We start from the raw sequence: 122065 nt of genomic DNA on the forward strand, positions 1-122065 counted from the left end.
TAAAAGTGATCACTCATGGTCCCCAGGCTACAATTCAGAAATTATTACTCCAATGGGAATCAGCCTGGATTTTTAGACTGAACACTATGTCCCCCCATGGTCTCAATCATGAGTTGGAGCCTTCCTGGTTCATTTGGGATTATTAATCTGGTATGAGGGATTACATGCCTCATCTGAAATTTGATGTATATGGTATGTACTGCTTTAACATGCAGGGGTAGTAGTTTAGTATTTGCATTTGGTGTTTAAACACAATGATTAGAAGCAGATGTATTATAATATGGCCACATAATGGTGTTATGAAGGCTCTTGCCTGTTGCATGTATTGAAAATCCCTCAATGTGATGAGTAACCATATGCTTGGTGGACTCAGGGTTAGACAATAAGGAGACATTGACATGATATTCGGTGACAGAGGTTTTCATTTTTACAGATTTGGGTTTTGGTTTATTATCACAATTCACGTCCTTGATAAAGTTTTATATCACAAAACGAGTTAAATTGCTAGCTTTTCAGCGGGCTGGGAGGGCCCTGTGACCCCTCTTCTTGTGATGGTCCAACCTGGACTAAGAACAAAAAGAACAGAAAGACAATTAGTTTTCACTCTTGGGAATCATTAGACTGGATATCTCTAAAAATAGATTAATTGTATTTGCACTGTGGCTGGAATATGTAATTATTGATTGTGTTTAATGAATGTAAGATTGTACATTTATTGACTTATTTATTACATCTACCATATTTATTGAATATTCTTAGGAGCGTTGTTGGGTCAGTAATTATTGATATGAATTTTGCAGAAAGACTGATAACTGTATGATGATTATGTATGCAATTGACACTTTATAAATTATACATGAGAGCTGCACTTTAGGACACTGTAGGGAATTGATTGTTGTTACTCTGGTTGGTTGGGTAGGCTGACGCCCTGTTCCAATTTACATTCTGTTTTCCTGGAGCTGCCTCTTGTCAGTTTTTTCTTGAGTCTGGCAGGATGCCAGACTGGGAAGTGTTAATTGTTGGCTGTAAGCATTTTCAACAAGTCTATGCATTTGGGCAGTTCTCCTGCCTAAGAGCAAGTTTCACAAACTCTCTGTCCTTCACTTGTTTCAGCAAAAGAAAGGAGGGGAGCCAAGGGTTCATTTTTAAAGATTCCAGCCTTACATCCTAATGTGGATAAGCTTAACCTAGCACAAGTTTGCAAACTTGTTGCTGTATTTTAAAATGCATGACTGAATCATTTCAAAGGAAAAAAAATACTCCAACCATTTCTCATCATGAAGAAGAACCAGTTGGCCGTTATATTCCTTGTGTCTTCTTTGATTGCAAATGCGCTTAGTGTGATGAAAGCCACAGAGCAGGTAAGTAAGATGAGGCATTTTATGCTCGATGTATGATGATAGCAAAGGCTTGCATTAGTATCTAGAAATAGTATTTTTACATATGTGAGTATATGAGAGTGTGCATACAGACTCTACATACCAGCCTGTGAGCAAGTAAAATGTACCTGTAGGTTTGACCTGTATTTCAATGAACTATTTCTTATTTAGTATTGACAAAAATACTTGAGAAACTTAAGACATGCACTGCAGAAAACAACTTTAGTCATTGCAAGGACAGTAAATTCTAATAAAATACTGTTAATATTTACTTCCAGATGAGCACATATAGGATAGCAGCCTAAATGAAGCTGGAGGATATTGACTGGAGATATACATACATACATACATACATACATACATACATACATACATACATACATACATACATACATACATACATACATACCCCACCTTTCTCCCCAATGGAGAATCAGTATTGCTTACATCATTTTCCTTTTCTCTATTTTATCCCCACAATAACCTTGTGGGGTAGGTTAGGCTGAGAATGGGTAAGCGGTCCCAAGTCACCCAGCAATCTTCCAAGGCAGAGTGCAGACTCAAATCTGTTTCTTCCAGATCATAGTCAGTTACTCTAACCACTACACCATAATGGCTCTCCCTGTTCAGCAGTCCAGAGAGACTTCACAATTAGTTTTCTTTGGAGAAGAAAAAGCACTGGATTTCTTGCATTACAAGGGTGCCCAGAGAAACAGTGCTAATTCCAAAAAGCAACAAATTGAACATTTTGATATACCACAAATTGCTTTTTCCTCCTAGGGGAAGAATAAATGTAATAAGAAGACCTTCATTACCACTAAAACCCAATGCCGTCCTTGTTCTCTGAATTTTGAAATTCAGTGTCCTGAAGGTTTTACCAGAATTACCAATGGCTCTGGGACGCAAGACTGCAGGTATTACTATTGTTAATTACTTTGGAGAGTTTCTGCTTTAAAAGAACTGTTCAATAACCGTTAATTTTGAATGCCAGCTGCATCAGAAAACAGCTTCGTTTGTAATTTCCAACTCCAAAGGAAAAAAATTAATTGAGTTTCTTTAAGACCCTGCCTGTTTAATTCAACCGTCTAAATAAAAACAAAATTTATTTTTTGATTTACTTCATTTATACCCCCTTTCTCCTCAATGGGGACCCGAAGCGGCTCACATCATTCTTCTCCATTTTAACCTTACAGCAAGCTTGTGAGGTAGGTTAGACTGAGAGAGTGTGACTGGCCCAAGGCCACCAAGCGAGCTTGCATTGCAGAACGGGGACCTCCCAGATCCTAGCCCAACGCTCTGTGCTAGATGAATTGTCTTGGATCAGAACTGTTCTCCACATATGATTTTTTGGGAAGATAGATGGGATATAAATGAAGTAAATAAATAAGTAGTCACTGCTAGTATATGCAGCCATTACATAGCCGTATAGGACAAACACAGAAAAGAAGATGTGCCCTCATGCCCCCTCTCACATAAAGCTGACAACCTCCTGGTGACCTGGAGTTCTGTCATTAGGACTGATCTCTAGACTTCAGAGACCAGCTCCTTTAGGGGAAATGCCAGCTTTGGAGGATGGGCTCTGCTCTATGGCACCACATCCCTGCCAAGCCACCGCCCCTCCCCAAACTCTGCCATCCCCAGGCACTGCTCCCAAATCTTCAGGAATTCCCCAACCACAAGTTGGCAACTCTACTAGAAACCGAGAATTGGCATCGCCACATCATGTGATATCAGTAGGGTTGCTAGTCCCCCGCTGGTACTTCCCAACCCCACCCTTTCCAAGCCCCACACCCAAAATCTCCAGGAATGTCCAGACTTGGACCTGGCAACCCTAGATATCAGTCCTGGGCCATTTTACCAGTCCCTGCCCCCAAGTGCTCCTGGTGCTGCTTGGGCAGTGGCAACCCTACCTTAAACTGCACTTGTCAGAATTCTGTCAGCAGCTGCTACAGTTTTCCTCAGCCTTTAAGTTACTTCTTCCTGATAAACTCTTCAATGGCACTTAGCACTGTTACTCTGTTCGCAGAGTTCGTTTTCTTGGTTTCAGCGGGATTCTTGGCAAATCACAGGCCAGGCCCTGGCCGTTTGTGCAGGTGCCTTGGCCTTCCTTCTTGAACCCTTCTATCTTGTTCTGTCAATTGTAATAACAGTTGCAGTCAGAATAAGTCTCTGTGTCTACAATTCCCAGGATTCTTGAAGGTTTGTTTCCATTAGTCAGCAGTAAAGTTTTTTCCTTTAGCTGTCTTACACAACCAACCTTTTTGAAAAAGATTCATATCTCTTGACTAGATTTTTAGGTCTCGTTCAACGCAAGCTGTACTGCAGGAGTCAATATTGCATGCTCAGAGATAGAGAGACGAGGCCGCAGCCAAGGCTCAACAGATGCAAAGCTTTACAAGCTGAACTACGGAAGCCAAGGGGTGAAAGTTCTCCAAGCATGCTGAAGTATAGGACACAGGACAGCCATATCTATTGATAGTAATACTAGGGTGCCAACTTGTGGTTTGGGAAATTTCTGAAGATTTGAGGGGGGGCAGGGAGGGACCTCAGAGGGGTATATGCTAATAGAGACCCCCCCCACACACACACACACACACCCCACACCCAAACCTGCCATTTACTCTAGAGAAACTGATCTGGGGATTTATAGCCCAGGCTTCTTGTATACATGATCATTAACGTAAAGTAAGGTTTCCAGCCTCCAGGTAGTGGCTGGAGATCTCCCAGAATTACAACCGCTCTCCAGATCAGAGATCAGTTCCCCTGGAGAAAATGGCTCATTTGCAGGGTGGACCCTGGCATTATACCCTGCTGAGTTCCCTCTCTCCTAAACCACAACCTGCCCAGGCTCTACCCTCAAAATCTCCAGGAGTTTCACAACTCAGATCTGGCAGCCCTAAACATAACAGCTGAAATGAGCTATAAAGAGAATTCGGCATGTTTGCAGCACTGTGCCTTTCTTTTAGAGCAAGATTTGAGTCCAGCCACACAGGGTATAAGCTCTCGAGAGTCAAAGCTCCCTTCCTCAGATATCTGACGATGGGAGCTTTGGCTTCCAAAAGTCTTGTCAGTCTGAAAGTCTCATCTGAAAATCCTGTTTGTACTTATGATGCTACTGGTACTAGACTTGAATCTTGCTGCTCCACCGTAGACAACCAGACCATCACAGGTACCCACCTGAAACAAATGTCTCTTTTATGTGCATCTATACATAGCCTTACAGTTCATCTTGCTTTAAGGATGTTTGAAGGAACAGAATATTTCATATAAAGCTCTTTAGAATTTTAACAGAGGCTAAACATTTTTCTTCCAGGTATAGTGGTCAAATCAGGGGGGTCTCAGTTCTCTCTCTTCTGGGATGTCAGCATACATGTATGAAGGAGTATCAACAGCCTCAATGCTGCCCAGGATATTGGGGGTCTGATTGCCTAGGTAAGAGCGTTTCCTTGTAGCATGCAGGGGTTCTCCCCATGGAAGGAGTTGTGCCCTTTTTATTTTCCAAAGTTTGCACATGTAATCCATACTGTCTTGTTTAGTAATATACATCAGCACTATCAGAAGCACTGGGGAAACAAACTGATTGGAACTGTCTTGCTAATGTCCTATATTTCCAAAGAGAACTTTTTGTAGAGAGCTTCTTGCATGATTACCAGAAATATTCACATCAGCATTATTGTTAATAACATACTTTGTAAACCGTTCTGAGTAGATATTAAGTTGTTCAAAGGGGTGGTATATAAATTGAATGTTAGCAACAACAACAACAACAACAGTGCATATATACTGCTCTTCTAGATAGATTAGTGCCCCACCCAGAGCAGTGAACAAGTTAGTGTTATTATTTTCCCCACAATACATCTGTGGGGATGATTTTTTTTTCCTTTTAACTATGTGCGTTTTAACAGTGGGAAGTGGCAGCAGACAGCTGGCAGGACCGACAGCTATGAGAAGACACAAACAGATCAAGCAGTCCCTATTTTCCTATATGAAATGTCGGAGGATGTGGTTAAGGCCTAATTACATTCACCTTGAGGGCTTATGTTCCATTCAGCCTGGACAACTACATCTGGACTAAATCTGAGCATGCTATAGCAATTATCTGAGTTCTGCTATGCATCTAGAGTAGGGTTGCTAAATTCCCTTACCCTCCCAGTGGGAGGGGGGAAACAGAACTCACCTTTGTTGTTGTCTTCTGGGAGTGATGTCGTCACACCGCCCTGGGAGCACACCCAGAAGGCCTGTTCCCCCATCTTTCCACACACACACACACACACACACTGGCCAGGTGAGGGGTGGCAGGGGGCAAAGGGTGGGAGTGGGAGATCCCGCCCCCCACTGGCAGACCTGGTATCCCTAATCTAGAGACCAATTTAGTATTCCATTGCTAACATTACAAAAGAATGTGGCATGCTAAGTTGGAATCTGGGTGCATGACCACTTCTTCCATATCTAAATTCAATTTAATCTAAAAACAAAAATGTACCACCAGTGGACAATATGCCCTCAAAGCAGTTACATGACTTAGCTTTTGTGCTAGTATACCATTTTTGGTGTCATAGTGAATAATAAACTCCAGAATGTTCTGACATGTGAAGATCAAGAGGAAATGCTTTGCCTGCCAAGATACAATTGTAGAACAATATAATAATGCAAGCCTGAAGGACAGTGAAAACAAGAAACAACCAGGAAATGGAATGAAGTTGTCAGCAGTTTGCAAATGGCTGCTTTCCCCAAAAAAATCACTTATCACACAGCCCCAAAGCACAGTTTTAACTGGAATGGTACCAGGGAGCTTACAGCCCTACCTAAGAATTTGTCAAAAATAGACATAATTTTTGACCTAAAAGCAACTTCTTTGCAAGTTGTTGTTCCAATTTTTTTGTCCTAAAATTAATGGGGTTGTGGGGAAACGGTAGGGCATTCTACTGTTCAAGTATTTGAGCTCAGCCAACAGGGATTTCTTCACCCCAGGCAATAGCAGCAGGGAATACCCATTGGTCCAGCTCAAGTTCTTGTTTGGTAGGGTTGCCAGCTTTTTTGTGGAGACTAAAGAACAGCAGGGATATGAAGTGCAGTCCCTGCTGTTCTTTAGTCTACCTTGGTTAACAGGGATATCCCTTAGTGTTTTTCCTTTGGTACATTATTGGGGAAGTATGTTGCAACTAGCAGAAAGCCTTTTTGTGGAAGCTGTGCTGTTACTGCAAGTGAACATAATAGTATTTTTATAAGCCTTAGTTTCAAAGCTTTTAAAAAAAATAATGGCTTGGGGGAAAGTATGGAAGAATACTGTCTGGCTAAGTAAGAAAAACTGAAAAGCCAACACTATTTCGGTTCGCTGGAAACCTTGGTTTTTATACATATCCACCTTTTAAGGTGCCTGTTGGAGAAGATACTACCATAAAACGTAGCGTTGTTGATTGCTCACTTGTAGAATGTCCGGGTGGTGCAGCATCCCCCTGCAATAACAGAGGCCACTGCTCTCAGGGCATTACTGGGAATGGAATCTGTACCTGCCAGGTATGTGTTTATCTTTCTTCAAAGGAGTATTGCATTTGCACAACTGGAAAGAGCCACAGAAATCAAGCAACACTTAGAATGAGGTTTCATAGGAATCATAGAGCCACACCTTACAATCCAAGCTTTAAAAATCTTAATTTCTTTTTGAACATCTTTTTTTCTGTCTGTGAGAGGTGTTTCCTCTGCTGTCCAGTGCCACATATCATTCACCTTACGTCCTTATTGTAAAAAATGCTGCCCCCCCCCTAGTTTCTTTTATTCTCATCAATGCAATCCGAAAAAGAGTTACTCTAGTCTAAGCTCGTCGATTTCAATGGGCTTAGACTGGAATGACTCTTCTTAGGATTGCACTACTTATGTCTGATGTTATCCAATTCTTTTTTATTCTAAATTTCAGTTTGTGTTCCCATATCAATGTACCTGTGTGCATATTAAACCCCATTTGTCAGAAATGCACCTTTCCGCTTAAGCCATTAAAACAAAATCCAGAATGCATGAAGGTGAGCTAGCATATGTAAGGTGCTTTGTATTGTATTATTTGTTTCATTTTTCACATATAAAATCAATGCTCCATTTAGCTGTTTTTGAAACTGCTAATTGTGTAATTTTTCTAATAGAGAATCAGTATAACACTGGTGAATGGGGAAACAGAACTGTTGCCTAGGTATATTTTGAGGCTAGTCAGTCCTTGGTTTCAACCGTTATCTCTCCATTATTGCCCTTATGTTTAAACAGTGTGGATTTTTTGCAGAATGGATTTGCTGGAGCTGCCTGTGAAAAATGTGATAAAGACAATGTTTTTGGACATTTCTGTAGTTCAGGTATATATATTCTCTTTAAAAATAATGCAATATTCTCTTTAAAAAATATGAATGCAATGATATAATTGAATGATGTAGGAGCACCCAATAGATTGCATAGACAATAATGTGTAACATTGTGTAAAAGTCATTTTACAACCATCCAAAGCATACCTGTTGGTCTTATTCAGACAAAACTGTCACATATTTCTTACAAGGAACAGTTGGATCCAACAGATGATTTCTGAATATGCTACAGCCCTTGAGCAAGCAGAAGCATACTAAAAAGACCATGTTGGCAGCTTGTACTTACTATATCCCAATTTGCATTTCCAGTTGTGCAAGACATTGTACAAGTAATTATTGATGGTTCATATTACAGTACATCTAGTGCTGTTGTTTGTGCTAGTGAATCAGTGCTAATCACTGTTGTGTGCATGAGGTTTCAGCAGTACACACAATACAGTACACATTACATATTGTTGTTGGATTTAGGTGTAGATGTCATCTTGTTTGTACAATGTAATAAAAAGGTTTTTATCTTGACAAGCCACTGTCCATATGCTTAAACAAGGAATACTTGAACTATCGTTTGTTGTCCTATCACTAGGGGTGACTCTGGAAAAATTACTTTGGGAGAGGACTGGAATGGCAAATACAATTATCAGGACAGCAAGGATTTTGCTATACTCATTAAATAATACCCTAAAGAACTGAGGTGAATACAAATTCAACTCATGCTTTAGGACCTTGTGTTGTGTGAAGTGCCATCAACTAACTTATGCTACCCCTGCTGGTATTTTCAAGGCAAGAGATGTTCAGAGGCGGTTTGCTATTACCTGCCTCTGCATAGCAACTCTGGTCTTCTTTGGTGGTCTCCAATTCAAGTACTACCCAGGGCTAACCCTGCTTAGCTTCTGAGATCTGATGAGTTTGGGCTCACCTAAAGCTTACTATGTGTGAAAGTTGGAGCTGCCAGAGAGAATGGAACAAATATGTGTGCAAGTACCTGATACCCTTACTAGTCCTTGGGCCCATCAACTGGTCCATGTGCCTGTGAATGATGGCAATCCCTCTGTTCTTATATGGTCATATGCTAGCATCATAGGCATCAATGACTTTTCAACTAATTCATGCCCAAATCTTGAGTGAAATAAAAGGTTATTATCCCAAATGACCAACCACAGAAACCAATGTTAACCAACTTTTTTGACAAGTCAGGTTCAGATAGTAGTGTTCTACATTGCCTTAAAGCAAATGTATATCCTCCACACCCATGTCTTCTGTGGCCTTACCTCACGTTTACTGACCCAGATATCCAGCCCGCAAGAGGCAGCCAGAAGTAAACGTTGTCTGTTAACAGCCTTAGTCTTCACAAGGCCACTGTGATTGTGTGGTTGAGTATATTTGACATGGGAAGGTTTTCCAGGAATTAAGCCAGTGCAGTCCTATGCAATAACCATTCTCAAATCCCTAGGATATAAGGATGTTTCCTGCAGATATCTTCTGTGCTAAGTATAGAGGGAAACGACAGTAATCAGGATATTGGTTATCAGGTGCTATCTTGCTGAGATTGTATTGAGGACATTTCCTACAGATGTTTCCCATGCAGTATAGCTGAATTATTTAGTGAACGGGCGGGGGGGGGGGGAGAGACATAAACTAGTGTAATCCAAGGTGTAAAGCATTCAGCTTTGGAGACTTAGATAAAGCTCTCACCAGCTGAGTTGTCTTGGACAAGCAGCTATCACTTATATTGATGGTGACCCTTGTTGACACACCTATTTAAAAATATACGATTACTGGTGTATTCACATGACCATCTAGCTGCAAGTCTTGGCGCTTCTTTCTGGTTCCAGCTGCAAGTTCTTCCCATAAGCCTAGCATGTGCTTGCTACAATAACTTTAAGAAATGTTTGAGCAGTGATGTGTTTAGCAGCTGTCTGGGCTTTTACACAACCTACATATCATAAGCAAACTGTAGTCAAGCTGGGGGAGGATTCTGCACTTGGAAATTAACTCAAGAAAAAATACACTCATTTCCCTCTTAATGAAAATATGAGCCAATCCCCTATTTGAAAAGAAATAGTTAATATTTTGCATCCAATTACTAAAATCTTACAACAATTGGTAGTCTCTGAAAATCTTCAGAAATGTTCATTGTATCTATCTGCTTTTGACATTTGTTTGAAGTGACAGGGGGAAATGCAGTGAAGGAGAGAGTGACTCTGCAGACCGACTGAGCGACGGGGTGTTTTCCAATCAAAAGAGGTCGCACGTTACCCCTGTAAATGATGTCAATAGACGTTATCTCAGTGTCTTGCCAACCGTTGTACCTTCTCGGTGGCTTCAGAAGTGCTTTCTGTAGGCTTTTCTGCACACTCATTCCTGATTTTCTTAGCAGTCAATACCCAGGCATTGGAATCCGCGTGGGCATGGTTCTTCTGCACATCTACCCTCCCTTTGAACTTTTACCATTGTGGAGTGGGTTTATTTTGTTCTGCGTGTACATTAAATAATCAGGATTTTCAAGTGAGGATGCTGTAATTGGTGGCATCACCAGTAACATCACAGCACCTCCTTTTCATCTTTTGAGCATGCTTATATTGATAGATCAATTAAAGGGCTACATTTTTTAAAATATTGAAAATTAACACATGGGGAAACCTCCAAGGGGAGCAGCTCCATCACCCATACCTAAGCGCCCCCCCTCCAAACCTGAGAGCCCTGCCTGGGCTGATCCAGAGCCAGGAGGCAAAGGCTGGCACTGGCAGGGCAAACTGATCTCTGTTGGGATGGAGCCAGCAGCACCTACGTTCTTTTCTATTTGTGCTGCTTTTTCTGGTACCACAAGTGGAGACCTCTCCTCCCCTGAGCTTTAACATTTTTTTAAATCATTAATTTCAGATCAATGTATTGACCTACTGTTGTAATAATAGATGCAGCAGATTCTCTGAATTCCCACCTTTCATTCTCTAGCCCCTTCCCTTGCTGAGATAAAAGGAAAAGGACATGTCTTCACAATGGAAGGGGTACAAACTTACTTTTTTTAAAATGAAAGCTGGGAGTTCAGAGAACCAGCTGCATCTATTATTACCGTGGTGGGTTGATATAGTGATATGAAATTGATGACTAAAAAAAAAGATCAAAACAAAACCAGAAAAGGGAGAAAGGAAGGTGGGGGGAGGAGTGTTTGGACGATGATAAAAGTCCAATAATAAAAAATGGGTTGGAGGTGAGTGGGAATATGCAGGACAAATAAAACCAAAAGAAACATTATGCACGAGGAAAAAATAGATTCAAAATTGGCTTCTAAAAAAAAAAAGATTGGGATAAAAGTGTTCCCAAAAGAATCCGGAAAAAAACCAAGAGGAAAACAAAAAAAATCGAAGCAAAGGCTAAAGGCAAAAAACCCGTGTGGAAAAGTGGGTTCTTTGTTTCCTATTCTGTGTTCTGTTAATGTTTCTTCTGGGCTGTTACAGGTAAATATTTTGATTGTATTCTTTGAAGGTGGGTACAGCTGAATGGGGGAGCAAATGGAAGTAGCAGTTCCACCACCCGTCAGGTAGCACAGAAGAGAACAAGAAAGGGGAAGAGAGAGATGAATGTTTTGTTTGTACTCTCTGCAGACAGGCAGGCAGGCATGCTACTGAATAACAGGGGGTAGGGCAAATGTCCCCCCTGTCCCAAAGAAAGGACCAAGGCTGGCAAGATGTGTGAGAAATCTGTACTGAGGAAGGTTCTGAGGAATACCTTCTTGAGAGATCAGTGAGGATCAGATGTATGATTTCTCTTGGTTGTTTTTATTTTCATAAAAAGGCAAATAAGCTATTTCACCAAAATGAATCCAGCTGGAATTTGGCTCAGTAGGGAGAAGCAACCTCTCATAAATGTTAAGGAAAATAGGAAAAGAGATCTGAGTTTTGCTACCAGACAGCATGAGCAAGGAGAGATTAAACCCCTTCCCACACCTTACTCCGTTGATTGGAGCATTTTTTCCCACCCAAGCTCCAACACTGGAAGTTGTTCAAGCAAGGAGAAAAAAGCTAAACTCTGCCACATTCAGTGAGATAAAGAAAATAGAGCAGGATTTATCTCCCTTTGAGTGCACAATCAGGTTCTGTTTAAAAACACACACACACACACACAGGCTTGAATGTCCTGGGGTGAGATAAAAAACTCACATACCAATGTTGTTGCTGCTTCCCATGCATGCTCTACAAGCTAGAATTTAATTGCCTATAAATCATGGACCTCTTTTCCTGCCTGTTAGAAATTTGTCAAGGAAGCTCATTGAATGGGGAAAAAATCCTATCTGAGAATATGTTCTCATTGAAATGAAAACGAAATGTAATAAATGAACTGATATCGTTAATCTTGTTCATTAATGAATCTGACTCAAGTTTATTGAAACTGAAATGCAAAAATGAGATGAAAAGACCCTGCGCACGTCCCTGCCAGCCAGGACTCACATAGATTAAGCCATGGCTTTCTCGCGAAAGTTCAGAGAGTCATACTTGCATTCGGATACCTTCTGTCATGAAATCTTCCATAGGATGTAATGAAGATATCTATAATAGTTTACTTCATTTCTGTTCATAGCATGCCAGTGCATTCATGGAATATGCAACAGTGGAATAAATGGAGATGGAAAATGCACATGTTTATATGGATATAATGGCCCTCGCTGTGACCAACGTAAGTAAAATGTTTTGACTCCTGGGCCTATGTAATACCTTCTTTGTAGCTGCTGGAGCAACTCAAGCTAACAAACTACTAGTGTTATGGTGAGGCAGGCAGGATGAACCCGTCCAGATGACTAGGTTACAGACTGTGGATTTGTCCTGAGCTGTAGAATCAGCTGGGTTAGACTTCTTGCTGTCTTTCCCATTGTGAACCTGTGTGCCACCTTAGACTGTTGCAGAACTTCCTCTTGCAGTAGAATGTACTGTTAAACACACAATTCTTCCAGTCATTGCTGTACATGGAGCTGTTCCTACTTCTTGCCTCCACTGAAGTCTTAGCATTCCTATTTCTGTGGTCCTCTTTCCACTGCTGGTACTTGAGGCCCACTACTTTTACTGTACTCCATATAGGGAGCCTGTGTGGTGCAGTGGTTAGACTAAAATCCAGGAGACCCAGGTTCAAATCTCTACTCTGCCACAATGGATGCTCGGTGGGTGACCTTCGGCCAGTCACACACTCTCAGCCCAGCCTACCTCACAGGGTTGTTGTGAGGATGGAATGGAAGAGAGGAGAATGATTCAAACGGCTTCGAGTGGGATATAAAGGAATTAAATGAAGACTCCCCCAGACTTTTCAAAACTAACGGCCTCTCAAAGGAAGCTAGCACAAAACTGTTTAGACTCCTGAACAGTCTATTGAAGCAATTTATGCCGCTGTGTAACTACTTGGCCTCTTTAATTCCAGCAATACCTGAATGCCAGGCCTTACAGTGCCCAGAAAACTCCAGGTGCACCGTCGCCAGTGCTGATAAAACCCAGCTAAAATGCAAATGCCTTCCTGACTATCAAGAAGATGGCAAATACTGTAAACGTGAGTCATTTTACAAAGGAATCCAGACAAACCATAACATTTACATTTTTAACGTCATTGCATATCAAGCGCTGCTTTTCTGAATGGTATTAAAAGCACTTGTGTTCAGAAGGCTGGTGTATCAGCTGCCTCCTTCATAATGCAATGACCCTGACTGGGCAGAAAGGCAGAATATCAATGCTGTACATAAATAAATAATGTGAGGAAATGACTGGTGAGGGGCCGTGGTGGCATCTCCAGGTTCAGTCCTCAGCATCCCCGATTAAAGGGTCTGGCAGCAGGTGGTGTGAAAGATCTCTGCCTGAGACCCTGGAGTGCTGCTGCCAGTCTGAGTAGACAATACTGACTTTGATGGAGCAAGGATCTGATTCGGTAGAAGGCAGCTTTATGTGTTCATCTGTTCACAACCATTTTGCCAAGTGGTAATTTACTGCGCTGACTTGTCACCGCTTGGTAAGATCGTTGTCAATTTCATCATGGCAAGAAGTGAAAGAACTCTTATTCATTTGCTTCCCTGAATTCATGATCAGGGAGAGAGGATTGTTTTTACCGTTCAATGAAATGATAACAGAAGACATATCTTTAATTAGGGGCTGGGGGGATGGAATGGAATGCAATCTGTACAATTCTTTGTTTTTCCCCTTCTGATGTTTTTTTGTTCCATTTTTTCCCCAAGCTATCAACCCCTGCTTAGAACAGGTCTGTGATCCTCATTCTGATTGCATCTACCTTGGACCCAATCGTCATACATGTACGTGCCAGAAGGGCTACGAAGAAGATGGCCAGATTTGCATTCCCATAGATCCTTGCCAAACAAAATCTGTGTATTGTCCTACAGAATCCACCATCTGTAAATACGATGGCCCTGGAAGGGTAGGTATAAATGCTGCCTTGAGGCCTGGTTAAATGATCAGAGGGGAAAGAGATAAACAGTCCCTTACTCTCTGTTCCACCAGCAGGCAGCCTCTTGTGGCTACCCTCATCCTCAGTCTGATGTCTAGCCCCACCCCAGGTTCTCTTCCTCAGTGTGGAGGGAGGAGGAATACTGAACACAAGATCAGTACTATAAAAGAAACTTTAAAACATGTCTACATGTTAAATTTAAAGCCCTTAGGAATGTTAGAAGAGCCTTGCTGGACTGGACCAAAGGTCCATTCAGCCCAGCATTCTGTTTCCCCCAGCGGCCGACCAGATGCCACGGGAGGCCCCACAAGCAGGGCATGGAGACCAAGGCCTCCGTTCTTGTATCCCAACCACTGGTATTCAAAGGGAAACTCCCTGAGTTTGGAGGTTCCATTTAGCCGCCTTAATACCTATGGATAGACTGATCCACATTAACTTGTTTAAACCCCTTTTAAACCCCTTTTAAACCCCTTTTAAAGCCAACTGAGCAAGGGGCTGTCATCCTGTCTTGTGGCAGAGAAATCCATGCTACGCTCATTGTTTGAATCATTAGTTATGTGAAGCAGTACTTCCTTTTGTCTGTCCTGTGTTTACGGCCACTCAATTGCATTGGACTTAGTCGAAGTCTAATGTTATGGGAGAAGGAAAAAAGGTTTTCTCTATCTACTTTCTTCATGCCGTGCATAAATTTTATCTACTTTCTTCATGCTGTGCATAAATTTAAATTTAGACCTACCCAAGAAGCTTGCGATCTGTATTCTTACTATGGGTGAGACTACCTAGGAGAAGGGAAGGGTAGCAAACAATACAGAGAAAGGAAGAAGTGGAAAAGGCTAATATAACATGAGATGGATATTAGTAAATGCACAGTTTGAAAAAAAAATCATTGCTTTTCCTTCTTCTGATTTAGTCACACTGTGAATGCAAAGAACATTTCAGCAACTTTGTACCTGGAGAAGGATGCAATATGACGGATATCTGTGCATCTAACAACCCATGCCATAAATATGCGATATGCACAATGACTGCACCAGGAAAGACTCGGTATGTTGTGTATCTTTTGGGGGCCTTTTGACAAATTCCAAGTGGAATGGATGGGAAAGGAAATAATTATCAGGACTGCAGAGCAATCCTCTACAGAGTCTCTTCCAGTCTAAGCCCATTAAAATAAATGGATTTAGAGCAGAGTAACTTTGCATAGGATTGCACAGTTAATCATGTCCAGCATATTTTTAAACTCATGGAGGGGCTAAAGCACTTTGTGATATGTCATGTGTGTCATTCACAAAAAGAAAATAAAGCATCTCACCATGTGCTTGCTGGATGCACTGAAAGCAGCAAATAGGATATAATGGGACCCAATTTCAGTCTTTCCCAGATAATGAGATCTTGCTGGGGTATAACTGAAATTTGGCCATGTGGGAAAGGCCCTTTCAAACTAAAGTGGATCTCCTGGTCACTTTAGATCACAGATGGCTCATCTAGTTGCACCCCATGACTATTCGGTATGACATTGTTAGTTAAAATATCTGCTCATCATTTCTTCCTAATAGCGCTCCCCTTGCAGAGTAGATGAACTCTTCGGTATATGGCCATTATAAATAATTCACATTCAGACAGAGGGCACAACTTGATAGAACATGGAAAATCCATGATTATTTAAAAGCATCCACCAAAAGTGGGAGAGATTGGATTAAGACCCTGGCACCAAAGGAGAAGAGGCACTTCCCCCTTGTGCTGGTTTCATCTAAGCCCACTACCACCATCCAAGCTGCCTGGGAAAAATAGCAGCTTCACAGCAAGATTTAGGTTAGAAAAACATCACAGAGGAAGAGGGCTTAACCTCGCTGCTGTGGCTCACGGCTTTGGGTTTATCAGTTGCCTCCCCTCTCCCAGATATGATTGCCAGTCTCCAGGTGGTGGCTGGAGATCTCCCAGAATTACAAACTGATCTCTAGACTGCAGAGATCAGTTCCCCTAGAGAAGGCAATTATCAAGGCAATACTTTCTTTGGATGGTAGACTCTATGGCATGGTGCCACACTGAGGTCCTTTCCCCCTCCAAACCCCACCCTCTCCAGGATTCATCCTCAGAATCTCCAGTCTGGAACGGGCAACCGTACTCCCAGCTGAAGTGGATCTCCTGATAACTTCAGATCACAGATGTCTAATCTAGTTGCACCTCATGATTATTCAGTATGACATCATTTACTTAAAATATTTGGTCCATCTTTGGTCCATTCAGCTAAACTGCAATGTGTTACTTTTTTGTATAGGTGCACTTGCCAAAAGGGCTATGAAGGCAGCGGGTTTGTATGTTACAGAAATATCATGGACCTAATCAGAGACATGAACTCTAAGCCTGGAGGACAGTGGCAAGGAAAACTAACATCCGCTATACAGCTTTTTGGTAGGTTCAGCCAAGATCAGCCAGTTTATGAATTATACTGCAAGAATCCCAAACATAGCAAATTTTTTTCCGCTCAACAAAAATATTTGGATCCCAAATCTCATTGTAGATGAACAGAGGACCACAATTTTCAGTAGCTTTTAATATAGGACTTGTTCTGTTTTGAAGAGTTCGGTCATTGTAGAGGAGCACCCAAACTCGGTCATCATAAGTAATTAGGCCATAATAGTGCTTTTTCTTAATAGTTTCTGGAATGGCCATCAAGTTGTTTGCCAGAGGTAGGTCTATCCATCCACTAGTCCCTCTACAAAAAAAAACCCCTTGGGCAGTCTTGACTTGAGTACTGTGTGTCTATGGTACTACAGAAAAGGCTGGAGGTGAGAAAGAGCAAATAGATGGGGGGGGGGGGGTAAATTCAGGATTTGTATCCCCTTCATTGCTGTAGAAGATTTTAAGGTAGAGGCATAATCTCATGGGGAGTGTTGGCAATTCTCATCAAGGCATATTTCAATTGGATTTTTTTACCTCAGTCTTCTCTGATACAGCAAAAAAAATGTTGCCCTTTTTGTTTCTTTGTAAATGCCAGACTCAGCAAGAATTTTTGGTCCAACCCAATTAGTAATGTCTAGGGCTTTTTTCTGGGAAAAGAGGTGGTGGAACTCAGTGGGTTGCCCTCGGAGAAAATGGTCACATGGCTGGCGGCCCCGCCCCCTGATCTCCAGACAGAGGGGAGATTAGATTGCCCAAGGGCAATCTAAACTCCCCTCTGTCTGGAGATCAGGGGGCGGGGCCGCCAGCCATGTGACCATTTTCAAGAGGTTCCGGAACTCCGTTCCCCCACGTTCCTGCTGAAAAAAAGCCCTGGTAATGTCTAAATATATGAAAATTTATGCAAACAATCATTTTTTGGTTCTGATATTTTGAAGGCAACTGCTAGATAAGGAAGGGGAGAAAGAAGTTTGTTAGCTTCTGGAGGAAGCAGGATGGAGGAAACTGCTGATGGAAGATAGCAAGGAATCTTTCTCCTATAATTAGGTTTCATATGTATACGCTTTTCAAAGTGCAAAGGTCACCCAGCCCTCCCGGCCCTCCTTCCCAGTACAGGTGACAAAAGCAAATGCCTTAACTGTTTCAGAGTTTTGTTTTGGTTTAAAAAAAAATCTTATCTGACTCATAAAACAATTGCATGTGCAGCTGATTGGGGAACAGCTCTTTGATAGAGCTGGATGTAGACCCGGAACCATGCAAATCCAACCCCCCCCCCCCCCCAATATTCTGTTTTGGAATGCTGGTATCTGTTTTGAGGTAAACGTAATGTTCTGTGTTTTGTCATTTTTACAGTACCTTTCAGATTTTTTTAATGAATTCTATCAGTGTATCATTAAACCCCTGATTGCTATTTTGAGGCAAAGCAATGCAGTGTGGGACAGTAATGTTATCCCAGCTCCAAGTATGCTTGCCAACTTCCAGGTAGGGACTGGAGACCTCTAACGACTATGCATCCCACAGAGTTCAGTTCCCCTGGAGAAAATGGCTGCTTTGAAGGGTGGTGGACCCGGTGGCTTTATACCCCACGGGGGTTCCTTCCCTCTCCCAACCCTTCCCAGGCTTCACCCCCAAATATTCAAGAATTTCCCAACCTAGAGTTTGCCACCTCAGCTCCAAGGCACTCTGGAATGAGTACTGTAATTTCTGTAGAGGGTTTTAAGAGGTTTATATAATGCAGGTTTCATTACCCTGGAGGCTATGAAGGTTTCTGAAGATGGAAGTGGTAAGCTACTCTGCCATGTGCTTCTTAATTACAGGGAAGTGGTGGTGGTGGAGAGAGCCCTCAAGTCACAGCTGCCTTATGGTGACCCCTGGCGGGCTTTTTATGGCAAGAGACTAACAGAAGTGGTTTGCCATTGCCTGCCTCTGCAACCCAGGTCTTTGTTGGAGGTCTCCCATCCAATTACCAATCAAGGTTGATCCTGCTTAGCTTCTGAGACCTGATGAGATCAGGCTCACCTGGTCTCCCCAGGTCAGGGCACAGGGAAGTTATCTGATAGGTAAAAAGTAAATACAGTCACATTAGATTGTTGTGATGATGGCTGTGAAGCAATTTTCACAGAGAAAATGCTATACAAATCATAGTCTTCTCAGTATATTACAATGCCATGTCTTTGTCTAATCAAAACATATCCATTATTAATTAAAACACATATATATTAATTATTTATCTAATTAAAACATACACAAGGAGGCTGACAATGCAACACCAGATTGCAAGGACTCAAAATACAACAATCCAATTAAGAAAAAAGAAAAAAGAACACACACATTCCTGATTCAGAATTTACAAAATTTAATTACAAAATTAAAAACACCCAGAACTAAAAAGAACATAGCCAATGCTGCTCAAACAGCTGATCCTCCACAAGGTGCTCACTGGAATAAAATTCTTTAACATCATTCATGGTGCACCTTTAAGAGGAAATAAATTGTTCTGAACAACTTGATCCGGTAAGGGAGATTCTAATGTCATCTGATGTGAATGTGTATCCACACTGCAATGCCAGTGTAGGCTCCATTGAACTTAATGGAGATGGAGAAGGATGCTGTCACATCCTTATGTGGGTCCACTGGTTATGCACAAGCACAACAGGTATGACTAAAGCTGAATCAAGGCCAAAGTTTTCCATTGAAAATCTGCTGTGAATGCACTGAATGTTTCTTGCCTTGAAAACCCAAAGAGTTCACCATAGATGGGCTGCAACTTAACAGCATTTTTTACCACCATGCTTAGTTAGATGGGAAGTTATTTCTACCCTCCAATTCAAAAGGGGGTTATTTCCAAATAAAGAGCATACTATTGCAATCCTAGATCCGCTCATAATTTACAGATATGCTAGTGAGGATGGATCATGTAACATATTTTTAGGTGCGCACCTAAAAATAAAATGGGTAAAAGATGCAAACACAGTTTTGGAAACTTGTATCTGTCTTGTGGTTCTTGTCAAATATACACACATTGGCAAATATGTAACACACAGAGTTTCTGTTTCCTAACTCATGTGTTTGCCAAATCTTCCGATAGTACTTTTGCAACTGAAATAGTCCCACATTCATTCATAACAATAGTCCTAGTTTCCTGTACAGACCTCGAAATGTAAGGTCAGGGATATTTGTTATCACAGCTTGTGCTGGATATTGCATTAAAATGGAAGTTCCGAAAGCCATTCGCAAATATTTGTCTCAGTATATGCTGAGATGGTTAAATCATAAGTCTACCAAACTATTCCTATTTGAAAACATTTTTCTGGCTGAAACCATTGGCTCTCAAGGCAGCTTTCTCCAGAAGCCTTAAGATTCTATCATCTACTATTAACAACTGGTTTTGTACAAGCACCCCCTGCTCCAATGACTACACAAGACAGCCATTCATGCGGGTTAAATGAAGGCTTTATTAATTAAATGGCTGACCTGCATCACAAATGATATGTTTCATTGATTAAGTCAGCCGCAACTTCATAGCTAGCCAACAGGCTACCCTAATTTTGGGTAACTCCTCCCGGGCTCCAAACCTGATCAGTGTTACCACCAGCTTTGTTTATTATCACCTGCACATTAACTGAGCAGCGAAGTGCCAGGCCTTCTTGCCCCAACATGCTGCTTGAGCAACTAAGGGTTTGGTTGATGCTGTACAGCACCAAGGGCTTCCCCTCCACAACCTATCCCATCACTCCAGCAAATGACAGGCTGTTTGAAGAGCAGCTCTTCATCCATTCATGCCTCAGGATGCTTGCCACTTATCCTACCTGTGTTGTAGCAACCTGCTCTATTCCCATGAGTCCTAGTTATAGCCTAACCAACCAAATAACCAACTGGCATAAGCATAGATTAGGTGAAAAAGGAACCCAATCCACATGTTAGTTTAAGAAGACCCAAAATATTCCTACTCAGACATTAAAGCTCACCCTCACACAACATTTTCCTGCACGGGAGAAGTGTAGCCTACTTTTAAGCGTCTTGGTCCAGCAATACCATTGGTTGGGCACAAGTCTAGCCAGCCAATTACATCTTGTTCCTCATTTGAAACTCTAGAGACTGGCACAACAGCATATCCATCTCAGTTTAAGACCTTAATTATATTTATTCCTGCAGAGTTAAAACTGTCTCAATTTACCTTGTACTTTTTACAAATCAAAACCTTTCCCACAGTATTCATGTGTTGTTTTGTTCCCTTTTCCTATTTTTCATCTGAAGGATATGCCTATGAACGACAGCTGAGTACCCTGGGACCATTTACCATACTTATTCCAACAGATAAGGGATTCAAAGGAAACTGGGTATGTCCATGTTCAGAAGAGAGTACAGTTTTTAAAAGAATAATAAAGCAGATATTTATTGGTTGCTTGGTGTTGCAAGATGCATAGAATCTGAAGTTTTCTGTATATCCTAAAGAGAAAGGCAATATTTTTTGGCACTATAAGAAGTTTCCAAGAGCCTTAAGTTGAAGCAAAGTGGCCCTCATTCACTTGCTATAGGCCGACAAGAGTCTTTTGCTAAACTAGTATACACAGTGTGGGGAAGTCACATCTTCCCAGCAAGAAGCAACAATATTCTGTAGTGGTTAAGGAAGAAATGCTAGCTCAAGTTTCCATAGCTCTTACAACTGTGGTATGTCTCTGGGTTGCCAACCTCCAGGTGGTTAAATAGCTGAACAAAAGGGGTCCTGTGAATATAGAACACTCTCAAACAACATCCAAACCTCGAAGGTTTACACTTATATAAGTTTTTATATTTAATACATTTTGTAAATTTTTATATTTTTAATTCATACAAAAGTGCTATGTGCTCAAATGCGATAAAGAATTCTATAATAAATATCTAAAATCCGTCCTTGAACTATGACGTCCAACAAAGCTTATTGCAAAGGGAATAGCAAGATAACTCCATTTCATTATTTAAACCACGTGGAAACAATGTATTTAGTTTAAATATCCACTCTGATCCCCTTTGCAGTCATCTTTGTTGTACATCATAGTTCAAACCTTCCTTGAACTATGAGGTCGAACAATTATTGTAAAGTTAATCAGAGTGGATGGTTGTTGTGGGTTTTCCGGGCTGTATTGCCGTGGTCTTGGCATTGTAGTTCCTGACGTTTCGCCAGCAGCTGTGGCTGGCATCTTCAGAGGTGTAGCACCAAAAGACAGAGATCTCTCAGTGTCACAGTGTGGAAAAGATGTTGGCAGGTCATTTATATCTACTCAGGAGGGGTAGGGTTGAGCTGAGTCATCCTGTAAGAGTTTCCCAGGGTGTGGAATGCTAATGGCGGGAGGCTTCACTGTATCCTGAGGAGGTTCTTTTGCATATGGATTGGTGCTTGATGTGCTAATCTTCTCTGCAGGGCTATTGATGGGTATAGAGTGTTTTGTTAGCCTGGTGTTTTTCAGAACTGGAAACCATGCTCTGTTCATTCTTAAGGTTTCTTCTTTCCTGTTGAAGTTTTGCTTATGCTTGTGAATTTCAATGGCTTCCCTGTGCAGTCTGACAAAGTAGTTGGAAGTGTTGTCCAGTATTTTGGTGTCCTGGAATAAGATACTGTGCCCTGTTTGAGTTAGGCTATGTTCAGCCACTGCTGATTTTTCAGGTTGTCCAAGTCTGCAGTGTCTTTCATGTTCTTTTATTCTTGTCTGGATGCTACGCTTTGTGGTCCCACTGGAAACTTGTCCACAGCTGCAGGGTATACGGTATACTCCTGCAGAGGTGAGGGGGTCTACTGTCTTTTGCTGATCGTAGCATCTGTTGTATTTTTCGGGTGGGTCTGAATACTGCTTGAAGGTTATGCTTTTTCATAAGCTTTCCCATCTGATCAGTAATTCCTTTGATATATGGCAAAAACACTTTTCCTGTAGGAGACTGTTTTTCCTTGGTTGTTTGATTCATCCTGGGTTTGATTGCTCTTCGGATTTCATTTCTGGATTAGCCATTTGCCTGAAGTGCGTGGTTGAGATGATTAATTTCCTCATTGAGAAAGTGCGGCTCACATATCCGTCTTGCACGATCCACTAATGTTTTCATTATGCCTCTTTTCTGTCAGGGGTGGTGATTGGAGTTTTTGTGTAAGTACCGATCAGTGTGAGTTGGTTTCCTGTAGACCTTGTGACCTAACTGAAAGTTTGCTTTGCGGATGACCAAGGTATCCAGAAATGGGAGTTTTCCCTCGATTTCTTTCTCCATTGTGAATTGTATGTTCAGGTGGATGTTGTTGGGATGATTCAAAAACCCCATCAATTCTTCCTCCCCAAGGCTCCAAATGATAAATGTATCATCCACAAACTGGAACCATGCACTAGGTTTGTGGGATGCTGATTCTAGAGCTGTTTTTTCAAAATGTTCCATGTAGAAGTTTGCTATAACTGGGCTGAGAGGGCTCCCCATGGCCATCCCATCCATCTGTTCATAGAATTCGTTATCCCATTGGAAGTAACTGGTTGTCAGACAATGATGGAATAAGGCTGTTACATCCATTGAGAAAATCTGATTAATAAGTGCAATAGTGTCTTTTACTGGAACCTTGGTAAACAGGGATACAACATCAAAACTGACAAGTATGTCTTGTGGATTGAGTTTCAGAGAACTGATTTTGTTGATGAAATCTGCTGAATCTTTGATGTACAACGAGGTTTTCCCGATGTGGTCCTGCAGGAGATCGGCCAGATGTCTAGCTAATTCATATGTCGGTGAACCAATGGAACTCACAATGGGTCGGAGTGGGACTGAATCCTTATGTATTTTTGGGAGTCCATATAGTCTAGGTGGCTGTGCTTCTGTCTTGCATAGTTTTCTGTGCGTGTCAGGATGTAGTGAGGAATTCTTGATCAGCACATTTGTTAGCCTGGTGATTTTGCAGGTGGGATCTCGTTTTAGTTTTTTGTAGGTGGAGGGGTCCAGGAGTTCCTTAATCTTAATCTTAAAGACGGATATGTGAGCCGCACTTTCTCAATGAGGAAATTAATCATCTCAACCACACACTTCAGGCAAATGGCTACTCCAGAAATGAAATCCGAAGAGCAATCAAACCCAGGATGAATCAAACAACCAAGGAAAAACAGTCTCCTACAGGAAAAGTGTTTTTGCCATATATCAAAGGAATTACTGATCAGATGGGAAAGCTTATGAAAAAGCATAACCTTCAAGCAGTATTCAGACCCACCCGAAAAATACAACAGATGCTACGATCAGCAAAAGACAGTAGAGACCCCCTCACCTCTGCAGGAGTATACCGTATACCCTGCAGCTGTGGACAAGTTTCCAGTGGGACCACAAAGCGTAGCATCCAGACAAGAATAAAAGAACATGAAAGACACTGCAGACTTGGACAACCTGAAAAATCAGCAGTGGCTGAACATAGCCTAACTCAAACAGGGCACAGTATCTTATTCCAGGACACCAAAATACTGGACAACACTTCCAACTACTTTGTCAGACTGCACAGGGAAGCCATTGAAATTCACAAGCATAAGCAAAACTTCAACAGGAAAGAAGAAACCTTAAGAATGAACAGAGCATGGTTTCCAGTTCTGAAAAACACCAGGCTAACAAAACACTCTATACCCATCAATAGCCCTGCAGAGAAGATTAGCACATCAAGCACCAATCCATATGCAAAAGAACCTCCTCAGGATACAGTGAAGCCTCCCGCCATTAGCATTCCACACCCTGGGAAACTCTTACAGGATGACTCAGCTCAACCCTACCCCTCCTGAGTAGATATAAATGACCTGCCAACATCTTTTCCACACTGTGACACTGAGAGATCTCTGTCTTTTGGTGCTACACCTCTGAAGATGCCAGCCACAGCTGCTGGCGAAACGTCAGGAACTACAATGCCAAGACCACGGCAATACAGCCCAGAAAACCCACAACAACCATCGTTCTCTGGCCGTGAAAGCCTTCGACAATAAATCAGAGTGGATATTTAAACTAAATACATTGTTTCCACATGGTTTAAATAATGAGATGGAGCTCTCTTGCTATTTGTAATGTAATCATGTATCTTTACAATGTAATGTAACACTGTACCTTTAAATTTGTATTTTTTGGCTGCTCGAAATGAATATATATAGCATGATGGAAATTAGGCACGCACGGCAATGGCCCATCAATTCCTTCATTTTCCTAGATATGAGTGTGGTGGTGTTGGAGGGATTGTAAGTAACTAGAACGGTGATATATGAAGTAATAATATGGTTTTAATAGTGAAATATTTATTGTAATATCTTATAATTTAATTACAGCATATATTGAGCTTTTGATAAAGACATTGTCGAAATGGGAAAGTAAGCTGGCGGAAGTTGTCAGGCTCTCTTAGCCCTACTTGAGGGTTTTCAGCTATAACCACTAGGCAATGTTGTCATCTGAAGAAACTCCACATGGATATTAACAGCTCTGAAATAGAACAAGAACAAAATTAATACAGGTCACATCTCTGGAAATTGATATTCATCACCCAAAGTGGATTTGATTCATTGGATGCTTGATGAATATTTATGAATATTTATGATTATTTATATATTTGTGACTATTTATTGGATATAGATTGGATGGATTTTAGATATTTATTGTAGAATTATTTATCACATTTGAGCACATAGCACTTTTGTATGAATTAAAAATATAAAAATTTACAAAATGTATTAAATATAAAAATTTATATAAGTGTAAACCTTCAAGGTTTGGATATGGGTTGAGAATCTCCAGGTGGTGGCTGGAAACCTCCTGGAATTACAACTGATTTCCAGGCCATAGAGATTAGTTCCCCTGGAGAAAATTGCTGGTTTTGGAAAGGGGAATTCTGTGGAATTATGCACCACCGAAGCCCCTCTCCAGGCTCTATACCTCAAGTCTCCAGGAATTTCCCTACTCAGAGCTGGCAACTCTAGCATAGACTCACCTGACCTGGATAGCCCAGGCTTAGAGCTGACAATCTCAAGTCCAGGCTGCAGATCTCCAGCCCACAGAGATCAGATCCGCAGGAGAAAATGGCATCTTTGGAGGGTGAACTCTATGGCATTAAATACCCTGCTGAGGTTTCTCCCCTCCCCAGACCCTGCCCTCTCCAAGCTCAAGCCCCAAACTCTGCAGGAATTTTCCAACCTGGAGTTGGCAACCCTACCAGGCTAGCATTTCATCAGATTTTGGAAGCTAAGCAGAGTCATCCCATTTAGATAGGAGACCATCAAAGAAGTCCAAGGTTGCTAGAAGTTTTAAAAACTTAACATATTTTACTCATTTAGAACTGAGCGTTTCTTAGTCTACTACTCAAGGAGGAACACTCGTGTAACCTAGACCCTCCACCTCTTGGGCTTCTTCCCATGTCAGCAGTCCCCTTCCATTTGTTAATGGTCCATGCCTCTTCTCTTCTTGCTCATTCTCCCTCTATGTACTTCTGCACCATGATTTTTAGTTTTTAGATGTGTAGGTTTTTTTCCCCTCTGCCCCTTGAAAAATGAAGGGTTCTGAAACACAATCTCTTTTTTTCCCATTCTCACATTATTTAGATAACTGTGTTAAAATTTTTCTGTGACACAATATCCTATTTGCTTTTTTTTTTAACCTTCCAGGTGGCAGACATTCATTCTAGTAAACAGAATATCCAATATTTAGTTAAACTCCATGTAATTCCTGGTCAACTGGATCTGAGTGAGTTGAATAATTCAAAGACAGTTTACAGTCTATCTGGCAAACGTGGAGACATATTAAATGACAAGGTAAGGCATACTTTTAACTACTTTTGCAGCATTGACAGCAAAGGCAAATTTGAAAATACTTAGGTTGTTTGACAGAGTTGTACATTTTAAACTTGTTTTACTGGCTGATTTCTGCTGCTATACTTTGTATAATATTGTTAGCTGCTTTGAAGATAAGATGTTAGAAAAGTAGGGGGGTGGTAACATTGTGTAGTGGTTAGAGTGTCAGACTAGGTTTAAAAACCCATACTCTACTGTACCATGGAAGTTCACGGGGTTCCTTGGGCCTGCCACAATTTCTAATCCTAAACTACTTCCCAGAACCACTGTTTTGAGAATAAGGTGGAAGAAAGAATAATGTGATACATTGCTATGGGTCACTATTAGGTAGAAAAATGGAACATACATTTTAAGAAGACAAAATGATTATATTTTAAATCCTGGATTTTGCCATTAAAGCTTAAATTTTATCTTAGCAGTAAGATCCAAGATAAAATGTATCAGTAAATATGAACAGGATCAGGATGCATGTCCCTTAAAGCAGTTCACAGAAAATATTAATACAGAAGCAATAAATCTCTGATAAAATACAAAACAACATAAAACAGAAGGTGGCACCGTTTTATAAGCTAGCTAAAACAAATTCCCAGTTCTCAGGGTGCCTAGTTCCTCTGCATCTATGCTCATTCTATGCATAAGATTTTCCTTCTGCTTATTAGTATAAACAGGTTTAAATTATTCAAGATTTTATACCACCATTTGCTGTGCAAAACCACAGGTGGGTAAGATCAGCTGTAGAACCATTGCACTGGCAATAATTGTGACATTGCATTGTGCATTGTACAGCAAGGCATCCCGGATAATGGGCTGGCGCTATTACACTACATGGTACAGATTCACTAGTCAGATGTAGACAGAGAGAGAAGGAGCCACAAACAAGGAGGGCATGCCATGAAGCATAAGACTACCTAATCAACAGGATGTGCTTGGCTGGTGTGACCATAAAATATGGGTGTTAGCTCAAAGCATGAATGCCAAGAGTTTAAAAGATGAAAGCTATGTACTAGTGCTGATGCAGTAGCCACCCTTTGGCACTCTTTAGTGGGCTGCCAGATTCCAATGCCAATGCATGGTATCTACTGCTGTTTTGTGCCCAATGTCATTTGCAGTCCAGTCTATGCAGCTGTCAGTGTGGATACTTACAAAGCTCCCCTAGTGGCTTGTGTGGGAATTGCAAACATTTTAATGACCCTGGATTGTAGAACTGATTGCTGTCCATTCCTACATTTTTCCCCTAGTAGCTTTTAGCTTTCTTAAAACGTGCTGTTAAATGAGATTAAGTACCCCACATACATATTTACATGGCATTTCTTGTTGTTGTTGTTTTAAATAATATGCACTGTTCGTTTTCTGTACCCTTTTAGGATAACCTGTTAAGAATTAGAATGCAGGGAGGAAAGAAGAAAGGAAAAATCTTACAAGGAGATATTATTGCCTCCAATGGAATTGTGCACATTATTGATACAGCCCTGGACAACATGGAACCCACCTTTGAAGGCAATGAAGAGGTGAGGTTGACAAAGAGGTGTTTTGTTTAAAGCAACAGATTTGAAACATTATTTTTTATGGAAGATGTCTACTTTGCAAGAAAGTATGATGATGCTATTACCTATATAATCCTTAGCACTCTGGTAGCTTTGCATACATTTTCTCAATAATTTTTAAAAGGATGAGAAATCTGACATCCTCTCTAGATTTGAATTAGGGAGTTCTAATTTCTTCTTTTAACTGCTACCCTATGATGGGCATAGAAAGCTAGGCTGAAAGAACTAGGGGTGGCAAATATACTTTCATATTCAGTTTGGTTTCCATTCATTTAAAAGCCATTCTTTTTGTTATTCTTTCTTTCTTTAGTTTGCCACAAAGGAAATAGTGTGTTTTGAATATCTTTTTCTGCCAGCAGGAGGCAGTGACGCTGCTATTACAGCAGGCGCTCAGCAGTTATCCTTCAACAGCCAAGCGCCTGTTGCTAAGGCAGCCCAAGCACTGCTGCCCCCTGCAGGATCTGGCAGCAGAGGTGACTCAGCAATATCAACAGAACCAAAAAGGAAATCCATTCATTGGTTGTCCATTAGAAAATTATCATAATGAATGGGGAACTCTTGTTTCAGGTTTTGAGCTATTTGTATATCCCTATGAACTTAAACCTGCGCAAGAGAATGACAATAACTAGGATTTATACAATGTGTTTCAAAGGTCCCATTATCTCAGGAATATGTAGCCCAGGAAGATCGATCAGAATTGATAGCCCCATGTCAATAGAGGGTTGATCTTCCAGGCAGTGGCATTCCCAAGGCCACTGAGTGAACTTGCCTGACATGAGAAATGAACAGGAAGCTTCTCAGGTCACACACACAGTCACTGCACTATACTCTGCTGCAGAGAAGTAGGTGTTGGTTCAAAGGAACACGGAGGTCTGATGTGAGTTAACAACAATAATCAAGCAACTGCACTTCACCAGGGCAGCACCCAGGTAAAGTGCATTTCATGATAAGCCATGTCATGGTTTTTGCATGCATAACACCAATATACCCAATTAATCGTTGATTTTAATATGCAAAATAGTGTGAATCTATTTTTGTTTTCTTAGAAATCTATAATAGCACTGCTTCAAAACAACGCAAGATATAGCAGATTCCTATCCTTAATAGAGGTAAGGCTTTAAGAAACCCCACACATTTATAGTGCATTTTCTAAAAATATATACACTGGATGACTCTGTTTCTTCCCTCTCCCTCTCTCATTCTCTTCAAAATAGAAGACAGGCATGGGACCATGTTTAGATAAACATCATGGACCTAATACCGTTTTCATTCCAACCAATAGTGCTTTGGAGAACTTGAAAGATGGAGTTCTGGACTACCTTTTGTCAAGTAAGGTATACGTCTTTAAATAATGCACATCCATAGGCCGTAATCATATTCACTGGGACATAACCAAAGGCCAGTTTGGATCTGGGATATGTACGAGTCACCATCCAAACCGATACATAGAAACTAACCTTTTGCGTACCACCATTCAATCTTCTTCTGGAACTTCCCTCTCTATTGATATAATCCATTGGGCTGCTGCAAGCAGACATGCATCATGGCCAAGTGATTTTATAAGTGTGCCCAAATGTACATACATATACTGTATGGATAATGTCCATTAGCTGAAGACAGCTCAGGCGTACGAGGATCATTTAAACCATCTATCTAATGGCGGCAAGAGTGGTCACAAAGGTGAGAATCAAGACGATAAGAAAAATGAGCAAAGCCTCAGAAAGACAAATAAGGCTCCAGGTAACAAGCTGAATATATAAAAAGCAATCATGCCCAGTTTTGCCTTTGTTTCTTTGTTTAAAAAGTTTATTTTGTTTTACAGCAGTTTGCAGAAAAATTTTGTGCTACAGAATTGGGGCGGGAGATTATAAAAGAAATAAATTTTCTATTGTTATAAAAGCCTCTGTTTCTTTGTAATAGGGTTCACAAAAGCTACAGGAGCTAGTTCAACATCACATCATTCCTCAAACCCAGGTCAGTATAACTGATTTTCTCTTCTGCATATTCAATATATTTCAAAGAGCAGAGAACTCATTGACATGCTTTCCCCAATGAATTAGAGACAAAGAACAAGCTCCAAAGGACCATGTGATTCGTTCCAAAAACATAATTCTCTCTTAGAGATCATTTATTTATTTAAATCATTAGACTCCATTTTTGTCCTAGGGTTGCCAACCTCCATGTGACAGCTGGAGGTCTCCCAGAATTATAACTGATCTCAAGACTATAAAGATCAATTCTCCTGGAGAAAATGGCTGCTTTGGAGGGGGGACTGGACTCTTATCACATTATACCCCACTTATGTTCCTTCTGTCCCCAAACTCCACGCTCACCAGGCTTCACCCCCAAATCCCCAGGAATTTCCCAACTCAGAGTTGGCAACCCTATTTTCTCTCCAGTGGGGACCTATTGAAGAACATTGTTCTTCCCTCCTGCATTTGATCCTCATGACAACCACGTTGTGAGGTAAGTTAGGCTGAGAGAGGGTGACTGGCAGACTGGATTTGAACCTGGGTCTTATACAATAATCACTACACCATACTAGAGATAGGCACAAACCAAAATATGAACAAAAATTCATGACGAACCAGGCGGGTTTGTGATTCGTGAACCAGTGGTTCGTCAGATCCCATTTCTGACGAACCACCATGAACTTTAGGCTGGTTCATTTGGTTCGTTTTTTGGTTTGTCACTGCAGACAGGCTGGTGCCGATCAATCAGTTTCCTAGGTGACAGGGGATGGACTTCCTGCAGACCTTCTGCTGACTCAGAAGTGACCTTCTGCTGGCCCGGAAATGACCTTCTGCTGGCTCGGAAGTGATGATTTTCTGACCTGGATGTGACGTTTTCACGAACCAAATGAACCGGTTCGTGAACCGGGGGCAGGTTCGTGAAAGTTCATGGTTCGTGGTTCACGAAATTTGATAAACCACAAACCACATAGTTTGGTTTTTTTCTGGTTTGTGCCCATCTCTACACCACACTGGCTTTCAGAAGTACAGTTCCCAAAAGATAGGGTTAAAATCAACTTAATTTTCTGTCTATTCCAATTTTGGTACTGTCCCTTCCTCCAAGGAGCTCAAAGCAGCCTATCTGGCTCTCTCCCATTTTATCCTCACAACAACCCTATGCAAGCAAGAATCAGCCCAAAATAAAATACAGTAAGTTTCACGGCTGAGTGGGGAATTCAACCTGTGGGTTGGATCCTGCAATACATCAGCAGAAAGGGGTGATGAATGTAGATTCTTGCCACATTTCCCTCTCCGTAACAATCCCTTCTGACCCTGAGAAAGTTGATTCCTGAGGTCACAAGACTCAGGGTTGATTCCCAGGGTTGATTCCCAGGGTTGCAAGACCATATGGACAGGTTTGGGGCCTGCAGTGAAGAGGGGGAAAGGAGAAAAATTACCCCTTCTTGCTTTTCCATCAGCAAATCTGCAACTATTGGTCCATATGGGTCTTGCGACCCTGGGAATCAACTTTCTCAGGGTTGGAATGAGCTGGTAGAGGGAGAAGAACCCAGCAAACATCCAGGCTTCTTACACTGATGGATCGCTCAACAGTCCTCATCCAACACTCTAGGCATGAACTCACACTAGTGGTATGCCCAGAGCCAGCGCATCCATTGAGGCAGGTCCGCCCCCCCCCCTCGAGCGCTGAGTCTCCCTTGGCAGCTTTCTTTCTTAGCAGTCTGTCCTCCCTCTCTTTCAGCTGGGACTACCTTTTTATCAGATTCCAACCTGAGGAAAGAGAAGCTGCTCTGCCCACTACAGCCCTGCCCCAGCTGCTTATAAACTCACATTCACTGTACATCTTTTACAAGTTCTGCACGGAGCCAACTCATGCTCTGCACAGACACACATAACCTTGGGGATTGGCTCCTATTTTAAAAAAACCAGCATGCAAATGGGCTCAGAAAGCTGCCTCCAGGGGAGGGAAAGCTTCTGCCTTTCTCCCAAGCTGTTTTCCCCCATGCAAAAAAAAAATGGAGGGGAGGCATTTCCCCATTTTCTCCTGCTCTACATGCAGGTATTATGAGCACGTGCGGCAGCAGAAAGGGGAAAACTTATATATATAAGCCAGTCTCTGAGGTGATCTGTTTCTGTACAGAACGGGGGTTGGCTCCATGGGGAACTCGTAAAGGAAGTAACATATAGAGTAACTGTCAGCTGTACTAGTGGCAGTGTGGTGGTTATGTGTTTTGTTGCTGTCCTTTTCTCTTACAGAAAACCTCATGGTAGTTATTATGAAGAATAAATTAGGCCACAAATCATAAGAGAACTTTGAAGAGCATATGTTTGTGTTTTTCTGCAAGTCTTGCCCTTTCTCTACTAAAACAGGAAATATTTCTTCTGCCACTGTTGCTAGAATTGCCAAATTCCTTTATGGTGTTTGTACACCCAGAGGATATGCTGTGCTGAGCAGGAGCAGCTCGAGCACAGCTTTAGCTGCTGATACGTTTTCATAGGTTACTTTTTTAAAAAACAATGTTATTCAGTAATGATCTCCTATGGAAAAAAATTTAGTATTTAGCAATGCACAGAACATGATCACATTGTACAAATGCTCACTTCTTCCAGCTGGAAGTTGCCAGCCTTATCTCAATAGGGCTCATCAAGACTATGGCTCAACAGTCCATCTACTTTAACATCACTAAAAGGGTAAGTCCAAGAGAAGCTGGTTCTTATTATTTGTTTCACTTTCTCATTTTATCCACTTAAATTACTTCAGGTAGCAAATGTCACCGGCCTCTGACTTCTGAAAGGCCTAGTCTTTATTTAAGCACATATTTAATGAAAGGTATACAGTAACAAAGATTAGGGCAGTTTCCACACGTCTTACCTTCTGTTGGAACATCGTGGAAGACAGTGTCTTTGCATGCAAAATCGCACCAGGAAGATGCTGTCATCTGGGATTTTTGCACAAAATCGTGTCTTCCTAGCATGATTTCACGCGAGAAGATGCTGTCTTCCGCGATGTTCCGGCAGAAGGTAAGACATGTGGAAACGGCCTAGGTTTGGTGAGAGCCAGTTTGGTGTAGAGGTTAAGAGTGGCAGGACACTCATCTGGAGAACTGGGTTTGATTTTTCACTCCGCCACTTGAAGCCAGCTGGGTGACCTTGGATCAGTCACAGCTTTCAGAGCTCTCTCAGCCCCACCAACCTCACAGGTTGAGTGTTGTGAGAATAATAATATCACACTTTGTAAACCATTCTTAGTGGGCATTAAGTTGTCCTGAAGGGTGGTGTATAAATCTAATGTTGTTGTTATTATTCGGTGGCCTTTCATTGAGTTGTAATAGCTTTACATAACATCTAATGTGGAAAGCTGGATCACATATACACATCTTGACTTGGCAAATCACAGCGGACTCCACTTGACTGGAGTGTGTTTGACCAGATGATCCAACGTGATATCTGACTGTTGACTTTTGATAGGGGACAGTTGATTCATGCTACAGTCATCATGATGAGTAAAAAGTCATTAGTCATAACAAAAATGATATAATCACTACAGTAGTGAATGTCCCCCTCTGCCCTTTTTATTAGGGTTGCCTAGCAACTGGCAGGTGGGTTGGGGACAATGACTTTGTGGTGGCTCACTGTCACAAATATGATGTCACTTCCAGAGAAAACCCAGAAGTGATGGTGGTAGCTCAAGAGGTCAGCTGAAAACTCTATGGTTTTACCAAAGTTTCTGGTGATTTGTAGAGCTACTTCCATCACTTCAGGATTTTCCCTAGAAGTGAGATCATCATGCTCATGACACTTCTAATTTTTTTTAATCCCCCCCCCCACATCCATTCAACAGGAGTTTGGGGCCAGGGATACACTGCCCTGATGGAGGGGCTGACAGCCCTCCTTTTTATCTGCCCTTCCTCCAAGAAGCTCAGAGCAGCATACATGGTTCTCCCTTTCCCATTTTATCCTAATCACCCTGTAAACTAGATTAGGCTGAGAGAGAAATTGGCTTTTGAATTTTGACAGAATGGGATTTGAACCTCGCTTTGTTATTTGAAACCCTATACCACACTGGTTCTCAAGCCGAGTTCATAAAACTACTTCTGACAAAGAGAAAAACAATTTGTGGCAACTTCTTAGCATCAAAACTTCTTTTACAAATCAGGCCTTGGGAAGAGTTACCCAAACCCACCATGGTTTGTGAAATGCAAGTCATGCAAATGTGTATGGAGCAGTGTCTGAAGCTATAGCAGTTCTTACTCTTGAAGAGTTAACTGAAGAGAATAGTAACAATGAAGATAGAAACAGCAACAAGGACACAGGATGGCCTAAAAAGATGTAAAATAAAAGCATTGGGAGGTATTGTTTTGAAATTTCAAAATATTCAGTTTATTGCTGTAATTTCTGTAGGGGCAAATCCTGGTCAGTGGTCAGCCAATAGAAGAAACAGATATCATTGCAGAAAATGGTCGGATTTACACACTGTCCGGTGTTCTTATGCCTCCCTCCATAACTCCAGTTCTGCCACAAAGATGTGATGAAGAGAGAACTGAAATTAAACAGGTAGGACCATTCAGAGCAATAAAGCAAAAGGCAGTAGCCAGTAAATACTCTAGCACATGTATAGAGTTCTCCTATGTACAAGGATTTTTCAGTCCATATTAGCGATGAGCACGAACCGCAAGACCAACTAAAGTTCGTCATGAGCTGTGCAGGTTCGTGCTTCGCAAACCAGCAGTTCGTGGAAGCCCATTTTCCCCGAACTTCCACAAAATGGTCTGCCAGTTCGTTTGGTTCATGTTAAACCCCAATACGCCTTTCACTACTAAGTGGCAGGGAAAGGGTCATTTCAATCCCTGGATCAGCTGCTTGTCAGGGGATCTCCCCAACAAGCAGCTGATCCAAGCCTGTGGGGGTGAAGTGCCCCTTTCTGTGTCGCTTCCCACCAGCAGGGAAAGGAGCATTTCAACCCCTGGATTAACTGCTTGTCGGAGATCTCCCTGACAAGCAGCTGATCCAAGCCGGCGGGGGTGAAACGCTCCTTTCCATGCCACTTCACAGCAGCATGGAAAAGGACATTTAAACCCCATGAACCACTGGGGCAAATTTGTGAAAGTTCGTGGTTCGTGAAACGGGAAGCACCATGAACTGCACAGTTCGTTTTTTTCCCGGTTTGTGCCCACCTCTAGTCCATATAATGGAAGGAGCTAATACTCCTGCACATTTATTTATGCATGTGGTTCAGTTCTCTGCATAAGTGGGAACCCTGAGCCCTGGAAAATGTATGAAATAAAACTGTCAAATCATACAGCCATGACATTCACAAGGTAAAGTTACACCTTCCTAGACCATAAATGTACTGCTTGTTTTAGGGTACATGTGGAAAATGCCCGATATTCCACTGGAACAGTTGCCCAGAAGACTCAAAGCCTGTTGTAAGTAAATTTATTCGTTTTATAGTTACCAAAAACATAGACATCCTTACGTCTACTTGTATTACAGTTAAATTTATAACAGTGTTTAAATTATAATGGAATAAATACCAAAAGCACATTATTAATGGTGACCTGTTCTCCAGCTATGTTCTAAATTAGTATCATTCTTGCATTTGTTTTTAATATAGCACCACATGTCTCTGTTGCTTGTAGATGCTCATTTGGATGGCTTTCCTTTTTTAATACTCTAGGATATTGCCAGCAGTAAATGCATTTACTATGACAAGAGCTTCGTAAGACATGGATGTGCTAAATACTGCAATGTAACGGTCAAGGTAAGGAGATGCACAGGATCATTCCACCTGCTGTCTTCTGTGGAGCTAATCCCCTCTTTCTCCCCATGGCTTCTGCTAATGACTATTTGCCACAAACATGTTATTGACCTTTTTGGGCAGTTGCCACAGCTAAAGCAACTCATCATCTCTGGTATTGGCATCTTACGTACAAAGCACATAAAAGAAAAATAACCATCATGCACATTCAAAATCTTTAGGTATATATGATGACCGTCCTTCGAGTGTAGCAGCTGCAATTCATCAAAATAGTAATAAGGGTAAGCCAAGTGGCCTGGGAAGAGTGGCAAAGAGAAGCAGGCAGCTCTAAGAGGCATCAGAGATGGAAAGGGACACGGGCGGTAGATATTCCAAGCATCCACCTTAAATTTCCAAATCCAGATATCTGCCCCTAATTGCAACTTTCTCATCAGAGATGGCTTTTCTAAATGCTCATGAGCTGGTGCATGCATGCACATGCACACACAACTAACAAGCTTGATTGTTGCTCATTTTGCATGGCCATGAAGAAGTGTTTGCTTTATTTCACAGGAGTCTAAGTGTTGTAAAGGATTCTTTGGCCCAGACTGCAATAAATGCCCAGGTGGTTTTTCCAGTCCCTGCTCGGGCAATGGACAGGTAAATGAAGCAAATATATTCAGTATAAGCTGGAGAACATTTGCTTGGCTGAACTTTAAAAGATAGGCCTGATATCCATGAATGGGCTCTGCTTTTGTTGAAATGTGGGTTGACTTTGGCAGGTGCAGGTGTTTTAATGCTATCTCAGTTCCCCTTTGGTGCATAATGAGTTGAGTGAAAAATGTTTATAATTCCCAGAATGAAATGCTGAGTGTGTAGTCAAGATGACTTCACCAGTCATATACATCAAAATGATTCAACCACTTTTCACAAGCCAAGAGTTGCATGAATCAGCTTTGTTAGAGCATTGGGGAACTGCAACTATGATAAGTCTGTCTGTCTGGTTGTGAAATCAGGGGAAAAAATCTATGGCAGAAAGTGGAAATAGTAATATATTTAATTACTGAGTGACAGACATCAAATTAAAGTTTATAGAAGAGTCCAAGAGCATAGACAAAGTACTTGTTAGAAATTTTTTTACCTGTGTTGAGTTTCTTAAGTTCAGAATGGGAACTGCCATCTTGCAGAAAGACTTCTGTCCTTTATCCCCCAAAGAGAAATTTCATACTGGTATGTTTTGCTTGTGAATCTTGATGCACATATTTCAGATATGTTGGTTTCACTTTGTAGTGTATGGATGGAATGAATGGAAATGGAACTTGTATTTGCGATAGTGGATTTGAAGGCTCACTTTGCCAGTTCTGTTCAGACCCCACTAAATATGGACCTCGGTGCAACACAAGTAAGTGCTGACATTTCCTCCTTCGTTGACCTTTTTACAACCTTACAATGTTGCAGAGGAAAGACTTACGCAGTTACACATCACTTGTGGTCAGTTCTCAAGCAGGGTCCTTTTTGCTAGCTACAGCTGCAGCTTTTCCTCAGTGATTATGTTTAGAGATAGGCACGGACAGCAATACAAAGTAAAAAAACCATGAACAGCTCAATCTGTTGTTCACGAACAAGCTGTTCATGAGACCCCATTCTAAACGAACAGGTGATCATTACAAGCCTCGTTCGTTGCTGTTCGTCAAGCCAGACAGTCTGGCACCTGCAATCAATTCCCATGGCAACTCAGGCAGGGATTGTCTGAACTCTGTCTGAACTCCTACTGTTGCCCTGGAGACCCCAATCTAAGCCCAATTTAGCTTGATAGGCAAGTCTTCCTTCCAAGTGTGGACTGGAGCTCCAAATTTGTTACAAGAGGAAAAGACCGGGGGGAGAGGGACTTCCAGCGCTGGCTTTCAGGGAGAGACAGCTGCTGTTAGAGAGACAGGGTGAGTGCATTGGAGCTTGAATTTTCTTTGTGAGTGGTGGGATAGGGATCTACCCCTTCAGGTTCCAGGGCTGCTGCCAGGCTCTGGAGCCAAGCTATTATTTATTATTAGTACCTTTCCTGCTGCCTGCTCAGGTGGGGTTTCTGGGAGTGGTGCAGTAGGGATCTTGATGGCTGGAGAACAGCCTGCTGGCCCCCATGAACAACGAACAATGAACATGTTCATGATAGGATCATGTTCATCAGTGTTCATTGTTCATTGTTCGTGGATGGCAATGAACAACGAACACCATGTTTGGGGTTTTTTTCTGTTCGTGCCCATGTCTAATTATGATAAACTGTGAAGTTAAGTGTGAAATCCATACATTTATCCCGTTTTATTACAGCATATTTTGTCAGCCATTTTATAAAGCTGTCTCATGTCTATTGTCCAACAGCTTGCTCCTCATAAGCAAGATAGCATTCAAATTCAGGAAGGGCCTGCTTCTGGAACTGGGTAGGCAGCACTAATTAACATTTTCCAAGGAGAATCCCATTCAGATTCCTGCCTCAGATAAGGAAGGCAGGATTTTTATCCGAAGAGGAGGTATGACATGTATGCAAAACCTAGAGAAAGAGCAAAATAAAAGTAGAACAACAGGATTTGAGTCCAGTGGCACCTTAGAGACCAACAAGATTTTCAGGGTATAAGTATTCAAGAGTCAAAGCTCCCTTCTTCAGATGCCAAAACAAAAGTAGAAGATTGTGAGAGATCAAAATGGCTTTATACCTTGCCTCAGCCAGAAGTTGAAGGCCTTTTCCCTCTCTCTGCATCATTCTCTAGAGACTAGTCCCACAGGCATGAGGTGTAGAAACCACAACCAGGCACAGAAGGGGGCAAGACTAGGTACTGTGAAGCCCAACAATCTGTCCCTGGGGATAATCACAGAATAGCTATTCTAGTCAAGAATTTTATATGTGTTCTTTATGAATATGAAGGCCTGTATGTTCTGGATGATGGGGGGGGGCAGAGGAATTCTTTGTCTAAGGGCATGTGTCGGCCCTTGATGTCTTTAACCACAACTGAGGCAACCACCTCTTGCATGTTCCCAGACGTTGTGCTGCACAATGGGCCTGAATCACCAGCCACCCCTTGCTGCTGCCTATGGCAGCCACATTCAGTCCTTCAGGAGTCAACAGGTCTATTCCAGATGGTGATTCACGCCCACAGTTGAAGGAGCTTTTGATGCTGTTCCTTGCTTCGGGCCACTAAGAAGATCTCTTGGGCCTGCAGATCTCTCCACCAAATGTAAATGTGAATCACTACCTTGCCCGAAAATTCCATTTCAAAAACTGAAACCTTGTTCATTTGAGCATCTCATCCCAATGCCACCTGAGGTAATGAGTGTGCTTCCAGTAATACCTAGACAGCTCAAGACAATTTCAAGATCTATCTTGCATCCACTTTTCTGGTACTAAGACCCAGGCTAACTTGGCCATCATCCTGGTTTATCTCCAAGCAGTGGCTGTTTGGCCACACCTTTCATCTTTACTGTATTGTTGCTATTTGTCTAAAAAATAATTATGGTTTCAGCATAGACTAAAATGGTCACGCTTTTGGCACTCCAAGCCCTTTATAAGACCATAGTGTCAAAATATATTTTAAAGGGGAGCTTTATGTCAAACTAAATTATTATAGAAAAATAATCCCATCATGAATTATCCTTCAAAAAATGAAACAGCTGAGAATATTTATTCTGCCAATGTATGCTGTTTTAGAGTTCTCCAAGAATCTAGCAAAGAGAGCTGCTATAGCATAGAGGTTAAGTGATTGGGCTGCAAATCAGCATTCTGCTAGTTCAAATCCCACTACTGCCATGAGCTCAGCAGGTGACCTTGGGTAAGCCACTCCTCTCAGCCCCAGCTCCCCAGCTGAATTGTGGGGATAATAATAATACTGACTTTGTTCACTGCTCTGATTGGGGCACTGATCTTTTTAGAAGAGCAATATATGAGTGCAGTTCATCTTTAACTTTAACAGTTTAACTTTAACTTTTTAAAGGCAATCTGATCTCAAGATATAAGTCACTTTGAGTTACTTTATTGACATTTATTTTCCTCATCCTTCCACAGCATGTATGTGTGTTTATGGAATATGTGATAATCGAATAGATAGTGATGGAGCCTGTCTTCCTGGTTCATGCAAAAGTGGATATGCTGGGAAATTATGTGACATGCAGGAGTTTCCATGCATGGAGACTTTTCAGCTCTGTAATGGGCATTGCCTGTTCAGCAATGGTTCCATGAGGTAGGTTCATTATGATCATCTGATAATTATGTGAGCTTACTTAGATGATTCATATGGGATTTATAAGGAGTTTATGGTCATGCGCTCAGTTCTCATTCTTTGTGAGGTGTCCTGTGATACTGTTATGTAGGGTAGAGGGATATACCACACATGGAAAGATACTTAAAATACTCCTTCTTGACTACCCAACTGTTTGTCCAACATCTCAAGAAGTTACCTGTCACTCTTAGTTGTTGTTACTGTCCTCCTTGGATCATTCTTTATAACTCCAAGCCACACTCACTTCTTGTTTCATATACACACACTTCATATTCTCAAGTATTTTTTTTACTCCTCGCCAAGCAAACAATTGCCTTTCTTCTGGCTAGGGAGAGTATTCCAAGTTAAGCCCGCAACAGTGTTATGAAGCTGCTTCTTCTGTAATTTGCTCCTTCACTCTCTTCACCTGGCACAGAGGCCATCTCTGCATCATGAATCTCAGGGTAATGAAGATACTACTTGGTTCCTCCATGGCTAATAAGGTGTCAGTGGTAAATTATCACAGTTGCCTACTACTTTCCCTGTTTAGAATACCAGGATGAAATTGCATATATGCAACGTATCCAATGAAAGGGGTAGTCTAAGGAGCTAACTTACACTGTTGGTTTGTCTAACCCAGGTTGGCAACAGGTCTTCAAGGGTCCACACAGAGGTTTCTCCCATTCCTGCTATTCAAGGCTCCATCTACACATTACAGAGTCCTCAGGGAAAGACACAAGGACTTTGTAACACACATGCACTGAGACTTTAATACCACCCAAATACACATTGGCTTTTTTCTGTTTGTAGCCGCAGCACATAGGGAGAAACAGTTGTAGCTGCCGCCCACACCTCAGGTTTTTTTCATCTGCAAATCATCCCATGGGACCACTACTGACTCCATCATAAAAATCGCATTACTTGAGTTGCTACATGTAAGTTTCACAACAAATCCAATAATGGCTTCATGGGGCAGTTTACGGATGTGGAAAGAACAGGGGGAAAGCTATAGGCAGTTCTCACTGCATTCTGTGGTTGCAAACAGGAAAGATCCAGTTTGTGTCTGGGAGGCACAAAACTCCCATTGCACGTGTGATACAAAGTCCTCATGCTGGTGCACCAGTGGCAGCTGACACCGGGTAGATTGTCTAAAATTTATCTCTCAGTTAGAAGTAAGTGCAGGTTAATACATTACATTCATATGTGGTGGTTATGTCCCAGGGCTCAAGTTTATTGGAAAACAGGAAAAAAGACAATTTTTGAGATATGGGAGTTGGTCCTCCTTAATCTGAAGCCTGAAATGTATCTTTTAAATTGTGTTGATATCATAACTACTTATTCCAGAAAGGTACTGCGATATGCTCTGATCTCTGCCAGAATGGTATTTGCATGTTATTGGAAACAACTGAAATTACCTGACAAATTAGAATGGCTCTTAAAGATTTGGGAATTGTTGTCAATGGTCAAACTAACAGCAATTCAAAATTTTAAAAATATTTTAGATGGTAAAAATTGGCAACAGTTGGCTGACTTTAAAAAAATCTTACACTGTTAGAATGAATGGATAAGAAAGGAATAACTATAACTGTGTACATTCTCTACACTTTTTTAAAATTGTAAACTTGATGTTTTGTTTGCTCTGAATACTGGTTCTGGTTCTGCATCGATCATTTAACTAGAGGCACTAGGGAAGGCGACGGGATTCAGCTCTGGGAAGCTGAAGTTAAATGAACTTGGAGGTTAAATTGATCAAGAAATCTCTCTACCAAAAACCTAGGAGAACTTCTGCCAGTAACAGTAGAGATATTATTATTTTATACCACTGTTTTAAAGATAAAGTAATATGGCTAGCTCCATTTTATATTTTATGCCTACTAATTTTACAAAACCTGGTATATTTTTAGCTGTGCTTGTAAACCAGGATATGAAGGAGATGGAATAATATGCAATGAAATAGATCCTTGTGCTAATTCAGCCTTCCATTGTTGCGGTACTCATGTAAGTATACAGTTCTTTAACATATTGCTTTGCTATAAAAAAACCTATAGAGAATAATCACAGGCATATTTTAAACTCTGCATGTAATCATCCAAATTAATATTTTCATAAACATCTTTTATTGAATGCTTCAAGTTAAAATGGTCGTTACAGAAACTAGAAACAAATTGGTTCAATGGGGTTGTTTTTCTGTAAAAGAACTATGTATGGTGATGCTTTCCAACAGCTGTGTCCTCTTGATATTTTTTAAAATACATATTGCAGATTCACGTGAAAGCCTAACTTGAATAAGAAGGTAAATGCTCCCACCTCAATTTTCTCCTCACTATATAATATGTAGCAAAACTCTTATTCCTTCACTATCCCTAGTCTAATCACTTAAGTGTCTCTCTATCACTTTTTTCATCAAAGAGTAATTTTGTTTGAAAGTATTTTATGTATGTATGTATGTATGTATGTATGTATGTATGTATGTATGTATGTATGTATGTATGTATGTATGTTATTTATAGTTCACCTTACTTAAAGAAACTCAAGGCAGATTACACAGTGCAAGTCGATACAATGAATGTCAACCAAATAAACAATGCAATGGCAGAAATCCAAAAACATGCAGAAATCTGATAGAGAGCTGCAACAATGCTGAAACAAAGCACAAACAATTACACATGGCATGTTAAGCACTGCAGAAGTTACTTAGGTTGAGCATGCTTACAGTGACAAATAATGTACAGTAGTATCAGCTGCAGTTCCTCTCCTTTACCAAAGCACCATTCTGGGCCATTTCCTTACAATATGGCCCTCCTACCTACATAGAAAAGCTCTCCAGAATAATTCAGTAGATTGGTAGCCTGGAGACATTTTATAGCTTTTGGCATAACCCACCAGGATATTCTCCTACACAATCACTTTTAAATTCATGGGAGCTATGGAAGCGTACATCAATGGAATATTAGAAGTACTCTTGATCAGTTCATACTCATTTTGAGAATGGCTTGTAGTGTGACACTTCTCAGTTGATTGTGCTTTCTGCTCTTTCTATCTATAACTCCTTTTGGAAACATGCATGTGTATGAAATTCACTGAAGAATATGAACATAGAAAAAGTGCTTATGGATTAAGAGAGAGGATTTATTCCCTCTTGAAGACAAAAGTTCAGGAACCAAACAAAGAAGAAATTAATGCAGAAAATTTATTTGGGAGGCCGTGCTTCTCAAAGAATAAGAAATTTTTAAAACTCCTTTGGGGTGATTTAAATTCAATATGATCCATGCACAACATAATGTTATATACTTCCAAGTTTTTCAGTATTTTTACATATCATGAGAAAAGGACCCACAATAAGCATGAGCATCCTGGGTCTAAAGCCATTTCTTCACCTCCTTAAATAGCAGCAAGCTCCTGGAATGCTGGCAGCTTCTTCATGCAATGTTGTTTTTTTTAAACGGCTGCAGGGCGTTTTTTCAGGGCAAAGAAGCCACCAGTGTTCCAGGAGCGTGCCGCTATTTTAAGGAAGTGAGGAAACTGCCTAATTCTATGTTGTGTAAAATCACTAAACATGAGATGGGAGAATGATAGTAGTTATGTTTACTCAGGGCTTTTTTTCTGGGAAAAGAGGTGGTGGAACTCAGAGAAAATGGTCGGCGGCGCAAAGGGCGATCTAAACGCCCCTCTGTCTGGAGATCAGGGGGCGGGGCCACCAGCCATGTGACCATTTTCAAAAGGTTCCAGAACTCCGTTCCACCGCATTCCTGCTGAAAAAAGCCCTGTGTTTACTCCAGAGAACTCCATGAATGAAATCTAGTCAACTGTCCAACATTTAATTACTACATTGTACTGTATTACTGAAATGGCCCAAGGGCCTACTAAATTTCAGTCTTGTCCCCTGTAGATGATTGGCTATGTCATCTCTTATGTTCTCATTATATCTGCAGGCAGACTGCATTGTTACTAGTCCCGGAAGCTATGAGTGTTTGTGCCAGCCAGGATGGACGGGGAATGGAAGAGATTGCTCAGAAATTAATAACTGCTTGCTGCCCAATTCTGGAGGGTGTCATAGTAATGCTACCTGTCTACACATAGGTCCCGGTCAAGTAAGCTAAATCTGCTTCCTTTACTTGTGTGCCACAAAAATCTCCTGTAGTCTTTCTCCATGTATTTAATACCAGCTGACAAATTAAACAAGATAAGTTTTTTTAAGGAATGAAGACAGTAAAGGGGGACAATGCTCTACCTTATTTATTTCTGAATTTCAGGCTGCCATTTTAGCAGGCTCAACTCCTAAACAAAATTAACATCCTGTTTGTGGCCTGTACCACACCTGCTTTCCCTCCAGCGCGTGCATCTTCTTCCTCTCTACATATAAAATGTCTCTGTTTTCGTGGACTTTTATGCTAGTTGCTTCCCAATTGGCTCTATACTGTTTCAGATGATTTTTTCTGATCTACATAGGGTTTGCCCCAATTAAATGGATGCTGGTTTATCTTGACTTTTTCTAAAAAGCGAGAACATGCCAGATCTGATTCCTATGCAGATGTAAACATTTGTCTTTCATCCTAGACCCATCCCCCTGTGAGATGATTGGACCATTTGGCTCCTCTCCTCCTCCCCCCACCCTCAGGAACCAGGCGTGTGTGTGTGTGTGCAGCTTCCCTGTGAGGCAGCCTCCCTGGGATCTTTGGCCTGCCACAGCTTCTGCTGCTCTGGGGTGGAAGTGCACCTCATGGTGCCTCACCACATTCTCCCCTCTTAGCCAGAATGTTGAGGATTGGCTACTTTGTCAGTTTGTGTACAATGAGGCCAGCATTTTCACAGGATCTTTATTTCAATCAGAACTCCTTTTCCAGTAAGATGGGGCAGGGGGAGTTGTGTGAACAATTAATGCTGGAGAGAAATCCAAACCCAATGCAGACATGTGTAATGACGAGACAAGCAAGGATGGGCCAGATAAATGAGTTTTCACTTCTGAAAAGATCAGGAGCAAAGCAAAAGTGCAAAAAGGGTCCTAGATAGGTTAAGCTTATCTAGTTTTAATAGTAACTGTAAAGTTTGTCCTCTAGTTTTGAGGGTAATATCTGTGACATCTTCTCAGCAGGATGTTCAGAAAGCAGATACTGGCAGGATCATGAGTAAAGCATGTTCTGTTGAACCTAGAATATGAATAAAACATGTTCTAGAATTGTATCTTTTGTCATTTTTCAACCACTGAGCTTCAGTCCTTGCATCTCCATGTGCAACCTCTGAAGAAGACACAATACAAGGCTGCCACCTGTTTCTTTCTGATCCAGGACATTGTAGATATAGCTTGAGGGGGATTTGGGTCCACTAGCACCTTAGAGGCCACCAAGATTTTCAAGGTGTAAGCTTTCAAGAGTCAGAGCTTCCTTCTTCAGACCAACACAACTACCTACCTAAAACTAGGTACAGCAGTGATGCTTGCATTGCCAACCATTTCAGTCATTAGAACAGCACTGCCCCATGTCTACAAGCATGCTTTTCACTAAATACACAATAAAAGCCCAGATGACAAGGCACATACAATAAAGATGTGGAAGGCTATTAGGATCATTCCCACTGACTCTGTACATTCATCAGAACTTCTGAATACTGCCTATACAAGAACAAACTTTCCATGCTTAGGGGCTGTTCTGGATGAATATGTGGTATGGAGGCTAAGACCAGAGAGAATGATCCCAGCTCCCTTCTACAAATTAACTGTACACAGCACCATTCAGAGGGGAGAAGGCTGTTTGGCCTGAACCGCAATCTCAAAAGGGGCCTCAAAACAGGCTTTAAAATCTTCATTAAATTGTTTAAAATTCAGATTATGTCTCACTCCAATATTGGTGCCTTATTTTGTTCTCATGTGTTATCATTTTTTCATTTTTATTACACCAAGGATCCTCAAAAGCTGGCAGAGGCCTGGGGTCTCCGGACCTCAGAGAAGATCTCATAACATTTGAGACTCAGGGAAAGAGAATAATAGGGTTTTCAGCCAGTGGCTGGCACCCAGTGGAAGACTGGGGGAACAATTACATAGGGTGGTGATGATCAGCAGTGCCATGGCTTCACTTCCAGGGAAAACCCAGAAATGACATCATCACAATGCTCTAGGATTCATTGGAAACTCTATGGTTTTAAGATGACGTTACTTCTGGGTTTACCTGGAAGTGACACAATGGCATTGCCAAAAACCAATTTTTTTCACACCACCCTACTGAGATCATCGAGGACTATAGCAGGAGACCTGGCAGCTCTAGAAAATAATCCGCTTGCAAAGTTAGGACATGGTGAAATGGCTTGTGGAATAGAATGTTGAGCTCTTAGTGTATTTATATACATGACACAGTCTTCAGCTGTAGCATGACATCATGAACTGCTCAAGCACAAGCCAATGAGCTGACACCAAAGTCCTTGAACTTTATCATGAATTCTTATAGAAAAATCAGCAACTCTTGGGGATTGATGGGTTATTTTAATGTTCATAACTTTATATTGTGTTTTCCATGTATTGTAGAACAAATGTGAATGTAAAGAAAGGTTTCAGGGCAATGGATATGAATGTGAACCCATAAACCCTTGTCTGGAAAAAAATGGAACATGCCACCCTCTGGTAAGTTGTTCAGTAAGTTTACAAAGTATCCCAAATGCTTTGTGCAATGTTTATTGTTATTAATATATACCAAAATAAGACATGACTATCAGAAAGAATTGCATTTTCCTATGAATGTATTGAATGTTTGGGTTCTCCAATACCGAACTGTTTATTTTTGTATTAATATGGCTGCAATTTTTATTATTTTTCATGATACTGATTGCCTAGAAGCAATCGATCCATCTCTTAGCAGAGTCTGCTAATAAGTACCTGACATGGCCTGTTTGGACTATTTGAGAAACCAATATGTGTATAGTGACATAGATTGCTGGACTTTGGCTGGGGAGACCTGCGTTGCAATTCTAGCTCTTCCATGGAGCACAGAGTCATTTGAACTAGTCACTGTCTCTCAGTCTAATATACAGTATTTACTGATAAGCAAGATTAACAATGCAATCCTAAACAGAGTTACTCCAATCTAAACCCACTGAAAGCCAGTTTGGTGTAGTGGTTAAGAGCGCGGGACTCTAAACTGGAGAACTGGGTTTGATTCTTCTCTCCTCAAAGCCAGCTAGGTGACCTTGAGTCAGTCACAGCTTCTAGTTCTCTCAGCCCCACCCACCTCACAGGGTGATTATTGTTGTGGGGATAATAATGGCATAGTTTGTAAACCACTCTGAGTGGGTGTTAAGTCATCCTGAAGGGTGGTATATAAATCGAATGTTGTTGTTGTTGTTGTTGTTGTTATAAATCATTGCACTGTAAGTTTTCTTTCCATGTATGCCATCAAAAAAGGGGGGAGTCATGTTATATTCACATACAAGTTGCAATTATGTCCAATAATAAAAATAATTTTGCACATAACATGAGGGGCATTGTCTTGCATTCAGGGCTTTCTTTCTTTTGAGGGAATATGGTACCTCACAAGGCAATTGTGAGGGGAAAATGCAATAGCCCTATATGTGCCATCCTGAAGATAGGTAGAATATAATGAGTATATACTTTCTCTACCTCTCTGTTTGCATGTTTGCACTCAGGAGATGTTTACAAGAAACAGAATCACTAGAGATGGTTAAAACCTACCTACCATGATTTGGAAGGGGCTGGAGTTTTCCAAGCTTCTGTGAAAATTTCTAGAGAAAGCTTGAGATCTTCCCAATATTTCTCCAAAGATCAAAAGGCCCAGCCTAAGGAAGCTCCTCCACCACTGCTGGACCTCTCCCTCTCCCACACATACTTTGTTAAACAAACTGAAGAGAAAAAGGAAGCCAACTCTCCTTCTTTGATTGGTTTTGCACAATGTGAGCATGTAGCACACTGCTTAGATTTTGTTTCTCTTCTCAGGCAATTTGCCAGTTATCAACTTCTAAGGTCTGGGAATGTGTGTGTCCAAAGGGCTATGAAGGAGATGGCAGCATATGCTATGGAAATGCCGTGGATGTGAGTAGAAAACTATCGTTTGCAAAAAAGATCTTGCCCAGTTCACTTTTCTCAGCATTAGACAACATCTGATATATTTAACAAACCAAATATCTACAAGATCTACATGACACACTGCTTATCACTGCAGCTCTGCCATCAGTGATCAGCAGTATCTGCCACAAATATACGTCTCTTACAGTAGTTTAGAACTAGAGGTTATAAAACATAAATAATAAGTCCTGTGGATGGAGTATTTGTTAGAGATGCCTCTGAATTCTGCTGCCCCAGGAATCCAGGCTACATTTTGAAGTTTTACATTATTTTCTGAGCATGGAGCTTACTGGATTCTGTTGGCCAAACTTGTACAAGAAGGAATCTTGCAAGAGTTGGGAACTGGTACACATGGTTTGTCAATTGTTTTCAGAGGCCCAGGGAAGCATGGAAGATTATCTGTTGGCAGAGTGATTGCTCAGAGTAACAGGAAAAGAGACAGAGATAGGGTCCTAGCCACCTTGCCCTGAAATAGCCTCACAGAGAAACGGCCCAGAGAGTAGCAATCTGGAGATAGACAAGAAATGATGCTCCTGAAAGGGATAACAATTGTAAGACATAAAAGGCAAACTGTGTTGCCGACAACTCACTTCTTATCCCTGCGTAGGTGCAGTACACAGGGATAAGAAGCAAGTTGGGGGGTAAAACAGTTTGCCTCCTTGCTGCCTCCTCAGGACATCCAGAGGCCCAGAAAGACCCGGCACAGCTGTGGGAAGGTTCAGTGCAGCAGCAAGGCCTGCCCAAGTTCCTACAGCAGCCAGGGGCGGGGCTCCCTGCCACCTTTGTGGGGTCTTGTGCCATTTGCACTTGTGCTGCTTGCACACATCAAGCAGCAGCTGAGGGATCGGAGGAGGGAGCCCCCATATTTCCCCTGATCCCCGCCTCGACTGATGCCATGGGGGGAGATGTGGGGGGAGTTCTGCTAGGGCCCGTTGTATTTTCCCAAGCAACAAGCCTTATTGCTAGTCCCAGTAATAAACTAACAGGATACTGATTGTCCAAAGATGGCAGGAGTTGAAAATGGGGACATTGTACATTGAACTCTCCCCAATTGTCATTTTCCCTTTCTCTGTATTCTCAGGCATTGTCTTCTCTTCCAGAAGCAGCCAGATTTAATGAGTGGGTTAATGTGAGTATAATTTAAAAGGGTGTTTGTTTGTTTGTTTGTTTGTTTGTTTGTTTGTTTGTTTGTTTGTTTGTTTGTTTGTTTGTTTGTTCGTTCGTTCGTTCGTTCGTTCGTTCGTTCGTTCGTTCGTTCGTTCGTTCGTTCGTTCGTTCGTTCGTTCGTCCGTTCGTTCGTTCGTTCGTTCGTTCTTAAGTTGGTTCTCTGCCCAAAAGCACCAAGGCAATGTACAACTTTAAAATGTAGTTTAACACACTACATCCCATATACAAAACCAAACATAATTAACAAGAGCACCAATAAACCACTAAAATAATATCAGCTCCCCCCCCCCAAATACTTTGATTACAGTCTGTTAAGAATGTGCAAGCATATGAATAAAGTTAGCAGTAATATCATGAGCAGCCACAGTAAAAACCTAACAATTGATAAGCAGCTGAGCAAAGCATCTCAGTGTGGACTGGCCTTTTAACTTAACCAGGAAAATTCTCTGGAGGTCCTCTCAGCTCCACCTTGGCAAGCAACAGTGACAGGTGTAGGCTTGCTGATTACTTTCCTTTCCACAGCCACCGCCAAGGTCTGAGCCAATGGGCACCTGCAGCACTGCCCCATAGGGCCACTTTTCCCAGACCAGATGGTGGCAATGATGACAAGAGAAGGTTCAACCACTGTGCCACCTCTATTACCCTCCATGCAAGGGTTTGGACCCCACTAGCAGTGGGAAAGAGGAAGTAACAGGCAAGTCTATTCTTATCAACGCTGGCTTAATTTGCTCCTCGGCCGTTTTAACATCTCAGTTCACCCTTGAAAGCTGTTGTGTCTGGCAACATGCCATTAAGGAGTTTGTTAAGATACACGTTCCCTTGGCAGAGAGTTTCCTTATATGGGTGCCATAACAGAAAAGGCTCTGTAACATCACTTATCAGACCTTATTCAGCAAAGGATGGAATATGGAGCAGGGCGTCTCCTCTAATATGTTCAAAATGGTTCCAGCAGTACATAAATTTTTCTGTTCTGGCATTTCAAGCATATCCCTTCCATATCTAGCATATGGATGACCTTGGGGCAGTCAGTCACATACTGTCAACCTAACCTACCTCAAAGGATTGTTGTGAGGAAAACATGGAGGCGAGAACAATGTAAGCCGCTTTAGATCACCACTGGGAAGAAAGGTGGTGTATGAAGTAAGTAAATAAATGAATAAATAAACCTTTTGACCAGTATGTTTCTCATTTTCTAAGTGAAGAATACTTCTATTAAAAATAGTCATGATGAAATCAGGTGTCTGACGAGTACACAAATCAGGTTCTTCATCCCTTGGTAACTTGTTGCAAACTCCCATATATAAATGCCTTATTCAAACCAGACCAGGCCAGTATTGTCTCCATCACCAGCTCTCCAGAGTTTCAACCAAACTCATCTTTCTCATCTGAGATCCCTCACTTGGAGATGCTGGATACAGAACCTGAGACCTTCTATATGTGAATCACATTCTTTACCTCTGAGGGCTTAATTATATGCTATATTCTGTTTTTCTGTCCCCATGTCTGCCCTAGTAACATGTTCCTCAGATTTCACATTTAATCAGGACAGAGGGGAAGAGCCACATGAAGACACGTACGGATATTCAAATGGACACCATTAGGGGTAGTTGTAACTGTACACGAGAGAAGTATAATGCCTGGTTAGGCCCTGATCAATGACCCTCTAAGAATAAGATGACTTAAAGACTAAACCTCTGGATGGCAGGGTTGGGTATGTTCCTGGCAAGCAGGAGCACCGGGACCCTTAGTAGGATAGACAAAGGTATAGGTTTCATATGTCCTGTTCCCCCAAGAACATGCCGGACTCATGAATCAGTTCTATGGCAGTTGTTTAGTCAAGGCTTCATACAGTCATGGCAAGGAAGTGTTAACACACCTTTCCTGCCACATGACCCACACATCCCTCTCACTATTCCGTCATACACCACAATAAGCACCTTGCTGCTGCTTTAGAAGCGTGCCTTAACAGGCTGCCTGGCCAAGCTGCCCCACGACCCCACCCTCTCCCAGATGTTGCTGCTGCTGCTGATCTTGGTTGCCCTGCTGAGGCCTAGCATTGTCAGCCAAAGGCTGCTCCACCTGAGACATGCCCGGCCCTCCTATTAGCCAGCTGCTCAGTGTTGCATGGACACCCTTTGCTTTCCACCAGCATCTCTCAGCTCTCTGTGGGCTGCCATGCTGCTGGCCCCTGGTGGATATGGTCCCCCGGTGGCCTGACCCTGTCACATCCTGTCAGTCAGCAGTATTTCCTGCTCTTTGGGGTTTTTTTAGGAGATGGGGAAAAATTCTTCTCTTTCCACAAAACTCTGACAATAAAGTAACTCATGGAATTCTGAGGTCAGAATAAATTATTATATAATTGCTAGTTTCCTTTTTTTTAAATCTCATTTTTTGCTAACTACCTGGACTTCCTTTCAGCCGCAGAAGCCTTTTCATGTGTTGATACATTATCTCCTTTGATTTAGACAGGTACAATTACAGCACTACTGACAGAAATGTCAAATCTAACCATCTTTGTGCCTTCTCAACAAGCAATCGAAAACATGGACCGAGATGAGAGAGCTATTTGGATGTCAAAAAGCAATATTCCAGCCATAATAAAGTGCGTTGGGTACTTCTGTCATAATCTTTGTTTGTTTATAATTTACAGAAGATATGAAAGACTTTACAAGAATTGCCTCCTTAATTCTTATAACAACCTTGTCAATCAGACACAAATGCAAGTGGAGAGTTAAATAGAAGTTATACATGAGGGGCTATGGATAGAAAGTACTAATTTACCTAAGAAGGCTACCAAGAATGTACCAGTCTTCCAGTGTTTCATTCATGCTGCGCCTTGTGTGCTAGGTCAACAATTTTCTATCTTTTTCAAAAAACTGACTTCTTCAGTTTTCATGGAAAAGTTTTGATTGACCTGGAATACAACTTTTTTGCCCTTAAAGACATGTCTGCCATGTACATGATGACCCTTCTCTATTCATGGGGTGATTTCTCTATTTTTTGCGGAATAAGAGAAATAGACTCTAGTCTTGCGAGTACCTATCAACCCTTAATCTACTTTCAAATTCCTCTGGGGAAGTATAATTAAATAAGTAATGAAGAGCAGTGTGAGGACATTCTTGTAATAGTCTACATTTCCTGTTGCCAGAAGTCCACAAATACCCTGCTATCACAAGAAAAGGGTGTTGGGTAAATCTTTCCTCTGTTTTCTTGCTACCAAATTCATTCTTTTCCTCCATATTTGTGGACTTTCACCAACAGGATATGTAAACTGGCTAAAATGCAGGTATCCATCCATATCTCAAGCACTGCAAAACAAAACAAAGATTTACATCTTCGTAACAAAGCAGAATCCGGGACACATTTCATACATTGTCATTAGTAATGTGGAAACCACTTACTTCTGGCTTCTTGCACGCCAGACCTGATGCAGTTTATATCCAAGGATCATATGTAGAGTATCAGTCCTTAGGTTCCTTTCCACCTAATCATTGCCCCATCAGAATAGAACGTGGTCTTTAAGTGGTGAGGGTGTTCAGGTGACCATCATTTTCCCCAGCCAAGTGAATCCTGGATACAAACTGGCCAGCAACATTGGAGAACAAACTACAGAGGAGCAGTTCCTATACCGCAAACAGTAACATAGGAAATCTCTCCTGATCAAAGCAGTAATGAGCTTCCATCCACTGTGTAGGAAAATAATCACGACTTCTGACATCATTGAAACTTAATTGCGTTTCCATTAGGTATCACATATTAGATGGAGCCTACACAGTTGCTGACCTCCAGAACATGTCTTTGTCTAATGATCTGCATGAAGACTTTCTACCAGCATCCAGAGGAAATGGAGTAAGTATACCAGTATTCTGATCAAATTTGTTAAAATATCTTCCTGGGGTAGTCTCATATTTCTGTAGAGTTCTTTTGCAGGCCTGGAGTCTCTCTTAGTTCCTTAGTAGCATATGAAATATGGTTTCTTTGCTTAATTGGACAATCTTTTACATTTTTAAAAGCAAGCAAAATTTTAGACTTGTTTCTCCCTTCTGCACCTCTTCTTAGATACATTTAAAATACTATACAGATCTCAAGCGAGTGGTGACTAAATGTTTGGGAAAGTTATCATACCTTTTTCCTTCTCCTCCTTTGCAGAACCATGTTGCTGGAACCAACATTGTGGCTGGCGACATTGTAGCTACAAATGGGATCATACACATTATTGATAAGGTATTTGCATGCATTTTACAAAAGGCAGAAGAAATAATCTAATTATTTTTTTTAAAAAATGTGTGTTAGAATAGAGATTCAAGTAAGGAAAAGGCCTTTTTGGAGCCATATGAAATTCTTTCAGTGAAAGCAACTTCCATTTTACCATGGCTGTTTCCATACAACTTACCAGCTGACGAAACATTCTGCAAAACACCCGGAAGATAGCGTCTTCTCGCACGAAATCATGCCAGGAAGATGCTTTCATCTGGGAGTTTTGTGTGAAGTACCGTCTTCCTGGCATGATTTTGCGCGAGAAGACACTATCTTCCGGGTGTTTTGCAGAATGTTTCGTCAGCCGGTAAGTTGTGGGGAAATGGCCTATGTTATCTCAGATTTATAAGCAGGGCCAGTTCCAGGCATTTTGCTGCCTCGGTCTCATTGTTTTCTCCAGTGCCACAAGCAGTCAGGTTGAGAAGGCAATATCCATTTCCTCCCAAATTGCTAATGGCTGGGAGCAAATCAAGCCCTCCAATGTGTTGCTGCCTCCCTCGCTGAACAACTCCCAACCAAACATTTGGTGGTTTGGTTGGAGAACTAGTCCTATTTATAAGAACAAGCGCCCAATAAAGGTCTGCAGAACTTTTTAACCTTCTGGTTATACTTTTTTTTTAAGAGGGAGGTGTCATATAAATCTTTACAATTCTGTATTTCTTATGAAAACCTTAATGGCTTATGTCTGTAGCAGTTATACTGTTATGGACTGATGCAGACATTCTTACTTTCTTCTTAAGTGGCTGTTTGGGAGGATTGTCACCATCTTCCAGATTATGTTATATTTAATTCTAAATGCTGAGCCTTCCTTCTGCATTTGCCCACTGATTTAAACTGTGCTTTTTTTACTCAGGTTCTTACACCCCGCAGAGGAGTGAGGTCCACACCACCAAAACTTCTTGTCCGTTTAGAACAGATGCCGGACTACACCATTTTCAGGGGTTATATTATTGCAAGTATTAATGGTTTTTTTCTTAGAACTGGCATGTCATGTTAGATCTGTAATAGCACATTATTAAATTTTCTCACTTCCTTCAAATTCCCCCTCGGAACTCATCACCCAAAAGTGAATTTGGGCAGAACCTAACCCCCCCTCCCAACTATAACTAAATCTAAGCCACATATAATTGCAATACATGCAGATTATTCCTGTTTATCCACACCTCCACTTCCCTCCTGTTGTGTCTCATATGTAAAATTTTAGATTGTAAATTCCTCGGGGCAGAGATGCATCATCTTGTCCTTTGCAAAGAGCCCATCCATGTACATTGATAAATACTTTTTAAAACAAGATAAAGTAAAAATATATTTGTCTTTTTTTTTTTACATAACAGCAATATAACCTGGCAAGTGAAATAGAAGCAGCTGGCACTTACACCATTTTTGCCCCAGATGACTATGCCATTAAAAGTTATCTCAAGAGTAAACAGTTGTCCTCTCTGGTAGGTATTGGTTTAGAAGTTCTCAAGTAAACATCGGTGTAGTAATTCTAAAAATTTTATTCAGGCATAACTGCTCGAGAGCAATTTTACCAGAGAGTTTTAGTGGAGTCTAAGAGTGTCGCAGCAACATGATGGCATCACTTCCAGGGTCACCCTCAAAGTGACATCTCATCATCAGAAATGCTATGTAATCCCCTCCTCCATTCTTCCCACTGCTTCATCAATTGATGATGGATAACTAGCCTGTCAATAACCTAGGCTATCATGGGGAGTTCTCCCATCATAACAGGATACCTAGCAGTCCTTCTGCAGGGGCAGACTTAAGACTTCCCTTCTGGTGCACCACAGTCCCAATTCAAATCAGATTCTTTAATGCCTGGGAATTCTCAGTAGGAATCTCCCTGACTACATCTGTTATCAGTCCTTGTAGACTTTGTAATGTGTAAGTACAGGGTGCCTGGCCATAGGCCACCCAGTGGTCCTCAACTTAGAAGATGTATTTGAAGCTGTTTTCCCCGTCTTTATGCCTTTCCACACACTCAATTTATGCCTGATTTTCTTAGCAGTTGATTCCCAAGCATTGGAATTGATTTTGGTTGGGGTTACCAGGTCCCCTTACCCTCTCGGCTGAGGAGGGGGGGCACCTGGCACTCACTGCGGAGGTCTTCTTATGCGCACGCACTCCCAGAGGGTGTGATGACCTCTTCCAGAATCAAGATTTTCAAATGAGAGTGCTGTCATCATTAGTCACAGAAGCCCTCTTTTTATTTTTTGTACATGCTTATAAGCAAGCTCAGGTGCGGTTACCCAGGACAGCCAGCAGAGCAATCCCAGGTGTGGCTGCCTAGGACAGCCAGGACCAGAGCTAGGGTGTTGGGGCATGGCCAGCAGGTGGGGTTATGAAGTGGTGAAAGGATATAAGGGGAGTCCACACACAAGCAAGGGGTGGGGAGTTAGGCATAAGAGACGGAGAAGGAGTTGGTGCAAGCATGTGAAGGAGAGGAAGGGTGAAGGATGCTGGGCAGGGAGTTGGAGGGCCAGCCAGAGGCAGGCAGGGCGGAGGGATGGATGAGAGGGTGCGAGGGTGATGTATACCCCCCCTCCAGCCATAAACCCAACACCAGACTGGGGCCTGCAGGCTGATGCCCATAAGCCTTTGACAGGTGGTGATACATCAGGAGCTGAGATGCCTCAGCCCAAAGGGGGCAACGGCGCCACCCAAAGACCCATGACAAGTGCTAGTATGGTGGGTGCAGCCACATCTGGGCACGGGCCTGACAAAAAGATTGAAAATGGATGCACAGGGAAGTCATTGCATGGGGAAGCCTCAAAAGGGAGCAGTTCTACCACTCATACCTAAGTTCCTCACTACACTCCAGATTGGAGAACTCTGCCTGGGTTGACCAAGAGCCAGAAGGCAGAGGCTGGTGCCAGTGGGGTAAACTGACCTCCGTTGGGACGGAGCCCAGAGCAGCAACAGTTATGTGTTTTTCAAACTGCTGCTTTTTCTGGCAGTTTTTCTGGCATGTCTTTTTCCCCCTGATTTTAAAAATAATATTTCTGTAGCCAGCAGCACTGTTTTCTTTTTTTCCTCCTATTTCCTTTTTTTCTATTTTGCACTAATAAAAAATAACCCCCCCTTTTTGTTACCTTTATAGTAAACAATGCAGCAACCAAGTTGTGAGGACACAAATTATAATAGTCCTCTAACAATGATATTTTTCAAATCACCCACAGCTCTCTCCAAAAAAAAAAATGTCTGTTTCCAGACTACAAATGATTGAGAATAGAGCTTTTTAAATATTGATTGCTGCTGGCTGTTTTTTGTCAATAAAAGTTTGCCATCTACATGTACTGGATAATGTTTATATTGATTAATATAATTCTCAGGATGAAGACCAAATCCGATTCCATATTATCCTAGAGGAGAAGCTCTTCAAGAATGACTTGCATAACGGAATGTTCAGGGACACCATGCTTGGATTTTCATTTCGAGTAGGATTCTTCATCCACAATGCTCAGGTGCGGTTTATAACATCAGATGATTAGCTTTGCTCATTTATCTTAATACCTGGTGCAGAAAACAACTTAATATTTGCTTCACTGATTGTCATGTAAGAGGCTCTGTTGGCTTCACTGAGCAGCATATTAATGTCTGACATTACTTCAGCTCACCTAGGGGTTTCATTAGTGTAAGTGTATTTACATTCCCAGTTAATGAGGCTTCTTGTATGTAAAAATTAGACATCTTTATTAAGTACTGAACTAAGAACTCGAGTTAGAATTTAGAGAGTGGGATTGAGAGCTAATTGAGAGCCTCTTCTTAGTATTACAAGAGGACTGAACTACATGTACTTCTGGGAATCTCCAAACTGAGCAGCAAAGTACAGCCACTGGGGGGGGGGCTGGTGTAGATCAATGCCATGGCACTGGAGAAGGGGTGGTTTAGCTCCTGCCCCCAAATGGAAAATGATGGTTGCATGTGAACACAAACACATGTCAGGCTGCTTTAAGGAGGAAAAAAAGAGAGGTGCCATGTCGGCCTCCCACCTTTGGGGTGGGGGAGGGTTCTCCCCACCATTGCACTTGGTTAATTTATTTCATTATTGTTTTGTATATTGATTTTAGTATTGTTGTTTTTTGTTTTTATCGATTTTAAACTGTTCACCACCCAGAGCCCCTGGGATGGGCGGTATATAAATTGAAATATAAATAAATAAAATAAATTGTAGATAGATTGTTTACAGGCCCGTTGGTCCAAGGGATAGATCCAAAACTCCAAGAACACAATCCATGTAATACCTTTTGTATTACATGTATTAACAGTGTGCAAACTTTTGAGTTCTCTTGAACTCTTCATCGGGCTAGGTGTTAAAAAATATTATAGTTGTCTTCTTTTCCCTTCTGAAGTTTAATGTAGCTGGAAGGGTCAGTAAATGTCAGAGAATGATGCACAGGCACAGAGTTGTATCCCCCCCCCCATCTCCAGTGCCACACATCCATATTTAAAGTTTGCATCTGTATACTTATAAAGTAGGGAGGAGCCTAATTTTTATCTGACAAGGGGTGCATGAGTGAATGTAAGAAAGGGGACAGTTTAAGCACTTGCTCCCATGCCTGAGAGATTTTGACCTCACACACACAATATGAGAAGAGGGGAGACATGGAAATAAAAATATGTGGCTAACCCCATCAAGTTCAGTGGCACCTCTTGCAACAGCAAGTTCAGTGACACCTCTTGCAACGGCAATTCCAGGAAATGAATCAACAATGAAAAACATGATACTAATGTTCTGTTATTGCCCCATTCTGCATTCTCATCAATAGAATTGATTAGATATATGAAGATAAACAGAGGGTAAAGTTATTTGGAACATACAATTTGAGTACTTCTACAAATAGAGACTTGTAATCTAAAAGATATTGCTGTCTTACTAACAAAAAAGAATATATTTGCACTAGAAAGTTCCCACAATCAATACTTGTTTTAGCATGTCCCCCTAATGATGACATTTTTATGCAGCTCTACATAAATGAAGCACCTATACATTATCCAAATGTTGCAACTGAAAAAGGAATAATCCATGGACTGGGGAAAGTAATGGAAATCAAGAAGAACCGATGTGATACCAATGATACTGTGCTAAAAACTGTAAGTTGCATAATTCACTATATACCTTAAGTGTGTTTTAAATATTTTTTTAAAATACATGCACACAAACATATATATTTATATATATGGTTTCATTCTATGTGTGTGTGTTATCAACATGTAGAGTTTGAAAATGTTTCTGTCTTTGCGATTTGTAGATAACTTTGGTAAAATAGCAACATTTTGGCATTAAGACAGCATTCTTGAACATGTCAGTTAATTTCAGGGCTTTTTTCCAAGGGGAACGCGGGGGAATGGAGTTCCGGAACCTCTTGAAAATGGTCACATGGCTGGTGGCCCCTCCCCCTGATCTCCAGACAGAGGGGAGTTGAGATTGCCCTCTGCGCCACTGAGCGGCGCGGAGGGCCATCTCAACTCCCCTCTGTCTGGAGATCAGGGGGAGGGGCCACCAGCCATGTTACATTTTCTCCAAGGGCAACCCACTGAGTTCTACCACCTCTTTTCCCAGAAAAAAGGCCCTGGTTAATTTAACCCATTACTGACAAATACTCATTCATTAGATTTGTCCAGTTTTAGTGAATGAGAAGTACGTATCTAGAGAACTTATAAAGCTGTGTTATACTGTCAGATCATTGCTCCAAGCTTCCTCCTACGGTTAACGGCTCTCAAGGGACTTGGTAGAACTGTGGCTTATTCCCTTCATCTTTCTAACTTGTTGAGGATGGGAGAAGGAGATGGAGCCCATCCAAACATAATTAACTGCATTAGTTCTTAATGCTGCAACTGGTGTGTGTGTGTGTCAATATGGTCCCCTCCAAATGTGTTTCATTAATGATATGAAGTTTGACAGCACTCTGCATTTTTAATATGTTTATTTTAAACAACCTTTTTTGCAAATTCAGCTGCCAAGATTGCTTTAACTAGGAGGAGAACTGGAGGGGTTAGGAGAGAGAAAAAGAGAGAAATCTTTTCCTCTCCTGTCACTTTCTTTCTGGAAAAAAGGCACCTTGGAACTGCTTTTGTTCCTGAAGGAGAAAACTTCCAATTACAACTGCCTCCTCCTTGCCTCACTAATGAAGATAAAAGCAGCTCCGGATTAGCTTTTTCAAGTGAGAAAAGGGGGTTAAAATCTCCATCACTTCTTCCCACCCACCCCACATTCTCCTCAACAAAGCAATCGAGGAAACTGCATTTGGAGTAGAAAAAAATCGTTTAAAAGAAACTCGTATTTTAAATAGTTTCAGATGGATAGCTATGTTGGTCTGTAGTAGAAGAGTAAGATTTGGATCCAGTAGCACCTTTTAAGATCAACTAGATTTTCAGGGTATGCACTTTCAAGAACTGAAGGGATCTTTTTAACAAGGAGTCCAGTAGCACCTTTAAGACTAACCAACTTTATTGTAGCATAAGCTTTCGAGAGCCACAGCTCTCTTCGTCTAGGGTTGCCAGGCCCCCTCAACTTCCGGGCAGGGGATAGGGGCCTGGCACTTACCTTGGGGGAGAGGGGGTGCACATGCGCAAAGCGCGTGCATGTGCCCCCACACGCACAATGATGTCACTTCAGAAGTGACGTCATTGCGCAGCCCCTGGGAGCATGTACAGGCTCCACAGGAGCTCAAAACAGGCCTGATCTGCCCTGAAATGGACCCGTTTTTGAGGCGCTGTGGAGCGCAGGAGTGTGCTCCGCAGCGCCTGAAAACGGACCCATTCTGCTGCGGATCGGGCCCATTTTCAGGCACAGCGGATCGCGGGAGCGCTCCCATGCTCTGCAGTGGCCCCGATCCGGGCCGAAACGGGCCCGATCCCAGTGGTTGCTGTGCACGGGAGCGCGCAGTGCCGTGAGGGAGCCAGCAGGGAAGGTGTGTGCCCCCCCGCCAGTTAGGTGAGTGGGGCAAGGTGGGAGGAGTGGGGGCAGGAGATCCCCCACCTCCACCGGGGGCCTGGGATCCCTATCTTCAGCAGATGTAACAAGGGAGCTTTGACTCTCAAAATCTCATACCCTTGAAATCTAGTTGGTCTGGTGCTACTGGACCCAAATCATGCTCTCACATATTTAAAATAAACAATAAAGTGTAACACAGCATAAGAGAACAAGCAGGGTCACTACCATTGCAAGCAGCAGCTGCCTGGCATATCTTGAGCAAATTGACTTGCAAGTAGGCACTCAGGCTTGCCTTTATTGTTGTATTTCTCTGTTGTTACATTTTTATTCCAGCCTGCCTCCCAAGAGGTCAAGATGGAATACATACTTCTTCTCCACCCACTCACCCACCCCCAGAAGGGAGCTCTGACCCTCAAAGGCTCATACCCTGGAAATCTAGTTGGTCTTTAAGGTGCAACTGGACCCAAATCTCACTATAACTCTGTGAGGCTGAGAAAAGATGATAGGTTGCTGGATCAAGCTCATTGGGTGAGCTTGATGGCTAAGTAGAGGCTGAACTGTTTCCTTGTGTCCTGAAATGTGACTCTGGGCAAATCCACATGTCCTTGGCGCGTCCCGGCATTGCACTAAATGTTTGCTAAACACCCAGAAGTATAGCGTCTTTCTAGCGCGATTCAGAAATCGTGCTAGAAAGACGCTATACTTCCGGGTGTTTAGTGAACATTTAGCGCAACGCTGGGACGCTCCAAGGGCATGGAGATTCAGCCTCTTATCTCTTGCCTATCCTTTGCTGATTCCTTGCACATCAGGACAACAGACATGCACAGAGACATGTGCATGGGGGGGGCAAGAAAACAAAAAGAAATAAAATTGTGCTGATCGGCTCCTCTAAAAACAGCACTATCTCTAGGGCTTAACTGTGGTATGGACCAATGTTACCATTTGTCCAAGAGTATTGCCAGCATACATCTATGTATTTATTCAGACGGAAAGTGATCATGCCACCAGTTGAGTGAACAATGAGTATTTGATGTTTGTGCAGAAATGCATGTTCTGCAAATGTGCATTGTACATGTGTGTACTGTGTTCTGCAAATGTGCATTGTGTTTGTTTTTAAGAGAAACTGTTTGCCCTGTGTAATCACCCGTGGCTGTCCTCCTGGAACTACAGTGGTGGTAGGTATTTTGCAACTGGACTTCTGTAAACAAACAGAACTTTCTGAGTTAGTCATAAGGTTCATGTGAACCCAGTTGGGTTTCATTAGAATCCTATGGCTGTTTTATTTACTTATTTATTTAAAATATTATTTATTTAAAATATTTACACATTGCCTTATCTTCTCAGATTCAAGGCAGCTATTTTTATTTTTTAATTCATATTATTTGTAGTCCACCTTCCTCACCGAGACTCAAGGCAGATTACACAATGTAAATCAATATAATCAGCAAGAGCAACATTCAATAAACCAGGGGTCCCCAAGCTTTTTGAGCCTGCGGGCACATTTGGAATTATGCAGCACATTTGGTGGGCATAGCAACAAAATGGCTGCCACAAAATGGCTGCTGCAGCTTTCCTTCAGTCACACAGTAAAGATTTTTGTGCTGTAGAAGCGGCTTCTGACAAAGTGATGTTTTAAAAAATCTGTACAGCAAATCAAATCTCCAATGTCCAATCAGAAGCTCTGCTGGGTAAAAACCCCACTTTGCCCCACCCACTTTCTAAAAGCATTTGGTGTACAGAAGGAAAGGTAGTGGCAGGCACAGTTGTGCTCAAGGGCACTAGGTTGAGGACTCCTGCAATAAACAATGCAATAGGGTATACAAATGCAAATTTGCAGAGATTAGAAAACAAGCAGAGTTCCAATACAGAGCTGAGACAATGCTGAAACTGAGCAGAAGCAATTCTAAACCTGACATATTAAACAATGCAGAAACTACTCAGTAGGCTCATACTTACAGCAACATTAGTATAGTCTATAGTTCATGTCACTTTATCAATGCATCTCTTCGAAACCACTTCCTTTCAGTATAGCCCTCCTGTGTATATTTTATGAATTTCTGCTTGGGAGCCAGGTTTAGGGTAGAATCCATTCATCCTTCTCCCTCCCCTCCATGTGCATTCCATAATTACATCTGTGGCTGTACAAATGACCAGGACCCTGGAGGCTGGTGGCTATTTTACATTATTGGGATGCCCAAGGAGCAGTTGGAGGAGCAGGACTATTGGAGCCACTGATGGGCTTGGTAGGCAGATAATGGCCAGTTGCTCCTACTACAGGGCAGGGAAGGAAAGGGGAAAGGCCGTATTATCTGCTGGAGAGTCTGGGGAGTTGTCACATGGTATATACACAAGAGGGTCTGGATCTCAATTAATTATGCTATTAATTCTGCAGGAGATTTCAAAGCTCTGATGGAATCTCAAGATTTTCTGTATTCCAAGGACTGCTACCATGCATGTGTACTGTTGTCCCTCTTCACATGTTCAGTGAATGCATGAGGAGGAAGCAGGATCACATACATTTTAGGGTTGCCAATTGCCTGGGGAAATAAATGACCTACTCTCTCTAAAGAGGGTTAATGGGATACTATTTACCTCCATGCCATGAAAAGCTTCAACTGCCCATTTCCACACATGAAGCCTTTATTAAAGGGACAGGCCATTTTTTTTATCTCCAGATTGTTGGCAACCCTGCATTCAGTGTCTACAATTCCACACTCCACATACCCAGTTGAATATGTGCAGAGACCAGTATGTGGTATACAGGGCTTTTTTTCTGGGAAAAGAGGTGGTGGAACTCAGTGGGTTTCCCTCGGAGAAAATGGTCACATGGCTGGTGGCCCCGCCCCCTGATCTCCAGACAGAGGGGAGCTTAGATTGCCCTCTGCACCGCTCGGCGGCGAGGAGGGCAATCTCAACTCCCCTCTGTCTGGAGATCAGGGGGAGGGGCCACCAGCCACGTGACCATTTCCAAGAGGTTCCGGAACTCCATTCCCCCTTGTTCCCCCTGAAAAAAAGCCCTGGTGGTATAGCTGTCCACAGGATCCTGTAGATCCACCACCACATGGGGCCTATAAACAGGCAGCTGAGTACATGGAGGGCTCTTTGCACACATTTGTTGGAAGGAGCAGAGACTGCGAGCAAAGTTCGCTGATTCAACCCAGCTCCCCCCACCCAATCCATTTACTATATATATGATTTGCTTGTGGACAATGTTAACTCTAGAGAATCCCCTTAATAGCAGGTGACCTGATGGTCTCTAACAGATAATTGTGAAAATATCTATAACCAGGCTGTGTCTTTATCTTTAAGCTTGCTGCAACTTTGGCCATGTTAATAAATTCCATTAATAACTGAATATAACAGGAGGGAGTTAGTGTTTTCCATTGCTAATACAATTAACGATGCAAATAAGGAAACATAATTGCTTTTTTTAAAAAAATGGAGAATTTTTCATTTATTGCTTTGGACTTTTTATTTCAAGCACTTGTTGGAAATGCTACAGTGTATACATGCTGAAAAATGAAAAAAATATACATTAGAAAACATTTTTCAGTTCAGTGGAAATTACTGACAAAAGTAGCCTTTTGATTGCTGAGATATTTTATTCAGATTAGTAATATGCTAATTAATCATTCAGTTTTTCTTACCTGAGTATGTTCAGTTTGTGATTTCAGTAAAAAATGTTTCATAGAAAACAGCTGCAGGGCTCATTTCAAGGGGGAACGTGCCGGAATGCAGTTCGGGCAGTTCCTCAAAGAGGTCATAGTAATTTTATTTATAAATATGCAACTATATCTGTATTCTTGTATTTTTTGTTCTGTTTTTAATGAATGATTTTAGATTGTGAAGGCCTATGGCCACATACAATAAAATTCACATATTCGCATTAATGTCACTGAAGACTGTGCTGGATTTGATACACTCATTTGATGTATAAAAGCCGCCAATCTGAGGCTCATAAAAACTTGACCTTTTGTACAGGAAGGGAGCAGGCAAATCTGCTTGTACTACAAACCTCGGGAACGCATCATAGAAAAAGGATGCCGGGTCCAATGTGCTAAAACTGTCATTGTGAGTATTTTGGTTGAATTTCAGCTCATTAATACACAAGCAAGGGAGGCCATTTCCATATATAAATACAAACATTAAAACCAGAAATACAATATTAAAACAGAAATACAAACATTCAAAACCAATAACACAATAGAATACGAAGATTAAAACCCATACATCTCAAAGACCAGCACCATCACTTAATCCTACTTAGGCTCAGTATCTATAATAAATCAGTCATATGGAGTCAAGCCAAGAAAATATCAGAATCAGCCTCCCAATGCCAAACAACACATCTCTGCTTTGCAGGCCTCCAGAAGGAAGCGAGTCTGCTCTGTTAATGCATCCCAGAGGGAGGGAGCCACAACCATAAAAACCCTCCCTTTAGCTAAACCGCCCTAGGACCAGGAACCCCACCAGCCTGCCCTGAGTGGCAGACCATAGTGCATGTAGGTGGATATACTGGGAGAGGCAGTCCGGTAGGTATGAGGGTCCCAGACCGTTAAGGGCTGTAAAGGTAAAGACCAACACCTTGAATTTGATTCAGAAGCTAACTGGAAGCCAGTGCAGCAGCTTCAAAGTCAAAGCGGTATGAGGTAACCCCAGTGTGTTGGTCAGCAGTCTGGCAGCTGCATTCTGTAGCAATTGATGTCTCTGAAGCACTTTCAAGAGTAGCTTTCCAGTAAGCAGGAAGTACGATGCATCATCCACAGGTTTTTCTCAAATGCCCTCTCTCTGGTTGTTTTGTCTTACATGTGGTTCTCATTTGCCTTATGTAGTTTTTCTTTCCAGACCAGAGAATGTTGTGCAGGATTTTACGGCACACAGTGTGAGCCTTGCCCACAAGCTGCTGGAAACATTTGCTTTGGGAATGGAATTTGCTTGGATGGCTTCAATGGCACTGGTTTTTGCGAGTGCGAAGCAGGCTTCAAAGGACTGGCCTGTGATAGCTGCACTGAAGGCAAATATGGCATCAACTGTGACCAAGGTATAAGACTCCAAATGATTCCGATAACTAGTTAACACTGTGAGGTTCTGAAAGAATCAGGCATCTATCACAGTCAGATACTACAAGAATGATACTGTTGGGTGGGTGGTAGGGAAACCTACCATGCTTCCTCAAGTTTCTCTTTATGATCACAGTGAAAAATTGAGGCTTAAGAAGCACCCTAGAAAGACATATCCATACAAAAATCTTAAAAGGTTTAGAAGTTCATTTGATGCATTTAATATCATTTCTTTCAAAAATGTAATAGATATACTCATGTGTAACAAGTGCCTGACAAGTCAAAAAGCATAAGAAAAATATATGTAGTGACACTGCTTTCAGGCATAGATATGACCGTGAATCAAGAGACAGGTAGGACATTACTATTGACAGTGGACTTCCCCAGAGATTTGGGGAGGAATCCCATCTTTTCTTCTCCTTTTTCCACCACAGCCACTGTCATTTCCCTTAGGGATGCAGCTTGGGAGGGCAGAATCATGAGGCATAGTAGTGGCAGAGAGGGGCTACCATTCGTGGTGGGTATCCAGGTGGTTCCACTGGGTGGCTCATCCTTCCCCGTCCTCTCATGGTGAGCATATATTGCCTGTGTATGCGCAGGCAGCATTCCTGTTTGTGGGAGGAATTTAAACCCCCTCCATCCATTGTTTGTAACTATTAAGATTTTTCTTGCAAGCCTAGAGGGTCCTCTGAGTTTGAAGAAATATCTATTTTCTGTCAACTTGGCCCTGATCTGCAAATTAAAGCCACGGGGAGTTGTATCTGCTGCCTGATCCATTTATGTTGATTATTTTGTCTGCATCCAAAAACAACCTATGCATAGGGAATTAGATCACTGAATCTGTCCTCTTGTGCCTAGGCAGCCCCACCTGGTCTCCAGTACACTTCTGCATACATGGAAGAACTGTTCCATGTGCATCCATAGAAACAGATCTGCAAGTCCACCATGCTATTCATATGGAATCCTGTGTTAACTATACACAGAAAGATTCTGCACAAGTTATTCTGCACAGAAGGCAGAGCAGATCTTGTTGCTTGTGCACTATGGGGTTTTTTTAGGCATTCAGAAAATCTATCTACAGCTACTGTGGCCCTATTGCATGCTTTAAATTGGTTCAGGGTGATTGGCCACAGTGCAAAACTTCACAAGTCCCCAGAGGTTATTCTGATTTTGAAGAAAACGGGACAGTCTTTGCTCGTAGAGAACTCCATGTAGTATGCTGGTGATGGCAATCTCTGCTTGTATTATGGGAATTCTGGAGAAAATCCAGAGGGACTGTGTCCTTGCTCCTGGCTTCCATGCACTGATTGGGTCTTCTGTACACCCTTGATCAGGAGTTGAGACAACAGGCATGTTCCTGTTCTTCTTTGCTGGTTATCTCTGGAACTCAAGTAATCTGAACAGAGCAAATGTGATCCAATTAATATGACCATGTATATCGAGTGAGATTTATTATCACATGAGAGTTTGAAGCCTGTCTCCTTTTTGCATTTAGAGTGCACCTGTGTCCGTGGGAAGTGCAACAGTGGCATAAAAGGGGATGGCTCTTGTGAATGTGATGTTGGCTGGAGAGGTGTGAAATGTGATAGTGGTAAGTGTGGCCACCCCAAATGCAGAGCTTAATTCACTATGGCACCATCACCAAAGATTTACTTATTTATATCATTTATTTATTTGGTTCGACTTTTAGCCCACCCTTCCTACAAGCGGGCTCAGAGCCGGTCACAACAAGCATAAGACAATAAATATAAATACATTTACAACAATCAAACCAAGAAAAACCACATCATCATACAGCACAGACTACAGTTTCCCCCAAATTGCAGCTCATTCTGTTCATCCCTGCCAGAACTGTGCAGAGGAGGGGGTTTCAACTGTTCCGGTCAGATTCGTGACTTCTCATGAATGGGGGAATAAGATAGCTATACATTCCTTCTCTGAATGGCACGGCCCAATGTTAGTCTGTCCAGCAGAAAGTATAAAAGAGAACAGACTGACTGCAGCTTCTCAGTGTTCCATTGAGCCTTCACACAACCCAAACGGAAATATATTTTTAACGGCTACTGCTTTTTTTCAGTGTTTCTTAAGTACTAGCAGAGTAGCAAGCACAAAATGCAAAACAAGTGGCAGACTTCTACAGTCTGAATGATGTCGACTCATGCAGCAAAATTGCTTGGCATAGTTTTCCTTTGGCTATACAATTTAGACTGCAGGTGAATAACATGATTGAAATTTTCCATTTAAAAAAAAAACTTGTCTAGGAAAGAGGTTGTCGTCTAGATATTTGCATAATGTGCAGGAATGTATTCCAGGGAGCATTCAAGTGTACTAATACAGTTTGAAGTTAAAACTCTGGATCACGTGATTCTACAGTATCCATATATCGGTTCTTACGGCATTCAGAATAGAAAGGGAGGGGAAGGGATATCACTCTTTGACAGCAGGCTAACAAAGGCTCTTTCGATCTCTTTTTGCTTCCCCAGAAATCAAGGATGATAACTGCAACAATACTTGCCACACTAGTGCTAAGTATGTATGACATCAGAACTGTTAATAGAAGTTAACATTGACCACAGACTGATTTTGAAGTGTGTGGGTGAAGGGGGAGTGGTGGTCTGAAAAAAGGAGTACCTGGTAGCATTACTTACTGACCACCCTTGTAGTCCTTATGGATTAATAACAGTGGGCATGGATCTACATTGTTTCAGCATACCTAACCATTTTTTTCTTTTTAAAACTCCTCCGAAGGTTGCTATCCTAGCTTAAAGATAAAGCTTATTTATTTATTTATTTATTTATTTATTTATTTATTTATTTATTTATTTATTTATTTATTTATTTATTTGTCTGTCTATTTATTTATTTATTCTATTTCTAGCCCTCTCTCTCCACAAGCAGGCTCAGGGCAGGTTACAACAAGATATAAATTACATGTAAAACCAGAATAAAACCACATCAGCAACACAATCATATATTACAATAAAATGCAGTTCTTGAGATAGCGGCCCATACTATCCTTCAGTGATGCACAGGGGGAAGGGAAGAGGGAAGAACAGTCGTCTTGATCAGACTATAATTCATGTCGGGTGGGGGCTGAGATGACTATACAGCCCCCTCACTGACAGGAGACCTTTATTTATTTATTTATTTATTTTATTTTCTTAAATTTATAGTCCGCCCTCCCCAAACAGGTGGGCTCAGGGCGGATCACAACAACTTAAAACACACTACACAATTTATCAGCAGTGACTATTAAAAATATAAATAATGCATATCATTCATTTAAAATGTATATAGATACAACTATAACAATAAAGAGCACAGCAGCACATTAAACATTCACCTATCACCGTCCATAGAGCAGTTTACAGCAACCATATAAAAGATGGGAGGTGACATTGGGCGGGAGGGCATGGAATTTCACCCCCCACACACACACACTAGGGGTGAATTAGAGAATTATCTTTTGGTATGTGCATATCTAATAGTCATGCATGGTCTGCATCTTGTAGATTAAAAAATCCACAAAGTTGGACCATGCAAGGCTACAAGGGAACCTCAGGTTTGCAGAAAAATACCAGTTTTTTAAACTAAACAGTTGGAGGTTGACTCCCCCCTCCCAAAAGGTAGCAGCCATGACTGCACGTGTGCAGACACTGCCCCCCCCCCAATCAGTAACCAACTATGATGGCTACCATATTAAGAAGATAAAGCTACACCCATTGGCAGCTAGCCTCTAGTTCCCATGTACTACTTCCAAAATACAGAATGGACTTTAGTAATAAAGGCCAGGTGAGGGGAAGGGCTGAGAAGGATATGGCTGTAAGTGAGGAGAGGATGGACAAACCAGGAACTACCGAAAGAGAATAGGAACAGGGTGGGGGGAGAATAGCCAGTGGAGGAAAGCAGCAGATGGGGAAGCACACCTTGACCGGACCACTCCTCCCTCGGTGACACCCATGGACTGCTTGTTTGCAGACTATTATTGGACTTCTGTGGTTCTTGGGAGGCACATTGTGCTTGAATGAACATTTCTCATACCTCAGCATTTGCACTTTAATTATATAATTGTTATTGTATGAATATAGGTATTTGTACGTAGCACTTTATGTGACCTCCCTCTACTAAATTATTGCATTGTACTGCTAATTGAAGCTGCCGGGGTGCGGTTTGTTGTGTGCGCGTTGAATTGGTTCTATTGAGTATTATTGATGAATTACACATTGAGACTTTGCAGCAAATGAATTGTATAAGTATTCTTTATTGGTATTATTAGTTAGTTTTTCACGAAATTCCTTTGGTTATGGGGAAGCACACCCAGCAGGGGGCTGAAGAACAAAAAATGAACAGGAAAAAAACAGGATTCCCCTCCCCTGTGAGTCCTTGCAGAGTCCTTTCGTGCAACATCAACTTTCATTCATAACAGCTTCTGTCAGGCATCAGGAGACCATATAGTCCGTGTGCACACCCTTAGCAGTCTTCCATTTAATATTTATTGTTCTGATGCTTAATAAGACTTAAATCTCACAAATCTCTGAGGGGGGGATCTCATTTTCTCCTGTACCCCCCTCATTTCCTCTTTAACCTGGCAGCACCTCATAGCCTCTCCCATTTTCCTGATTCCCTTTTTTCTACCCACCCACCAGCCAACCTACCTTTATCTCCACCTCCAGCACCCCGCCCCATGTTCAGTTTTCCCTCCTTCCCTCCCTGCCCCTTGCAGCCTCTCCCCAGGAGAAGTCTGGATGATTTGCAAGGTGGCTGCCAGTGCAGGGCTGAGCCCAGTTGCTTGGTAGTCTCCAGTGCTGGGCCAATACCAGTGACACAGTAGCTGCCGATAGCATTGGGCCAAGCCCAGTGGTACAGTGGAAGAATATATTCCCATTTTTTTCATATAGAAAAATAAAATGTTTAATAATTCAAGACAATGTTTGATCATATGTTCTGAACCTTTAAAATTACCATATTGTAAAACTGGCATTTTAAAAATTATTATAATCAATTTTATACCTGCTTCACATGTCCATTAACTCTTCAGAAGGATAGGGCATGAAAAAGCACTGGTAATGCTGCAGAACAAACGTGGCTTTATAAGTATCAATTACCCTTTTTTTCCATTTTAGCTGCCTTCTCAATTCCAAAGGCACATCATATTGCAAGTGTGCGGCTGGGTTTAAAGGAAACGGGACATATTGTACAGGCAAGTGGACGTCCTTCTGCTTGAAAGACTGTTTGCTGTCTCCAATGTTTGCCAGCTGGGGGTGAGGTGGGGGGGGACACCACATATGTGTTAATTTGAGAAAGGGAATAATTCCAATGTATTTAAAATGGACAATCTGGGATTTTTAAAAAATACAAATGTACAGGAAAAGAAATTGGAGTCCTCTTTGAGACCAGTTGGGTCAGTGCATGGGCCAAATTTGGATTCTGCCTGTCCTCTATTTTTCAGAAAGCCTAAATGGCATTGTCTGCACTTAGATGTTTGCAAATGCATTTACACAACTATATATTTGCACGTGTATTTACCAGGGTGCTTGGGTTGCATTTTTTTCCATCAGGCGTATTTGCTAAAACCAGGTGTGCTTCTGCAAGCAATGTGAAGTGGTCCTATGAACATTGTAACTATCACTATAACTTGCAGTAAACTAAGCCACTCTCTGGGTAGCTAAGGAAAGCTGCACAGTGGGGCAACCCACAGACAACAAGGGGATTCCGCCTACTTGAGAAGTTCCTGGGTATGCAGAAAATTCTGCCTATGTAAATTAGGAAAGGGTGGGGAGGATCTAAAAATCCTGATAAGGAATTAAACTGCTGCAGAAGGGACCAAAATATTGATGGCAGCTGAGCATCAGTTAAAGGGGAAAAGTGAGAGTAGGAGAAATCATCCTGCTAAAGCTGCTGGAAGACTAGAAGCCCTATAAGGGAAGATTTGGGGAGGTGAGATTAGCTGTTTCCCCTTCCCTCATAATTCCTGAAAGAACACCAGTTTGTGCATTTATATTGTGTGCTCTTTTACAGTTATTAATGCATGTGAAATCAGCAATGGAGGTTGTTCCACTGACGCAGAATGTAGACGTACGACCCCAGGAAATCGAGTGTGTGTTTGCAAAACAGGTTACACTGGAGATGGAATAGTCTGCCTTGGTAAGCATTCACTATATATGTGCAAACATTTGACTGGTTAAATAGTGCTTATTGTTAACTTTCAATCTGTGCCATGGATGTATTATGCTCATTAACACAATGTGGGGTAAACTCAGTGAGAATTTCTCACTGAATTTCTCACTCAGTGAGAGCCAGTTTGGTGTAGTGGTTAAGAGCAACAGGACTCTAATCTGGAGAGCCGGGTTTGATTCCCCACTCCTCCACGAAGCCAGCTGGGTGACCTTGGGTGAGTCACAGTTCTCTGGAGCTCTCTCAGCCCCACCCACCTCACAGAGTGATTGTTGTGGGGTAATAATAACACTTTGTAAACCGCTCTGAGTGGGCATTAAGTTGTCCTGAAGGGCGGTATATAAATCGAATGTTATTATTATTATTAATGTTATTAATTGCCTAGAGATGCCAAATTTCTGTACCAGGCCTAGGAAGTTATCCATTGAGAAAATTGGTGCATGTTGATGATCTGGTCTTAAGGTGTTTCAAGTATTCATAAAGTGAAAGTGACACAGCCTGGTACCATCTCATAAATAATCAAAAGTGTAATTTGTTTCAAACTTCCCTCTTCCTGTGTTAAAAAGTCTGTACATCAGGGGAAAGATCTATAAAGGTCTTTGTAGTTAATTCCTTAACATCATTAAAGTACTTCCAGCACTGGATATAGGTACAGGTACAGGTACAGGTACAGGTACAGATGGGAGGGAAAGCAGCATGGTATAGCCCAATCTCATCAGATCTTGGAAGATAAGCCAGGTTGGTACTTGGATGGGAGACTACCAAGGAAGACTCTGCAGAGGAAGGGACTGGCAAGCCACTTATGCTTCTCATTTGGCTTGAAAGCCCCAGCAGGCGTTGCCATAAGTCAGTTATTCTGACTTGATGGCACTTTACACACACACACACACGGGGATAGGGATATAGATATAGATATAGAGAGATCTGTCTTGGTGAAATTAAGGAAATTTTCTTATGAAACAGGGAGGGTAATTACAAGAATGACTGGAAAATAGTAGCTTCCATTTCTAGTATCCCTTAAAGTGAATGAGAAACAAAAGAATACTCATCTTTTTCTGCTTTTCTCATTTGATCTCATAAAGAAATTAACCCCTGCATAACAAATAATGGTGGATGTGACAAAAATGCTGAATGCACTCATATCGGACCCAATCAGGTAAGCAATTTCAACAGCACATCTTGTATGGAAGGCAGTCATTGGTCCCAGGGCAATGTATTGTTTGTATACATTAACACATTGTGGCATAAACTATGAATAATTTGTTTTGTTAACCAGAGGGTTGTCCACACAGTGAGTGGCTCATAGTGGATCCCTAGTGGCTGCCTGTGGAACAGTATGGGCTGCATATGTTGCAAGCAACCTCTTTGCTAAAGCTGGGTTGGCTCAGTGCCTGGGCAAGACACCTCACGGAACCCATCTATGTTTCCTTGAATTGCATGGTGGAAGAAAAGCCAGATATGAACATAATAAATAATCAGTGATGAATAATGGGCTAAAAATAGCAAACAATCCTATGAAAGCTTCTTTATACCAAATCAGAACATTGATCTAGCTCAGAAATGTCAATTTGGAGAAGCATTTCAAGGCTTTTCAAAGCTGATGTCTTGTCCAGCTTCATTGAAATTCCTTGAAATGGAGATGCCAGGGACTGAGCTTTATGAATTTAAAGTGATGCACTCTTCTACTGAGCTATGGATCCTGATTATTCTGTTTTAACGGCAAGATTTTGGAGCTGTCTGGTATAGTGTAGCATGACTACTAGTTGGTAGTAATCAGGGCTTTTTTCTGGGAAAAGAGGTGGTGGGACTCAGTGGGTTGCCCTCGGAGAAAATGGTCACATGGCTGGTGCCCCCGCCCCCTGATCTCCAGACAAAGGGGAGTTTAGATTGCCCTCCATGCCACTGAGTGGCGCAGAGGGCAATCTAAACTCCCCTCTGTCTGGAGATCATGGGGCGGGGCCACCAGCCATGTGACCATTTTCAAGAGGTTCCAGAACTCCGTTCCACCGTTTTTCAGCTGAAAAAAAGCCGTGGTAGTAATAATATACCACCGGTTCAAATCTTAGGTCTGCCATAATCTCACTGTGTAGCCTGCCTCAGGTGCTCATGTGTAATATGGAGATAGAACAACAGCATCATCTTGCGCTGAAAGTATGACTAAAATAAGTGAAATGCTTTGAACACTTATAAATTATATAGTACTTCTGTGTTAGTTGTTTAAATATTGTGAAGAATACTATGACATATTGTGTTCTCTGAACACAGGACAGAAAAGAAATATTGTATTAAGGCTAAAATCTTTCTTGAAACAAAACTGTCATGTTTAAATATTCTAATACATTTTGGTGGGCCACCTAAAAGTTGCATAAGTAACCAGATATTTGCATCCTGTCTAGTATAAACTGGAATAACGAATAAATGTCTGTCTCAAAAGGTTATTATATTTTCATTACAATAATTTTCCTTAAGAAAAAATCTGAAAGCTGCAACATGCATTAGCATCTAAAAGATATAGCAGATTATATGCTTTGCATATGAGAGAAGGAAAGATACAAAGGAGATGTGAGCTTAGAATGGACTGAATTATTCTTTGTGATGGTTTTCCATTTGTATAAGCGTTGCCAGTGATATTAATGTTTTTCTATCTTCTGACATACCTTCATCTATTTTTGTCTATGGCAGGCAGTATGCAACTGTTTAAAAGGATATTCTGGAAATGGCAATTCATGCACCTACATCAGTTTATGTTCAATTGTGAGTACTTTAAAATTAGTCAAGCTTTTGGTTTATGGAACAGTTTGCTTTGCATCTGTTACTTCTGAAGCAAAGATCCACAGTTTGTTCAGGGCACATCCAAACAGGCACACATAAATATTTACATACTGACCTGTAAGGGAACCAGCTGTTGAACCCTACATCTGGTCACTATTCAGACGTATACCTGTAAGGAGATGTGCCTGCTGGATCTACCAAAGGCTTAAAATGAGACTTGGTTCCAAAGCCTTATAAAGATGGAGTGCCTTGTGAATTTGCTCCGGGGTCTTGCTAATCTTCTCTGTATTGTTCTAATTTTAGTACAGTATTTTTGCTGCCAAAGATGACAATGTTTGTTAGGGCAGACTGCATTTCTTCCACTGCTGAGTAAACTGCAGCCCAAAAAGGAGAAAGCCTTACAGGTTTGGAGCGTTAAGCCCCCAAGTTACTTTTTAAAAAAATTATCTCACAGCGCCAACTGGCGCCATGTTCCTAAATGTGTTTATTCAAGTTAATCCTGCTGAGTTCATTGAGAGTCAATGGCCGTTTTCATACTACTAACCTGCTTCCGTAACGTTGCGAAAAATCGTGCAAAAAACGCAGAAGATAGCGTCTTCTCGCAAGAGTTTTGCGTGATGTAGAGCAAAACTCTCACGAGAAGACGCTATCTTCCACATTTTTTGCACGATGTTTCGCAACGTTATGGAAGCAGGTTAGTAGTGTGAAAACGGCCATTGTCTTTGTAGTGGTTACTAGGGGTGTGCAAGCCAAAAAATTTCGGCTAAAGCCGAAAGCTGAAAGAAGAATCTCTTTCGAATAAGCCGAAAGCCGAAACGGCCAGCCGTTTCGGCTTTCGGCTTTCGGCTTTGTTTCAGCTTTCTTTCGGCTTTCGGCTTTCGGCTTTTTCAATGGGAAAATGCCTCCGTCTTCCCGGACATCTGGGGGAGGCATTTTCCTACCGAATCAGCCCAAAATTGGTGGGGACCTTCCTCTAACCCCTCTCTAAAAAAAACCCCAAGTTTCAGACAGATTGGACTTTGGGGGGGCCATGTTATGGCCCCCCAAACCAGGTCCCCCTATCCCCCCATACGAAAGCGAAGGAGCAGCATATTGTTAGCATGCTGCTGCTCATCTTCTTCATTATTTCCTATGGGTAAAAATGAAGAGGCAGGCTTCCTTTGCCAGGGGTGGCATTTTGCATGCAAAATGCCCCCTTACCCTCAGGGGCCCTTCTCCCACCCTTCCTCCAACCCCCCACCAAGGCTCAGACTGCTCCCACTTGGGGGGGGCATTTCATGGCCTCCCCAAGTAGGTGCTCTTTTCTCCACCACTGACAGCTGGGGGAGGCTTGTCTTGCCAGGGGTGGCATTTTGCATGCAAAATGCCCCCCAACCCTCTGGGGCCCTTCTCCCACCCTTCCTCCCACCCCCCACCAAGGCTCAGACTGCTCCCACTTGGGGGGGCCATTTCATGGCCTCCCCAAGTAGGTGCTCTTTTCTCTACCACTGACAGCTGGGGGAGGCTTGTCTTGCCAGGGGTGGCATTTTGCATGCAAAATGGCCCCCAACCCTCTGGGGCCCTTCTCCCACCCTTCCTCCCACCCCCCACCAAGGCTCAGACTGCTCCCACTTGGGGGGGCATTTCATGGCCTCCCCAAGTAGGTGCTCTCATCTCTACCACTGACAGCTGGGGGAGGCTTGTCTTGCCAGGGGTGGCATTTTGCATGCAAAATGCCCCCCAGCCCTCAGGGGCCCTTCTCCCACCCCTCCTCCCACCCCCCACCAAGGCTCAGACTGCTCCCACTTGGGGGGGCCATTTCATGGCCTCCCCAAGTAGGTCCTCTCAGCCCCTAAGGTCCACCCCTTACAGCCCCACACAAACCCAATTCCCCCCCAGCTGCCACACACAGACCCAAATCCCCACATTAGCCCCTCACAGACCCAAATCCACCCCCACCTGTCCCACACCCATAACCCCAGGAACAGGCTGGCAAAGGCCAGCCCTCTCCCTTTGTTCCCTATGCTGGGAACTTCTAAACTCTCTTTCCCTGGGCAATTCTGCACAGCCCAGGGGTGCCACAATGGTGGGCACACTTCTGAGTGCCAGCTGGTCGCTGTGAAAGAGCACCTGAACCACAGACACCCTCCCTCAAATTCCCCCACCACCTACAGAGATGGCTGGCCAGCCAGCCCCATTGTTCCCTATGATGGGAACCAACTGCACAACAAAGAATAAAACACGAACAACACAAAATAAAGTTTTTTAAAAATTATTTTCTCCCTTTCAAAGTACAAGTAGGCAAAGCATTATGACACATTACACCAGCAGTCCCCCAAACAGAAAAATTAACACAACTCACTTAACATCATAGAATCACAAAACACGATTCCTGTCAAAAACACTTTATTTCTTGAACAGCTTTAGGTTACACAGGAGGGGGGCACACCAAAGGGCATGGCAGCAGTATCTTACAAAAAAATAACACAACTCACTTAACATCAGAGAATCACAAAAGCACAATTCCTGTCAAAAACACTTTATTTCTTGAACAGCTTTAGGATACACAGCAGGGGGGCGCACCAAAGGGCATGGCAACAGTATCTTACACAAAAATAACACAACTCACTTAACATCAGAGAATCACCCCAAAATATTGCTGTCAAAAGCACTTTATTTCCTTAACTGCTTTAGGTTACACAGTAGGAAGGCACAACAGGGCATGAAAGCAGTGTACTACATAAAAATAACACAACTCACTTCACATCAGAGAATCACCCCAAAATATTGCTGTCAAAAGCACTTTATTTCCTTAACTGCTTTAGGTTACACAGTAGGAAGGCACAACAGGGCATGAAAGCAGTGTACTACATAAAAATAACACAACTCACTTCACATCAGAGAATCACACAAACACAACTGCTGTCAAAAACGGTGAAGTGGGTTGTATTATTTTGTGTAGTACACTTCTATCATGCCCTTTGGTGCGCCCCCCTGCTGTGTATCCTAAAGCTGTTCAAGAAATAAAGTGTTTTTGACAGGAATCGTGTTTTGTGATTCTATGATGATGCCCCCCCCAAGTGGGAGCAGGCTGAGCCTTGGTGGGGGGTGGGAGGAGGGGTGGGAGAAGGGCCCCTGAGGGCTGGGGGGCATTTTGCATGCAAAATGCCACCCCTGGCAAGACAAGCCTCCCCCAGCTGTCAGTGGTAGAGATGAGAGCAAAGCACCTACTTGGGGAGGCCATGAAATGCCCCCCCCAAGTGGGAGCAGGCTGAGCCTTGGTGGGGGGTGGGAGGAAGGGTGGGAGAAGGGCCCCTGAGGGTAAGGGGGCATTTTGCATGCAAAATGCCACCCCTGGCAAAGGAAGCCTGCTTCTTCATTTTTTCCCCATAGGAAATAATGAAGAAGATGAGCAGCAGCATGCTAACAATATGCTGCTCCTTCGCTTTCTTATGGGAGGATAGGGGGACCTGCTTTGGGGGGCCATAACTTGGCCCCCCAAAGTCCAATCGGTCTGAAACCTGGAAGGTTTTTAGAGAGGGGTTAGAGGAAGGTTCCCACCACTTTTGGGCTGATTCGGTGGGAAAATGCCTCCCCCAGACGTCCGGGAAGACGGAGGCATTTTCCCATTGAAAAGCCGAAAGAAGCCGAAACGTTTTGGCTTTTTTTCTTTCGGCTAGCCGAAACATTTCGGCTTTCTCTGAAACGTTTCAGCTAACCCGAAAGAAGCCGAAACACGTTTGTTTCGGCTTTCTTTCGGCATTCAGAAAGCCGAAACGCACATCCCTAGTGGATGTGTTGGACCAGGGAGACATGGGTTCAAATCACCACTTGGCATGAAGTTTATAAGCTGAATTTGAACCAGGTATTGCCTCTCACCCTATCTTACCTCACAGGGTTATTGTGAGGATAAAATGAAGGAGGGGAGAATTATATATGCCGCTGTGAATACCTGGTTGGAAAGACAAGATAAAGACGGACTAAATAAATAGATAAATGATGGGGCTTACCCCCACATAAGGGTGGAAGTATTTTGTGTCTTTTTAAGTCCAGCTCCTCCTCTTCCTGTGCAAATCAGCACTGGAATGGGTAGGACGCACTTTTCCCTATCCTCACTCACTGCAGCTTCCTCTCCCCAATCACCACAGCAGGCCTGTATTTTTATCACAAACATAAGCCTGAGTTCTATAGAGCTGCCAGCCATAGTTGGCACTCTGGTTAGGAAAATTTGGAGGGTTTCCAACTCCATGTTGAGAAATTCCTGGAGGTTTGGGGGTGGTACCTGGGGAGGGCAGGGTTTGGGGAGAGAAGGAACCTGCCCCAGTGAGGTATAGGGCTGCCAGCCTCCAGGTAGTGGCTGGAGATCTCCTGGAATTACAACTGGTCTCCAGGCCACAGAGATCAGTTCACCTGGAGAAAATGTCTGCTTCGGGGGGTGGACTCTATGGAATTATGCCATGCCAAGGTCCTTTCCCTCCCCAAACCCCACTTTCTCCAGGTTTCACTGCCCAGATCTCCAGGAATTGCCCAACTTGGAGCTGGCAACCCTAGTGAGGTATAATGCCATAGTGTCCATCCTCCAAAGTAGCCATTTTGTCCAAGGAACTGATCTTTGTAGTCTGGAAATCAGTTGTAATTCTGGGAGATCTCCAAACCCTGCCTGGATGATGGCAACCCAAGTAGTGCCCTTAAGGCAGCATAGGCCTAATACACCCAGGAGACTCCCTCAAAGAGCCTCAGAAACTTCCAGCTGGTTATAGCAGCTAATGACTATCTGACCCTAAAGTGGAAGGCACAGTTCCAGTGCTTTCTTTGAAATGCTGCTGACCTACTTTGTTTGGGACCAAGCTAGACCCAAAATCAGGGCTCATTTTAAGGGGGAACGCGCAGGAACGCAGTCCCGGTAGTTCCCCAAAGAGGTCACATGTCAGGTGGCCCCGCCCACCTGACTCTCGGCCATTTTGGGCCCATTTCAGCCTGGATTGGGGCCGAAACGGCCCAGATCGGGCCTCTGACGGGTGGTGGATCACGCTCTCACTCAGCAGTGACCCGATCCTGACTATTTTGGGGCCCTTTTCCACCATTTTCAGCCCCTTTTTGCCATTTTTGGTCCAATTTCGTCCCTGAATGGCCAGGATTGGTTCCAAAACAGCCAGGATAGGTGGTGTCAGGGGTGTGGCATATACTAATCTGTTATGCTGATGACACACTTCTGGTGATGTCAAGGGGTGTGGTATATGCTAATGAGTTATGCTAATGAGTTCCTCCAGCTCTTTTTCTACGAAATGACCCCTACCCAAAATGATTGGGAGATCTGAGGATAGAGTTCTAATTTGGATTAGACTCCCAGTGTGGGGGCTGAAGGCCTTATTCATTCCCCTCATAAACCTTTTACACTTTAACACACACATCCTTCCTGCTTTTTGCCCCATAGAGCAGTTGCGGGGGTAGGTCACGTCATGAAAATGTCATAAAGAAAAAGTTAAATTCCCCTTTCCCCTGTCCAATGGCTCCAATTGAAATCAGGCCCTCACAGGGCTACAACTGAAAGTTTACACAACAGGTGATCTATTCACAGCTCCCAGTCATAGCTTGGGCCTCTAGCACTATGAGGTTTCTCCTTGCAGTGCCAAAGAGGATGCAAGACATGGCAGTTCTGCAATGACTCTGTTGTTCCTTTGTGGTACTGAGGGATTAATCTCCACGCTGATGAAGGATGAGTGAACAAGCAGGCAATATGTGCTTTAAGGGAAACCTAAAAGCCCTTGTGTTTGTGTTCGCATTCATTTATAGTTTTTAACTTGACACAGAAAAACAAGTGAAATTTTATTTCATGTTATTGCCTTCCTGTCAGAATAATGGTGGCTGTGGGGAAAATGCAATCTGCAATGATACTGAAGCAACAGGAAGGACCTGTACCTGCAGATCTGGTTACATTGGTGATGGATTTACTTGCAGAGGAAGTATATTCCAGGTAGTATATTGTTTTACTAAAGAATTACCAGCCAAGCTGTATTCAGATCCAGAGGAGTTAGCCGTGTTAGTCTGTAGTACCAAAATAGAAAAGAGTCCAGTAGCACCTGCATCTAACCAAGAGAACTGTGGTTCTTGAAAGCTTCTGCTACAGTAAAGCTGTATTCAGGAGCTGAACTAAACCAAGATAGGATTCGCAGTTTATTGGATATGGCGATGTCCTAGTCATTCTCCTCCGGGATTTTCCAAAATCCAGGAGGTCGGTGACATCACAGTATCCAATGATGCGTGGATCTGGTGATGGAATTTGCAGCAGAGAAGCAGCAGGAAGGAGGATACTTAATCCACCTCCCCAACCCACTTTTCCTATTCATCTGGGGACTCAGCTAATATGCCTCCTGTCCATGGAGGATACAACAGATTTTCACAACAACAATATATAGGGATCCCATTTGGAGATCATTTGGAACTGAATTTTTCAAGTGTGTGGAAGAAGGAGAAGGAAGAGTTGCTGCTGCTTCCCCTGCTTGCGCCACTGTGGGGTGGCTAAGTACATGGGGCAACAGCAGGATGCCAAGAATCTCTTCCTATTAGTTTCTTGTGGGTCCACACTTGTGTCCCCCATTTTCCTTCCGCATTAAGCATCTTCACATTGTTGTGAGCTTTTTGGTTTTGAGAAAGTAGAAATATTTTAAAGTATTTTTCCTGTTGAGTGCTTTTTGGTGTGTCACTTCATTCGATGGGCCTTATGCTCAGGTAATTTGTGTGTCATCTGTATTTCATTTATAACAAACTTCAAAATTCTGGCTAGATTCCTTGGCTGGGGAGTCTTTCTGATTCTGCTTGCTCTCCCCCCCCCACAATATTCTATTGCAATCTGTATAGTGTAAATCAGAAATTAATTAAAATGTATTCTTTAATAATCCTGTACTTTTCCTTTACAGTTTTTTACCTAATGAACAATTATTATTCTCTTCATGCTTTCAGGAAGCCAAGTGATTTGTTCTGCTATGATTTTGGCTTGAATCAGGGTCATATGGGAGCCTATGGTGACTCTCAGCAGCAATGCCCCCTCCCCACAAATAACTGCAGCCCCCTGATTTACAACAACCTGGTTCTACCACCTGATTTACAACAACCTGGTTCTACCACCAAACATGCATTTCAGCCCAAAATGGCCATCTTTATGATGTTGACTGTACTGCATAGACAGACAATTTTTTAAAAAAATTATATGACAGCTTGCCCTATTACAAGGGGAAAACCACTCCTCGTCCAGACAGAACTCCCAGGGCACTTCCAGTGGGAGAGCCACATTACCATCTTCTTCCCATGCTTTCCTCCTTGTCCTTTTGCCTTTGCCATCTGCTCGTAGCCATGGCACTGAACTTCTTAAACAGGTGTGTCTTCAGGGAGGAGGGGATAGAGGCCTGAATAAAGCAGTAAAATGAATCCCCAAAGAGAAGGAAAGCACAGTAGCTCTGCCTAGACGTTTTTCCTCCCTTACCCCCATGTGTAAATACATCATACTTCAAAGCTGTTTCGGCAACCTTTGGAAGGTTCGGCACACTTAGCCCCATGTATATTCTAGTCCTCGGTGTTCATGTCAGCCTGCGTACAGCTGTTTCTGCAAGAGCTATATATATTTACATTTTGATGTTGCTGATTCTCATAATTTTTTTCCTTGTTGTTGAAGGAACTTTCAAGGAATGTAAACACTAGTCGATTTACAATGTATCTTCAGGTAAGAAAGTAACTGTGATTAACAAACCAGCTTCAGACCATAGACTCTGTTTTGTGTACCTGGTTTGATGTGCCCTACCTAACCATAGTTAGTAGAGTTGATAATTTGGATGATCACCCTCATCATAATTAATCTATGTGTGATTGGGAGGGTCTTTATTTCCTACTACATTCTTGATTTGACAGAGAAATGGATAGAATATATTTATTGTTCTTTCACTTTTTCCATATATGTGAGGAAATTGAGTATGCAAATAACGTCAAAAATCGCACTCTACTTCCATATATACATTTTGAGCTTCCTGTTTTAGATTGAAATTTAAAGACTTAAATCTCAGATTTTTATGACAATCCAGATGTCGTGGGTCACACATGTACATTATATCAGGATTGAAGTTCACTGGGAAATACCCCAACTATTTCAGTATCCCTGTGGGTGAGTCAGTCAAGCCCAACTATCATATATATAACATACACAAACACAACAAAATGTACTTGATAATATGTTTCAGGCAGATAGTCGTGTTGGTCTGTAGTAGACGAGCAAACTTTGGATCCAGTAGCACCTTAAAGATCAACTAGACTTCCACAGTATGACCTTTTAAGAGTCAAAGCTCCCTGCTTTAAAAGAATGCAGTGAGATTTCTGCTTCTTCAGTAAAAAGGACTTTGATCAATAGTCAATACTGATAATCAGTGTTTTCAAACTGCCAAACTACACCTTCCACTTCTCTCTGACAAAAAAAAAGTCCTGCATACTCCAAATTGCAAGTTCAAATGCAGTTTTAATGAGGGTTACCAAAAAACTTGAAAAAGTGGTTTCAGGGAACAGCCTTTCAGACCCAGTAGCAGCAGGCTTCCTAATCTCCAGCTGGGGCCTGGCTATCTTGCTGAATTACATCTGATCACCAGACTACAGAGATGAGTTTTCCTGGAGAAAAGGGCTGCTTTGGAGGTTGGACTCTATAGCTTTATACCTCATTGAGGCCCCTCCTCTCCCCAAACCCTGTCCTCCCCAGGCTCCACCCCCAAATCTCCAGGAATTTTCCAGCCCAGAGTTGGCAACCCTAAGTAACAGGGTGGTGATCTGTCAGGTACCACTACACTGTTTGGAACTGAAATTTGGCGCTGATTTATTGCAGGCTGCTGGTGTCCAAGATTTGGATGGGAATGGCCCTTTCACTGTTTTTGTACCAAACAGAAGAGCAATTCAATTAAAAGTGAGTAAGCAAAGAGCAAAATCATGCAGAATTATTTGGGTTACATTCTGTGGAGTTTTTTTCACCCTTGTATTTGTCATTAACTTTTCTCTTCCAAGACTTATGACTGGGACAAAAATGGTGCGATGCCCCAGATCCTTCGCTACCATATAGTAGCTTGTAGCTCACTATTCTACTCCGATCTGACAACAAACAGAAACGTGACGACTCTTCAGGGAGAACAAATCAAGATCACATTCTCACAGGTAGCTAAACGTATGGATTCATGTTCACTTCTCGTTTTGGAAAAGAGAGAACCACACACAGCACTATGAATGGTTTGGGGAAAGTAAACAGGGAACATCACACTCCTAAGGATGGAATGCATGTACATTTAGTGTTCAGTTCACCTCTGCCTGTTTTACCGGAAGAAGGGAGTTTGCACCTCTGCCTGTTTTACCGGAAGAAGGGAGTTTGCTCCCTTCTTCTGTTTTACCAGAAGAAGGAAGCAAACTCCTTAGCAGCCAGTATGGATGAAGAGATTGTCAGGGACTAACACCTCTGTGCATACACTCCAAAGTTGAGGAAGAATCACCACAACTTTTTAAAGAACAGCAGTACTTACTCTGACAGCAGGGTTGCCAGCCTCCAAGTAGTGGCTGGAGATCTCCAGGAATTACAACTGGTCTCCAGACCACAGAGATCAGTTCACTTGGAGAAAATGGCTACTTTGGGGGGTGGACTCTATGGCATTATGCCATGCTGAGGTCCTTTCCCCACTTTCCCTTCCCCACTTTCCCTTCCCCACTTTCTCCAGGTTTCACTTCCCAAACCCCACTTTCTCCAGGAATTTCCCAACTTGGAGCTGGCAACCCTACAGCAGCTGCCTTTCCCTAATAACAAGGCTAGACTAGCTGCTGCCGGAGATCATGAGATGTCACTACTTTAAAACTCAAGTACTGTTGCCAAGGATGGGGGAGGGGTGGACAGCAAAGGCATTTCTTGCTTTCCACCTATCTCCAGAGATACAGTCAAGGCAAAAGAGTGGGCCAGTCCCTGAAAGTCTCTTCACGTTTCCAGAACAGAGGCTGAAATCCTGCCCAGGGCTGCTGTGTGAGGGGAAGAAAGATTCCAGCCTCCCATCATGCCATTTTTTTCACCCAAAATGGTCCTGGGACTGTTATTTTCCCCATTGGGCAAACTCAAGATTATAGACACTTAGTTTTTCTTTAAAAGCCTATTGTTGTTAATAGTAGTAACAGCAGCAGCACCACCAATAGCAGCAGAGGCAAGAAGACTATTGGGGCACCTTATTTATTTCCTGCCTGGAATTGTGCCTAGAGGTGCTGCTGAGCCCCACCAACATCCCTCCCCACCATTCCATACAGCAGACTGGGTTCAGTTAAGTGCTGCCCAGCACAAAGGGAGTACTCTCCCCATGCCGCCCAGGCCAAACAGCCGATAAATAGCTGGTTTAAATAGGCAAACTCTGTTCATCAACAGCTGCCTCATGGTGCTTGCCAGATTTTCCTCCTCGTTTATAAAAATCTATGTATTTGCCAGATTTTCCTCCTCGTTCATAAAAATCTATGTATTTGTTTATTTAAAAATTAAAAAATAATCACAAAGACAAAATTTTATTTGTTTATTTTTAAATAAACAACCCTCATTCTGGAGCGAGTGGCCGCCAGCAAATGGCCCGCAAAAACTTGGGATGAGAATCCACCCTCTCTCCGAACTTGGCCAGCGCAACTGCTGGCTTCGTACTTTTATTGCAAGGTGCGGCAGATCAGTCTATCATGTTTTATATCTTCACATGAAGCACCTTGAGTCCATGAAAACCTTTGTTGCCTCTGTTTGCCTTTTTAGAGTTCAATGTTTTTAAATGACAAAGCTAAGATATTAACCAGTGATATAATCAGCACAAACGGAGTCATACACATCATAGACAGTTGGCTAATTCCACAGAGGATTCAAGACTTCCCAGCTACTAATCCGACACCTGAGATGGTGCGTAAAAGTTATTTTTGGATTGTCAATTCATTAAAAAAAATGTTCAAGAAAATAAACTTAACAAATATTTTATCTTCCTAGGAAAGCCTCAAAATGGTTGCAGCAAAAAATGGCTACATCATGTTTGCCAACTTGCTAGAGGTAAGGGACATGATTTTGTAACCTGGATGAATTTTCCTGCCCATAATACAGTTTAAATTATTTAAGCCTCTGGTGTGGCAGTGCCTGTGTTCAACAGATTCATTTGTAGCTAGCTATTAATTTCACTTCCATTTTATTTCAGAGTGCTGGATTGTTTAGCTTCCTGAATGACCCTGCTCATCAGCCAGTCACTTTGTTCTGGCCCACTGACAAAGTGATAAGAGCTCTGCCTTCAGAACAGCAAGATTTTCTATTTAAAATGTCGGACAAGGCAAAATTGCAGCAGTATCTGAAAATCTACATTATCAGAGATGCCAAGGTAGCATTTTTCTGTATAAACATTTACTGGTTATGTATAGCATGTTTCTGTTTGCCAATCTCTCCAAATCACAATCTCCCTCTTGCCTATCTTTTGTGCATCTCTTCCATAGATTTTAGCCTCTGACCTCCCTACCTCCAATTCACTGAAGACAGTCCAAGGTTTTGAACTCAGACTGACATGCGGTAATTATGACAATGAAGTTGTAAGTATTTCACATCAGTAAATTAGCTAATCCGTGGATTTTTGACTCTGTTAAACAGATGACAAGGTTTTAAATGAAAGGAGGAAGAGATTTCATTGCAACATAATAACATAGTCTACAATTTCTCCAGTGAGTGTGCAACCTGTCGCTCTAGAGCCAATGTGGCTCAATACAGAACCAAACAAAGAGCCCCATGGCACTGAGTGGTAAGATGCAGTACTGCAATCCAAGCTCTGCTCATGACCTGAGTTCGATCCTGGCGGAAGCCAGGTTCAGATAGCCAGCTCAAGGTTGACTCAGCCTTCCATCTTTCCGAGATTGGTAAAATGAGTACCCAGTTTCCTGGGGGTAAAATGTAGGTAAACTGGGGAAGGCAATGGGAAGCCACCCAGTAAAAAGTCTGCCAAGAAAACGTCTGGATGCAACGTCCCTCCATGGGTCAGTAATGACTCGGTGCTTACCTTTACCTTTACAGAACCAAATATGGCTTCTTAAAAAAGAATGAGCAGTACGTGAAGGGAATTGCAGGAAAATATTTTTTAATGGGATTAAAGGGCTTCTTAGAAATACTTTGCAGAAAGAGAATATGATAGAGATGAACAAATTACCAGTAAACCAAGTGTGAACCATGTGCAGATTTATGTCATAATGAAACAATGGCCTTGACCTGGATAGCCCAGGCAAGCCTGATCTTGTCAGATCCTGGAAGCTAAGAAAGGTCAGCAGAGTCAGCCTTGGTTAGTAATTGGATGGGAGACCTCCAACAAAGACCAGAGTTGCAGAGGCAGGCAATGGAAAACCACCGCTGTTAGTCTCTTTCCATGAAAACCCCTCTAGGGGTCGCCATAAGTCAGCTGTGACGTGGGCGCTCTCTCTACTGCCACCACTGAAACAATCACGCAGGGTGCTCTGGCACATATTAGGTCTTATTGTAAGACCTTGTTTGTGGTACCTCCTAATAAATGGCAAACAACAACCTGTGTCTGAGCTGCAGAAATGTATATAGCATGGAATAATAGCTGCCTTGAGGATTTATTTTAAATAGAAAGCAGGTTATACATATTCAAGTGAATAAATATACATTTTGTATACTTGTTAAAAACTACTGGATGAGGAGTGTAAATAAATGTTTCTGGCTGATTCTGCACACGTTGGATAATGCACTTTCAATGCACATTATCAATTGTTTGAGGTGGATTTTTTATTCCGCACAAAAAAAATCCATTCCAAATGATCTATAAAGAGGATTGGAAGTGCATTATCCAACATGTGCAGAATTACTCTCGACTTGTCACTCAAACCATTAATGTATGACAAAAATTCTAATTTGATAAGGGAGGTCTATACAGGCTTCCCACATATGAATCTCACGGCTCCGTTAGGATCTGCACATGTGGTCTGTGTACATGGAAACTACTTCCTCCAATTGGGCTGCATGTGTAGTTCCCTTCTTTGGATCAAGACCGGCATGTGAGGATTGAAGTGGCTCTAGATGCAGTCTGGCAGATTGTGCATGCCTTCCCCTCTATCCAGCACCAGGGATGGGTCTGCACATTTTTGCTTGCAACCAGAAGAAGAGCCACTTAAGCCGAGGAAGATTTCATAGACTACAGGAGCAGAGTGGTAGGATTATGTTTGTGCTTCCTATTTTCTCTTACTCAGCAGCCTGAAAGAAATGCTAAGAGATGTAAACTTTATGTCACTTTCTCCTTCAGGGTGAATTGTTCCTCAATGATAGGAGTTGCAAGATAGTGCAAAGGTATCTAGAGTTTGACGGCGGTGTTGCTTATGGGATTGACTGCATGTTAACAGATCCTAACCTTGGAGGTCGCTGTGATACTTTCATCAGTTACGATGTTTTGGTCAGTCTTTCTATATACTTTTGTTACTCTTCTGAACCTCCAATTGATCTAGGTCATTTCACACGTGTGGGTGGTCCAATATGTATTTGGCTTAGACTATGAGGATTGGTGTTTTAGCCATCTGTAGGCAAAACAAGTCAGAAGGTTTGTAGATTACTGTTGTGCGATACTGTTGCACCATTGCTACAATATGCACAACTGTGTCAATTTTTTAAAGTATATTGTCAACATTTTATAAAATAATAAATATAATAACCGCACTTACATAGTACTCTTCTAGATGGATCAGTGCACCACTCAGAGTGGTGAACAAAGCCATTATTGTTATTATCTCCACAATACAGCTTGGAAGCTGGGGCTGAGAGGAGCTCTGCTGAGCTCACAGCAGTAATGGGATTCAAACCATCAGAGTGCTGATTCACAGTCCAACCACTCAACCACTTAGAAGAACTGTAAGAGGACATGGCTGTGCATTAGAACTGCAACAAAATCTGAAGTCTTCTTTCTCTGAGGACAAGTGGATTTAAATATGTGTTCATGGACCTGGATATTTCTGTTAGTCCATAGAGAAACAAACACCCTCATACAATATAGATACACATGCAATATGTACCTGGAGCTGATTCCACACATGTTGGATAATGCACTTCCAATCCTCTTTGGAGATCATTTGGAACTGAATTTTTCAAGTGTGAAACAAAAAATCCACTTCCAAACGATAGCTAAAGTGCATTGAAAGTGTATTATCCAACGTGTGTGGAATCAGCCTGTGTGTAGAATGTTGGTGTAGCAGACACCAACCTGTTATATGCTGGCTGTGAAACTGATCTTGGACGATAGTATTTGCTCAAAATGGCTAGCTGACTCAATCCTTTCCAATTTTCATAACCATCAACCACAATTTAAAAATTTTAAAATAAATAACATGAACCACCATACAATTAGATCCTTAGCATATAAATTGTTTAGCACAATAGTTCAAAATGCCAAGAAACAAAAAAAAAGTAAGGTGAGGAATTTGCCAAAGGCATGAAAAGAAAGGAAAGAAAAAGAAAGCCCACCCCAACTTTGCCTGGCGCTTAAATCGGGGGATGGAGTCCCAGGAACGCAGTGCCACAGCAGAGAAGATATTTCTGTAAATGGGCAGAGTCCTATACAAGAAAGTGGTTCTGTTCCCAGACCAGGCCTTGCAAATTTTTTTAATCTATACATTTTAGCATTATAAATTAAAGAAACCACGCCTTATTTAAGAGATTGTTTTGAAAAAGTCTGATTTAAAACACATTTTTCTCTCTCCCCAGGGAGATTGCATCAGTTGTTACAGAACTGCAAAATGTCCTACTGGGGCAAAATCAAAGGTAAATAATATTTGTATGCTAATGTCTATAGTTCAAGCAGCAAACTGTGTTAATATACTTCAGAGGGACAACCAAAAGTATACAAATTGACCTACATAGATAAGTGAGTTTCAAAGTGAGATTCCTATCCATGCAGTGAGTTTCTTTAAAGGTCCTTGATTGGAAAGCTCAGTAAGACACATCTGTGAGCTTGAATCACCTTTGGATTCATCCATATTAGGACAGTTGCTTCATCCCAAGTACTTCACTATGCTTATGCTCACAACAGTCCTCTATATGCATTTGTTCATTTTATATCCTGTCTCTTTGCCAGTATCAAGATGGCTTGACTCAATAAAAGAAGCCACGTCTCCAGTTTGTGAGATCTGAGCAAGTCTGATAATGATACTACATTTTGGAGGTCTTTCATTCATTGGGTCGCCATAGGTCGGAGACAACTTAACAACACATAACACACACACTTCTTTAGTATCTTCAAGGTGGCTAAGAAATCAAAATTGTATGAATAAATTACTTTGAATATTGAATCAATACAACAGAAAATCAGGAACAGGTTCCTCCTTATACTTGATTACATATGAGCTAAATGCAAGTTTGATAGAGGGAAACCCCAAATCAACTGTGCAACCTGAAGCTTGCCTTTAAAATGTGGGGGGGGGGAGGAATCAGCTCCCATGCATGTGATGAGGCAGTTCAAGCATCTTCATTTTCTCCTTTCCACCCTGTGCACTTCAACTTGCAAAGGAGGGCCAGGGGGAAGTTATTTCTCTCACTACCTGTTCTGAGCTATTTGTCGTACTACCTGTTCTTACTACTTGAACAGACACATGGAAGAGCTGCCTCACAGCTCTTCTCTTCTAGTTAAAGTGCACAGGGTGGAAAGGAGGAAATAGAGACACTCCTCTTGTCTCCTCTTGTCTGCACATGTGCACGGGAGCCTCCCTCACACAGTGTTTTCAAAGTAAGCTTCGGGTCACACATTAAACATGATTTGAGTAGGGGTTCCCCCTCCCATCAAATTCACATTTAGTGCAAATGGAGGAAGGCTGTGGGCCCCCTGCTCTGCTCCTGGCAGATGTGGCAGGGGAGTTGTGTTCCTCCTCTCCACAGTAACATCATCTGTCCCAGCTTGCCTGCGTGAATCCAGTTTGCTGTGTGTGATGTTACGGAAGTGGCACCACAGCAATATGGTCTCACTCCTCTCTTTTATGACATATCCAGCCACTTGTATATATCACCTAGGACATATTTGTATTACAAAACTTCTTTAGGCCTTAACTTGAATTGCTGGATCTCTCAAAGAATTCTGGAAGTTGTAGTTTGGTAAGGGTGCTGAAAATTAGACAAACACATATACAGCCTGTGAAAATTTCAACGAATAACACTATCATTCCCTTTGGGAAGATCAATGACTTCTAATGACAGTTTGTCTGTAGTGTAGATAATATATCTAGAGTAAATTTCACCTGCTTCCTAGAAGATGTGTCAATCACAAGGGAGCTGGGCAGGTTTTTACACCTCTATCTTGTGCACCCAATTATCTACAAAATTTCGATTTTCCCTTTGCATGTGCAGGTGCATGCACACACACACCACAAAGCCATTGTTTAGATTCAACTAATCTCCTTTTGGTGTTTCCTTCCCCCCCTTTCTTTCTGTGTTCAAATTTAAACTCACAAGGGACATCAGACATATCCCTGTACTTACACTAGCTATGGAAGAAAACATGAAGGCTGCCAGAAGAACTGTTCTATGTCTCTTAGGGTACCACAATGCTGTAAGGGATACTTCGGGAATGACTGTCAAGGTGAGGTTTTCCAAAATTTTTGTTTCTTAGATGGCTTATATCTCATTGCATGAAATGCTCCCTCCAAATAAAGAAGAAGAGCTATGGTATTTCCAAAGATAAAAATTGTTGGAGTGAAAAAACCAGGGCTTTTTTTCAGCTGGAACGCAGTGGAACAGAGTTCTAGAACCGCTTGAAAATGGTCACATGGCTGGTGGCCCTGCCCCCTGATCTGCAGACAGAGGGGAGTTTAGAGTGCCCTCCGTGCTGCTGGCGTGGAGGACAATCTAAACTCGCCTCTGTCTGGAGATCAGGGGGCGGGGCCACCAGCCATGTGACCATTTTCTCGAAGGGCAACCCACTGAGTTCCACCACCTCTTTTCCCAGAAAAAAAGCCCTGGAAAGAGCCTGCTTGCGGGGAGGGCGGAATATAAATACGTTAAAATAAATAAATAAATAAATAAATAATTGTTAAACAGAGCCTCAAGTCAGAGGCAGAAGGATATCAGGCTACGGAGCCATGACTTTCTTGCCTTCCCCCTCTCATTACAGCCAGAAATGCCACCCAACGTACTGCTCTTTTAGGGGCAAGAAAGCTGCATTCCACGGATGGAAAATCCTCCCATCCACGGAAATGCTTCAGTGAATCCAAATCATTGAGTGCTCAGCACCACTTTTCACATTCATTTTTTAAATGCATGGGTACATTCTTATTGTCCTGACCAGGATAGCCCAGGCAAGCCTGATCTTATCAGATCTCGGAAGCTAAGGAAGGTTGGCCTTTGTATTGTCGAAGGCTTTCACGGCCGGAGAACGATGGTTGTTGTGGGTTTTCCGGGCTGTATTGCCATGGTCTTGGCATTGTAGTTCCTGACGTTTCGCCAGCAGCTGTGGCTGGCATCTTCAGAGGCGTAGCACCAAAAGACAGAGATCTCTCAGTGTCACAGTGTGGAAAAGATGTAGGTCATTGTATCTACTCAGGAGGGGTGGGGTTGAGCTGAGTCATCCTGTAAGAGTTTCCCAGGGTGTGGAATGCTAATGGCGGAAGGCTTCACTGTATCCTGAGGAGGTTCTTTTGCATATGGATTGGTACTTGATGTGCTAATCTTCTCTGCAGGGCTATTGTCGGGGATAGAATGTTTTGTTAGCCTGGTGTTTTTCAGAACTGGAAACCATGCTCTGTTCATTCTTAAGGTTTCTTCTTTCCTGTTGAAGTTTTGCTTATGCTTGTGAATTTCAATGGCTTCCCTGTGCAGTCTGACAAAGTAGTTGGAAGTGTTGTCCAGTATTTTGGTGTCCTGGAATAAGATACTGTGCCCTGTTTGAGTTAGGCTATGTTCAGCCACTGCTGATTTTTCAGGTTGTCCAAGTCTGCAGTGTCTTTCATGTTCTTTTATTCTTGTCTGGATGCTACGCTTTGTGGTCCCGATGTAAACTTGTCCACAGCTGCAGGGTATACGGTATACGCCTGCAGAGGTGAGGGGGTCTCTACTGTCTTTTGCTGATCGTAGCATCTGTTGTATTTTTCGGGTGGGTCTGAATACTGCTTGAAGGTTATGCTTTTTCATAAGCTTTCCCATCTGATCAGTAATTCCTTTGATATATGGCAAAAACACTTTTCCTGTAGGAGACTGTTTTTCCTTGGTTGTTTGGTTCATCCTGGGTTTGATTGCTCTTCGGATTTCATTTCTGGAGTAGCCATTTGCCTGAAGTGAGTGGTTTAGATGATTAATTTCCTCATTGAGAAACTGCGGCTCACATATCCGTCTTGCACGATCCACTAATGTTTTAACTAATGTTCCTGGCGAAACGTCAGGAACTACAATGCCAAGACCACGGCAATACAGCCCGGAAAACCCACAACAACCAAGGTTGGCCTTTGTTAGTAATTGGATAGGAGACTTCCAACAAAGACCAGGGTTGCAGAGGCAGGCAATGGCAATGACCCCTGTTAATCTCTTGCCTTGAAAACTGCAGCAGGGGGTCACCATAAATCAGCTATGACTTGACGCACTCTTCACCACCACCGCATGCTTATTAATCACATTCACCTGGTAGATACATTATTTGTTTACAATATTTATATCCCACTTAACTCAAGAAGACTCTCTTTCTCCTCTCTGAACAGATTCCTGTGTTTTCTGCAGAGAACTCAGGAATTCTGAAACCGCGTCAGTTGTGAGTGTCTCAGAAGTACATGTGGTTTTATAAGAAATCTCTGTCTTATATACAAGGCAGAGTCAGAGCACATAATAATGGATCTGGCATTGGGAAGAAACTTCTGCCTGATCAAACTGGCTATTAATCAGCTTCCATGATAACAAATTCCAGAGGTTTAATCATGATAGTCTGTTGCACCAAAAAGAGTCCAGTAGCAATACTTAACAGTTTATCATGGGTAAGTTGTCATGGATTAAAGCCCACCATCAAATACATCTCACAAAGTCTCTCTCTCTCTCCTCTCTCTCTCTCTCTCTCTCTCTCTCTCTCATTTGTTTAGTTAGGTAGATTAGAGTTGGGGAGAAACAGTCAATAATCGTTTTTCCCCAGTGCTGAAAACAATATAGAGGTATAATTGTTCATACTATCCTAATTAGCACCCTATTACCTCTGGTAATAAGCTTTGTTTGTCTGTGATTCTCTAATTTTGAAATATGAAAAGACCTTAGGAAAGGGGAAGCACCAAGAATTTGGTCTTAAAATTCCAAGTCTGCTCATGAAAGATGATACTCGCAGGAACCTTGAACATCATGGCCTGAGTGCATAAGTTTATCATCTCTTCTCTATGGGTCTTAGGTTTGCTGAACTATTTATTACATTAAATAAAATCTCCATCTTGGAGACCATGCTTGAAAATCTTTGACTTTCTGCTGCTCCCTGTTTTCCAGCCTGCCCAGGAGGGCCAGAAGCTCCGTGTAACAACCGTGGGTCATGTGATGAAGGGTATTCTGGCACAGGACAATGCACGTGTTATGGTGGTTTCAATGGGACTTCATGTGAGCTCTGTCTGCCTGGACGATACGGCTCAGATTGCAGATGTAGGTTTCCTGCGGTTGTCCTATTGTTAAGTTATGGTGCTATGACTCTTCTTTAACCTAAGTGATTTGCCTGTACACTGAACAATGTATGGCCCATCAAGGCCAACACAGCCCACTACAAATGTATACTAACCCACAAGGAGTTCAGTTTAACTTCTCAGTTTTGCTACCAGTTTTATGCCACCAAACCCAGGAGATTATTGGAAAGCGGCTTGCCTTTAGGGAAACATCATAGCTCAGTTGTAAAGTACGCATTTTGTATCCCTGGCATCTACAATTCAAGAAGAATCTGTCATAGCAGTATTGAGAAAGACCTTGAAGAGCCTCTTCTCATTAAAGGTGGATCATATGCAGTCAAGTGAACTGATAGTGTAACTCACTATAAGGTGGTTTCATGTCACTGGAGTAAGAACCGTAAAAATTCTCTGAGATGTTTAAAGTTTTAAGGACTGAAACTGTTTTATAGAAGAACAGCACATTCAAGATACATAAAATGGTTTGGTATCATTTTACAATAAAATTGGGGGTGGGAGTGGAGTTTCACTTCTGGATTTTCCCGTTTCATTGTATTAGTGGTATATGTCACCTTTTGTATTTACCTGTTTCATATGTGTAGTACCATCTTTATGGGTTATATCTATGGGTCACAACAAGTTGCATAGGCCTGTGTATAAATATGTATTACTAAGGCTTCTATTAACTTTCTTAAAGAGGCCACAAGTCTCAGTCAGTCTCAGTTTGTGAAAATGATGGAGTTAGCGGAGATGGCAAAACTTACAATCCTGATCAGAGATAAATACCTTTATGGCTAATTGGAAACCCCTTATTTACTTTGTACATGAGATGAGAAAAAACGAATTGATGATTTGTGGATTTGATTTCTAAGAAGATAAATTTGTGAAAAATAAATAGAAGGGGGGCAGTATTGAAAGGATAAATTCTGGAGGTATCAGAACTACAATGTTTGTAAAGGTATGATAGGTGTTTGTAGAGATAAATGGAAAATGAAATACGTATTATTGTTCTATGTTTTTTTCTTTAATTTTTGTTCTCTTTTTCTCCTTTTCTCTCTCTTTTTTATTCCTTCTTTTCTTTCTCTTTTCTCTGTTCTTTTTTGGGGGGCTTTTAATTTTATCAATAAAATAAAAAGTATTTTTTTAAAAAAAAAATTCCTAAAGTTAGGGACAGTGAAGTAATGTCTTCATTGGAATTAACTGTTCATACAGCAATTTCTTTTCTTTATTTAAACTATAAACTATACACCATAACATAATAAACATAGAGAATAAGAAAAAAACACAGTTCTAAACATGACACACTAACAATACATATATCTATAAAATTAAGAAGAAAAGAGTACTTTATGCACAAAAGTGGAAAACTACAACATTGCCTACAGTGGAGGAAAGGTTGACAAAAGTTTTGGAGTTTGCGTTAATGGCAAATCTTACTGCATTAATTGGAGAAAGGACATTAGTTAACTTCTTGACTGAATGGAAACCTTTAATAGACTTTTTGCATGAAATGGATAACAAGGATTTGTTGACATCTGGATGTATGGATTAAGAAACATGAACAATAGAAAAAAGAGGGGTTTGTGACTAACTTAGAATAAGTGGGACTCTAGAAATGATATATACTTGTGGAGAAAATCGGAACTCAACTTGTAGTGTAATTTAGGGTTTTTTCTTTTTTTCTTTTCTTCTTAATTTCATACAGCAATTTCTAAATTTCGGAGTTTTTCTTAATGAAAGAGGTGTTATCACTATGCAGTTAGCTCTTTTTCCCCTTTTCATTTGGTAGGTCAGTGAATATTCTGAATGAATATTCTGAATGAAGTTGGCAATGGGCTGGATATGGGTCAATAAACTGAAGCTCATTCAGATAAGTCTTACGGCACTACTGGTCAGTAAAAGAACCCAGAAGGAGTCAGGTTTCAGGAATCAGCCTGTTCTAGATAAAGCTGCACTTCCCCTTCAGGAGAAAATTCCTAATATGGCAGCAGTGCTGTATTTATGGTTGCCAACTCTGGGTTAGGAAATTCCTGGTGACTTGGAGGTAGAGCCTGGGGAAGGAGCAGTTACAAGAGGAAGGAACCTCACTGGGATATAATGACATAGAGCCCACCCTCCTGGGAACTCCCAGCCAGCCAGCCAAGCCCCACCTGCAGTTTAAATGGGCATTTCCCCACCACTCAGAGCAGCGGAGAAATGGCCATTTAAACTGCAGGTGGGGCTTGGCTGGCCAGCCGGGAACTCCTGGCTGAGCAGCCAAGCCCTGCTGTTTAAATGATCAGCTGCTTGTCGGGGATCTCCCCAACAAGCAGCTGATTGGCAGGTTTAAATGCCCCTTTCCATGCCGCTTTGCAGTGGCACAGAAAGGGGCATTAACGAACCAAACAAACCAGCAAATCAGTTCAGAAGTTCGTGGAAACGCGCTTCAATGAACCGCTGGTTCACGAACCACGAACCAGGCCGGTTCGTAGTTATTTTTGGTTCGTGTTCCGTTTTGTGCCCATCTCTACTGGCCATAATATATGTGTGTTCTGATTGCACCCCCTATGTCATATTACTGTAATGTGCTCTATGGGTCAGCCTTTAACAACAGCTTGGAAGCTTCTGTTAGTGAAAAATGTTGCACCGTAGTTACTTGCTGGTGTGATTTAAAGGCAGTATATTTCAGTAAGTTCAGGAAAGGGTTTTTTAAGGTGCTTTTAATAACTTCTGTGGGCTGGTTCTGATTTTCAGTAGGTCTGTTTTTTCATATTTATAATGCTGTTTATCATTTCGGTTCTTCTGCAGAAGCTGCTTCAAGAGCATTGCTGTGAAGCAGGATATAAATGTTTTAAGTGAATAAGTAATGATTATTCTCCTAACAATCAAACAACATTCTGTTTGCAGTCTGTCAGTGCACAGTGCATGGCGAGTGCGATGAAGGAATTTCGGGATCAGGACTGTGTGTCTGTGAAACTGGATGGACAGGAAAGCTGTGCGAGACCAAATTAGGTCAGTCGATATCGCTGTAGCAATGACTTGAAACCTAGAGAGCAGTTTTCATCTTTGCCATATACAGGTTATTATGACTAATTGCCTTAGTAAAATAAATTGAAGATTCTCTTTACTATTCAGAAAAGACCAAGAGTCCAGCAGCACCTATAAGACTAACAAAATTTGTGGTAGGGTTTGAGCTTTTGAGGAGTCAGCTCATGAGCGAACCATTTACTGTTGCAATCTCAGATCCTCCCAGTGCTGCTGCCTGCTTGAGCTCTGCCTCCAAGTTGTATGTTCAGCTACCACTTGGACCCACTCATTGTGGTGCCCCCAGCTTTAGAAATTGCCCTCCTTGAGGATGTGGGGCGGGGGGCTCCTATGTTAATTTCTTTCCCCAAAAAAGTGCAAATCTGTCCTTTTTAGGCAGGCAGTTGGCAGATAACTATTCTGGATTATATCAAGGTGAGGGTAAATGGAGTGCTAGCTGTCACACACACCCTTGCTGCCATGTGATTGTTTGCTGGGTGTTAATTATCTGTCACCTGCTGCTCAAGCCTTGGTCAGCCACCTTGACCCCTTGCCCAACGATCAGTGGAAAGCTTTTGTTGCATAGTGGTTAAGTGGTTTGGTTGCAAATCAGCATTCTGCTAGTTGGAATTTAATCATGAGCTTAGCAGATGGTCTAGGGTAAGCCACTTCTCTCAGTACCCTTCCCACCAAGGCAGGACCCTTCCCACTAAGCCATTGAGCCATCCTATACAGCAGGCAAACAAGCTGAGCTCCTGGAGAGGTGGGAGTGGGGCATGAGTATGACCACAGTGGTATGGTGGCAGCGAGGGAAGCTTGCCCTCTAGATAATGCTGGTTAACTGACCACTGTGCATAATCAAATGCTGAATGACAAAGTTTTTATTGTACTCTGTAAATGATAAACAGCAGTAACATCATAAGAGCTTGATTCTAGAATATAAAGCCTTTAAGTGATCTATTATAACTTTGAGCAAAAGTGGATCAGACGGTTTTTGTTAATGAAATCTTTAATTAACAGATTGATTTCTGTTTGTACTTTGCTTATATATAGGATTTCCTCCCACCATTACATGCATACCCTTTTGGAATAGTTTTCTGTGTTAAAGTGACATCAAAGCTATGAAATTGCACCCGTGCCCTTCGCTGCCTATGCAGCAAATAGGGTCAAATAAAATGAGTACACCAATTACTCATAATAAAGACAAAAGTAATATCTATATTGTGCATATGAGAAGCACTGAATCTGATTGAATGTACAGGGATGTAATCTTGGGCAATGCAGGTTATGCCTTAGATTTTTTTTGTATAGAACTGTCTCTCCATCTTGAGATGTTGCCAAATGGACAAATGATTGTGTTGATTTTTTTCTCAGATGTGATGCCGGTGTGTTCCCCTAGCTGTTCCGTTAATGCTGCGTGCAAGCCTCAAAACATCTGCCAGTGTAAACTATATTATGTTGGAGATGGAATCACTTGTACAGGTAAATCCTGTACAGACAATTGGGGGTGGGGGGAGGAATCTCTGGGAATGAAATGTGGAACATAAGGTTCTTTTTATGGACCTCCTTTTCTAGGAATACAAAAGGGGTTGAGGATGGACCCACACCTTTTTATCCGCATGAGGCACACTAACAGTCAGATCTGGAATTCTGGACATTTTTCAAGACAGTGTTTAGTCCAAGGCAGCCTCTTACCCACCTGTCAGATTTGACAGCCATGATCATTTGTCTTGTAGTGGGGGAGAGAGAGGATCTTCAAGGCAAAAGACAGGGACAGGCAAAGACTCAGGCTGACACTTGAATGTAACTGCCTTCCCCAAGGACAAAGGATCTTGCTGTATCTTGTTCAAGTGTGCCAGTTAAAACAACAACAGAGGTCCCTTTACCCCAAAGGAACATGATTTTTAAAAAAACCAAGAAATGTTCAAATCATACCAAACTATGGTTTCCAAGCATCAGCCTAAGGTTTTTTGCTTCTCATTTTTGTTTGTTTAGGAAATCATCAAACAGCCCTCTGTTACTCTCACACATCTCTGCTTTGGGGCGACAGTCATGGGTTCTTTCTTTGCAAACACTTCTGGCAGTTATGTGATAATTCACCTAGCATATCCAGCTGACTCCAGATGTCTACTTTAGCTCTGACCTTTCCAATCTAGCCTTGTGTTTAAGTTTGTGATCCTCAAAGCTCTTCTACGTTGTCCCTGTTTTTTTAAAAAAGATGATGCAATAGAATAGGCCATCACAAATGCATAGCACAGAGAAAGCACAATTTTCCGTTAGATGCCTATAAGGTCTGTGCTAAGGTGCAGTATTCATATCTCACTAGGTGACTATGGAAAATCTGGGCAGTGGCAGCCTTTAGGGTTGCAGTGTAAATTATGCCTGGCAGTAACATCCCAAACTGCTAAAGAAGATATTTGCACTGTTGTCTGTTTTTGTAGTCAAAAAAACCTTTAAGACAAAGCGAAAAGACCAAATCTAGGGGATGTACAGTCAGCTAAGGAAAATAGAGTCCCCTCTACAAAATTAACCAATCAACCAAAATTATTCAATTTCAAAGTGCATGCAATGCATAAATCACAGCTGGTTTATATAAATTCATAAATATCTGATTCATAAATAAGTATGCAATATTCATACAGCCTCTGACAGATACAGTAACCAACCACTTTTATCTGCAAGTGTATACAGTCAATGAACAGTCAATTAAATGCAGAAAGTGCAAAATAGACGGCAGGTGGTGTTGTGTCCTTCAGCTGGTGTCTGCTTCCAGATGTCTTTGCCCTACGGTCAATCGGCCGTTTCCATTTCACATGTGCTGACTTCACACTGTGCTTCCTCAGGGGAACACAATTTATCTGCCAGTTACCACCATTTTCTCATGCATTACAATTTCACAGGTGCTTCATCAATGTCAGCACTTTGAAATTGAATAATTATTGGTTGATTGGTTAATTTTGTAGAGGGGACTCTATTTTCCTTAGTCAAAAAAACCTTTGCCAAGCAGAATAGTTTGTAGTGTGACTATTGCAAATGCTGATCAAGTCACAGGTTCTCTTAGATGATGGTCTTGATGTCTCATTTTGTAGTACCTTTATATATAAAGAATTGTTAGGCTTTCATATGAAGAGCATGCCAAGGTGACATCATTTATTTATGGTTTTGCTTTATTTTTCCTTCATAGCTATGAATCTTTGTATGATATTCAATGGTGGCTGCCATAAGAATGCAAGATGTACACAATCTGGCGTGAAAGTCAATTGCACGTGTCAGAGAGGATACAAAGGAGATGGCCACATCTGCACAGCTATCAACCCTTGTACAGATGGGCTCAATGGTGGTTGTCATGAACATGCGATATGTACAACGACAGGCCCTGTAAGTGTTCCTGGCTGTAGCCCCTTCAGTGCAGGAACCTCTTCCAGATGATGCCTGTCTGCATTTGAGAATTCTTGTATCAAAGGGGGAGTCTAGGAAGTGTTCTAGGAAAGGAGAAGAGTATCCCCTCTACCACTACCTATATTGATCAGCACAGATAGCCTTTTTGTTCTATGAACAGGAAATCACTGTCTCTGTGCTTGCACTTGTGCATACTGATGCCAGGCCCAGTAATAGCGATGCAGATGTAAGCAAATCAGTTTTATTGATTTTATTGAGCTTAGACTGGAGCAACTTACGCTGTAAGCCTGTTTGGGTTGAAGGAGAATTGTGTGGTAGACTGGTTTGAACATGTAGGTTCGGTTCCATTTGCTGAAGAAACAATATAATCTATACAACTTTCTTCCCTGCCCTCCGAAGCTGGTTCCATTCTGTTTGCTATGCAAATTTTTCACTCATTTTTACAGACAATCTAGATAATACCATGGTAATCCTGATGCATTCTAGATTCCACCCCCCCCCCCAAATATGATCAGTGACAATTTTTTAATAAAATGCAATTATAGTGCCGGTAAGTCCCATCTGGACTGTCAAAGTGCTATTGAAACTACCTTTAAAATTCATCCTTCTCCTTCCAGCATTGGTTATTTGCTATTCTCTCACTGGTGATAGTTTCTCCCATAACATTCATGCTTTTTTATTACATCTTGTTGAGAGAAGGAAAGGGCTGAGTAGTTTTTGTTTTCACATTTTAGAAAGCTAAGTTACTCATCTTGTTTAATGAAACAACAGCAATTATTTTTAATCACATAAACAATAGAATTAAAAATATGAGCAGTAATATGGCTCACTACGATGTGAAAAGAAGCACTTAAGCGTTCCCCCCCCCATTTATTCATGAATGCTGATGAAAGACAGCTCACTAGCCAAAAGAAAAGAGGAATTAATTAATTAGGCCAAAAACAAAGGAAGAGGGAAAGGCACCTTTTGCTGAAAGAGATTTACATCTGAGGAGACAAATAGATGGCTCTTCCCCTTTGAGACAGGCTTTGTTAGAATTTTAAGAGGAATATTATGCTATGTTAACCCTTGCTTCAATTGCGCATGCACTTTGTTATGGAAGAAAAATCCGTCAGCAACGCAAAAACGCCATCAGGTGGAACCACCACTAAAAGTTCCTTACACTGTTGTTTAGAAAGAACTCTAAGGATACAAGCTGAGGTATAAGTATTTTAGATGAATAAACAATATTTTGAAAAATTGGATAATGTGAAGAAACTAGGGGTTGTGCACCAGCGAAAGATTTGGTTTTCCAGCTTCAGGTGTAGCTGAAGCAGGACAACGATTCAGAATAACCCAACACCCGAAGTGGCAAGCCGCTTTGGATTCAGGTTATTGGAATCGCTTCAGTATGCTTCGTAATTACTCGGAGCGTACCAAAGTGAGGGGGGAAACTTTCACCAAGCCCCCCACCCCCCATTAAGCCCCCCTTCCCCCAACTCCACTTACCTATCCTGAAGGCAGGAGTTGGCTCTCCCACTGCCCGTGCCACTTCCTCCGCCTTCGCAGAGACCAGCAGGGTGGCAGGGAAGGCCACAGCAGGCACCTCCATTGTGGTTGTGGCCAGCAGGGAGGCAAGGAAGGCCTGAACTGGCACCTCCACCACCCACGCTGCCACTTCCACCTGCACAGCGGCCAGCTGGGTGGCAGGGAAGGTCACAGCCGGTGCCTCCACCACACGCACCACTGCAGCGGCCAGCAGGGCAGCAGGGAAGGCCGCAGCTGGTGTGTCCGCCACCCACGCCACCACTTCTGCCTCCGCAGTGGCCAGCTAGGCGGTGGGGAAGGCTGCAGCTGTCACCTCCACTATGGGGAAGGCTGCAGCCACAGCCTCTGCTGCCTGCACCACCACCGCCAGGATGTCCCAGGTAAGTGGTGTGATGTGGGAGGGAGCACTTTAAATAGGCCCTGAAGCAACCTGAAGCGACCCATATTGCTTCGGGAAGCTTTGATTCAGTATTTCCGAATCAGGGCCATCATACTGGCCCTGATTCGGAAATACCAAATCGTTATGAATCGAGCCCGATTCAGGGTTTTTTCCTGAATCAGGAACCCAAAGTGCACACCCTACCCTACCCACAAACATTTCCATTTCCTCCTTGAATTGATAATAACAGTGCTAAGGCATTTACATAGCCCATGCGTTATCTCTTCAGCCTCATAACTGTTGGTCCACACATACCCTCCATACCCCTTCCTATACTTTCTGTACCACCACCACTGTTCCCTACTTTGATATGAGAAGTCCATTCCTGTTGATTTAGTTTTTTCAGCAGTCCCAAGCAGACATTTCCTCCTAGCAGCTTGAACAATATAGAGTTCCATCTTTCCAAAATTTCAGTGCACACCCTTACCCTCTCAGGCTAGACTCATGGCAACATATGGCAGGATATGCTTGCTAATAGAGAGAATGCAATGGATGCACCCGCTGTAATTGTATTTTAAGGGCTTCCCAGTTTGCTCTGGGGTTAGAAGTGAAAAGGAATATTTCAAATGGCAGCTGGAGATTTGTATGCTTGTTAATATGGGATATTGAGTTGGAATGAAAATCTTCCTCCAAGGATAAGCGCAAATGTGAATGCAAGGATAACTACATTGGTGATGGAATCGACTGTGAAGTGAAACAACTCCGAGTGAACCGATGTTTGCAAGATAATGGACAATGCCATGCTGATGCTGACTGTGTAGATCTCCATTATGAGGGTGAGTACTCCAAAAGGGTGAATATAGATTCAGTGGGTTGGAAGGAACAGCTAAAACTAATCACTTTCTATGTTTTAGAACGTCTCAGAACTACAATCTTAGTGTGTGGGGGCTGTGTGTGTACATTTCTTCTTCCTTCTTGGTATGTAGGATGCTTTACAGCATCAAAAGAAAACGAGTAAGCACACAGTGATGGACACTCAGATAGACCTGAGATGGCAAAAATAAATCTGAAAAACAGGGCTTGTAATCTGTTATCAAATATGTTTGGCCAGTAAATTGATGCCTTGTGTGCAAGACTTTGAGTGTTTTAATATTTTAAAAGACAGGCAATGATTTCTGCAGCAAAAGCATGTGAATGACAGACACACATCCTGAAACACCCATGTAGACGTTGCTGGGAACATAGATTCCCTGATGCATGTTTGCATATGAGTTAAAGAAAATAAAAAAATAATGGACTAGGATCTGACAGATCCGGGTTTGATTCCCTGCTCTGCCATGGAAGCTTGCTTGGTGACCTTGTGCCAGTCACTCCTCTCAGCCTAACCTACCTCACAGGGCTGTTTGTGAGGATAAAATGGAGGAGAGGAGAGTTGGGTCCCCATTGGGGAAGAAAGGCAGTATAAATGAAGTAAAAATTAAGTAAGTTTTGAATGGATATATGTGGGCTTCATAGAGTATGCACTGCCTTTACTTAGCTTTTTACAGAATTCTTTAATAGCCAGCATGGTGTTGGACTGGGATTTGAGAGATGCCACTAGGCAACCTTGGGCCAGTCATTCTGTCTTATCCTAACATACCTTACAGGGTGGTTGTGAGGATAAATGGAAGGGGGAGAGAACAATGGATGCCCTCTTCAACTCCTTGGAGAAAGGGCATGATAAAAGTACTCAAATGAAATGGAAACTTGACTGCACCGGAAACAGCCAGCTTCTGCTATTTCAAGGCCACTCTGTTAAGTGTAAAATCTTCTGTTTCTTAAAGCTCAAAAATATAATTTGGTAAAGCTATCAGGAGCCAGCTAAGATTGTTTCAGCAGTCACTTCCAGCCTGTTGGCCATTGCTAAATTAGATGGTCCAAAGAATCGTTTGTTTGTTTGTTTGTTTGTTTGTTTGTTTGTTTGTTTAATTCCATTTATATTCCACCCTCCCTGCAAGCAGGCTCAGGGCAGGTCACAACAGTAATAATAATACACAATTAAATATACTTTAAAACAGGAATAAATCACATAAAAACCAGTAATTAAAAGGCATCTACTGTAGGAGCCAAAAAGGCTGTAATAAAACCATACAATGCATGCTGTAATAAAATCATACAGTATGATGAATCTGCCAATCACATCTGGGTGGCATGATATAGTGGGCATGGAAAGGGCATGGGCAGTCAGGAGGGACAGATTGCCAACACTTCAGCCATAGGCCTGGTGGAACATCTCCATCTTACAGACACTGCAGAATTGCTACAAATCCTGCAGGGTCCAGAGTTCCATTGGGAACACATCCCACATGGCCAGTGTCAGAGCTGAAAAAGTTCTGGCCCTGATCGAGACAAGGCAAATGTCCCTCAGACCAGGGACCACCAGTAGCTGCTTATCTACAGAATACAAGGCCCTCCGAGGGATACAGAGGGAGAGGCGGTCCCACAAAGATGGGCAGAATTTTTAATGCCAAAAACAGATATATTTTTGTTTGGATAATATTGGATAATATTTCCAGGGTGTCCTGCAAAATGAGTGTTGAAAAGAAACTAATAGAATGGAATTTGGTTTCCTTATCTGGCCACTGCGTCATTTCTTAAAACTGATCAGTTTTTGCTAGCTGCAAATACCCTAACCCTTTTGCCTCATTCTTTCTGGCAGATGCAACAGTTGGAGTTTTTCACATTCGTTCTCCACGAGGACAATATAAACTGACTTTCGATGAGGCAAATAAAACCTGTGCAGATGCAGGAGCAACACTAGCTACATACAATCAGCTCTTGTATGCCCAGAAGGTAACATAACATATTTTCCCTTGTGCACAAGGCATTGCAGTTAATATAGCAAGAGAGCCAGTGTGGTGTAGCAGTTAAGAGTGTCCTGTTTTAACTAGAGAGCTCTGGGTCCACATTCCCCACTCAGCTCACACTGGGAACAGGAGACAATTGCCAGATGAGCAACGCCTGCTGTATTGGATCTGAGTCCCAGTGCTAGCTGAAGGCACCAATTGTGGATTCTCCCCCACCCCCAACATCAGTGTTTGATGCCACTCAGACCTAGCTTCCTTGGCAGGGGGTTGCCAGCTCATCTGATCAGGCCATCTCTTCAAGCCATCAGAGCAAGACTTCAGTAGGCATTGCACAAGGAATGATTTCCCCCTTCCCTCTTTATACATTGTATAACGTCTCTCTCTCTCTCTCATATCGTTGGGCCAACATCACTCCCTGTTTCCCTTTATTTTATGATTGTTTTATTTCCATGACAGGCCAAGTACCACTTATGTGCAGCTGGCTGGCTGCAGAATGGGAGAGTAAGCTATCCAACGGCCTTCTCGGCCCCTACCTGTGGGGGAGGATTGGTTGGGATTGTCGACTATGGAATCAAACTCAACCGAAGTGAAACCTGGGATGCCTTCTGCTACAGAGTCAAAGGTAAAGGTGCTTTTGAGCAAAGCAGGGCCAGTTCATTTCCTGCCAACTTCCAGTAGTATTCCTGGAAACGGACTTTATTCCAGTTTTGCATTTTGTGTTAAAGTGTTAAAACTGTCAAAAAATGGAGGCAGTATCAGGGGAAGGTCTTGGCCTCTAGGACCAGCTTGTTAGCCCTTTATGGCAAGAAGTTGGCTGCCGTGTGGAAACAAACGCCGGGCTAAATGGACCGCTGATCTGACCCAGCAGGCCACCTCTTATGTTATGAACAGAGCAAGTATCATTGCTTTCTACACGTTGCCACATTCACATGGTCTCATTCTGCATTCAAGAGTGTGCCTGGCTGTGGCCATACAGGAAAGGGTGATGGCTACGAATGAGGTGTACCTGAAGTGTCTGTTAGGATTCACTTATCCAAGTCACTCCATAGGATAAACTGCACTGGGCTTCATATCATTTGGGAGTTGCCTCTTCATTTCTCCAGTGTTGCTGGGACAGCACATTCCTGACTAATCTGAGCACAGGCATCCAAATGTAATTCCTCATGGTCCTCACTTCCCAGCTTAGTTAGCAGATGACCAAGGACATCCAAACTCAAACTCAAAAATTTTAATTACTTTCTGCCTCCTTTCATCTCCTTCCACATTTTCTTCCAATTGTAAATCCACAATTCGAAAGTCAAAATTCATTCCCGACTAATAGGAAATGTCTTTTCTGGGTAACAGGCTGGGTCATCTGTTTGAATCACTGGGGATGGGCAGGGGAGGGGTCTTCCCGTGGTCCTCCAGACTAAACCTTGGCCCTGACTGTTCCCAAGAAGAGATCTGACTCGCCCTGACAACACTAATAATAAAGATGCACATTGTGATAAAACCTTCTTTCCAATATGCTTGGATCTCTCTTGCATTCCTGCTTCCACGATTGCATCAGACTATGGAATCAATTTTTATCTTTGCCAAGTATGCCTAAGAATATATAAAGCCATTCTGATGCTGAACTGATCATGTACAGAATCCATGAGAGAGAGAAACACCATGCAGACACACATCTCTGCATTAATCAGAAGGTATATCAGATTGTAAAACTAAAAACATCACATGTTAATATAAAGCTGCCCTTATACTGACCCAGAGCATTGGTTCATCCAGCCCAATTTAACATAATCTTCCTCAGGTAGCAGCTCTTTGGGGCTTATAGGCAAATTTCTTTCCCAGCCTGTCTAACGGAGTTTCTTTTAAAACAGAGATGCCACGCATGAACTTCTGTCTGCTAAGCATATCCTATATAATTGAGCTAGGACCCTTTCCCAATAAGCCCTTGTTTATAGAGAAAAGTCCATTGCTGCCTCCACACTAGGGCATTTTTGTGTTACATCATTAGTTGCAAAAAAATAGCATTATAGTCCTCATAAAAATTGGCACTATCTATTCAACATTCCATTATTTAAATTTGCTCTGTTTTACAAATGTTTCTTTTACATGTCTAATTAACTACTTTCTGTTCATTCACAATTACTCTAGCATTCCTAAATCAATCTTTAATTATAACGATCTTTGCAGCCGAAAATATTGCCCATTAATTCCTCCCTGGAGCCACCAAGAGTGAACAGAAAGTAATTAACTTGTCTAGAAAAGAGATATATAATTGCAGTTATTATCATTGTCATTATTGTTATTAAATTAGTGAAGCACATAAATAAACCTCAGCAGTGCATTGCCCTTTCAGACTGAATGGTCTGGTGCAGCAGTTGCATTTTAATCTGTGAAAAAAACCTCCCTGAATCAGTTTGGGGAAAAGATGGGAGGACAACAAGGGAAAACATTGGAATGCAACACTTTGGCAAAGTCATCTGAAGTCCCCATAAAAACTAATGAACAATTGCTGTCTCTTCCAGAGTAAACACTAGTATTAAAAAGTTTTTATTCTTTTTTAACATAATAACAACATTCAATTTATATACCACCCTTCAGGATGACTTAACACCCACTCAGAGCGGTTTACAAATTACATTTTTTGCAAAACAGTATTCCACGAAGCTGTCATAGATTGCACTCTAGATACTAATGTCCCAGCTCAACTTGCTATTTATATTCCTTATGCTTGGATTTTGTAGACGTTAATTGCACTTGCAAAATTGGCTATGTGGGTGATGGATTTACATGTACTGGGAACCTACTTCAAGTCCTCGTGTCTATCTCAACTTTTACAAACTTTGTCTCGGTAAGTAATAGAAACAGACACTTTGATTGGAAATAGCTGTCCTATACAGATATATACAAATGTAATGGGACTGACAGTACTGGCCCAGCTAGAGCGATGCCGGGGAAGAAGAGTTAAACTTCCTGTTTTCCTCCCTGTGTGGCTGCCAGCTGAATCTTAGCCCCATTTTTGCTGTATCCCATTGCTGATGGTTCATAAGAAAGGCCCAGTCTTGCCCTTGTGACTGAGAGCTAAACTACAAGAAATGAATTACATGAGGATGCTCACGTGAAGGGAGTCACAGTGTAAGCTGGGAAGCTGAGTTTTAAAAGAGATCGGAAAGGTCTGTCAATTTCCCCTCTCTACAGAGACCTCAAAGATGGCTTCTTTGTTTATTTTGTTTATTTCCTCTTTGCATCCTAGAAGAGGAGGTGAAACTGACAGAGCCTTCTGGAGGCAAAGAGGAAACTAGCAAACCCTCTAAGGAGTATGGTTGTTGTGGGTTTTCCGGGCTGTATAGCCGTGGTCTTGGCATTGTAGTTCTTGACGTTTCGCCAGCAGCTGTGACTGGCATCTTCAGAGGTATAGCACCAAAAGACAGAGATCTCTCAGTGTGACAGTTCTCCGGCCATGAAAGCCTTCGACAATACCTCTGAGGAGTGATCTTTGCTGGCTCTGTAGAGAGGGGAAACTGACAAAGCCTTCCGATCTCTTTTAAAATCCAGCTTCCCGGCTAACATTGCAGCTCCCTTCGCATGCACATCCTTGTGTAATTTGTCTCTTGTAGCTTAGCTCTGCAATAAGCAAAGCAAACTACCTAGTGTTCTGCAATTTAGTTGCCCAAAGATTCCTTTTAAAATAATCTCATCTCTTGGGAGAAAATCATGGATTTGTCTGTTGTTTTCTGTTCCTTCAAGGCACACTGCAGATACATTTTCCACATTTGCCTCCATGTGTATTAGAATTGTTGTATAGGGGTGTGTGCCATCCTGCCTCCCCACCAGCCTCCAGCGGCAGGAAAGGCTCTCTCTGCCGGCCAGCTGGCCATGCTGACCGCAGCTGCGCGGCAGTGGCAGGGAAGGCCCTCTCTGCCAGCCAGATGGCCGCGTTGGCCACAGCTGCATGGTGGCGGGGAAGGCCTTCTGTTTACGTGGCCATGCCAGCAGGCGGCGGCAACAGAGAAGGCCTTCTCCGCCTCCAGCCCTCCGCCTGGCCAGGTAAGAGGGGGGGATGGGGTTTAAGGGTGGGGTGGGAGTTTAAGGGTGGGGTGGGCCTCCCCCTCCCCCCTCCCCCATCACTTCAGTATGCTCTGAATCTTTACGGAGCATATCGAAGCAACTTCGAAACCCGGATCTGAAGCGGCATGCCACTTCAGATTTTTTTTCCGAAGCTTTTTCCGGTGCACACTCCTAATGAGAGGTACTTTGGTGTAGTGGTTAAGAGCACAGGACTCTAATCTGGAGAGCCGGGTTTGACTCCTCACTCCTCCACTTGAAGCCAGCTGGGTGACGTTGGACTAGTCACAGTTCTCTGGAGCTCTCTCAGCCCTACCCACCTCACAGGGTGTTTTGTTGTGGGGATAATAATGACATACTTTGTAAACCACTCTGAGTGGGCATTAAGTTGTCCTGAAGGGCAGTATATAAATCGAATGTTGTTGTTGTTGTTGTTGTTATGCTTAGGAATTTCAACAAGTAGTATACAGATTGCTCAAAAGCCATCTTGTGCCCCAGCAACTCCCGTCATAGAAACCAAATTTGAAATTTAGGACACAAGTCCAAATAAAAAAATGGTGAGGAGCATTGTCCTTGGTATTAAAATCAACTTTTGAATATAAATCATCCTCATTTCTAGCACCTTTTGACTTTTTTGAACTGACTGCATCTTCTGTCAGATAATTGTGAATATAAAGGAAGATTAAATTCACATGTTCTCTTGTATATGCTTGCAAAACTTTTGTCACAGCAAAAGTATTTCATTTCAGCATTCTTTTTCTTCACAGGAGGTCTTTACTTACTCAAATACCTCAAAAAAAGGTCAAGAATTCCTGAAATACCTCACAAGTTTATCAACTAAGGCTACGTTGTTTGTCCCAGACAATGATGGACTGAAGGAAAATGAGGTAAAGTACCATGGGAGCTTAAACCACACCATAAACTTGGCCTGAAACAGCTTCATATACTGCCTCCAAGAGGTGACATAAACTTAATAGGTTAGTCAGTGGAAGGTGTGGTGGGACTTTGTGGGACTTTGTGAAAATGGTAAGCTTTTACTTACTCTCTCTTACTTCCTAACTTACTCTCTAACTCTTACTTCCTAACTCTTTTGCCGTCAGTTCAGTTTGGATCCAAGTGAGATCAACCTATTTTGGGGGCACATAGCAGGCCCGTAGCTCAGAGTTATACTTATGTGCTTGGGGAAGAACATAAGAACACTGCTGAATGAAACCAGTGGTCCATCTGGTCAGCATCCTGTATTGCATAGGGGTTAATCAGTTGCCTTGGAGGGGCAACGAATAGGGGATAGGCACCAATGTATTCCCCTTGTGTTGCATTCTATCCAGAGGATCACTCCCTCTGCTTGTGGACATACCCTGTAGTCAACGTGGCTAGTAGCCATTCATAGACCTCTCCTCTTGAAACTGTCTAATCCCATTTTAAAGCTACCTTTTGCTAGTGGCCATTATATCCCTTGACAATGGGAGAGGACTGATACCAGAATACAAACAGTATATATATCATATTCAAAAGATCCTGTCTCTTGCCCTGAATTTCTGAGATGGCACTACTGTTTTAAATCCATAGTTCTCAAAATTCCAACTCACCCAAGTACGATCATCTTCAAACTTTTCAGATCCAAGCCCCACTTTGTTTCAACTTACTTCAGACGCAGATTCCGTTTTTGATGTCCTTTGTTCAGCTTTTTAAAAATTATATGTCCATTTTTTCTCTCTCCTTTTCCTTATTTTCCTTACCATATGTCTCCTCCTGCTTTACCCTTTCTCTTTAAAAATAAAGCTAAGTATGCAAGAACTAAAAACTCCTTTTGGTAGTGAAATGTGGTAATTTACTTAAATAATATTGTTTTATATTGCTTGCTGTGTTCAGACACTTTCGGGAAGAGACATTGAGTACCATTTGTCCAATGTGAGCATATTGTTCTATGAAGACTTAGCCAATGGAACTACCCTTCAAACCAGAATAGGGACAAAGTTATTAATTACGCATGGTGAAAACCAAGAATATCAGGCTTCGGTTGCTAAAAAGGTGATTTTTTACTTGTTTGCATGTTCACAGATAAATCCCTTATTTGTATATTTCCCAAGATAAACACTCATTGCAAAGAGTAAAGGAATGCCATGCCTCCCCTCTTACACTATGCCAATTACAACTTAGTTTTGGTTGGTGTTCCACATGCATGTGTAATGCCCGTCAACAAAAGGGGAGTGGAGATTGTGTGCACCAATCCTTTGTGTAACTGGGAGGAGCCATTTTGTTCTAGTTGTTATCTGCATGAGTCAGAGAGAAGGGGTTCCCACAGAACTTATACCGTGAAAACTGGACACTGGCCCCAGGAATTGCATGAATCAAGATGGGTCTAGGTACATTTCCTAGAGATTTAGGAGTACCTGTGCCAAACTACAATTTTCAATATTTTGGTGAGGGAAAACCCAAGACAGTTATTTGGTCTGAAGAGACAGTAGCGCACAACCTGTGGAAGGAAGAAATTTTAATGAGTGAAAACAGCTGCGAAATATTAAGAAGGGGCAAAGGCAGGGAAAAATGATGTCAAAGGTACTACTGGAACACTGGGTGTCTAATTCAAGTTCTCCCCTTGTAGATAGGAGGTAACACTGAACTTGATGGGTTCCTGCCACCTAGGTCTAGAACGTAGTGCGAAATCCAGTTATCTGGGAGATAGCACCTCGCTTCAAATTCCAGTTTTGAGCCAAAAAGGTAGCACTTCTTCCTTAAAAACCATGCCCAAACATCTAAACAAATTTAGTTTAACTTAAATTTGTAAAATGGTTTAGAAACTTCACCTCATCCAAAATGCAGCAGCTAAGCTATTGCTAGGGCAGAATACAGGGATTCTATTATCCCAGTGCTGAAAAATCTGCACTGGCTGCCCATTTGTTTCCCGTTCAAAGTGCTGGTTATTTCATTTAAAGCCCTAAATGGCTTGGGGCCAGAGTTCTTGAAGGCTGCCTCTTCCCATATTGTCCAGCCTACCAGTTAAGCTCTTCCTCCCAAGCCCTGCTCTCTGCACCCCTGCCTTCAGAAGTAAAGCAAGTAGGAACCAGAGACAGGGCTTTTCCAGTAGTGGCACCTCACTTATGGAACGCCCTTCCCCTTGAAACTCACCTGGCACCTACGTTTCCATTCACCCAGGCTTTTAATTCATGGGTTGATCTTTTAATACTCTTTAAGTCTGGAAACTGTTATTTTAAGCTGTCAGTAGTCTGTTTGTATTGCCAGTGTTTGTATGCTGGGCTAGGTTTTTAATGCTGGATTTCAATTTATATATTTAATGTTTTGTTTTTATTATTTTTATTTTGTAAGTCACCTCAGGCAGGTCCCTTGAGAGGTGTCATAAACATTTTCTAAATAAATAAACGTTACATACTGCAACTTTAGTATTTGCAAGAACAGCAATAGCAAACTGTTTTAGGAAAGAGCAAGCCAAATTACTTATTGAGATAGGAAAAAATAATAATCACTCAACAGGCAATTAAATGTATATAAAACTAAATCATGGCATAAGAGACTAGATTCCTTCTCCAGCTAGTTACTTCTGGCATAAACTGAAGAACTGAAACCTTCATGGGCTGATATCAACCAAAACAGAAGAATGAGTTCTATAGCCAAGAATGTACAGGTGTTAGCAGCACTGAGAAATCAGCTAGAAGGCTGAGGTCTTCAGCTATAGAGAGAGATTGCTTAGCCTAGGCACTCCATTCCACACAGCTGCTGGACAGGCTAGCAGGGGAAATGCAGGGTGTGTGTGTGTCTCTTCAGCACACTGCTGAGCCTAACGTGCAACATCACTGCTAGCATGAAACCAGAGTTTGGTATGATTCCTACAGCATCATCCCAATGTGATGACCTCACTTCTAGTTTCACTCCAGAAGTGACTTGTGCATTGGTGTGATACTGAAGAGCTTTTCTCCACCCCCCAGATTCTCCTACCAGGGTGCCAGCTATGGCTGGCAATAATTCCACTTTGTTCTAGGGAGAGCCATATGGGCATGCACCTCTATATTTTCCCTTGTGCCAAATAACAGCTGGGGATGGAATTTCAGATTGCAAAACCATTTCCAGGGAAAGGGCTGTATCTCACCTGCTTTTTACGCTGCCATGCCCCCAGTCCAAACAAGAAGGGACCCCCATCCCCACCCCCACCACTGCTCTTTACAGTTCAAAAGACAGTAGGATATCTTGTGTCATCAGGTCTCAGAAAAGGTCAGTTAAGTGCTCATTGGGTATTCATTGTTATGGCTGTCTTTTCTTCCTTTTTAGAAGGCAACAAGGTACGTGGATGGAAAAGCTATCCTTGGGTGGGACATTGTTGCTTCCAATGGGGTCATCCATGTCATTGCTGCCCCCCTGAAGGCTCCTCCTCTACCCCCCGTAAGTCTTTCTTTTCTTTGTTGAGAAATTCCTGTTTATTTTTGAGTCAGGTGCTGATCCACTGAAAAACTACAGATAAATAATTCTGCTTCCTCCCGATTTGGAAGCAGATACTATGATTCCACATCTGGAGCTGATTGTAATGTTTATTGCAGGGATGCCATTTCAGTTTTTGGTGCAAGAGGACTATGCACAACCACATTAAGGCCTGTTTCATAGTGACATTAAGCTTCCCGCTGTCAAATGTAATCCTGCCCTTCTTGGCCGGGCCTCTTGCATGCAAAGCAAGACGTTATGGCCTCTCATCAGATGCACCCTTCCCTCCTCTTGAATAAGAAGTAACAAGAGCACTATGCTGTGCCATTTACTTGAGGCTTATTGGAAGATTGCTTGCTAGTGATTAATTATATTAACCATGTAGTTTTTATGATTATTGCGATGGTTGTTCTGTTGCATCTTTGGTTGCTTCCATGGTTACCTTGAGCCACTTAAGAAGTATTTCTGTGTCAAAAAAAAAGTAGTATATAGATGTGTCGGTGGTAATACTAAATGCCATAGAACCAATGCATGGGAGATTATCAGCTTCTGATCAAACAGAAGTGCAGAAGTCACTGGTCAATTGTAAGGGTTATACATAACACCAGTGTTATGTGTTAACATATCTAAGGGCCAAACCACACTTGACTCTGGAGCTCCATGACTAGAACAGCAGATGTGTAATTTTCAGGGCCATGGAGAGCTAGGGTTAACATCATCCAGTAAATAATATCCCATTAAGACCTTTTCCTTCAAGTCTGTTGGCAACTCTGGAGCCCTGAGATGGATCAAGGCTACAGTCCTAAGGAAGTGGAGTTTAACTTGTCCTTAGACGATTCCCCCAAATTGAAAGTGCTCCCCTTCCCATTATTCATATTGGGTTTCTCTTCTCTAGTGGGTCTTAAAGCAGCCAGGGGAGCATTTTTAATTGGAAAAACGAAACTGGAGTGAGAGTGTTGCTTATCCAGTACTGTGATGCAAGTGCATATCCTCCTTTCCACCAGCTGCTTTTTAGCAGGCTAACTTACACATCTGGAGTTCCAGTCAAGGAACGTGATCAGCAGTAGTTTGTTGCTAAAGACAGGACAAGTGAGGTAGTTCAGGCTGAAACACTAGTGTGCTATGGCTTCCATTTGCTCTCTAATTGCCCCATTCAATCATCCTAGCCCTCAGGGCCACAGTTCCAACTCAGGTGGTTAATTTATTACACTAATTGTCCGCTTATTGAAAGAAGGTTATTCCCTCTCAGGCTAGATCTCTGCTTATTTTGTGTCAAGCAAAACAATTCATTGGACACATCCACTGATGGCTGGTGTATTTTCTGAGCCTTATGGCCCCACTATATCCTAATTTTTTCTCTCTGTACACACCCCACCAATTTAGAAGATGGTTTTACATATCACACATTAAATAGGCCTAGGAAAATTTGTATCATGATGGTTAACATATCCTATGACACTCTCTTGGGCCATTTCCGCATGTCCTTATTTTAGTGGCACAGTATCACTATTATGCCGCTTTACTCAGATTAGTACACGTCCTCATAATCCAGCTGTGCAAATCCCAACACCCTCTGTGATGTCTCTGGTGGGGTGAGCCACGTTATGCTGCCACCGCTCTGGGATTTAGGGTTCCTTGGGAAGGCCCAGAGTACCCTCCCAACCCTTCTGACCTCCATAGCTTGGCCAATAAACAGGCATGAGGACCCAGCAGAGTAACAACAAACAAAATAGTTTATTTACAAGGAGGTCTGTTAATATCAAGCAAACAAGAAGCAAGGTGCATTAGCAACAATAGATGGGTGAAAGCAAAATAAACAAAAGGCCCTAGCACGACTGAACTCCCTGTCCCTCTGTCTGCCAGGCCTGTCTTCTCACCCTACCTGGATGAGGGCCTCTCTCCCTAGCAGAAACCTCCTCTGGCCTGCTCCCTTGGAGGAAGAACACAGGCTTTTTTCCTCCCAGACTTATAGTGCACCAGCCCCCTGTGTTCTGATTGGCCAAAAAGGGCGCCAAAATGGCCCTGGGGTTCATGGGAATTGTAGGCAGACCTACTCCCACTGCTAACAGGCTTCTGAGGCCTTGCTAGGTCTTCCTGGCACAGCCAGATCATGATACCCTCCCTATTGTTGCACTTTCTCTGAGAACGTAGATTTCGCACTTTTTCTGCTTCGAAACACTTTTTTAACGCTATTTTTGGCATGAATGAAAATGCTTAGAAACACTTCTCCAGAGGATGCCCAGTTGGGTTGCCAGCCTCCAGGTAGTGGCTGGAGATCTCCCAGAATTACAACTGGTCTCCAGGCCACAGAGATCAGTTCACCTGGAGAAAATGGCCACTTTGGGGGGTGGACGCTATGGAATTATGCCATGCCAAGGTCTTTTCCCTCCCCAAACCCCACTTTCTCCAGGTTTCTCCTGGTTTCACTCCCCAAATCTCCAGGAATTTTCCAACTTGGAGCTGGCAACCCTAATTCCCAGTCAGCCACTCCTCCATTCTCCGTTGGTGCTTCCTCAGAACAGTTGCTCCCACCCACAAACTGGAATCCTGCAAGCCTCTGCGAACTGTCAAAAGTTTCCCTCCTTTTTTAAAAAAAAATGTTAATTGCGTTATTGCAATCTCTCCCTTAAAAGGAACTGAGTGCATTTCCCGTTAAAAGCAATTTAGGTCCAGAATAGAGGCAATGAAACAGAGAGAGCGGCAGCTAGAGACAAAACACACACACCCTCCCTCCTTTTAACAATGTCTCTGGTGTTTTTTAATGGAGACCAAGGGAGGGACAAGTGTAGAGCTTGCAATTTGTAGTACAAAAAAATGGATGCTTAATTCATGACTTGATTTTAATTAGTCTGAGCCATCAGATTTCTCCTGAACAAAGGGGAGAGCTACTCACTTAAGATTTTTCCCCCTCCAGTCTGCCACTGTTTCAAAATAGTGTTTACTACGAAGAAAAGTGGGCAAACCCTTCCTCCTACTTGTTCTGTCGAATTGCAAGCAAACGGTACAGCGGGGAGGGAAGCAGCTTGGGCCAGGCAGCCTTTGTACAGCTCCACTGCTGCAGACAGCCCACCACCACTCAGCAACAGGGTGTTGTGGGGCAAGCCTGGCTTGCCCAGACGCCGAGGGTAGAGGGAGCGAGACAAGAAACAGAGCTGCCAAGCTAACCAGCAGCAGGAGAGCAGAGGGAAAGGGAGCCTGCAACGAGCAATTTAAATGAAATTGGTGGCCAAATAACAACCTATCACAGGATTCCTTTGGGCAGAGCTAATTCCAAGCTAACATATTGAAACAGTGATACAGTGCAAATCTGAATATGGGTTTTTAAAAACTCAAGAAATTGGTGTGACTGTACTTTCCTCAGCTGTGATGTGAGCTCATCCACTGCCCACAATAGCACTTTTTCAGAGGCATATGAACTTCTGAAAGAGTGATGCAGACGCAGACGCAAAAGTCAAGACCTTTGACCTGGCATGTGAACACTGCGTCATGAAAGCAAGAAAGCAATGGCGCAATACAAGCACAAAAATAAGGCAGTAAGGAAACGGCCTTGCTTTTGCTGCAATAGACTAGATATATTCAAAGAATTTATCACCTAAAGTTTAATTGCTTCCTATCATACTCATTTGCCTTCACTGCCTCCGCTCAGGCATTCTTACATCTTGGAGTTGGAACAGGAATATTCTTTGCGGTCCTCTTACTCATCGGAATCATTGCTCTTGTTGGGTACGCATACCTCAGATTCAAGCAAGGAGATATTCGCTTTCAGCGTTTCAAGGTATGAAACAGATGCAAATTTGGAACTGAGTGTCAAAGAGGAAACTGCAATGAAGTGACTACTTTGCATGGACTTCTATATAGATTTTTAAGTAACTGCTCAGAAGTGTGTGTGTCTGTCTGTGGGGGTGTTATTACTATAGATGTTCAATTTTTGCTCATACAAGAGGCTGTGATCCTAGGCATCTCTCTCTTTAGATCACAAAGAGCAAAACCATGGCTTCACACCATGGTAAACTGGGCCAAAAACACCTAATGGACACAACTGGCTAGCTGAGTAGCTATGCATATTTCAGGGATTTCCCAGAATGCCATGGCTCCTTTAGCATTAGGCCCCTGGTTTTTTGGCACCTCTCCTTGGTGGTTCACTCTCTGTATTGTGAAGAGATGCCTACCTAAAATTGTTAGTTGAGTTTTTACAATTGTCATTCTTCAGGGATACCCCCCCCCTTTTACAGGGGTTAGAGGTTATTTTTTGGAATAGGGTGTAGGTGCATAAGTAGTCAGAGGGAGAAGCATAATTAGGTCACCAATGACATTGCTTTTTAGCAGCAGTCCCTACTTCCATTGTCCAAAAGACATAACTCTTTGTAAAGAAATATTTGAATGGAGACTTGCTGTTTAGATGTACCTGTTCCGTATAATTAGTCTGCTTCCCCATCTGTTTCTGGATGTCCATAGAAGTATATCTCCATGATGTTTGTGTGTGTGTATTTGAGCAGATCACTGGTACTATACCCTGCATATATGTAATTTGAATAGTAGCAAGCCGTTCAGAGGTTTAACAACTAGAACAACAAGAACCAAAGGTATAACAACATAGCCATATAGACTAAGCAGCTCCTGCACACTCAAAAGCTACTTGACATTGAATTATCTCTCTGATAATTGTTGAAATTAATCAAGAGCTCACCTTGCATATGACTGCAAGTGCTAAGCAAAGTAAGTTCATGACAAAATTGGCACGCAGCATGCCAAACTGGAACTTTGCTTGCTCTAAAGAAAGAAACAGGCACCAGAACTAAAAGTGTGTGATTTGATATTGCTTACCCTATAAAATGTCTGATATTTCTGGTATCAGATCGAAAATATGCAATAGAATGAAAGACATTCCCATGTTTTCCCACTTCTGATATTTCCCTCCAGATAAATATCAGAAATACTGGAAACCATTATCAGGAAAGTTTTCTGCTGTTCCAAAGCCTGCCAGCTGCAGTTTGTTTATGGAAAAACTGCAGGAGCAGTGAAGGAGGCGGGAGTATGCCCCACCTTGTCTCTGACGCACAGGCCCTTTAAACTTTTAAACAGACAAAAAGGAGGCCAGGCCTACCAACCATTGAAAATAATGGCCCTTTAAACGTTACAGGACTGGTGCACTGCAGCCCAGAGGGGCATGCTAAAAATCATGGGCAGTAGACCCGGCATTCAGAGGCTAGCCTTACTCCCCATTCAAATAGTGGCCCTTTAACTTTAAAGGGCTACTGTGCTGCAGACCAGCTGGGGCACTCTTCCTCTGGTGTCAAGACTTGCTTGGGGACACCTTATTCAGGGTCTGTAAAATCAGCCCACTTTTTCCAAATTTATTCAAACTTATGAGCATTTTTAGATGAGAACTACATTTCCTAAAAAATTTTCCATTTTTTAAAAAATCTGTTCTGGAAAGCCAATTATATTTCCCCATAAGAAATAATGGGCAGCCTATATGAATCAAAAGGGAAATTTTTATCATCGTGACTTTCCAAAATGATACTATTCCCAGTCTGTCATGAAAATGATAATTGTGCCCTACCTGATTTGTAATTAAAATAATTTTTGAAATGCACACTAACTGGAACTCACTAAATATGGAAGAGTATTAATAAAATGAGCAAGCCTGTATTCTTTTATCCCCTATGACCACACGAATATAATTGCATTTCTGAATTCCTTGCAATGCATCCAGGCAGTATAAATAAATGTTGCTTTTTAAAACAGCAAAAAAATGATATCGATGTAACTACGATGGACACAGCCCAGACGGCAAACTTTTCAAACATTAACTACAAAAGCTCAATAACTTCACCACCAGATCTTCCTTATGATCCATTTTCAGTAAGTTTTTTTCTCATTCTGATTTAAGAATACTTTGGTAAAGTGTGTGGGGGAAACCCCACAAATACCTGTGGTACGCAATTCAGGAGATAACATGAGGGCAGGCACCATTTTCCATTGCTTCCTGAGTTGACCAAATTGCATTATTAAATAGTGTGATCTGCAATCCTCACTAGCAGTTTAAGCAGCAGGATTAAGTTGAGGTCTCTGGTGGAAGGGAGGAAAGAGCTGGAAGTTGTTTCTCCCTCTTCCAAAGACTCCCTTTGCTAATCCCGTATATTTTTGGCCCTGGGTTAGCTTAGTTACAGCTTTGGAACTGCATGGTTGGATATGGGCCATTGATGTGGAAAGGACCTAAGTGAGCTCCTTTGGAAGCTGCAGTCAAAGGTATAAGAGCTTCCCCTCTATATTGCACAGAGTCTGATGGCAGGAGACTCTTCTGCAGATTGAGAAGCAAGCCCTATCTTCTAGGCCCACCACCACTAGGCTCTTCTGTCCTCTACCCTAAATGTCCAGGCATTGAAGGATCATGTATGCAGGAGCCACTAGCTACTTTCTCATGGAATATGTTATTTTGTTTTATGCCTTTCAAACAATTCAGACTCATGCTTCTTATTCTGTCTCGTGTAACATGAACAGACCACATTTGCTGTACCTGTTTTTTTTCCCCCTTCCAGGATTCTGATGTATGTGAGTTGACCACCAGCAATCCCCCATCAGAATTTTGATGACTTGAGTTACCATCAGAAAGGATGTATGTTTGAGCTGGAATTGAATGTGAAGTATAAAGCAATGGGCAGCATTTTAAAACTATACAGAAAAGGCAATTTTCATGCGAGTCAGTGTTTTGTTTGCTTTCACACTTATTTTGCCACTTAATTATACAGTGCCTGTTTTCTTCCCAAGTTCAAATGGTTCTTTGGGATTGCTATTCTTTCTTACCTCATTTTTTGGGCATGGACTACTGAGTATGAAATTCTATGGTGCAGAACTAATTACAATTATACGTTTAACAATATGTTTAACTTAAAAAGCCATAGTATTGCTTGACCCAGATTTGGCAATGTAGAGATTTGGAGGATGAGTTTAAATGTTGTTGTACACTGAAGTCCCTATAAGAAAACTGATTGAACCAGATAGTAATACATTTAATTTTTGTTTTTCTCCCCACCATCGCATATGTAGGTTGCTTTAACTGCTGTACTTCTTTCCAAGAGGGTATTAAAATATATACTTGTGTATCATCTTGGATATGCTACAAAATAGTATACAAAGACTATTAAATATGGGGGAAATGGTGATACTGAAAGAGCTTTGCATTTCAGGTAACTTGTTTTTATATTACCCCGTAACCCCTCTTGCATCTGACACAAAAGTATGTGTTGCAGAAAATTCTGGGGTATTTGTTCAAGGTTATTGCAGACTGCTACTCCAACTCACATACCTGTATAGCCTGGGATCCAGCACACCTCTACAGGTTGCTTACTGCAGGGGGAGATCAATAGTAACAGGAAAGTTTAGTTACCATTATAAATTAACAAGGAACTGCAAGAGGATTCTTTGAAAACTTTAGCTTGCCCTAAAGGCACATATTCTGCCCTGTGTTGTGCCAGCTGCACTGGCTCCTGGTTGAGTTCCAGATCCAGTTCAAGGTACCGGTCTTAGTATTTAAAGCCTTCCACGGACTGGGACCTGCATACCTACGGGACCCCCTCCCCCATTATATCCCCTGCAGGGCCTTGTGCTTTGCGGATAAGCAGCTTCTGGTGGTCCCCGGCCCAAGGGACATTCGGCTGGCTTCAACTAGGGCCAGGGCTTTTTCTGCCCTGGCCCTGGCCCGGGGGAACACTCTCCCAATAGAGATCCGGGCCCTGCTGGACCTTTTACAGTTCCATGGGGCCTGCAAGACAGAGATGTTCCATCGGGCCTTTGACTAGGGGCCAGCTTTGTCCCCCTCCTGACCGCCACACCCTTCTTTTGCAGCCGCCCTTGAGTTACATCATGGTGGTGCTGGGGCTTATGATGATTTTACAGTAGCCAGTCTGTCTGATGGCGCCTGAATTTTAATGCGTTAATAAGGTTTTTATTGTATTTTAACAGTATATTTGTTGGAAGCCGCCTGAGCCCACTTGCGGGAAGGGCGGAGTATAAGTTGAATAAAATAAATAAAGTCAGAAATAACTTCATAAATATCCTTCCCAGGGCTGAGTCATGTGATTGTTATGTGACCATGAGGGCTTGGGAGCACATTGAGCTGGAAGGATTTGGTGCTCCCTGGGTGTGTTGGGGTTTGAAAGCCCCACCCACCCCCTTTTCTGCAGCATCCAGCCTGAGAAAGAAGTCTGCAGAACTTGAAAGCTTGCAGGGTGTTATTTTGGTTAGTTGTAGTAAAAGGTATTACATGGCTTTTGTTTCGGGATATTACTATGGACCAACTTAGGTACTTATGTTCTCTGTTGGTCAGAATCAAGGCTGCAAATCTACACTGGCTTGTAGCCCATTCAGCTACATGGAGTGGAAATCTATCAACCTGGTGTCTGAAAGAGGAGCTCTGGCTCTTGAAAGCTTACACTCTGAATATCTTGTTGGCCTCTAAGGTGCCACTGGATTAAAATACTGCTGTTCTACTGCAGACCAACATGGCTATCCAC

The 122065-nt window shown here is 42.2% G+C and overlaps 1 protein-coding gene across 1 annotated transcript; it reads left to right on the forward strand.

Moving 5' to 3' along the window:
• Positions 1-1091: 1091 nt before the first annotated feature.
• Positions 1092-120658, forward strand: STAB2 (stabilin 2). The gene is made up of 69 exons (XM_054988859.1): positions 1092-1361; positions 2160-2293; positions 4693-4811; positions 6811-6896; positions 7648-7717; positions 12299-12394; positions 13127-13252; positions 13929-14125; positions 15066-15199; positions 16431-16564; positions 20810-20892; positions 26173-26319; positions 27723-27866; positions 28949-29011; positions 29117-29236; positions 29823-29876; positions 32483-32563; positions 34274-34426; positions 35236-35298; positions 35550-35633; positions 36183-36269; positions 36900-37011; positions 39658-39832; positions 41755-41848; positions 43783-43941; positions 46365-46460; positions 47787-47882; positions 48997-49044; positions 51548-51684; positions 52829-52931; positions 53232-53306; positions 54193-54291; positions 54674-54781; positions 56672-56803; positions 58305-58433; positions 61395-61451; positions 64258-64347; positions 65122-65317; positions 66832-66927; positions 67820-67865; positions 70460-70536; positions 71355-71480; positions 72593-72666; positions 74193-74264; positions 80116-80235; positions 81931-81978; positions 83119-83196; positions 83295-83441; positions 85045-85185; positions 85270-85329; positions 85472-85648; positions 85761-85853; positions 87569-87715; positions 89017-89073; positions 90754-90880; positions 93748-93897; positions 96798-96902; positions 98289-98396; positions 100099-100292; positions 102914-103055; positions 104918-105051; positions 105522-105687; positions 107798-107904; positions 109886-110005; positions 110991-111149; positions 113403-113513; positions 117196-117324; positions 119298-119414; positions 120092-120658. The coding sequence occupies exons 1-69, from the start codon at positions 1278-1280 to the stop codon at positions 120140-120142; spliced, it is 7644 nt and encodes a 2547-aa protein (XP_054844834.1). The 5' UTR covers positions 1092-1277; the 3' UTR covers positions 120143-120658.
• The last annotated feature ends 1407 nt before the right edge of the window (positions 120659-122065 follow it).

The sequence above is a fragment of the Eublepharis macularius genome, chromosome 9 (genome assembly GCF_028583425.1).
Source record: "Eublepharis macularius isolate TG4126 chromosome 9, MPM_Emac_v1.0, whole genome shotgun sequence".
Lineage (NCBI taxonomy): Eukaryota > Metazoa > Chordata > Lepidosauria > Squamata > Eublepharidae > Eublepharis > Eublepharis macularius.

What these genes read in the sequence shown, in the direction of transcription:
- STAB2 (XM_054988859.1), top strand. Translation starts at nt 1,278, where the DNA reads ATGAAGAAGAACCAGTTGGCCGTTATATTCCTTGTGTCTTCTTTGATT. An exon ending in TGATGAAAGCCACAGAGCAG is followed by an intron (nt 1,362 to 2,159) that starts GTAAGTAAGATG and finishes TTTTCCTCCTAG; the next exon opens with GGGAAGAATAAATGTAATAA. An exon ending in AGATGGAATAGTCTGCCTTG is followed by an intron (nt 71,481 to 72,592) that starts GTAAGCATTCAC and finishes GATCTCATAAAG; the next exon opens with AAATTAACCCCTGCATAACA.